Below are 144,179 nucleotides of genomic sequence, written 5' to 3'. Positions count from 1 at the left end.
AAACCATCTTAAGGCAGATAGGGAAGGGTACTGGGGTGTCTTTTTGAAACCAATAAATACTTGAATAATTAATTTATGGGAAGCATCAGAACCTGGGCATGTCCAAGGACCTCAGCATTGAACAGAGGGAAGCAAGGTAAAATTCTGCCATTAAATGTGCCAGTTCTCTTGGAGATCACAGCCATGTTCACTTCAGGAGAGGCTGATGTTATGAACCTCTTGGTAACTTGAATATGTTGGAATGGAGCTTGTTTTATTGGGGCATGTTACCTTTGTGTTGCACGTCCAGAAGTGGTGAACGGTCTCCTGCAGGGGAGGAGCACTCCCACAGGCACAGCTGCAAGATATATTTTCTTCTTTTTCTCTTACAGCTAACCAGGTGTCACTCTATCGTAGCAATTCTTCAGGTGTTCACCATAAAGCCCTTTTATAAACCATTGCTAAGGACCTCCTCCTACTCTCGTCACTAACTTTTGGTCTTGCAACCAAATATCAAGTCCTCCCAAAGTTTTGAACTCCTTCCTCCCATATTTGTGCAGAAAACGCCAGCTAAGAATGCAGTCCCTCCTCTGTCAAGAAATGGAAGGTTACCAGGGTTCTTCTTGGGAAACTTGAAGAGAGAAGCTACAGCAAAGTCATGTTAGAAAACAAAGTATCTTGTAATCAAAGAGAAATTCCCAGGGTTTTTCATTCTTAAAACTGATGAGGAAGGTGCTCAGACTTCTAGGATTTGTAGGATTTTAAGCCTGCATTATTTGTGATCCCTAACTTATCCAGCTATTGCCAACCCCAAGAGTGTTCTCTCTGTGAGACAGAATGTGTAATAGGTAGTGTCTTCTCCCACATGAGGCAGAGGCACTACGAGCTATAATGCTGGCAGTATATTGATTGCCTTCTGTGGATCATATAACAGCTTAATTGATCTCTAATAGATAGAGGGAAGGGGGAAAGGTGAGAGAGAGGAAGGCAGAGAGAAAGAGACTGATTAATTTATTGTAAAGAATTATGGTAATGGAAGCTGACAGGCTCAAGACCTCCAGACAGCAAGCTGCAGACCCGGGAGAGCTGGTGTCCCAGTCCAAGGATGGGACCAAACCAAAGTCCCAGCTCAAGGCCGTCAGGCAGGAGGAGATCCCTCTTACCTGAGGGAAAGTCAGCCTTTTTGCTGTATTCAAACCCTTCTGTCTTATGCTTCGCTCTTAAGTTAAATAAGAGCACATAAGGGACTAGGCTGATATCTCCATGGATGTAATTTTAGAAACCCCATCAAAATCCTTGCTGTACCCCCCAAACAAACATCCTTGCTTCTCTGATATTTGAAATGTCTTTAAAATAAAATAGCATTTGCATCTCATTATGAGACAAGGATTTAAATGCAATGCAAATCCACCAGAAAAGTCTATGTCTGTATATTAACCATGGGGCTTTTTTACTTGGAGTCGTGGAAACCTAATTTCAAGCTTGTTGAAGGGAAATAAACGAATTCATTTGATTATGTTACTGAAAATAATAAAATTTTATATATATTTGAAATAGCTGGATCTAGGGGTTCAAATTATGTGTTTAAGAAATACAGAAATACATCTCAGTAAATTATATCTCTCTCTCTCTCCCTCGTACTTAATTCTGGGACACCTTCATCCTCTGGCAGTTTCTCTCTTCTTGGTGGCAAAGACACTAAAAACTTCCAGGTACACATGCTTCTTATAGCTTGTGAACTCAGGACAAGAGGACCTGCCCCTCCTAAAATCTCAACCTTCTCCTAAAGGAGGACTCTAATTGCCCAGACTGGGAAGCAAAATCCTTTGATAAACTACACCAGCGCCTTTATCACATTGAATCCGGGAGGGGTTGTTTCCAAAATGGAGGCCTTTGGAGAAGATAAAATGGGTAAAAGTCTTTGACAATGTGACATTCAGACTAGAGTTTGAATGACCTGAGCATTCAGAGGCAGATGAAATCAGATACTATATTACTATATTTTAGGACCTACCCATTTCATCCTCAAAACACCACCATGATGTTTATTATACATATAAGGGAAAAAGCCTCTGAAAATGGGTTATGGTTCTTAACCCTTCTTTGTTTGCTTGTTTGTTCCCTTGACTTAAGTGTATCTACAGGTAGAAAATATACTTGTCCGAGTCCCTGAATAATTAGCAGTGAATCTCAGCCTCCTAGGCGTACGTGTGTGTGCAGACTTAGAAAGGAGGGTCCAGTTCGTTTTTGCTGTGTAACAAAATCACCCTGAAAGTCAATGGCTTAAATTACAATGACTTATTATTTTTATGTAAATAATACATGCTTATTTATACGAATATATAATTATATATCATTTGTATAAGAAATAATAATTTATTTGTTATTATTTCTAATTCTGTGCATTGACTAATTTCTGTGCATTGACCAGGTTTCCCCTGGTGTCACTTATGTGGCCATCAGCAGAAGGGCTGTGTGATCTAGCTGTGCCATGGAGCTTGCAGGTAGCAAGCTGGCAATCTCAGTTTTCACATGGCTTCTCACTGTTTCAGAAGTCAGCCTGTTTCTTTATTTACCAGTCTCATGATCTAAGATCTCTCCCAGAACTTTATTTATTTTTAAAGATTTTATTTATTTGTTTGTTTGTTGGTTTGATAGCAAGAAAGAGGAAGACAAATGGGTGACCCAGGGGATGGGGGGAGCAGAGGGAGAGGGACAAGCAGACTTTGTGCTGGGCACAGAGTCCGAGGTGGGGCTTGATCCCGAGACACTGAGATCATGACCTCAGCCGAAACAAGTCAGATGCATAATTGACTGAGCCACCCAGGTGCCCCTCTCCTAGATCTTTAAACCTAGATTATTCCAAGATAATTGCCATGTTCTATTCATCAGAAAACACGGATGCTCAGTCACGGTCATCAATGAGCCACCTAGTGGTCAGCTGTTCAGTAAACTCTTAATAAAACTTAGTTTTTAATTAATACTGAATTTTAAAAAATCTATCTTAATTTAAACTTGTCCCATCAATTAGCCTTGGGGATGAGTAAGTAAACACACATGGAATTTATCACTTTGTCAAGTTGACAAACACCGTGTTGATGTGCTCAGAACCCCAATACAGATCCATGAATTCACACATCTGACGCTTGTAAGCCTTTCTGCTAGCTAGCCTGGCCGTGCTCTTGCTCAAGATTTTAAGGTCAACAAGACGGGCATCTTCTTGCTCTTGCTACTCTCATAGTCTAGTGAGGAGGCTGAAATAAAGGTATTAGTAAACCATTGTAGAAAATGAACTTGACTGTGGTAGAGATTATCCAGAGGGTGAAAAAGTAGACAATATTCCTCGAGAGCCTACTGCATGAATTAGCTCATTTAAAGTTTATAAACATCATGTGAGTTAACAACAATAGCTGTGTTTTAGTTTAATAGTTTAAGGAGTCTCATTTAAGTTCAGAGACATTAACTAAGTTTCGGAAGAGCACAGTAAAGAAAGGCTGTGGCCAATATTCCAAACAAGGACAATCTGACTGCAGACCCCTTCTTTTATACAAATTATACTCATTTTAACAATAGACTCATAATTTGGTGTCTATTGTATTAGTTACATGTAGCTGCACAACCCATTGCTGAACACTCCATGGCTGAACACGGCACAGGTCTGTTGTCTCACAGATTCAGCAGACCACGAAGGCAGGCACAGTTTTACCAGTTTATCAGCTTCAGGGTCTCACCAGACTCCAGACAAGGAATTAGCTGGGCTGTGTTCTCAACAGGATTGCTGGCTAAAGAATTCACTTTCAAAATCCCTCTAGTTTGGGAGGTATCTTGTTGTCCTAGTGGACGAGCTACTTCCTTGCGGTTGTGACTGAGAGCTTGAGTTTCCTGCTGACTGTTAGCTGGAGGCCACCCTCCGCACCTAAAGGCTGCCCTCTGTTCCCTTTCCTGTGGCTTTCTTTATAGGCAGCTCATAACATGGCAGCTTGCTTCTTCAAGGCCCGTGGGAAAGCAAGAGTGAGTCAGCTCTCAAAAAGAGTTTGATATCATGTATACAGTGATGAAAGTGAACCCCCCATCACCTCTGCTGTGGTCTCTTGGTAAGAAGAAAGAAACAGGTGCTGCTGCCATTAAGGGAAGAGGATGATACAATGTGCAAACACCAGCACACAGAGTGTGTGGGGCTCCCCTAAGGTCTGTACATCACATTGAGGGCAGACATTGGCATTGACCGGGGGTTCACTCATGGACTTCCAAGTTTATGAGTTTTGAGATGCCATAGAGAGTGCAGACACGCACGCACACACACACACACACACACACACACCCCACGTCACACCTTCTCATACTCCTACACTCACACACATCCCTCCTAAGCTTCACAAACTATTTTGGAAAAACATTTCATTCATGGCACCAAACTGAACTTTCAGTCCAAAAAGAAATAACCTCTATCCTCACCATTATCAGTAATAAGGTGCAGGAAGGGGCATGGGGGGGGCAGCTAAGCAAAAACATTCAACTTTGTTCCCCTCAAAACTGAAAAACAGAGAGGCAGAGCTTTCATCAAGAAACTTGGCAGGCCACAAACAGTCCAAAACATACACAGTGAATAGCCACGGATAGAATTCTGTCTAGAAGGCAGCCCTGCAGCCCGTTGACAGATTCCTTAGCTGCGCTGTCAAACAACGCACAATGTACACTGAAGGAGCTTGGAGTTAGATAATACCTTTGCCTCGAGTGTGGTGATAAACAGAGAGACTGGGGAGTGTGGGAGCGTTCTATAGAGTAGAGAAGCAAGGCCAAGATGTGTTCAGGGTTTTAGCCACTCCCCATGGATCTTTCTGGACTTAGAACATTTTCTCCATCTAAGAGAAGAAGGTTGCTCTTTGGGGGTTAGAAAGCCTATTCCTCTCTCGTGGATGGTGCCCCACCAGCACCATAATATCCTGTAATAATAGTCTTATTCCCAAGAATAATAAGAAAAATGGTGAACCAGTTGTGGGAAGGAACAAGATGTACCCAAGATGTACTCAACAATGTACCTAACAAAAGTGCCACCAAATTTTAGAAAATATCAATATCAGAGTAAATCAGTATCTTGGAACATAGACTTTGGAGTCTGGTAGACCAGAATTAAAGCCTAGTTTGCTACATTCTAGTTGTTTGATCTTGGGCTAATTCCTTGTTCTTCTGAGCCTTAGTAAAATGATATTGGATGCAAAAGTAAAGTGACTTGTTTCTATGTGTAAGATTTTGTGTTAACTTCTTCCCATTTATCACCTCATTTAATATGGTAACTATCTCATTGTTCTTAATCAGAACTTTTCAAAGTATAAACAAGAGAAGTCTAAAAACTCAGGGTCAATTAAGCAAAAATAAAATACACTGTTAGTATTAAGATAACGAAATGACAGAGGGGTTACAGGTAAAGATTCTGCTGAAATGGATGGGTTAGGCATTACTAGTTCTACTTCTTGCATACTCTTTCTCCTCCCACTGACTTTTTGTGCTTTAGTTTTACTCTCTGTCCATTCCATAGACATATTTTGTCCCTATGATCAGGAAGATGGACAAATGAGGTGCAACAGATGGCTAGTTATGATTGTATCACCAGGTAAAGCCTGAGGAAGACATTAGCTGTTCTTCCTTGAGTAAAAATATCTATCCTTCTGCTAATTACTACAGCCATGGAGTTGGAATTCTCTGGTTCACTTGCCCTAGGTCACATGTCAAACCCTAAGGCCCAGAATGGGAACTTTCCATTAGTAGCTCCACTATAATAGATCTGATGGGTGAATGAAACAGACGGGGGAAAAAAAAATCGGTTAACCACACCAGGGAGGTATATTTAGTTAACTATTTTATAGATAAGAAAACTATTTCAAAGTTTAGAGCTATTAAGTAAATGGTGGAAGATTATCCATATATAGGTGGTTTGATTTGAGTCGTGATTATGCCTATCACCTATTGTATGGTTAGGTCAGGACAACCAGATTCTTCTCATTGATTCTAGGAGTGAAACAGGAGTATTTGAGTGGACTAAGAGGTATTATAAAAGACTTCTTGTGGGAAAGGTATCTTACATGGATTTGGTTGGTAAAACAGAAAAGCAAGAGAAATGCTACTTTCTTAATTAGATTTAACCATTTTTTTTTCTTTCAAAGATTTACTTTTAATTGAAATATGGAATTTAGAGTTAAGGAGAAATTGGTTTGTTCCCCTTCTAGTTGAAGATTAGCAAACTAAGTTAAAGGAAGCAGGTTCAAGTCTAGACTTAGCTGCTGATCTCATATCTGATTTTGGATAAGTTATATATACTCCCTGAGCCTCAAACTCTTCTTGATCTAGAAAATAATATTACTTCACAGAGTCTCCTGAGATTCAAATTGAAAAGGAAATTTAAAAGTAGATTGAAAACCTAAAAAAAAAAATCCAAATGGAAGATAGTATTATCATTTCATAATATGTGCTCCCTTCAAGGCACGCTATGTGCCACTGTTTACGGATGTCATTTCTAAAATCAGAGAGAAAGTGGGTCTTTATCATTCTAGTAGTTTTGTAACTTGGTAACAGAAGAGGAATCTTTTGAGCTAATTTACCTATCAGTTTCTATTACTTTTCTTTTTATTTATTTATTATTTTTAAAAAGATTTTATTTATTTGACAGACAGAGATCACAAGTAGGCAAAGAGGCAGGCAGAGAGAGAGAGAAGGAAGCAGGCTCCCTGTCAAGCAGAGAGCCCGCCCGAGGTGGGGCTCAATCCCAGGACCCTGGGATCATGACCTGAGCTGAAGGCAGAGGCTTTAACCCACTGAGTCACCCAGGAGCCCCATACTTTTCTTTTTACATATCAGTATTATTATTTAATGTGGTGAAGATAACTTTTATAAGTATTGCTATGGAACAAGATACTTAAAGATCATGTTTTGTACCCAACAAAAGGCTTTGCTTTTACTCAAATTAAATGTATTTTTCTTTATATGTATTACTATTCAACAAACAGGAATATTCCATTGGCTTTCATTATACTGGTCCTTCATTTATATCCCTTGGCACTGTTTCTCCTGGACCTTTTCCACTACAAGCTCAGCAGTCCTTTTCACTTTCCCTTGTAAGAAATCTCTCCTTCTCTCCAACATCTCTAATCATCTTCAAGGCTCTCTTCCTATGTAATTCTAGATAAGAATAGGGTATTGATTTATAGTGAGTCTTCATCTACTGCTGTGGAGACACAAAGTGAACTGGTACATCTTGTGAATAATTACTTTAGAAAACAAACCCCCATTGCAGTAAGAGAAAGCAATGGAATTCATGCCCCATCTCATTCATTTTGACAGTTGCAGGAATCCAGGTCCAATTGTGCTGCCATGAAAACTACAGGCAGAAGCTGGCAAAAAGGAAAAGACATGTTCTTGTGAAAGCGACTATCACTGCAGCTGAAAGACCATTCAGTTTTGTCTGAGAAGGACACCAGGCTACTTTCTGTGTTCTTGGCAAGCTTTTGTTCAAGAAGGGGATTCTGAGTGTTTTTGCCTAGGTTATATGACCATTAGTAAATAACCCACAAATAGCTGTTCCACGGATGTCCCCATCTGTGACTGCTCCAAGCTGACCTTTGGTTTTAGGTCAGTGCTCTCTTTGGTTGGGGGGGGGGGGCAATAATGCTGTAGAGCCTTGGGATGTATGAAAAAAGAAAGGGGAAAAATTTCTCTCGTCTTTTTACTCGGTTTCTCTTTTGGACACCAGTTTCAGTTAGGAAAATCATTAGAAGTATTCTCATAAAATAAATGAGGAAATATAGAAAATAAAGACAATTCAGTCTAAATTGAACAAATTAACACAGGGTTTTTAAAAATTCTTTAATTTTTTTGTTTAACTCTTTTTATTATGTTCAATTAGCCAACATATAGTACATTATTAGTTTTATTTTATTATAACACATAGAGTTTTAAGAATACTGCTTAAGACCCATGAGTCAACAGCTAAAACACTTAAAAACAAATCGCTGAAATTAAAAGCCAGAAATTATTAAAATAAAACTTCTTGGGGAGTGAGGGTACAGGCAATGGACAATGGGGTGAGAAATTGCTGCTTTTCTTAATAAAACCATAGATTAATTTTTACTATGCCATATACTCCTTTGATAAATGTAATTAACAAAGATACTATAAAATATGTCTATAAAATAAAAAATGATTTTGTATAGGATGCAAACTAATCTTATCACTTAATAATATAAAATTTCACATTTATTTTCTAACTGGGACTTTATAATAATAATAATATGGGAAAGTCAAGGTTTATTGCCATATTTGTCGAGTGAAAAATAAATGAGATTCACGAAAGGTAAGGAATTTTCTAAGATTATTTGGAAATCAGAGATACATTTTTAGGAGAAAACCCAGGTCCCTGACTGAGACATCCACATTCTTCCCCTCGCCCCTCCTCTTACAGAAGGGATATTCACAGGTGCCGCCATCGCCGCCGGCGCGACAAATCGACCAGGAACGTGAGGGTAAGAGGATGGTGAAAAGAACTTAAAGAGACAAAGAGATGGGGGCAGGAGGAGCACCGAGGAGGATGTCCAACAGTGCTAAGTTTATTCAAAGCACTAAGGCCATATATCTAGTGATAGTAGAAGAAGCAATACACCTGTGTCTAGTTGAACAACCACGAGTTCCCATAATAAGTTTCACATTTAACTATAAGCAGACCTCGTGATGCCAAACGGCTGATGCTAGTACAATTGTTCTGTATTGATACAGCAAAACTGAAAGTAATTCATGAGCAGTATTAGGGCAGCAAGGACCAGCCATGAACTTATGAGCCCAACCGAATTGTTCTCATTTGTTTAGCAAGCGTGTGGGAAGTCACGTAGGCGAGCGCACAACACATAGCACAGACCCTTTCTCAGTGCTACTCACCTTTTCCCGTCCTAAACCTTTGGTTAAGTCATTCGAACTTTAAAGGAGGCACAAGTCAGGGCCTGGTTGGGTCCTCGTCTCAAGCCTTATTGCGGTCTCCCACGTGCCGCTCACTACAGCAAAACAATTTTAAGGCAAGTGGCAGGAAGAGAAAGCCACAGAGACCGTGACCTCTGATATAAAACAGGTCGAAAATACAACCTGGGTCAAGATTGCTTTAAGTAATGTGGGAGCCCCTGAGTCATGCGGGTTAGGAGGTATCAGACGTCCGTGGGAAGGAGGCCTAACAGGGCGAGGCTGATGAATATGCCCTTCTACTTATCATGTCCCACAGACAGAGAATAATGGGACTGCAACCCCCCTTCCAGACTCTTGGGGATCCACTGCTGGGTGCAGTGCATCAAGGTTGAAATTTCGGGAAGAGCGCAGCCCGGGAATAGATTTGTCTCGCTGAAGGGGAAAGGAGCAAGCAGGATCCAGACCAAACGCGACTTGTGCAGATGAATGGCAGCGCCGACCCGCAGCCTGGGCCCCTCTCTCATCAGTAATTGCAGTACGCTTGTTGGAGGAGGGGGCATCTGCTCTATTCAGGGCTTTTCTGATTGTCTAGATTTATGTGAAGTATAAAGCCTGCTGCGGCGAAGCTTGAACAGTTTCTCCTTGGTGATTAATTCAGAAGGCATTTGTGCCTTACTCATTCTCTCTCTCTCCCTCTCTCTCTCTCTCAATGGAAATGAACCTTTTGGTGAAAAATTTGGAGTGCAGGCCATTTAGGCTATGTGTTGGGCCCCGCCGCCTTTCTGTACCTCTCTGCATTGGCCTAGCTCTGGGTTTGTAAACTCTGTGCAGTCTATACTTTTAAAAAATAATTTTATCTTTGGATAAAAAGTGACTTAGGAGTAGAACAGAGTACAGACAAGCCAGAGTGGTGGTCTCGTCCCGCAGTCCACCTTGTCACGCTGTAGCTGACTACAGGGAAGGAAGAGAGTTGGGGAGTTGTTCTGGAAATAAGATTCTGTAGGTTAAAAAAAGAAAAAAAATCAGGATCTTTTCATTACACAAACACACATACCCCCTCATGACCCATTCCCAGAGTCCCCCACCTCAAGAAGAGTGTCCTGGATCTCCTTTCCAGTGAGGTCTTAGCAGATGAAAATAGCCCATCCCTCATCTGGTACTGAGACCTGTGGTTTGGTCTAAATTCCAAATTGTAAGAGGGACAGTGTGGGGGTGGTGGCAGTGGTGGTGGTGGGGTGTGTGTGTGTGTGTGTGTGTGTGTGTGTAGTAGGGGAGATAAAACTAATAAATGTACTTCAGTTTAAAGCAGCATTCCTCTCTGATACAGGTTGTAATATTGTAGCCACTGAAAGCATTTATTCACTGGGCATTTAACCAAAAATTGAAGAAGGCTGGAAGAGTTTAGGCGTTTTCAGAGACAAAGTTGGAGATGGTAAATAAAGCAAGCAGCTATTAACTTTTCATCAGGGATCAGCAGGAAACAAACAGCAATTAGTCCCCATACAAAGTCACTCGCAGACTGTCCGCACTGTGTCCTAAACCCCAGGCATAGTGTGGATGACATAGCTAAGCAAAGACACAGTCTAAGATGCACCAAGGTGCACCAGAAAGAGAGGCAGACACAGAGCACACAGGGAGGGGAAGACAGGCACACAGAGTGGGAGAGGCAGACACCAAAGCAATGAGAAAAGCAGACCCAAGCTCATGGATATACTGAGTCCCCAGACATAGGGGCAACTTTTTTCTCACCTCCATCATTTTTACAATATCATTCCGTTTTTTTTTTTTGCAATATCCATTATTAATCTGTATTATTATTGTTCTAATATTTTCCTTAAGCAGTAAATAACTTTTATGTAAACATTTTATCAGAACCACCTATGCAAAGTCAGTATGACATTTAAATTTAAAAAGTAGGAATAACAGTATGGATCATATGATGGCATTCGAGCTAAGTGTTGTAGCCTCCAAAAGGCTTTGAGCCTGAGATTTGCTGTTGACAGTATCAAAAAAAAAGGGGGAGGGGGAGGAAAGAGAGAAAAATTAACAAGTGTTAAACTATAGCAGCAAAAATGAGGCTTGTTCTGGGGTACTTGGTTAAATGCCTGACTCTTGGTTTCAGCTCAGATCATGATCTCAGGGTCCTGGGATCAAGCCCTGCGTCGGGCTCCACACCCAGACAGGAGTCTGCATGAGATTTTCTGTCCTTCTGCCTCGCCTGCTTGTGCTCTCTCCCTCTCTTAAATAAATAAATAAATATTTTTGAAAGATTAGGTTTGTTCCTTGATAAAGATCACAGGAATTAAAAAGAATCAGAAAGTATGAAAAATATTTTTCTCCCTGATATATAATGTGGCATTCCATGGTGTTATGGCTCTGTACCATACAAAGGAATTTCAAGCTCCTGCAGGATGAGTGAAATCACCTGCAGGATGAGTGAATAACACACTTAGAGAATCAATGATGCAGTGGTTGAGAGTGTGAGTGGGCCCTAGACATGGAACTGGACTTAATATTGGCTCATTCATTCCAAAATGTGTGATGAGTACCCACTGGGCATGTCAGGTACTGTTCGAGGTGCCAGGAATAAATGGTAATATAATATAAAGAACCTTCTTTTATGGATCTTTTTAAAATTGTAGTGACCAAATTTTATATACAAAATTTAACAGTAAATTGTACAATTTACTGACATTAAATACATTCACAATGTTGTGTAATCATCTACCTCTTTCCAGAATATTTTCACTGTCCCAAAAAGCAACTTTGTATCCATTAAACAACAACTCCCTATTCCTCTCCCACAACCCCTTGTAATCTCAGTTCTACTTTCTGTCTCAGTCATTTTACTTTTTTGGGGGATACCTCTGGTAAGTGGAATCATACAATATTGGCACTTTTGTGTTTGGCTTATTTCACTTCCCGTAATGTTTTCATGGTTCATCCATGTTGTAGCTTGCCTCAGAATTCTGTTCCTTTTCATGGGTGAATAATACTCCATTTTAAGTGTAAAATGGAGTATTGGATAAATGGATAAACAGCATTTTTGTTTATCCACTTATTGATTGATGAATACTTCGGTTATTTCCACCTTTTGGCTATTGTAAGTAGTACTAGTATGATCATCCTTGTAGAAGTACCTAATTAATTTCCTGATTCCAATTATTTTGGGTACATACCTACTTCCTTCATGGGTCTTGCTCTTGAAGAGGGTAAGAACTTCAACTTTTGAATATTGTGTTTTGGGACACATGTTTTGTGACAAAGGAACACAAAAGAGCCAGACAGAACCCAGGTGGGGAGGAGATTCTTGTAGGAAAAAAAAAAAAAAAAAAAAGGAATGGCACAGGTGAAACTTCTAAATTGACTGGATGCAGAGTCCCTTATGGAAAAAAAGAGAAATTCGGGGATGCTTAGAATGGGGTAAAATGAGATTAGAGGGAAGGACAAGGAATTGATGTCACAGGGATTTATAGACCATGTTAATGTCATTGAATATCACAAAAAGCCACATGATCCTTTACATCATTCAGATCCCTTAACTGAAATTAAGGAATCATATTCTCATTAATGTCTTCTTTGATCATCATTTGCAATCTGACATATTACACTCATCAGCTTCTAGTCCTTTTCTTGTTTAATTTTTCTCCATAGCATTTATAGTTCATATATATGTATGTGTGTGTGTGTGTGTGTGTGTGTGTCCCCTTCTGCCTCTCAGGATAAAAGTTCCATGATGCAGAGACTACGTCTTTTATTTTACTGCTGCATCCCAGGACCAAAGAATATGGCACATAAATGAGCTATAAATTATTAATGGAATTAATGAATGAATGAACCAAGGAGTAAGTGAATGGACTCTCATTTACTAGCTTTATGACCTTGAGTAATGTATTTCCTTTTTTTAAAAATTTAAGCACCTCTTCTGGGTAGTTGTGTGGACAAAGTAAAATGTCCATAAAACACATAATATAGGGTGTCTGGCTGGCTCAATTGGTTAATCATCTGACTCTTGATTTCAGCTCAGGTCATGAACTCAGGATCATGAGATTGAGTTGCATGTCAGGCTCCATGTTGGGTGTGGCACCTGCTTGGATTCTCTCTCTCTCTCTTTCTCTTCCTCTGCCTTTCTTCCTCCCTGCCCTCCAACTTGTGCTCTCTCTTAAAAAAAAAATGTACTACAGGCCCTAGAGCATACTAAATGTCTAGTAAACATTAGCTCACAGAATTTAGAGAAAGGACATAAGCAACAAAAGGTTGAGGGAGATAAATACAGAAAAACAAAACAAGATAAAACTACCCATTCATTATTTGGAGAATAATGAATGAATTATTTGGAGAATAATTTGGAGAAGGAGAATTTCTTCCTTGTATTAGACCCATGCATCACAAAAGGAAGCAAAATCAAAAAAGTCAACAAATACATGTTACACTTTTAACTGTCAGAGAAAATAATAAAATAGTAGGAAAGAAGCTGGTTTTGAATACAAGTAGAATTGAATCCTTTGTTTCACAGAATCAAATACCGGATGGTTAGTTGTGAATTTTGCTTTCCTTCAATGATTTACTGGTTTCCACGCAAACTGCAGTGAGTGAGTGAGTGTGTGAGTGTGTGTGTGTGTGTGCACGCGCTATGTATGTAAAAAGGTACCTGTGTGAAAATACATAGAATCGTAAGTTTTGGAGTGAATCCGAGCAACATGACCCCGGTGAGCATAATAGTTAATCTCTTGTTCCCTTGCAGTACTTCGAGAGACATAGAGCCATCAGAAAAATCAGGAAATTTGAAGGTTTTTTTTCATGCATCCTCATTACTCCCCCCAAAACTTCCCTCTCTACTTTTGGGGATTTGTAAATTGTAGTGATGCTTGTTCCTAATTTAATGAAAAACAAAAGTCAATAATATAGCACTAAACCAGCGTGGACCCTGGCAGTAGAAGAGAATCACATCATGGAGGTGTTAAAACACATATAAAATTGGAGATAATGAAGACCGTGTTTTTAACTGTAGCTTTTGGCTTGGACCTGATAAGAGATAATACTCTCCCACAAGGAAAGGCTTTCAATTCACACCCACTTCGTGGCGCTGGCGAAAATTCTGAGGCAGGTTGCAAGGACTAGAACTTTGCCAATTTTGTAGCTGCTCTTGGATCTGAGGAATAGAGATGCAAGTCTCCTTTTAGAACTCCCTGGGTTGTTGTTGATTTTCTAACTTATTTATTCATCAGCTATACCTTTCCACTTACAAGAGGAATTGGCAATGATTTACAGCACACTTTCTTCTGTACCTACCAGGGCTGTGTTTTACCACTCTCCCTGCTCCGGGACAGGAGTTGGAGCTTGTTCTGTTGAGTTCCAGCAAAGGACAGCCCTGGCTATGGGTGTGGTAAGGGGGAAGACGAAGGGATTTTCATTTAATATATCAAAATGGAAGCCATTTATTATGAATATTTGATTTATTTGTACCCCCTTTAAAATTCCTACTATAATATGTATACACTAGGCCAGTGGTTCCCATACTTAGATGATTGGCAAGGTCACCTGGGATCCTGTTTTAAAGCAGTTTTTCAGGACACAGCTCCAGACATTCTTTTGCGATGTATCCAGAGTTAGGACTAAAAAACCTCAATATTTAACAAGCCCTGAAGTGAGCCGGATGGGCTGGGAGCCATATTTTGAGAAATCACGTAGTAATCAATACTCACTGACTGATTTGTTAATATTCTGTTCATGACTTTCTCATGAGTTCCTTTTTCTTTCTCCCACTGACCCTAGGGGCTATTCTTCTGGTCCATTCGGGGAAGTTGAGCTAGTTTCTGGTGAAAAAATCACCCCACAAGACTAAAACCTTCTTTTAACAGTTGAGGAAAGTACTGTTTGGAGAGGACAATGGGCTGGGCCAAAATTAAAGAGGAGGGGGAGAGGTAGGAAGAACACAACATGTGGGGCTCCTATTAACAATGGCTATTTCTTGAGAGGCCAATCATCAAGAAACTGGCTGTGTTAAGTCCTGTGTCCTTGAGAAAAAATTAATGTAATAAAGAAAGAAGCAGAAGTTAGGTTTTGTCATAAAAGTCATAATGGGGGGACTCCTGGGTGGCTCAGTCATTAAGCATCTGCCTTCAGCTCAGGTCATGATCCCAGCATCCTGGGATGGAGTCCCACATCTGGCTCCTTGCTTGGCAGGTAAACTGCTTCTCCCTCTGCCTCTGCCTGCCACTCTGCCTGCCTGTGCTTGCTCTCTCTCTTCCTCTCTCTCTCTGACAAATAAATAAATAAATAATCTAAAAAAAAAAAGTCACAATGGGAAAGCCACTGGGATATAAAGCATGAAAGAATCAAGATGAAAACATAAGGATCTGGTTTCTGTTTTACTTAAGAGTCAGGGTAGGTTGGGGAGATGAGTGTGCATGTGTGTGTGTGTGTGTGTGTGTGTGCAGTAGACTGTAGACTTCCAGGAAAGGAGATTAAAGTCTTCTCCATCCAAACAAGATGAATCAGTGTTGATCAAAGACTGACATCAAACATACGGCCTCCATAATTAAACCTGCTGTTTGTAAACCCTCATTAGAAAGCAAGAAGGATCATTGTGAGTTTCTCGGGTCACAGATATTAACTCCACATCATTCTAATATCTAGTCCTTGGTCACTCTCTGCCACATCCTTTCACTGCATTTCAAAATCAATTTGTAATGTAAAGTTGTGGGGTCTGCCAAAAAAGTTACGTTTTTCTGTCACCAAAGTTGCAAGTAAAAGTCATTAACACATGAAGCACTAAAACTCAAGGTGAAGCCTGAGGGTCTGGTTTCATTTCTACCTACAGTCAGACTATGTGAGAAGAGAGGGCCCAGCCTAGGGGTGTTGGGTGTGAATGTGCACGTGTGCAGGTAATAAACCTCCACGAAAGAGGATAGATAGACATGTTGTCTAGACAGAAGGAGTTGAGTTGGTGGTGAACAAAAGCTGTATCAAATATATGCCCTCAATAATGAAATCTGCTCTCTGTAAACCACCTTTTGAGAAGAGGAAGCTCCACTGTGAGTTTCTCAGGAACATGTGTTAGCTCCACATAGTTTTAATTTCCAGCCCTCAGTTACTCTCCAACACACCCTTTCTCTGCCCTCTCAAATTCAATTTGCAATTTAATGCCATGAGGTCTGCCAACGATGTGGTCTTCCATGTCCTCAGTCACATGGAAAAACATACAGCATTCTGTGCAGGGACGTTACCCATAAAACACCAGTGGCATTAAGCCATCAGATTGAAAGAAAATCACATTTCATAAATTCTAAGTTTAATCTATATGTAAATTTAGCCAACATTTTTAAAGAATAATAATTCATGAGTATTGATGTTTACACTGCTTGGCAATGTTTTTTTATTACTTTAAGTAATGATCCAGATACAAACGACATTCTTTTATTTTATAAAAACAGGTGCTTGGTTGACTGAAGAGATGCTGAATAGAGACCCATCTCCTACTTTCAGAGAAACAAAACTACCAGGATATTTCCTGAGCTGAGAAGAAAGAATAGTGATACTAAATGGAGAGCTAACAATTCTCAGCAATTTACATTAAAATTTTTCTAAGGAAAATGTAAAAGTTTCCTCCAGATGCCCACTTCTTTTCATAATAACTATAAATCAACAACAAAAATCAACTAGTAATAACTACGACACTGAGATTGTTCTAACATGGAGTTATGGTATTCCTTTCATGCATGGATATAGATCAACATCACTAAGATTTGGTGAGTTTATTTGAAAATGTAGATTCTTTGGCATTTGAACAACAAAAAAACACAGATGATTTAATAAGAGTGCTGGGTCCTCAGAATTAATATGACAAGAATCTCTGAATTCTAATTCATCAACTCTATCTCCAGTCTAAAACACAGACAAATCCACACCAAAATGTCCACACCATCCTGTAACATGATATTTACATTAAAATCCTGAGTTGGGGGTCCATGAATCTGCATTTTAATAAATTATCTGGAAAATAATAATGCCTAGTCTAACATTTTTGTCTGTTTGCTAAGTGCCACTAAGTGTCCTAAAGGCTTTATTATAAATCAACTTATTTGATTTATTCAATTATGTTCTTACTTTTTTAAATTTAGTGTTCAAGAAACCGAATGAGGTATTATTACTTCCAATTAATAGAGAAAAAAACCTGAGGCACAAAGACTAAGTTGCCCAAGCTTATTCTAGAACGTCTCCAAGCTTATTCAAACCAAAGCAGATTGAATGTAGAGCTTTTATCTTCCTCACTATACTATACCTTGGTGACTGTGATGCATATTAAAGCCTGAAAAGCACTGAGTTATGAGATAGCTATGTAGGGCCTTCTAACGTAAGTAGTCTAAAGAGCACTTTCAAAAACATGGAAATAAATTTTAAAAATAGTCTTTACTTTTGCTTTCAAACTTATGTCTCCAGTCCTAACATTTCTGAATTCGAAATCTGTACATTCACATACCTTTTTTTTTAATGTGTCTCAGTTCAACTCTTCATGCCATAGAACACATTCAGAAAATTCTCTGCTAATTTCTTTCTCCAGTGCCCCCTGTTGCCTTCCACCCAGTTGAACAGACCTAAAAAGGAGGCAGTCATCCTCACGCTTTCTTTTCTTAATCATCAACCTTCCCTGACATCAATGACTAATCCTTATCACCTTCCTATTAAGTCTCTAGCAAATCCAGCTCTCCCCTTCTATAGAGAAAGCCATCGTTATCATCACCATCATCATCACCACCATCATCATTATCACCACCACCATCATCATCACTGCTATCATCATCATCATCACCATCATCACCATCACCACCACCATCATTATCATCATCATCATCATCATCACCATCACCATCATCTTTCCTGGACTTCTGCAATTGCTTTGCATCTTGTTTCCCACTTTTTCCCCCCAAGCCAGTCTTCACACTGTGGCAAAAATGATCTTGAAACATTGTAGCTGAAGCCCCAGGTCTTTGACATTTCCCCCCAAATCCTGCATGTGCCATCCTTCCTCTCTCCTTGGCCTCCGATAAGATGACTATCCCCCAATACTTATACTCCATGGATGTCAGCATTCCTTTAGTTTCTCCAGCTCCCCACATTCCTTTGGATTCCCATTTTCACATGTGTCCCTGTGTCTGGAATGCTCCCACTAGGAGTAACTCCAGGCCTCAGCTGTTTCAGCTATAAAATGAGAATAAAATAACTATAGATCAGGGTTGTAAAACTATGAAATATGGGATGACTGGGTGGGTCAGTCAATTGAGTGCCTGCCTTTGGCTGGGATCATGATCCTAGGGTCATGGAATTGAGTCCCACATCTGGCTCCTTGCTCAGCAAAGGAGCCCGCTTCTCCCTCTGCCTGCCTCTCCCCCTGCTTATGCACTCTCCCTCTCTCTGACAAATAAATAAGTAAAATCTTAAAAAAAAAAACTATGAAATACAAGTATTATATATTCAATAAGTTTTAATTTCCCTAAGTATGTTCAAACATTTTTAGATATCTTCTAATAATCTTCATATTAAAATATATTGAATAATGTATTCCTTCCCACCATTTCACCATTTATAACTTCACAGACTCTCAAGGTTAGATGTGTCCTTTAAAAAACTGTTTATCTCATTTCAGAAATTCATTAAAATTATCACAAATCTTGCTGTGAAATATTCTTGCAATTTTTAATTGCTGGCTAATTAACAATATCTTTCAGAATGTTGCATCTTTCTAAAAATGTACCTGTTGGATAGCTATAATTTTCAAAATTATTACTTTGTTCTATAATCCATCAATGAGTTAGTAAAAATAATTAATGGAATTTTCACATTTTTGTGGGCCTTGACAGAAAAAAAAAAGATTACAAATAAATGAGCAAGCAAAGGAGCATTAATTAGCATCTAATTTGTAATAGCAGAGTTCAGTGCTCAATAATTTGAAAATTAATTGAACTTTTATGTAGATGTATAAGGTAAAAACATGGCCAAGTTCTTGTTGAGAAAAGATTAATATTACCTTAGTAAAATCTCTCAAGACTACTAATTTGTTGAAGAAATAAATGTATATTGTATAAATGTTATCAGTAATATAATCCAGTAAGAAGGATGTTATGGCATCGTATATGTGAAATATGGAAATAGAAAGAGACAGAGAGAGGAGAGAGAGAGAGAAGGGAGAAACTGAGCAAATGTTAGGAAATGAATAATAAGGAATTTAGGATTAAAGGGATCCATGACATGTTCGTATTCATCTTGCAACTTCTTTATACATTTGAATTTATTTCAGAATAACATGTGTGGAATCTGGATGCAGAGTACTCTTTTAACCTTTCAATAATTATAAAATTATTATATAAATTTTAAAAATTTCATTTTGTCCCTGGATCACGTTCATTCATGTCCTAATTTTCTCTACAGCATTTCCTATTGCTTAATATATAGTTGACCCTGGAAACAACCGGGATGATAGGGGTGCCAACCTCCCACACAGTCAAAAAACCACCTATACCTTTTAATATTTTTTAAAGGTTTATTTATTTGAGAGAGAGTGCATGAGCAGGGTAAGGGATGAAGGGAGAGAGAGAAGGAAGGCAGGCTCCCCACTGAGTATGGAACCCAATGCAGGGCACAATCTCACAACCCTGAGATCACGACCTGAGTCAGAACCAAGAGTTGGATGCTTAACCGACTGAGCCACCCAGGCACCCCTCCACCTATAACTTTGACTCGCCCAAAACTTATCTATTAATTAGCTTACTGTTAACTGGAAACCTTATCAATAACACACACACTCAATTAACACATATCTTATATATTATTCTTATTATATACTGTATTCTTATAATAAGCTGGAGAAAAAAATTTAAGAAAATCATAAGGAAAACACATTTACACTACTGTACTGTATTTATCAAAATAAATCCACATGTAAGAAGACACAGTTCAAAACAAACTTTTGTTGTTCAAGGGTCAACTATAGTATATGATGTTTTAATTTATTATTAGCTGCCCCCCCAACTAGAATGTAAATTTCTGAGGCTAGAGATTTTTTTTTTCCATTTTATTGGCAGCTGCACCCTTTGGACCTTGAACAAAGTTTCAACACAATAGGCACTGAGAAACATTTTTGAATGAATGAATGTTTGAATGAATGAATGGATACATGAATCTATAGTGTGGTGGTACTGAGGGTCAGCATAGTGTATTTTCATTATACACACATGTGAGGCACCAAGCACAGTGTCTTAGGTTACTAAGTTAGGAGTTATTTTTACTGAGTAGTTGGGGAGGTTTAGATTTCCTGCTGTGTGGTGGTAAGAGATAGGACTGAGGAGGGACGCCTGGGTGGCTCAGTTGGTTAAGAGGCTGCCTTCGGCTCAGGTCATGATCCCAGCGTCCTGGGATTGAGTCCCACATTGGGCTCCTTGCTCGGCAGGGAGCCTGCTTCTTCCTCTGCCTCTGCTGCCACTCTGCCTGCCTGTGCTCGCTCGCTCTCTCTGGCAAATAAAATAAAATTAAAAAAAAAAAAAAAAAGAAAAGACTGAGGCCAGGGACAAGGGCCACATAAGGAAGGGGCGCGTGGCTCATCCTAAGAAAGTTATTTTATTCCATAGCAAGTGAGGAGTAGTTTATTAGGATTTGTTTACATGAATTTCCCTGCTATAGGTTGGATTGTTTCCCACAAAATCCATGTGTCAAAGTCTTAATCCCTAGTAGCTCCAAACATGACCTTAGTCTGGAGATAGGGTCTGGACCAAGATAATGTTATAATGAAGTCGTTAGGGTAGTCATGATCCAATGCGACTGGTGTCCTTATAAAAAAAGGAATATTTGGAGACAGACTTACATAACAGAAAGAATGTCATGTGATCATGAGCAGGGACTTCTCCAGGCCAAGGAGAGATCTGGAGCGGACTCTCCCTCATAGCCCTGTCAACACCTTGATTGCAGACTTTAGCCTCCAGAACTGTAAAGGGATAGATTTCTACTTTTTAAGGCACCCAGTTAGTGAAATTGTATTATGGCATCCCTAGAAAACTAACACAATCTTTTTGGCCATCATGTGGGGATAAGTGGGAGGCAGGCTTGACTAAAGCAGGGCAAGTCACGTAACCCTTCCAGGCTCCAGTTTTTTCATCTATAAACTGGAGACAATGCCTGATAAGCAAACCTCATGATTCCACATCAAAGAAAACCTGTGAAAGTGTGTAAGGGAAACTGATGATAAATGGGAAGGAAGACGAAGAATAGGGCCTATAAGGCACAATATGGGCCCCCTAAACCCATAGGACTTCTTTTATCCATGAGAGCTTTTTAAAATATTCATTATAAGCAGCTCTCTCTTCCCTAGGGAAAAATACTGTCGATAGCAATTTAGCCATCCTTTTCCTGAGCAGAATTTCCCACCAGGGTATCCTCTCCAGTTGCAGATGGATGCATCTGTGAAACGTGATGTGGACAAAGAATGAAATCTCTGTGATCAACATGGCATTTTTCTCCCACAGAAGCAGGGAAATGTGAAAAAGTCTGTCCTGAAAAATAACTGGCAGTGAGAGTCGAGCCATCTGCTTATCCTGCTCTTGGGTGGGCACAAATGATTAAAGGGCTTAATGGGTGAAGGAAATTGCTCCCAGGGAGACAGAATCCTTTGAGAACACCACACTGGACCTGGCCAGTCCGAGACCCAGTGAACCTGTTGTTTCGTATACATGAATGAACATGGAGCTTACCGCCGGAGGGAGCACAAATGAACCAGTACTTTAACTTCCATTTTAAATTAAACAAATGGAAAACTGTGCTTTCCAAATCTATTAGCACCTTATAATGAAGTCCTTAGCAGAGGCTCAATAATTGAATACTCCATCTTTTAAGGAAAATAAATTGTTGGTGGTTCACTTTTAGGTTGAGTGTTGTTAGTCTTTTACCTAAATTGGGACTTCATGAAAATGAAGTACTTACAGATTCTTGAAGAAACCTGTTTTGTTTTCAGGTGTCAGTGTGGTGTAGGACGAAGCCAGGCCACATCCACAAGCAGAGATCTGAGCTGTGAAAGGGTCACAAAACTGTGAGCTTCTTAATGTCCAGGATTGTGTTTTATTTGGATGCTCACCCCCAGATACCCTAAATAGGAGGGCTTCATAATATTCTTTTTGCTAAATTAGATGATAGATGCGTATGTGTGACTCAATAGGAAATGTTAGAAGGCAAATATAAGAGCAGAGGCAAAATGTAAGAAAAATGGAATTAGTCTTTGTCACTCCAAGTCTTAGAGGTCAATATCTTATGTCTGAAACCTCCCCTTCATATATTATTCATGAGGCTTTCCTTACTTCTTTTCCTCCAATCATCATTCTATTAACACCTACTCTCAAGAAGGAATCTGAAACTCATGCACAGAAAGGGGTAATTGACTGTTGTACCAACTTAATGACCATCCTAGAATCCTAACAGGAATTAAATTCTTAATTGAACTAAGCTAGACACTTTTGATTGTTACAACCCACTGATGGGGAGTGCTGGATGAGAGGAAGCTGTTAAATATCCTACAATTTACAAGGCACCCACCCACCCCCAAAAGAAGAATTATTTGAAGATTTATTGGTAACAAAGTTGATGAGGTTGAGAAACCCTGTTCTAGAGGAATAAAATCTAAGCATTGTGATTCTCAGCATAACTGGCAGTGAAGAGAGGAAGAAAGGATATTTGTTGAGAAGAAATCAAAGCTCATCTTTATAAGGTATCGAAGTGTATAAAGACAAGTGACATCCTTTTAGAGAGGCAGTCTGTGTAAGTAACTGAATACAGTCAGACCCTTGCCTTCAGAATAGAGGGTCAGCATGGCCGCATGATGGCTGAGCCTTCTGTGGGCATCAAAGCCAGATTTCAGACTGTGGCATTGGCGTTGTTTCCAATCTTGGGACCTGGTCCTCAGGTTCACATTCCTTTCTCTTAACTTTGTGACTTCCATAGAGCAAGTCTCAGTCCTCCTCATCTCCACATTCCCCACTGCTGATCCTTCCAGGGGGTTTGTATAAGGCTCCCACATCTCTTTAAGCTCATGTTGTCTCCGTTGTAAAATAGGAATAAGCCACAACAACCAAAGTGATTCACTGAGTGGGTTTCTGTAAAGTCTGGGATGTACCTGGGACAGAGAAAGGAGTGTCTCACTTCAAGTTTTTAGTACCAATTTCATTTTTTTAAATTTTAATTCAAGTGTAATTAACAATGTTATATTAGTTTCAGGTGTACAATATAGTGAGTGATTCAATGGTCCCATATATGACTCAGTGCTCCTCAAGATAAGTGCACTCATAATCCCCTTCACCTATTTCACTCCCCCATCTCAACCATTTGTTTGTTCTTTATAGTTAAGAGTCGGTTTCTTAGTTTGTCTGTCTCCTTTTTCTTTCGTTCATTTTTTTTTCTTAAATTACATCTATGAGTGAAATCATATGGTATGACTGGCTTGTTTCACTTAGCATTATACTTTTTATATCTATCCACATTGTTGTCAATAGCAAGATTTTTTTCTTCCTTTTTATGACTAGGTAATATTCCACTATATACCTGCTGCATTTTCTTTATCCATTTCTTTATCTGTTCATCTACCATGGAAGTTGGGCTGCTACCGTAGTTAGGCTATTGTAAAGAATGTTGCACTAAACATGGGGGTGGATATATACCTTTGAATTAGTGTTTTTGTATTCGGGAAAATATCCTCTAGTGCAATTACTGGGTCATAGGGTAGTTCTATTTTTAATTTTTTGAGGAAACGTCATACTGTTTTCTACAGTGGCTGTGACCACTGTGCTGTCTGCATTCCCACCAACAGTGCAAGACATTTCCTTTTTCCCCACATCCTTGCCAATTCTTGTTGTTGTTTGTGTTTTTGATTTTAGCCATTCTGACAGATGTGGGGTGATATCTCATGGTGGTTTTGATTTGTATTTCCCTGATAATGAGTGATATTGAGCATCTTTTCATGTGTCTGTTGGCCATCTGTATATCTTATTTGGAAAAATGTCTATTCATGTCTTCTGCCCATTTTTAAATTATTCATTTTGAGGATTTGAGCTTTATCAATTCTCTATATGTTTTAGATACGAAGCCATTATCAGATACGCCATTTGCAAATATCTTCTCCCACTCAATAGGTTGTTTTTCAGTTTTGTTGGTTTTTTCATTTCTTTTTCTATGCAGAAACTTTGAATTTTGATGTTGTCCCCAAAATTTATTTTTTCTTTTGTTTTCCTTGCCTCAGGAGACATATCTAGAAGGAAGTTACTACTACCTATTTCATTCTCAGCTAATTGCTCAACTCTCAGAGCTCTCATTTGTGAGATGCATGTCACCTACATTGAGAGGACATTGTGAGGATTTAATGGGAAAATGGAGAAGAGCAATGAGCTTTAGTCCTCTCACACTGTGTCAAATAAATCATATTGCTGGTGAGATCACTGTTATCATCAATAATCTTTTCTATGGATTATCATTCACTGATTCACTGATTGTTTGGCTTATTTGTTCATTCATTCATTTATTTGACCAACATCTAGTAAGATCTTGCCATAGCTTATGTATTATAGAGATAAGTATTTCAAAAATCATCTTTCTTGGTCAAAAATACATTGTGAAGCTGAAACTCTGAACTTGGGAGAAGCAGACAGAGATAGCCAATGTAGAGAATGAATGAAAGTAACCTGTGTCTGCAAGTCGTCTACCTGATTACCTGGCCTAGTGTCCCCAGGAACGTTGTACCACATTTTTGTTTTACAGGTTTCATAGCCTTTATAGTCTCTGAAATTCTTCTAGTGGCCTGTCAATGTGTTTATGGTCTGCCTTTACCCTGTAAAAGCTCCATGAGAATCACACTGTGGTCTCTCTAGCTCCTTCTCAATCCTGTGTGATCAGAAAAAGTTCACAGTAAATACCTGTTGACAGAAGAGATGAAGAGACAAGGAGTGTAGAAGGTAAAATAAAGCTTGAGTCAGGGGTGCCTGGGTGGCTCAGTGGGTTAAAGCCTCTGCCTTCGGCTCAGGTCATGATCCTGGAGTTCTAGGATTGAGCCCCACATCGGCCTCCCTGCTCAGCAGGGAGCCTGCTTCCTCCCTCCTCTCTCTCTCTCTGCCTGCTTGTGATCTCTGTCAAATAAATAAAATCTTAAAAAAAAAAAAAAAAAAAAGCTTGAGTCAGAAGTCAGAGGATGTACAACATCAGAAGTATGATCTCATAAAGAAATAATTGAAATATTGAAATAAATGGACTTCTTGAAGATGAAAAATGCTCTATAAAAGATAATGTCAGAGAAGGACAATGGAAGAAAATATTTGCAAAAAACATTTGTAATAAAGGAACTGGTATCCAAGATACCAAGAGCTCTTAAAACTCAACCACACGATTCAGCAATCACACTATTTGGTGTTGACCCAAAAGAGACAAAAACTTATGTCACACACAAACCTGCACATGGATGTTTATAGCAGTTTCATTCATAATTATCAAAACTTGGAAGCAACCAAGATGCCCTTCCATGGGTGAGCAGATAAAAAGAAGTACACCCATACCATGGAATATTATTCAGTGTTAACAGAAATGAGCTATCAGCCTGAAAATATGTGGAGGAAACTTACAGACAGGTTACTAAGCAAAAGAAGCCAATCTGAAAAAGGTACACACTACAGAATCCCAGCTCTGTGACGTTTTGGAAAAGGCGAAGCTGTGGAGACAGAGAAAAGATCTGTGGTTGTCAGAGGCTATGGGGAGAAAGGGATGAATGGATGGAGCCCAGAGGATTTGGGGGGCAAAGAAACCACTCTGTGTGATGCTATAGTGAGTACATGTGATATACATTTGTCAAAACCCATAAGAATGTACAACACCAAGAGAGAACCCTGACATAAACAATGGGCTGTGGGGGATAATGAGGTGCCTGTGTAGGTTCATCATTCATAACAAATGCACCGATCCGGTGTGAGATGTTAATAGCAGGTGGGCTGTGCTTTTGTGAGAGGAGGGGTTATTCACTCTCCATACTTCCTCCTCAATTTTCCTGTAAAGAAAAAGTGTTCAAAGAAAAAGAAGAAAAAAAAAAAACCCCTTAGAGAATGCAGGATCCGGACTTTATTCAGAAAAGGAGGACTTGGGGTTTCTGAGAAGAGTATCATTTTCAGAACTCTGCTTTTGGCTGATTTGTATGTATTCAAGAAGCAGTGGCTAGGCATGGACAGAGATCTTGACAGTGTAAGGTCATGGTAAGCATTTGAATAAAGAAGTAAAGTGTATCTAATAAAAAGAATGATCTATGGGAACACAGTTGTTCTTCTCTACCTGATGTCCATACCGAAGAGAACATCAGCTGATTTTTTTTGTGTCTCAGGACTGGCTACTCTGCAAAAGACTTAGTTCTTCAGATGAAAGTTTTGAAACAAGAAACTACCCTCCTCCACATGAATCTACAATGGCTCTTTTCCCCAGGTAATAATAGCCTTGAGAAGAGACCTTGTCTACAGTTTCTCGATCGGACAACAAAAGCACAGCAACACTTAAAGCTTCTTTGACAAAGAGAAACTTTTCATTTTCTTCCCTACTCCAGGCCCTCATGTGCCTGGGCCAGTTATTGGCAACCTTCCAACCTTACCTCCCCACAAACCCATTTCTATTTCTATCTTGACTCTATTTTTTTTTTTTACACCAATCATGTTATTCACTCTTATTTTTCACGCTTTTATATTCAGTTGAGTACATTTTTTCTGCATGTTGATTTTTGAAAGTTTTGGAGATTTAGCTAAATTGACAGGTGCTGTATTAATGCAATTATTTCCACTATCTTACAGCTTTTCATTTTGTGACTATATCATAATTTATTCATCACTTTTTCTGTTGAGGCTCATTTAAGACATTTTCAATCAATCTTAAATTTTTTTTCTTTTTCTTTCCTTTTTTTTTTTTTAATACTTTATTTATTTGACAGAGAGAGCACAGCAGCAGGCAGGGGATGATGGGGAAGCAGTCTTTCTGCTGAGCAGAGAGGCCGATGCCGGGCTTGATCATGACCTGAGCCAACGGCAGGTGTTTAACCAACTGAGCCACTCAGGGGACCCCTAATCTTAATTTTCAATTTAAAGTGTGTTTCTGAACCACATACAATAACATAATGGATAGTCAAGCATTCATTGTCTTTTGCCCATGCATGAATATTTCTTCAAGGTACATATATAGCACTTATGTCACTGTGTTAAAAAAAAACATACATAACACAATTTTTTCAATATTGTCATTTGTCCTCTGAAGATGTGTGCCAACTTTTACTGTTTGGAATTTCCAAATTTCCCACATCTGTGTCTAGCGCTTTGGCATTATTTGACTTTAGATTTATGGAAATCTCAGGGGCACAAAATAAGAGCTTTCTATTGTTTTAATCTGCCTTTCTCTGATAACATGTCAGATTGACGACATTCTCATGTACTTATGGGCCATTTGGCTTTCACCTTTTGTGAATGACAGTTTCATATATTTTGCCCAATTTTTCATTAGGTTGTTTTATCTTTTTTTCATTTTGATTTGTAGAAGCTCTCTATAAATTCTGGATACTTAGCTTTTGTCAGTTTTATGCATTGCAAATATCTTCTCAAAATCTGTTCCTTGTCTTTTTACCTTGTTTATGATGTCTTTAGATGAACAGATGTTCTTTATTGAACGGATTCAAGCTTACCCATTTTTTTTTCCTTTATGGTTCCTCCTTTCTTATGTCATTTAAAAGGGAAAATATTTCCAAACCTAAGATTGTAAATATAATGTTTCACATTTTATTCTAAGTGTTTAAAAGTTTTACTTTGCACAGTTGGTCTTTTGTCCACCAGAATTTAATTTTGCATTATCTCTTGTTCCTCTTATTATACACCCTCCACTAAAGTACCCTCCTTTATTGCCTCAATAAATCTTGATTTGTTATAAGACAGCTTCATTCCCACTTTTCTTATGAAGCCATCTTTGAGCTCTCAATGCTTTGCTGACTTCTCTCTCCCTGGACTGCTAAAACATCTGTCTCTGAAACCGTAATGATTTTTATCTGAGTACTGAGAATGTTAATAGATACCTGCAGTGTCCAGACGGGTAACCCAGAAAAGTGAAATGGGTCAGAATGAACATAATTAGTGGGGAATGTGACAGGTTGGGATGCACAACACAGCATATGACCTACTCACTGGTGAAGATGCTACACAGGTTTGGTCAATTATTGCCATGGAAACCATGAGCCCACAATTGCCAGATCTTCTGACTTTCATTTTTAAAAGACACCAGGAGTTTAGATATTTACATAAAATCTTCTAAGTTTTAAAGCTGGCAACAATTTGAAATGTTTAAATGAATAATAAGGGGATCTGGGATATATGATCTAATGCCGTGTTTCTCTACCTTTTTGTCATTATTGCCTTCTTTAAGGAGCCTTACATTTTTTTCCCCCTAATCACTTACCTATGGGATTAAATACTAAAAAAATTCATAATCACACTCAGATTCCAAGGAGAGAATTTAGAAGAAATTCTACAGTGTGACCAGGATGCTTTCTCAGTTACTGAACATCTTTCCCCCCAGCCAGACCCAAACCCTGAGAAAATGGCAAACACAACCTCTTCCTGAAGTTGGAGTTGTACCTCCACTCTTGTGGATAGAATGCAATTCCCTCCAAGAGCTTTCTGAGACGTCACTGAACCAAAGGCGTAGTTTCGTAGTCCTCAGGAAAGCAACAGAGGAATAGCGAGAAGTAGACCGAACCCCATTATCTTCCAGGGGAAGGCCTGCTCCCTGGGAGGAAGTTCGAGAGTAAGGCCATAGGGCTTTTAATTCAATCTTGGTTCCTAAGCTTCAGTTTCTTCACCTTGCCCAGTTCACATACAGTTCGTTGACTATTTCAAAAGTTAGCTTGTCTGGTGACATCAGCCCTAGAACAGGAATCAGAGTATTAGGTTCAGGTCTGTGTGCGCCCCTGGGAGCTTGGTGCAAAGTACTCTGATCTTCGGTTTTCCCATATGTAAAGTCAGATGAGCCGTAAGGTCAACCCCAAGCCCAGGGTCTGCAGAAGCCTTGACATACAGCTGCCAAGAGCACTGGCTCTTAGGTCCATCAGACATGAATTTTGACTTCTAAACATGCAATGTAGTGGCTGGATGACCTCAAAAATGTTACATAGTTTCTCTTGGGAGTGCTTTCAGCAAGTGTAAAATGTTTGTAAATGAATTCTTCTTCATTTGGTTACTCTGAAGATCAAAGGGGATCACAGGGAACAGCTCTGATATGATTAACTTAGTAGATACAAGACAATTTATATTACAAAAAGCCATAAAGACATTACTTCTTTATTATCATTATTACAGGATATTTTGTTCTACTGTCAGCATGCAAACCTGAATGAAACATTCTTTACTTGCTCCCCGAATTTTCAGTTTCCCATGGGAGGAACATTTTCAATAGAATCTCCTTTTCCAGAAAAATATGTGTAATTTTCTCCTTGGAGGCTGGAATTTCAGTCCTGCCTTTCACACAGCCCACCTGGGCGAGGAGCCAGGGATGCAGCTGAGTCTGGCAAAAATATTATCCACCGATAAGCAGTGAATAATCCCACAACGCCCCTCCAGAAACCCGCAGACACTCACAAATGAAGAAGACCCAGAACTACTAAAGGAGATTGCCTGGGTTTGTCGGTGTCCTCTTACATCTCTGTTTGCTGGCTAAGTGTATCTCAGCAATTCTTACCCTTAATTTTTCAACAGCTTTACTGAGATATAATGAACAAACTATGAGGCTCCTTCAGTAGTCATTCTTTCTGTTTTTGAGGATCTCTGATGGTTTTCCTGTGTGTGGGCTTTTGATAAGCATCCAGACATATATGTGGTGGGGCGCCTGGGTGGCTCAGTCAGTTAAACACTGCCTTCAGCTCAGGTCATGCTCCCAGGATCCTGGGATCGAGTCCCGCATTGGGCTCCCTGCTCAGCGGGGAGCCTTTTTCTCCCTCTGCCTGCTCCCCCTGCTTGTGCTCTCTCTTTCTTTTTCTGGTGAATAAATAATAATAATAATAATAATCTCTTCAAAAACACACATACACACACACACACACACACAAACAAATAAGTATGTGCTTGTGTTATCTGTGTTTCTGTACCAATACGTAAATCTGTGTGACTCTGTAACTGTAGACCTCTTTTCTATGAGGTCTCTGTGTCTATGTGTGTCTGAGTTTGTACATATCTCAGAGCCTGTTCATGAGGTTCTAGAAATGAATCTGTGTCTGAATGTGTATCTGTAGCTGTGTGGTAAAAGTTAAACCTGTTAGTGTCTCTATGCCAGCTCTATATTGTATGTTTCCTGAATGCGTAACAGTTCTGAACATGTGTATGCCAATATTTGTTACAAGTGACAAGGTTGAACAATGTTAATTTGGCCCATCAAGGTTACTGAATTGTCCAAACAAGCATGGTGAAAAACACAGGTGAATGATTTTAAACTTGGATTTTTTTTTTTTTCTTTTACTTCGGGATCTCTATCCTACTGCTCAAGTTGATTTTTGGAGGACGCTGAATGAAAAGCGATTAGTCTTAAGTGGCTTCAGTCATAAGAATTTTTAAAGGTCCCCAGGTAATTCTAATGTGCAGCCTAGGTGTTGAACACTTGCACCGGGAAAGTGGCTTGGTCCTTGCCACTTTTCTTGAAATCTGCAACCTGCTTTCCTCCAATTTAACATCAAGTCTGTAACAGCAGGGAGGGAGGTTAATTTGATACTTTATTGGATGTGAAAAAGAACTTATCCTCCTTTTGCCTGTGGAGCAGGGAAGTGTCCCAGGAGACCTGAGCCCATGAGCTAACAGCTCCTAACAGCAGAGGAGGAGTCCCCCCCAGGCCCAATCCTCCTCCTATTCCAGCAGGCAGTGGGCTCCTTTTATGAGTACATCTGTCTAATTAGGCAGATGGAGTGCTGCCTTAATTTCCATATAAATCCTTCAGATCCACTGTGGGTCTTTGGCAAATCCGAAGAGAATTTACTAGTATAATAAACAAAATGTTTTATTTAAAAAAAAATTGCATGTTCTGCAACATTCCTTTAATGGGGAGGCTCAGGAAAGAGAAAATGCAGAGGGGTGTAGGACGGAGACCTGAAGAGGGAGGGAGAACAAGAAGAAGGAATGAGGGGCGCCTGGGTGGCTCAGTGGGTTAAGCTGCTGCCTTCGGCTCAGGTCATGATCTCAGGGTCCTGGGATCGAGTCCCGCATCGGGCTCTCTGCTCAGCAGGGAGCCTGCTTCCTTCTCTCTCTCTCTGCCTGCCTCTCAGTGTACTTGTAATTTCTCTCTGTCAAATAAATAAATAAAATCTTTAAAAAAAAAAAAAAAAAGAAGAAGGAATGAGATGAATAACGTCTTTGATACTTAAACCCCAAGAAAGGGACATCCATGAGGTACGAAGCAACTATATAAAAATTAGAGGGAAAAAATAAGCCCCCCCCCTTTTTTTTTGTTTCAGAGTACAGACCTCACTTATGGCGCCAATAGGACTCTGGAGTGAGGAACTGATTGCTGACTTTTTCCAAACCCATAACTCCCAACCACTCTCCATGGAGAGATTTCTCAGGTTCTGATCATTTGAATTTTGATATTCATAGCAGTGAATCCAGATGGGTAGGAGACTTTCATTCACGGAGACTAGACAAAATTAGATTCCTTAATATTCGCACTATCCACTACTGAAACTAGAAGTTTACATGACGCACAGTAACTGCTCAATAAATATTTGAGGAATAAATAAATGACAGGCCTGGCTTTAACAACCTGATAGATCTGAATTGGCTACCCAGAGGTCTCTCTCTAACAGAAAGAAAAGGGAAATAATCAGTGAGAAAGCTCTCTTAGGTCTCTAAATTGTTCACAAGGGAACTATTAAATGAAATAAAGTATTCCTAAAAAAAACACAAAAATTTAAGAGGATAGAAGTAGAGGCTATGAGTCAGTGTTTATTAGCATAATTTAATGATGTTTACAGATGCTTATAGAAGGAAAATAAAGTGCAGAATACCTTAATACCACAATCCATCTGGAAGTTTCAGTTATATGTTAAATAGTACTTTGCACCTTCTAAATATAATTCAGTAAAAAGGGCTTGGGTTGTTAAAAATAATAGCTAACGTTTACTAGAACCAATGATTTACATAAAAGGCTTCATTTCGTATTTTCATTTACCTCGGTAGGTTGTTTTACGATACCACAAATTCACAGGTAGGAGAAATTAAGACTCAACAAGTTAAATTACTTGCCTCCGTTCACATGACTCTAGAATTCTAAAACAGGTCAACTGGCCACAGAGCCCATATGATTAACTGATTAACTATTACATTACTCAACTTGACTTTCTCAGTTCAACTTTCTCAACCACAGTAGCACCAGGTGCCAGCCATCCTGACCTCCACTGAGGTCTTGATGGAAGAACAATTACTGAATAAATGGGGACACTTGGAGGGGGATGACTTCAAATGCATGATTCACTTTTCTTAAGTCCTATGCCTTAAGACACTTTAGATACAATGCAAGGTATCTACTATCCATAAGTTTGGGAATACTTTATTATGGAAGGCATGAGACTGTTTTGCTTCACAATTCTTTAGATAGGCAAGATGACCACCCCCCAGAACTTTATAGCTATCCCTGGGACAGTTCAGTTTAACTTCTGTTCTTTTATAGTTGAGGGTCCTCTGGTCCTTACACCTGGAGAAAGTTTTCCAATAACAAAGCAGTCAGTGACAAAACCAGGATGAAAATTTAGTTCTGCCAACTCCCTGGTTATAGATCTTTTGATGATATCAGATGTTTAATCTTTTTCTTGAAACATTTCAAAGATGGGAAGACAGATTTGTTGACCTTAGTGATCTCTGCCCGCACTAAAATAGCCCCAGGGGATTGCTGTCCATTGATACAAAATAAATTCTTTTTTAAATTTTTTTAAATTTTTTATTTTTTATAAACATATATTTTTATCCCCAGGGGTACAGGTCTGTGAATCGCCAGGTTTACATACTTCACAACACTCACCAAAGCACATACCCTCCCCAATGTCCATAACCCCACCCCCCTTAATAGGAAGATTAATCTCTTTTTTCTCAGATGGAAACCACGAAGGACTCTTTCCTCTTCTCTAGACTTGGCATTTATAACAAGGGGGAAAGAGTTACAAGCATTATGCAGTCTTATTCCATAGACCGAATCCTTTGGAGTAGCTCCTGTCACTATTTTGGCCTCTAACACAGAATGATAGATTCTGGAGTCGGGCAAAGATTATCCTTATACCCAAACAACAGCATTTCTCTGCAGTAAGAAAGTCAAAATAAAAATGAAAAACAATTTTTTTTTTCTAATTGTGGTTTCGCCAAATCTTCCCTGAAAGAACCAAAATTTTAGAATTTTCTTAGAGCATCATGCAGTCTTTTGAATCAGGCTCTCACTAGAAATTAGTCCAGCAATTTGCTAAATTGGTCCTACTTTTCCATTAGATGTGGCTTTTATCTGATCAGCAGCCTGTTATCTCCCATTTAATACCACGTGCAGCTGCTTCATTTCAAAATGAAATGAGCTTCAGTTTATTGAGGAGAAAGAAAGGAAACAAAAAGGATCTTAAACAACTGAGATGAAAGACAGCAAATTTTAGGTTAAAAGTTGGCACATTTTAGAAGGTGCTCATTGGAGCGGCCGCTAGATAAACGGCATCAACATCTCGTTCCTTGAGGAGAAAGATAAAGAGTGGAGGGGAGGTGGACAGAGGCAGCATCGAAAAGGAGAAAAGGAGTCTCAAAAAAAATTTCAGCTCTGAATTTAACACTTTGAGATAAACTCACTTCTATGTATTCTTTTATCCCCAAGTGGAGAGTCAGGATTCAGAGACTTGAGGGTTTTTTATTCCAGATGTTACTCATTCATTGTCTCTGACACGTTCCAACCAAGTAGCTGGTTGGCCCATGTTTAAAAAGCACCTGACGTGTTGAATGGACAGACTCGCTCCTCAGCTCATCCCTTCGTTAGACGTGCTGATGATGCTGCTTCTTCACGAACAACGTTTAAGTGGGATTCTCAACTATTTTCACAGACTGGATACATGATCGTTTCCACTGATAATCAGAGATTTGAAAAATAAAGCCTCAAGATGTCATTTTATAAAAGGTAACTTAGCAACGTATATTTGTCAATGATACCCAAGGCAGATTTATAACTTTTTTTGATCCAATCAGAGATATAATTGGTCACACACACACACACACACACACAGTAACCAGGAATGCAAGAAAGACAAGAAGCAAACACTGGCTTGAGTTGGGTTAGAAAGTGGGGGAAGGACAAACATGCATGGTGAGAAAGTTTAAAGCCCCAGGAATGACTGAAATTAGGAGTCTGCATTCTCTTTGAGTTTTGTTTTTTGGGTTTTTGTTTTGTTTTTGGTTTTTGGTTTTTTGGGTTTTTTTTTTGTTTGTTTGTTTGTTTTTCCTGTAGTAATCTCAACAGGTGCTCCTACAAAGATTATAGAAAGTCCTAAGAAAATGTCCCCCATCAGGCAGACCTGGAAGAGAACAGTAACCACACATAGTAAGGAGCAGGACTCCACTTGGACACACCTCCTGCTCCTATTGAACACATACTGTATCAGAGTTAGAAGATGCACTGTGTTGGGCACCTGGATGACTTATCTGGTCAAGCTTCTACCTTCACCTCAGGTCATGATTCCAGGGTCCTGGGATCGAGCCCCATGTGGCTTACGCGCTCACTCTGTCAAATAAATAAAAACTTTAAAAACTGATATAAAAAAAGAAGATACATTGTGTTGAATGGCGCCTTCCTCCTTCATGAATAAATGTCCATGCCCAAATCCCTGGGCCCTATGAATATTATATGGGGAAAGGTGTGATTTAGGATTTTGAGAGGAGCAGTTTAATTGGGATTATCTGGGTGCGCCCTTGGAATGTAAACCCTGGCAGTTGCTTTATTAAATCTCTTTTTGTAATGCAAGTGCCTGACCTAAGTTTTGACTGCTGGGGTATCCATTTCGAAGAGGCAACCACTTAAAATGAATAAATGCATTGTCAGAAACAGGACTAGATAAAGTGCCAGGCCATCTCCCTGACTGAGGTTCCTTTTCTCTTCCACTTTTATTACATTTTATTTATTTAAAAATTTTATTTATTTAGGAAAGCAAGAGAGGAAGAGGGAAAAAGAATCTAAAGCAGATATCACACATGAGCGCAGAGCCTGAGGTGGGGCTGAACCCCACAACTTTAAGACCATGAGCTGAAACCAAGAGTCAGACACTTTCCTGGCAGAGCCACCCAGGCGCCCCAGCTTTTAAGTTCACCAATAAGAAAGGAGCCTGTGAAACCCTAGGCCCTCATCCTTGACCTCAGTAAAAGCAGAACCACCTGCCCTTGGACTCTCTCCACGCCTGGGCTTGACCTAGCTGTGTGGCCCCAGGTGTGCTGTGTAATTTCCAGGTCTTGGAAATAATAAACCTCCATATTTTTCAGAATTTCCTGATGGTTGTTGATGTAGGGCATCTTGCAATCATAACAAGAACCACCAGGGCTTACCCAGCCTCAACATCTGTTCTCGATACACGGAGACCTTCACAAAACAACCCCAAATGCCACAACCTGTATTCTGACAAGAGAGACAACCGAGAAGAAAACACAGTGCGGAAAGGACAAGGTGAGGACAGAGGCAGAGACGAGCTAAAAGCACAAAAATATTAGGGCAGCCACCAGAAACTGGAAGAGGAAAGGGCCAGATTCTTTCATAGAGCCCCTGGAGAGAGGGTGGCTCTACTGGATTTCAGACTTCAAACACCCAGAACTGTGGGTGATGAGATTTATCATTTTAAGCAAAACTGCGGCAATCACTGCCACAGTCTCAGGATCCTAGTCCAGAAAGACAACAAACATGGATACGCTAAGGATACTAGTGAAACCTGGAGGAAAAACCAGAACAGCAAAAACAAAAACAAACAAACAAACAAAAAAAAACCAGGGGCACCTGGGTGGCTCAGTGGGTTAAAACCACTGTCTTCAGCTCAGGTCATGATCTCAGGGTCCTGGGATCGAGTCCCGCATCAGGCTCTCTGCTCAGCAGGGAGCCTGTTTCCCCTTCTCTCTCTCTGCCTGCCTCTCTGCCTATTTGTGATCGCTCTCTCTGGCAAATAAATAAAATAAAAATAAAAATAAAAAAAGAAAAGAAAAAAGAAAAAAAAAACCTACCCTTGGAGGAAGGGTAGGGGTAGGCACTAGAGCCACAGTTACAGCCACAGGGTGTTAGGAGCACTGACCGGACCACAGACCCAGGGCCATGGTGTCACTGAGACCCGGCTTCATCAGAATAACTAGATAAGGCCCCACCTGCCTGCCCCAGCTGAGGTAAGAGGCATTGGCTAACAAATAATGGGGAAATCATGCTGGAAGCGTAGGAGAGGGACGAGAAGTGGGAGACCCGGGAGGTCTTTTTGAGACTGAGGACAAAAGTTGCACATGGAATAGACACTGAGAAAAGCTATCTGACAAATAAGCCCCTACTTGAAGCACAAGGTTTTGCCAGAGGGATCTGAAGGCCGTGGCATCCTGAGGGTAACATTACAGACCGCAAACTTCAAACCCCAAGTCCCAATTAGAATAACACCAAACTTCACTGTGAAGTCCTGGCAGAGGGAACGTCTTACCCACAACTGGGTCACTGGGCACCAAACTGCGTACCTCAGTCCCCACTGTCTTTCCCAAGATACTCACCTTGCTACAAAAAATGAGGAGTCCTACAAAAAGTAAGAAAATACAACATTTTTAAAAAATAGTTTATTTATTTGAGAGAGAGAGAGAGCAGGTGTGAGCTGCGGGGAGGGGCAGAGGGAGAGGGAAAGTCTGGAGCAGACTCCCAGCTGATGGCACAGCTCTGAGATCACGAACTGCACTGAATCCAAGAGTCAGACACTTAACTGGACCACCCAGGCACCCCTGCAACACGTTTAAAAAAAAATTATTTATTTGACACAGAGAGAATGAGTGGGAAGAAGGGCAAGGGGAGAGGGAGAAACAGACTACCAGCTGAGCGGGGAACACAGCATGCGACTTGATCGCAGGACCCGGGGATCCTGACCTGAGCCGAAGGCAGATGCTTAACCAACTGAACCACTCAGGCGCCCCTATAACACACCTTCTAAAGACAAAGAAATCATCATTACGGGAGACTCAGATCTGAGAAATATTGGAACTGTTCCTCAGCGGACTCAAAATAATTATAATGAATAGGCTACCAGGTTTAAAAAGATAGAAAATATGTAAGACCGGAGGAAGAGTTTCAGCAGAGAGATGGGGACTATAAGAGAGAATCAAATATAAATGTTTCAAATGAAAAATACAGCAACTAAGATGAGGACTGCTTTTGAAATGTTCATGAGAAGGCTCAAGAGTGTGAAAGAATCAATAACTTTGGGGATTATCAATGGAAAATAAAGTGAAAAGCTAAAACTAAAAATGAAAGCAAAACAAAACAAAAGCCATGTAACTAAGAGCTCTGTGCCAATGTCAAATGTTCTAACATCTTAGTAACTGGAATCCCAGAAGTTAAAAGAGAGGTCTGAGCAGGACAGACTACCTACCTGAGGAGGTAATGGCCAAGAGCTATCTAAAATTAATTGCAGATCTAAAAACCTAAGAGAGTACCAAGTTCCACCACCCTACAAACACAAACATACCCAAACACATACAGCCTATGCTTTTCTTATTTAAATTGCCTAAAACCAAAAAGAATATCTTGAAAGCAACCAGAAACCCAAAAGAAGTTATTGAGTGATGACACAGTAAGAATTATAGTAGACCTCTCTTGTGCTTGCTTCGGCAGCACATATACTAAAATTGGAACGATATAGGAGACCTCTCTTTCAAAATCATACAACCTAAAAGAAAATGGAATGGTATCATTAAAGTGCTAAAAAAAAAAGGAGTTCAATAAATGCAAATGACAACCCAGAACTATAAAGAGCAAAGCAAAAGCAAATACTGATTCAGAAAATCCAAAACAAAAATTGAGGTTATTCCTTACCAGAAGATATATGCTATTGAAATAGTAAAGGAAAATTTTAGAAAAACAACCTGATAATGGTTGGAACTTGGGTCCACACAATGAAATTACCAGTACTAGAGATGGCATAAATGAAATAACATAAAACTAACTTCTTATTTTTAATTGTTCTAAGATATAACTAGTTGCTTAAGGCAAAAGTAGTAATAATGCATTTTATATTTTTAACGTATGTAAATATAAAATATATGGTAATAATGGCACTGATATTATTGACACCAGTATTATTCTAAGGTTGGACTTGAAAAAATACTGTCATAAATATTGAGCTATATTATTCAAATGTTGATTCAGATTGTTCAGAAATGTGAAAGGAAATTCTTCAGGCATGAAAAATGTGTGTATTTATAGAACTTGCAAAATATATAACAGCCAAAATACAAGGATGTAAAGACTTGGAGTCTACACAGTCGTATGGTCTTAAATTATACATTCAAGCTGTATAACATTATTTTAGGGTAGTATTTAATTGAATAAAGATATATAATGTAAGATATATAATCCTAGGAAAACCACCACACTTTTTAAAGAATTTTAATAATAAGTCAATAAATATATAATCATAAAAGAAATATACAGGAGATAAAATATAATCATAAAATGTTCAAATAGCCCAAAAGAAGACAGAAAATAGAAGAAAACAAGCAAAATTAAATGGAACCCATACATGAACAATATGGTAGTCTATAGTTCAGTTACTTTAATGATCATATTAAAGGTGAATTATGGTAAATACATGACTCTATGCATATTTTACCCAAGTGATAGAACTGTACACCACACAGAGTTAAGTTTTACTGTTTGGATTTTTTTTTTCCAAATCTACCAGGATATGCAGGGAATTCAAGATATAGTAAAAACTGTGATGAGTGATTCTGTGTTGCCAATGAATCATCTCACTCCTCAAAATGGGATGGGAAAGAAAGGAGCTGACCTAAATAACTTTGGAAACCGTGCTTTGATTGTATACTGTAAGACAAAGATAACTCATAAAAACTGTATTCTGGTTGGTCAGTTTGTTTAAGAATGAGCAACTCTATGTGTACACTGCTGTCGAATGAGAGTTCCTCACTGTTAGAGAAAGAAGCTGTAAGGGTAAAGACTAGAGTAAATGAGCCCTGAATTGCCAAATTGGAATCCGGGATATTATCGCAAACTATTTTTTATATACAAAGGGTATTTGCTACTTGGAGGTGGGTTAGTCTACATTTGTATATTTGTCAGGTACATTCACTAGAAGACCCAAGGAGCTGTGCAAGCACAGTAGCCATAAGAACACCTAATGCCAGGCACCTGGGTGGCTCAGTCAGTTAAGCATCTGCCTTCAGCTCAGGCCATGATCCCAGAGTCCTGGGATTGAGTCCCACATCCAGCTCACTGCTCAGCGAGGAGTCTGCTTCTTCCTCTGTTCCTCCTCTGACTCATACTCTCTCTCTCACTCTCTCAAAAAATAAATACATAAAATGTTTAAAAAAAAAAAAAAGAAAGGACCCACCCTTAAAACCTAGAACTTAGCTTCTGTATTCCATGTTCTGATAAACACAGTCTTCTTGGAGAGATGATTCTTTTTAAGACTGAGACAAGCAAAACACAGGATGACCCCAGAGTATCTTGTGGTATGTAAAATATGGGAGGCCCTCCCCACTCTTCCAAATAGAATGGGAATATGTTGAAAGAACACAGGAACTAATCTGAAAGAGCTCCAGTGGTCACAACCAGAAAATTGGAGCAACATAAATAGCAATTTGGATCATAATCCAAAGACTAAAATACGTATCTATGGGTCCATGTTAATATAAGTACATGGAAGAATAAACGAATAAATAGAGGAAAAAGGATAATTCTTCCTTACAGAATAACCTCAATAAATATAGAAGAAATAAGGAAACTAGAAAAATCACTGTTAAAAGAACATAGTAATATTTGTTTTGATTCTTGAAGTACATGGTTTCAAGGCCTTTGTAACAATGAGATGGGGCAGGATACTGATGTATTTTCAAAACATTCCAACTCCCAAGTACTTATTAATTGCAGGAAAGTAGTTATAATTACAAAGGTGGAAATAATGCCTTCCTATATGATACCCTGAGTTGGTCCCATCACTTAACATAATGAATATTTCAATTTAATCATTAGAAAATATCATATATACACACATCACACAAACTCAAATTGAGGGGTATTGTGCAAAATAACTGGTACTCTTCAAACCCTTGAAGGTGGTAAAAACAAAGCAAAACAAGAAAAGATTAAGGAACTATTACAGATTGGGGAGACTATGAAGACATGAAAACTAAGTACAATGTGAGATTCTGGATTTTTCTTAGTATTGAAGGACATGAGAGTAAAACTAGTAAAACCTGAAGTTTAGTTAACAGTACTTTACCAATGTTGACTTCTTTGTTATGTGAATTGTAAAATAGCTATGCATGATGTTAAAATTAGGAGAAATTGAATTAAGAGCACTTGGGAACCCTTGCTTACAATTTTTGTAACCCTTCTGTAAGTCTAACTATCTCAATGTAAAAAAATATATATGAAAAAAGTCTTAACATTTTTGGAGTTTAAAACATAACACACATATCAATCATATTTGGAAAAGTCAGGAAGGTAAGTGGGTCCGTTTGGACAGGTAACTAAGGAAGTAAGTAGATAGAGAGTTGGAATGAGTCTCGAGACTTCCATTCTTTCTCCCACAGTCACACGCTCCTTGACCACAGCCATCATCTATAGTCTCAGACAAGATAGCAAATGTGGGGGGGCTACAGTGGAACAAGTTGAGGTTGGACAACCTGAGTACAGGATAAAAACTTGAATGCAGAGGTGAACATATCAACTATCACGTCTAAATTAAAAAATACATTAAATACCATACCTAACCACACAGTGTGTGTTGATCCTGCATGCCTTGAATCCCAAATTTCACACACAGCACTCCGTGATACATTTGATTCTTTTTTTTTTTTTTAAGATTTATTTATTTATTTATTTGAGAGAGAGACAGTGAGAGAGAGCATGAGCGAGGAGAAGGTCAGAGGGAGAAGCAGACTCCCCACGGAGCTGGAAGCCCGATGCGGGACTTGATCCTGGGACTCCAGGACCATGACCTGAGCCGAAGGCAGTCGTCCAACCAACTGAGCCACCCAGGCGTCCCGATACATTTGATTCTTAACATTAATATTTGTTGCCCCAAAGAACATGTAACCTGCTCCCAGAATCATTGCCAGCCAAGCTGCACAGCTATTTGGGCATAAAACTCAGCAGCAACCAGGATAAAAAAGAAAGGATGAAAGGCAGGCAGGCAGGCAAGTGGAGGAAGGAAGGAAGGAAGGAAAATGGACAGACTACAATCAGTGCAATCAAAATACTGATTCACTTCAAAGACTGAACAACTTAGTTGAATAATCCTCATTTGAGATGGTCAGAAAATTCAAAGTTTTAAGCAATAATAATTGCTTTTCAAGACTTGGTTAACTATTATTATTATTATTTTACAGGTACTTTTCCTTCATTTTATAAATATGGAAATCAGCAGGCTTTAAGTTTAAAAACAATATCGATTTCAAATAATTTGTCCCACCATGGACACAAAAAGTTGTAAAGAAATCAGCAATTTTACCAATTGACTCAGCACTGGTTGGAAGAATTTATGTAGCTTCTTGCATGAGCAGGCCAATGGTATATGGTCATCAGTGAATGTGTTGGATGTGATGACTCATATTTACTAACTATATTTACACAGCACATGCTGTCCATTTTTCTTTATATTTCTCTTTTTTTTTCATTAAAATATTATGGGTGTAACCCTTGGGCCTATGAGGAACATAAGTACATTTCTTAGCAGTCTTCAACCTGCTTTGCTTTCAACCACCAAAGGAAAAAAAAAAAGGCACCAGAAAAGTCAAACAGAAGATGTTTGGATGCTGCATATGTTAGAAAAAGTTGTAACGGGCGCCTGGGTGGCTCAGTGGGTTAAGCCGCTGCCTTCGGCTCAGGTCATGATCTCAGGGTCCTGGGATCGAGTCCCGCATCGGGCTCTCTGCTCAGCAGGGAGCCTGCTTCCTCCTCTCTCTCTGCCTGCCTCTCTGCCTGCCTCTCTGCCTACTTGTGATCTCTGTCTGTCAAATAAATAAATAAAAATCTTTAAAAAAAAAAAAAAAAAAAAAAAAAAAAAAAAAAAAAAAAAAAAAAAAAAGAAAAAGTTGTAACATTTGGTCACACTTCAGAGCATTCAAAAAGAGGCCTTTGCTAATTTTGAACACTTACAATATAAAAAACAGAGTTGGGATAAAGAAAATAAGGTAAAGTTGCTTATATTAGGGAGTACAAATAAATATATATATTGACAACGTTAAACTGCCCCAAGATAGTGACATCCAATGTGGAGACAGTCACGATTAAAGGCAGCAGCCACTGAGAAACCATTCTCCCCTGCCCTGCCCTGCCCTGTTATCTTACCTGCACTATTCTCACCTCACCTTCACAGGATGGACACAAGAAGTCTAAACACATTTGATGCAAGTGGAAACGGAAAGGTCTGGTGCCTGAGAATTGCTTCCTGTTGGGATGCTTAACCTTTACCAACTGTGCTTCCATTTTGTGTACTTGACCGTAACTGAGTCACCTAGCCACCTCTCACTGGAAGGGAAGCTGTCAAAAGGTCAGTGTGGTTATTACACTTAACACCACACTCCTGCTCCCAGCCCCAGAAAGAAGAAAATGCCACTTTCAGGAAGCAGCGCCAACCCTGGGTAGAGGGACTCCTGGTGTGGTGCGGTGGGGGCAACAACTGAGAGCACCTTCTAAGGCTATCTATTTTGGCTCAATGCCTTGTTCCATCTACAACTCTGACAAAGACACCAAGCTGCAAAATAGAACATCATGCCATGAGCCTTCATAATAGCACCCTCTGTAGATATTCGGGCTGTGCCCTATGTTACTATTAGATTGAAGCAATCAGTATGAAAGTAAGCCATGTAAATCAGCTTTGCCACATGTCCTCTACTGAAGATTAGTCCTGAAATGGCCCAAGAGAAAAATGTTCCTGTTGTCAAATACATTTGGAGCATCTTAATGTGCAGTAGAATGTTAAAGCCTCTGGCAAGTCCTGAAGTTAAATATGCTTCACATAATGTTTCCCAAATGACAAAACATACTTTTTGTGATGTATATTACTGTTCCTGAGAATTAATTTGGACAATATTGATAAAACTTCTCTCATAAGCCTGGAAGGCCAACCCTTGTTTTCTGCGGAGGAACATTTTCGATAGAGGATTTCCTAATAAATCCACTGATATCTCAGCTCATTGTTAACAGTGCTACTTGTCAAAATTGTTTGTATTTTACCTTATTTTTTCAGTTCGAGCAATTGGATCATGTTGGAATGAGTAAGCAAGCTTACTCTTTTTTAGTTAACAGGTCTCTGACAGAATCCAGTAGGTTTTACTGAGTAAACTGAGATTTAGAAGTATGACATCTTGAATTATAATATGGGCAAATAAATATCATGTGAGAAACGTTTTGTGATTAATCAAATAAAGATTCCATTTAGCTCCCTTTAAACATGACCCTCCTTTTCAAGAAAAGGAAGAGAAAAGCCACTGACTTAGAAGATCTCTAATGACACTTTATCTCATGCTTTTCTCTCACGTCTGTCTCCCTCCAGACCTTTCTGTCCCCTGTCTTAGAGTAGACAAATCCCAAGTAGTCAGAGTCTGAAAAGTAAAGATGGACCATGTCTTAGGGTTCAATAATATTGATCCCCAGGCTCATGACCTGACATGTTAATGGATGTAAAATGTGTTCTCTTCTCAATATTCTAAGTCCACATTTCAAGGGATGGACCGAGAAGTAATACAAGTATTTGTTGGCACTCATGTGGGAGGAATCACAATCAAACTAGTTAGACAAACACTTGGTTCAGACGTGAAAATTAGAGAACATTAAGAATGGAATACAGCCACCACAGAAATGCCTTTTTACTTCAAAGACTCTTTAGAAGACATGGCTTCAAAATATGACGAGTTAATTTCTAAGTAATGGGTTTTCCCCTTGCATAGTTAAGTAACCAGAACTCTTCAATATGCCTGGAAAACTTTTTCCTACAAATATGAAATGCAAACACACTGGGTGTAAGGAGAGTCAAAATCTTAAGACCTCGCAGCATTTTACTATGAATTCTGACTGAAAAACAAAAACAAAAACAAGTATACCAGAGCTTTGGAGTCTAGATGGCTATATTAAAACACACACACACACACACACATGTTTCTGAGAGGGTATCCCCCTCAGCCTCACATTAGAAGATGTAGGTTAAGTGGAAAGCACACACAGGAATGGAAACCTTGGTATCTGGGAAAGGTCCAGTGAATTCATGTGAGAAGGGGAAATTCTGAGAATTTAATGTAATTTTCATCAGGAAGTGATCAACTTTCCTATCCAGTTCCATCCCACCAGAATGTCCACTTCAGTCAGAGCCTTTCAATCTTAGGTTAAATGCAGCTTTGGACTTTTGGTATCTTAGAATCACCTCCATATTCTAGGTCTTCCACATCTGTCTCTTCCACAGAGCTTCCCTGGCCCTCGCAGCCCATGCCTTAGGGAAGTCAAGGGACTTCGTAAGGACGCCTTGCTAGTGAGTATTAAAGTTCAGATTTGGACAAGAGTCTGTCTAAATCCAAAGTCCAACATGGTCTTCATTTGTGCAAACAGAAATAATTCTCTGTGGCTTCCCTAGTAAAAGGTGGAGTTGTGAAGTCTAATCCAAATGGAGTAAGTGCAGAGTCCACACCTCTGATGACTTCATTTCTCTCACCCGCAGAGGCATACTGGGATCGTTGTCTAGACTCTACTCAGTGACACCCACCTACTTTCTCACAGTCCCCACTTGTCAGCCTAGAGTTACTGATGTGTTAGTGATTCAAGGGAGGAATATTTTGGAGAAGATTTGAAGAAAAAAACAGTCGGGGCACTTCACATTAATGTCCCTATAGACGGTCAACTTGTGGCTTTATTGGCAGTTTCAAAACAACATTTTGGACATGCCTCAAGCAAGCGATTACTATAAAGTGAGATTCAAAACCCAATCAACTTTACGAGACAGCTGACATATTGACTTCCCTGAGACATGTTTGTGTGAAAAAAGCATCAAAAAAGCAGCTCCATTTATTTCTGGCAAGACTTAGCTTCTTAACAAGTGCCAGTTATTTTATGGAAGGCACAAGATGCTAGAAGATCCTTTCCAAAAGAAATTCCAACTCCTTTCCAGCTTAGGCTAAGCTACTAAGTTACTCCACTGGACCAAACTGGGGACAAACATATTTTAAATCACTACCTCCACAAATCATTTTCAACTGTGAGCACTTTCTAAAATTATTAGCTATTACATTTTCAGATTAAAAAAAAAAACAACTAGATTGAGGATTTAAACAATTTACTTAGAAATATCATTTGGAACTTGGTACTGTCACTGCCATCATATTTAACCGTCTCATAGGAAAATAACCTATGAGAAAATCTACATAATACTTTAAATTCCTTATTATGCCTCCAGCACCAGCACCACCTCAATTAATCGTTACCATAACACTCAATACATCTATTAATTAACCTTTAAAGAATTAAAGTGTCCCAGGGATATTTTTTTAATTATAAAAATATGGCTCAAACCAATCTTCTCAGTGGTGTAGCTCAGTATTGCAATTGTACAGTTTCTTTCTCACTTTGCTCTAAAGACCCATCACTTTTTACAGCTCAGCTCATGGGTTCTCACCCACTCTCTGGATGGAATCCCTCCCTCCTCTGGACTCCCATAGTCTTTTGTTTATTCTTGTCCTAATGCCTTTATAGTCGGACTTGCTTTTGAGATACTCTGAAAGACTGCAAATTCTATGAAAATGTATGGGGCTTTATTCATCTTTGGGGCCTCCACCACATCTAGAAAGAAAATAATTATCCTAAAATATAATCATATTGAAATGAAGTAACTCAGTAAAATCTTACTAAATAAGAATATGTTCTCAAACCCAGTACTTAGCATTATTGAGGTGATCGAATACCTTCAAAAGAGTCTGAACCATATAAAAATAGATTAATACAAACCTAATGATCAGGCAGGCTGAGATTTCAACACTGCCAGTTACTAAGACTGGGCAATAGTTAAATCCCTAGAAGTTTTGAGTTTTCAATCTGTACAATGAATTATATGAACACAATGTAGTCGTTAAGATTACTGCGAAGAAATACACTGTCTACCATAGAATAACTTACCAGTGCAAGGTCATCATTTACATTCACTGACATAAATCAGGGGACCCTCCCTGCCTCAGTCAAGATAGTTTAAGGTGATTGTTTTCAAAGCATGGACTTTGGGCGAACAGCTCTGGCATCATGTGGCCACTTGCGCTCCTCGCCTCAGTCACCAACCTACTAAATGAGAAACTCTGGAGGTGTGCCTGGCAATCAGTTTAAAAAGTCCTTCAAGTGATTCTGATGAAAGCTCCTCTCAATGCCTAGTGGCTTAAAAGGTTTACTTCTCTTGTATAGTACATGCCCACTTGATAGGAGCTTCGCTCTGAGTCAGCCTCAATGGAAGGCCAAACCTGAAGAGTTTTCTCTGGCACATGCTACTTTCATTTACATTTCATTGTACAAAACAAGTCTAACAGCCGTACCTGATTTCAAGAGCAATCTTAAAATATGCCCAGAAGAAGAAGAGAAAGGATATATATGGGTAGCTCCAGTGACAACGGTGGTTGCTTTCACCTTTTTATTTTCTTTCTTTGGTGGAAATGGAGCTCCTGGTTAAGTCAAATGCTAAGATTTTGACCTTGCCTCAAAGGAGGCAGGAGGTTATCAACCTCCATTCGTGTAGAAACTTGACTGAAATACTCTACTACTTTAAAAGGAGCACTTTACACAGTTGTCATCGAGAAACTATACAACTGGGTTGAATTTTTCTCAAGTTTAAGTCTTTCTTTCAGTTATTTAATCCTCAAAGCTTGATTCAACTTGCTAATATTGGACCTAATATACGATAATGCTTGATAAAGACTGAAATACTTATATTTCATTGATATTTCAAGATACTCTGTAGAGACCCCTATAACCTCCAGGCATTCCACCTCTGCCGGGTGTATGTATCAGAGCATCGCCCCTGCCACCACAGACGGCCAGCTCCACCTAACTCTCGGTAGGCAGGACCTAAGAAATAGAAATGGAAGGACTTTCTCATGAGTTTTCTATACTAACCACCAAACCCTGGAGCCAAGGTGTGTGCTTGTACAGGTTGTGTACTGAAAGGAGTAACACACTAGAGAGCATCAGCCCATCGCCAACATCAGATCTTTGTATCTTTATTAAGAAAACATTGACACCACCAGCAGCAAAATATCTAATGTTTCTAACAAATGAATTTATCACCATAGTCTAAGAGAAGTAAATTGTATTGAGAAAAGGATAATCTTTCTTTCTTTCTTTTTCTTTCTTTCCTTCCTTCCTTCCTTCTTTCCTTCCCCTCTCCCTCCTCCCTCCCTCTTTCTTTCTTTCTTTCACAAAGACAGCTGAAGGGTCAGTTGACCTGTGTACCATTTCATCCAAGATTTTACTTTAGGCATTGTCATATGTCTACCTTGTTTCACAACCTAGCTATGGTCTTAAAAAGCTACTTATAAAAACTGAGCTTTAACACACTAAAACTCTTTTACAAATAAAAGAGACCCAAAATTGTTTAAAAGCTGAGTCCTTTAGTAATACTAGCAATTACTATCCAGATACACCCTGGATATATTTTTTTCAAATCAATCTGTTTGGAGAATTCCTCCATGTACAGATACATGGGGGAATTCTGCTGTTTTAGCCCATCTAAGTTTAAGCAAATTTTACACCATTATAGGGAATAAGAGAATGATCCATAATTACTTAGAATGAAGTCTCTAAATGTGAACTTCTGGGTCAGTTAGATAAAAGTTTTGGGAAAAGGTTTTTTGTTTGTTTGTTTGTTTTGTTTGTTGTTTTTTTTTTTTTTAAGATTTTATTTATTTATTTGACAGACAGAGATCACAAGTAGGCAGAGAGGCAGACAGAGAGAAGGGGGGGGTGTAGGCTCCCTGCTGAGCAGAGAGCTGGATGCGGGGCTTGATCCCAGGACTCTGGGATCATGACCTGAGCTGAAGGCAGATGGTTTAACCCACTGAGCCACCCAGGCGCCCCAAAAGGTTTTGTTTTTGATTTCCTTAACAGCCTTCCCATAGTCCTGGCTCTTGTCATATCTATTCCTACACTACATTGTGACCACATCTGGGTAAACAGTTGGCACTTAATAGTCAACATGTTAACTCCTAAGCTTACGACATTCTTAAAAGAGTATGTAGGAGCACGAGATTCATGATGAGAACTACGTTCAGTCTGGTAGGAAAGTACATGTGTGTATTGACATGTATTAATAAAGACGGAACACTGATGGGCTCACTGCAAGGCTGAGAAAGCAGCACTTTTTGCTCCATGACCAACATCAGTCCCTGCCTTATTCCTCACTTCCAGCCACTTCTGCTGGACTTCTCCAAGGTTCCTAACAGCTCAGATGGGATGTCAAACAATCTGCAAATACACCGGTCACCTATTGAGTCAATCCCTGCAAATGACCTTCTCCGGGGATAAGCTTCACAGGGTGTTTGAAGGAAAATTCTGCTTTAAGCATCCTTAGGTATATACAAATGTGCAAGAATGAAGGCAATCTTAATTTGGGAACTGAGCTGCAGAAATCACATGCAAGTCTTCGAAAACTGAAGCCAGAGTCTTTCAAAACTGTTAGTCTTTCTTTACACATTTATTTAATTTACCACAATTTTACTTTTAGTGTATTCAGGACTTTTCCACTACACTAACCAGTCATTTAAATCAACCCTTCCTACTGCCAGAAAAAGCTGGCACAGGAAGAAAGAATGCAGGGTGGAAACAGAGCTCACCTCTTCTGATAGACTGGATGCATCGTTCATAAAAGCCGTAACGCACATGGTTCAGGCCTGGAACACTTCCCTGTAACCACTGAAGGTGCATGATCTGCAAAAGTAATCACAAAATGACTTGGATCTTTGGATCTTTGACTTGATCTTGGATCTTCATACACTTTGTTATGGTGTTTGCGATCCACCCTCAATAGATTTTTAAGTGTAAATATAGTAATGTTGACCATCGGTATGCTGTGTACAGCAGAGCTCTAGTAATTCCTCATTTCTGGAAAACATGCATCACAACCACAAGGAGGTACAACTCATATCTCTCAGGTTGGCTGTGATCAAAAAGACCAAAGTCATGTGCTGATGAGGATGTGGAGATACCGGAACGCTTTGCACTGTGCGTAAGAATGCAAACGGGTGCAACCACTGGAGAAAACCCTGAAGTTCCTCAAAAACCGGAAGGGGAGCCACCAAGTGAAAATGCAATCTTACTTCTGGATATTTATCCAAAATAATTGAAATCAGGGTCTTGAAGAGGTATTAGCACTTGGATATTCATCACCTCATTACTCACCATATGCAAGGTATAGAAACAACCTAAACTCCCATCATCAGGTGAATGTATAAAGAAAATGTGATATATACTATGTTCTGAGTATATATATGTATAAAATAGAATGTATTCATATTCTTTTAAAACACCTACTATTGTGACCTTTACTCTCTCCTCCTTAATACACCTTTAAAAAGCCCCTAGCCCTATAAAACTACATACAAATCATAACTCTAGGTAGCAATGAGAAAAGGTACTGGGAGAAGAGACTATTGTCATTGTCATCATCATCATCACTGTTTTCATTGTACCACTATTGTCCTCTTCCCCTTGCACTTTTTTTTTCTTTTTCTTTTTTTTTAAAGATTTTATTTATTTATTTGACAGAGAGAGATCACAAATAGGCAGAGAGGCAGGCAGAGAGGGGAAAGCAGGCTCCCTGCCAAGCAGAGAGCCCAATGTGGGGGCTCGATCCCAGGATCCTGAGATCATGACCTGAGCTGAAGGCAGAGGCTTTAACCCACTGAGACACACAGGCACCCTCCCCTTGCACTTTTCAAAGATACTTCAGTGAAACAGGAAGGAAGAAGCAATATTAAGAGAGGTACAACATTTTCTTTAAAGCTCTTGATGAAATGGGAGAGAACAATTTTGGAAATCTCAGTCATTTCTATATAGCCCACTAAATTAAATAAAATGTAATACTTACCTCATATGTTGTTTTCTTTTTAAAGCCATGTTTTCAACTTTCCTCTAGCTCTAGCAACAAATTACCTGTAAGCATAACACCCACATGTACAGAGATTTTTTTAACTTCTACTTCCTTTTAAGTACTCGAGTCTAGGGCTTAGCAACGATTACTCAAATTTAGTGCTGACCTATCAAGAAAGTTCTATGAGTTTGAGCTTAGAAAATATAGATGAGGGCGGTATGGGTTTCTTTTTCATCAAAGTGCTGGTAGTTGTGTTAAGAATACTATTGGAACATTTATTTTAATAGCTTTTCATTTCCTGTTTCAGTTTGTAATACCTGTGGGACTTGGGAAATAAGTGCTATTCTAGATAAGTTTCATTTGGTAAACATTGATTCCTTTGCTCTTATTCTGATTGGAGCTGAAATACATTGTTTTCCTTCCCTGTTTTTATTCCCCAGCACCCCAGATGGATGTCCTGATCTGACCTGTGTCTATTGGTCACGATGCGCTCTCAGCACAATCCCTGCCTCTCACTTTCCTACTACAGAGGAGGAATTTTTTCAGGGTAAAAATGAGGACTCATCTTACTTCCTTTTGCATGGAAAACAAACAAATCTACTGTAGGAAAGTGGAAAACAAACCTTTTGAGGGAACAGTATTTGTTCAACTGTATAGATCAGTTTTCTGATATATCTTCCTTCATGTCATAGACTGGCCATCTCCATGGCCTTGAACAAGTGATGTCATTTCACCAGACCAGTTCCTGCATCTGTAAAATGGAATTAATAATAGTATTGTCTTCAGAGCACTATTGTGAGGACTCAGTAAATACTGCTTAATGAATAGAAATTTAGGCAAAATCTTATTACCTTGATACCTATGCGTTCAGCCTAGAGCATGGTACTAGAAGAAAAAAAGAAACAGCAAGACATAGCACTGGAATAGCATTGGAAGAGAGAGAGACACAGACTCAGACAGACACAGGGAGAGAGTGAGAGAGAGAAAGAGAGAGAGAGAGAGATGCTAGTGATATATTGTCTTGGAAATGCATAAAGAATAATAATACATATATAATAATTTAAAAAATAATAATGTACAGTTCACATTCACTGTGCGTGTTGAGGATGAGTTAAAATATATAAGAGTTCATCATATTATTTTTTTCTTTACTGGGTAGGTTTAAGATATTGCACAATTAAAATATTAAAGAAAACCAAATTCTTGATATGTAGGCCCCTACAACTGTGGGAGAAGCAGGAAATCTGCATGAGCTTAATTTTTCTTCTCTGCATATATTTTTTAAATTTTTATCTAGAAATAGCCTATCCTCATTCTTGCCTTTATTTTTGCCAGGACATGCTGCTGGGTATGTGTTTTTTGAGCAGCTCTGAGAATAGGCTTGGCAGTAATATTTCCCCTTAGTGAAGGTGGAGGCAGAGGGCAAGAGAAGGTTCCCAAATCCCCCAGGGAAGAGGGTCTCCCGAGATTTCAACATAAAAACTGCCATAGGCTTATAGGAGATTGCAAATTACCTCTCCTGGTTTTTTTTTTTTTTTTTTTTTTTGGATCCTTGACCTAAAGGAAGCCAGGGAAACTGACTCACTGAGAAATAATGCATGGCATCCAAGGAGGCCATCTGGAGCTACTGTAGTAGAAAAGGCTGTGTTGAGAAGATTAATATGACAGCAAGTTCCCCTCCTTTCCTGGAATTAGCTTCTGACCTTCTGTTCATCTTCTTTAGCCCAAGGTACAGGGCACCATAGGCCTGAGAAGCTCCAAGGGGCTTGTATGAACATGAGGCATTATCAGTACTAGGTCACAGTGTCTGAATAAGTAGATGTTTCCATGTCAGTCAACCTGAGATTCTGACTTTTGTGATTAGGAAAAAGCCAGAAAGTGTCTTGCTGGGTGGTTAATGGTTTGTTTGATGTCTGTCTTCATTAAGAACAATTATGAGAAGGAATTTTATGACCCTCTTTTTCAAGGCTTTAGACAAAGGCTTCCAGGGGAAGATAGATGAAAATGAGGCTGAGCATGTCTTGATCCGAGCAAAGAATAATGTACTAATCATCTACCGATAAGTCACAGATTAGCCAAAAACTGAGTAACTTAAACAAGAGTAGCTTTCTCAAAGTTTCTTTGGGACCATAATCTGAGTGTGGCTAATCTGGGACCCTCTCATTCAGGGTCTCTCATAAGGTTGTGATCCAGCTGTGGACTGAGCTACCATCATCTCAAGACTCACTTGGAGAAGGTCCCCTTCCAAGTTCATCATATGGTAGTTGTCAGGATTGAGTTCCTCACGGGCAACCCATCACAGATATCAGTGAAAGAATCCCAGGGATTGGTTTTGTTAAATATTTTTCTTGCCTTTTACTTTTGAGGGGATGTAACCCACACATTCTTCATAAATTAAACTAACATCTATCTGGAGAACACACACTATCAAAGTGCCTCAGTGTGGCCCTGGCATCCGTCACCGAGCCAACTTTCAACTTACCCATCACATCCCAACATCAGTGAACTTATCATTGCTTTCCCAAACAAAACCATGTGTTACATAAAATGATATAATTAAGATTCTGTGATTATTTGTATTATAATGTTTCATGGGCAGTACGGTTTATGGAAAATAAAGTAAAAAAAAAAAAATCAATCCTCAAATACAAAATAAGGAAATGTGAGTTCAATGTCCTTGATGCCAAAAGGAAACTGAGCTAAGGTCACCTTCTCTTTCTGAATCTCAGAATCTTCATCTCCCAAATGTGGGACCAGATTGCCCAGTTCCCTTGGGGTTCAGAGCGTAAGACCTTCTTTCATTCCAGATTTAAAGGGCTCCTGCTTCCCACCACCATCTCATCATGACGTACCCCTTCAAATACTTTGAATATTCAGAAGTCATATTCCAGTCAGAGTACATGTAGGTAGAGCCATCTTCTATTTCAGTAGATGGTGAACACTAAGTGTCCACACATATGACCTAGTCTCCAGGAACATTGCTTTTCAGCTCTGGGGATGTTCTCCATTGTCTCTGGGTCCTATACATGAGCATCACCACTACTTGTGCTGAATCTCTTTCCCCAGAAATACAGACTTCACCTGATTCTCCTGGAATCTGGCAATAATATCCTCCACTCACAAAGTAAATACTCAGCAAGGGTATGTAGACCCATTTAAAAATAAACAAATAAAAATAAGTGGATGAGTGTCAGAGGGACAGAGTTCCTTCCAATTAGTGTCCCCCACCCTGGTTCTGGGAGAGCACACGAAGACATTTCATGATTTTAAAGGGGTCAGTACCCAGGACTGGAGGATGGTACCATTCACCCAAATGCACTGATAACAGATTTTAGTTTTAGTAAACTAAAGATGAGTAGAGATGGATGTGTTCAATGATTAAAACAATCATGACAACTTGGATCACTTGGTGGCTCAGTCAGTTAAGCGTCCAGCTCTTGATTTTGGCTCCAGTAGCCTGGGGTGGAGACCGCCTTGCACTCCACACTCAGAGGGGGGTCTGTTTGAGATTCTCTCCCTTGCCCTCTGTCCCTCCTCTCCCCACACACACTCTCTCTCAAATAAATAAACAAATCTTTTAAAAAACGCAATAATAATTGGGGCGCCTGGGTGGCTCAGTGGGTTAAAGCCTCTGCCTTCGGCTCAGGTCATGATCTCGGTGTCCTGGGATGGAGCCCCGCATTGGGCTCTCTGCTCAGCGGGGAGTCTGCTATCCCCTCTCTCTCTACCTGCCTCTCTTACCTGTTTGTGATCTCTGTCTGTCAAATTAAAAAAAAAAATTAAAATTTTTTTTTAAAAAAGCAATAATAATAACTCTGCATCCTTGCTTTTTGTCCAAATTTGCAAAGATAAAAGACTCAAAAGAGTAAAGCTAACTAAGTTTTGCGTATTACCTTTCCTCCAAGTTCTTTTCTGTTTCTTTCACGTTTTATAAGGGAAGAACCAATCCCTCAACCTGTTTTTATCATTTTTTCCCCAAATTACCAAAGGCTGATAGGAACACCAGAAAAGGATATCTACATTTTTACCAAAGAACCTTCCCTTCCCTGGATAAGCCTTTTTCCTTTCTTTTTCTGTGGAGACTTGAGATAATCCCGCGGCACTTTCCCTGGAAGGAAAAAATCAGATCCAACCCTTGTTGTTGCCCCAGCCCTCTCCATCACTTATTTTCCTGATTCACAGAGGAAGGGAGAACCTTGAACTGTACTTTGCACACCTGCCTGTTTAAGGAAAGAAACACAGAAGTCAATAGAACTAACATTATGAAATTTAGGAAATGAAACAAGATTGAGGTTTTGCACAAGGACCAAAAAGGTCAGGGTGAGGATTCTGGCCTGTAAGGCCCGTGTTCTTTAAGACCCTCTGTCCTGGGTGCCTGGGTGGCTCAGTGGGTTAAGCCACTGCCTTCGGCTCAGGTCATGATCTCAGGGTCCTGGGATCGAGTCCCGCATCGGGCTCTCTGCTCAGCAGGGAGCCTGCTTCCTCCTCTCTCTCTCTCTGCCTGCTTCTCTGCCTACTTGTGATGTCTCTCTGTCAAATAAATAAAATAAAATAAATCTTAAAAAAAAAAAAAAAAGACCCTCCGTCTTGCTCCAGGAAGGGAGCAGAGCCAGTGTTTTGAGGGTTTTCCCCACAGAGACATCCAGCACATTTCAGGGCTTCGACGGGCCACTGTTCTCCTCTCATGGTGGCACCTGTCTCAGTGGGAAGAGCACTGGCTAATCAAGCCATCCATTCAGCTTATGAAACGGGTGCAAAGAATGGAAGGAGAATGCATGCCTGTCTTAATGGATTGCTCTGAGGACAAAGTGACATGGCATGAATGTACTTTGTAAATGATGGGTATCAGCACAGAGAGCTGACTGAGTGCCAGGTACTGTGTTAGGGAGTGTTAGCAGAAGTCAGGGAGACGTTAGGGAGAACTTCGGCAGACATTACACACCTCACTCATCTAACCTGCCCCCAAACCTTAGGGGACATGTCTTCTAACACGTATGCTATAAATACAGGAACTGAGGTCCAGAAAGTCTAGGAGACTTAACCTTGTTCTAGGTTGTTCCATGGCAACGTGGGGCCTCACACTCAACTCTCTGACTCCAGAGTTTAAACTCCAGCAATAATTCGTCTCTTTCCTTTGCTCTTATTTATCTTACATGCAACACATATAGAATCAGAGAAAACCTTTGGCACAAAATCTTTCCTTCCAGCCAAGTTTTAACGAATACCCCTACCAAATCTTGGAGAGTGACTGCCAACGAATCTGTGATTGGGTCTCAGCCAGCAACAAACCCTGTCGTCCGTGCGGAGATGGGGACGTAGGCATATGACTCAGGGAGGGAGCAGCATGTTGAGCCAAAAGGTAACATTTTATGTAGTTCCTTTGTGGGTTGTAACTGCATTCCCTTTAATGCCCTTTGATTTCTCACTCTCAAGTGTGGGGGTGAGAAAAGAATTAATTATAGTGAGCCAACACTCCTGCCCACGACAGAAAGCTGCTCATAAACTGTCGGCTAGGGATAGATGTTCCTATAAAAAAATGGAATGAGAGGCCATTCCTCCCCTGGAAAAGGCTGAGAATAGGCCTTGCTCTACTTGTGTTGAGAGATGCTGTGACTATTCAAAAGGTACTTCCTTTTCTTACCAGGGGCCACATCCCTTGAAGTGACAAGATCTTCTCTCTCCTGTTCTAAGACACCTATTCTTGTACATGTATGGATTCACATGCACAGATCCAGATACAAGTGTGACATGTGTGTGGACTCAGACACATGCAGACAGACAGACAGACAGACACACAAACACACACCAGACCAAGAGAGAAGCAATCAAGTCTCAGAGCTGGCTCTAAGTCTGAGAGATTGGCCCTCAGACTTCAGGCCCACCATGCATTATCTGGAGAACTTACAATTCTTTCCTTTCCTCGCTGAGATTCAGTTTTGTAGAGCTATAAATTAGGTGTAATACTACCTCTTTAAGGGATCGTAGCACAAAGTGAATCAAGGGATACAATGCATGAGAAAATAACTTCATACAGGAACTCGATGTGCAGTAAGCACCAAGGAAATCCTTCACAGAGCACTTACATTCCAAATGTGGAAAAATCTGAAATATGGGAGTTTGATAAATTTGATAAAGCTGGATAATAACCGGTAAAGAAATATTCATTACATCATTTTCTACTGTTTTTTGTATGCATATACTATTTCATAATAACATTCAGGCTAATGTTTAAAAATCTATATAAGTACATAGAACCTGAACACAGGATGTCTCCCAGAAGCAAAATGGAAAATGATAGCATTATTTAAAAATTTATACCCTTGCATATTGTTTCAATTGTTTCAAAATATGTATAATATTTTTGCAAAAATGTTGAACTCTATACAGTCTTGTTGGCTTGTCTGTGTAATATAAAGAAACCATATCTCATAATAGTTAGCCTGCGGACCACCAATCAAAATGGTCTTTTCCTTTCCTCTGTGACTGTCTCATACTGAAGCAACCTGTAGAGGGCTTTTTACATTTTTGAGCTCCTCTTACTTGATTTTAACAAAACATCTCGTAATTGGTTGGGTTAGGAAGAAAGGAGTACAAGAAGTACACTCACTGTGCACCTCCCTAAACCGAGAGAGACCCTCCCTCGCAGCCCGGAAATGAGCCCTGCTTTGGACACCTCTCCATGCTTGGCACTTGTTCCTCTGAGATGGCTCCTTTACCATTGTTCATACCTCAGTAATTATATAACCACAGAAAGAACCCTTTAAACCGAGCCAATGAGAAGATGAAACCAGAGGGCTGGGTCCAGGGTCAGATACCTGAAACATATGTCAAGAATCTTTGTCCTGCTACAGAGAGGGAACAAACAGACCAAAGAGTAACTACATATTTTCACATTATATTAAAATAATGACCAGGTCCCATCAAGCAAAAAACAAAGACAACCCATTTAAATAACTAAAAGGGAATTGGAGAGGATTGTAGGATACTGGTATACTCAGTGCCTGCAGCAAAAAAAAAATTTTCCATTTTTCAAAAGGACAATCTGAACAGGTAACAAGAGCCATAAAACTGATATGCACTTTGATCCAGTGATTCTAAAGGTGGGAATTTATCCTAATGAAAAATAACCTTAAAGCGAGTAAACAAACACCCCCAAAATAGCAAAGAATGGATAATTCAGATTCTAATAGGAGTTTGCAAATTTCAGGGAGACAGCTGAAGAGACCACCATGTAACCACAACAAATGAACTTTCTGAAGTACATGTTGGTGCTTGGAGAAGATGTTGTGAAATTATCAGAGTAAGACGAGCCCTTAGAAATAGACAAGTTCATCATACTTTTGGATGGTCAGTATCAGTTTTGGAGTTTAGTAATGTAGATCCTCGGGCCCCAAATCTCAACTGCCCGTTGAGCTATGCCTGAGCCCAGGCTTCATTCCCATTCTTGGCTCTCCAAGGCTGGCTTTTTGCCACCTCATTATCCAGTTGGGTGTCTGAGATAGCAGCAGATGTATTGTTCTGCCTCTGCTGAAGACTGACTACAGGGACTCTTACAGTCTCCTGTGGTCCTGACCAGGAGGAATTCAAATGAATAATCCAGAACATGAGTTTACTGCCAGCAGGACCAAGCTCTGCTAAATCCAGCCTCTTTTCCTTTGCCAGTCTTTCTGCTTGCTAAAATGATCACCAGAGAAAGGTGTCAAAGAAAAAATATTGCACCAGAAGCAGTTCAATAGGCAAGGAAGTCTTTTTTTATTTTTTTTAAGATTTTATTTATTTATTTGAGAGAGAGGGAGAAAGAAAGCATAAGCAGAAGGAGGGGCAGAGGGAGTAACAGACTCCCTACTGAAAAGGGAGCCCAACGTGGGACTGAATTCCAGGATCCTCGGATCATGGCCATAGCTGAGGGCAGACTCCAGGTGCCGCTATTTTTTTTTTTTTTTTTTAATAAAGCAGCTGGTGAGCCAGTGGAAAACTATTAGAGAGCATTAGAAAAGAATTTGGTTAATGTGATTACACCATGTCTGTTTGCTAATTGGTGCTTATTCAGTTAGCCTCAAAGACTGGGATATAAGATGCCTATCTTCCTTGATGATTATATTTCCAAGGGACAGTTTCTGTCCTTGAGAAAGACACTCCTGGGTCATAAAACTGGCAAATGTTAGAGAAGATTTACATCTCAAAGGGCAGAAAAAGCATTTATAATTCCAAGTTTTCTAAAGCAAATGCTCTAAAAAAGAATGCAGATCAGGGACCCATGGTCAAAAAGAAATTTTCCTGAAGTTAAGTCAAGCTGAGGGAATGTTCGGGCAGTGATGGTCAGAGAGCACATCCATGAGTGGACAGCTGACTGTGATCATGTTTGTTTGAGAATCAGGAAAAGATCCTATCTTCCTGGACTTAATACTGATAATGATACCATATTGCCATCAATTTCTTTATGGCTGAATAGACCCAATGTAATTTTGCATGGTCCACTCCTTATCAATTCCATCTGTCACAGGTCATGTGAAAGCAGACTGTGGGACGCTGACTCTACAACAGAAATGTGTGTGCAGGAAATATACTAGGGAGTGTTCTCAGGGTGGAACTCTGTGGGGGGAGTGAAGGAAGCAGGGTCAGCCAGAAGAAAAAGTTGAAACGTGATGACTGCTCCATGAAAGTCTCAGTCAACGTCATGGGGAATTTTGGAGTGAAGAAGGTTCTGCACAGTTGACCTTCATTAGAATGAGATACCCACGTCTTTACACGCTTACTTGGTGAATCATTATATGTGAACTACCCCCATAGTTCCCTGGAAGAGAAAATGGTCTTGGATGGAGCAATACTCTTCAGCTGAAGGCAATCCCTGGAGTGGGAAAGTCATCTGCAAGGTTATCATCCAATTTAAAATATCCCATTCAGATTCTCCTTATCACAATTATAAAGGATGCTTTTTATTTTTTACATGAAACTATCAAGTTTATTTGTACAATTATTGTACAAATGTTTGTCGTGTCTCTCCTTCCATCTAGAATGTAAGTTCTGTGAAGACAGGGACCTTTGTGTGTTATTTGTCTGTATTCTGATCACTTAGCATAGTTTGTGGGTTATAATAAATAGTGGTATTTCCTAACTAAATCAATAAATGAATATGTTGAATGCTTTCTGTGTATGAACAATTTGAAAACTCTGTGAGAAATTTTTGACCCTACTTCCTAGGAGGCCCATCTCTGAAAATCTCTGTTTCCAAAGAAGTTCATCTGAAGCAAATCTTCCTTTGGGGCATTCCTATCATTAGGGCATAGATTTTTTTTTTTCCTCTGTGACATTTACAATAGTTGGCATTTAGTTGGTGCTTTCTAAGTATTTATTTAATGAATAAATGAATGAATGAAATAATAAATTAATCGATCTTAACTCTGTCCCTTGGAGCCACATGAAATTAACACTCCTCCACTTAGTCTCTGAAACCCCTGATCCTACTTAATTTCTCCAAGGCAATAACTCAGACATCTTTTCATTATTTCTTAGATGACCAGTTTCCAAACTCCTTGAACATCCTGGCCTGGCTTCAACAGGAGGCCATGGCCTCTTAGTCATCCTGACTAAAATCAAGATGGTCAAGAGTCTTACTCAAGTTTTACTGATGTATAGTTCCCTCCACAGCTAAGATAGAAGATCCTGGAGGGCAAAGTCTGCGCCCTATTCTAATTCCCACCCTGCCTAAACATTTGCAAATGAAGTTGTTAGCTATGTCCAAGAATGCAAATTGATAAAGTTTAATTAAGCTAATTAAGTTGCCATGACTAAACCTCTTTACCTTTCCTTCATTCTTTAGACTTTATTTCCCTTTCTGTCTCTTTTTTTTTTTCTGTGTAACTTACCCTAAGGAAATGTTACCCCCTTCCAGAATCTAGTTAAGATTTTCCAATAATTATAGTAATTGCCAGAAGACATGCATGCCTTAGAGGCTAATAGCAAGCACTTTTTGAAAGCCAAGGTGACTCTGCCTACAAATCTTTCACTTTATATAGTAAGTAATAAAATCCATAAGAAAAAATTAAAGAATTAAAGGACAAAGTTAGAAAAAAAAAAAAAAAACCCCAAAACCACAAAGAACAAAGGTAAAGGATATGGGGACAAGAACATGAATTTGTTCCAAATAAGGTATAAATAAAACAGAAGGACATAGAGTATAGAAAATTAGAATCTCCAGCCTTATTAATACTCTCCATATTTAATGAAAATAGCCTCATTCCAACAATTCTGAAAATAATTTGCCCAATTCATTAGTCCATAGAAATCTACTATTTATCAGCTGTGCATGTCCCATAGCTCCCACTAAAACTTTATTTCCCTAATCCCTCTTGTTTGTCTAGGCATTAGTTCACACTGACTTTGTATTAGAAATTATGTTTAGTACCAGGCATCCAGTGGTAGAGAAGACAGTCAAAGCTCCAAATGCTTGGAATTACATTCAAGCATGGAAGACAAACATCCAACACAAAATTACGCAATTGATTAAGCACAGTGGAGATGCATTTTTCTGGTTAATCTCAGGCATATATTTTCTTGGCGTAGTATCAACCTTTCACTTATTAGGTGCTAACTCTATGCCCAGCACTCTGGATGATGGCTCACTGAACAACGTTCTCAGCAAGTAGTCATTCGTTTTCCCATTTCATTGTTTTCTAAAGCAGATTGGCTTTTTTGATATAGAAGACCTTTATGTACATTATTTCAGTCACTCTCATAGCCATCCTACTGAGATGAAGCTCAAGAAGTTAAGGGACTTTTCTAAGGTCACAGGCCAGAACGTAGCAGTGGTAGAATTTAATCTACTACCAAATCCCATATTCTAAAACCCTGAGCAGAGTTGAGTATTTTCAGGCAAATCGAAGCCTTAGAGAGGTGAAGTGATGGGCCCAGAATCACACGCCTGATAAGTAAAAGAAGATGTAACCCAGCATGTCTGACTGGAAAGTGCATGTTCATATCATTAAAGATTAATGGATTAATTCCTTCCATGTTTTAGCTGAGGATAGAGAATATCTTGATTTGGGCTTAAACTTCTCAGGATAGAGCCAGCCTTGCCTGTCAGCATTTGAGGAAATAGACATTGCTGGTTCTGGCCCATCTGCTCCTACAGACCAGGAGAACTTTCCCTCCCTTTGCCAACCATACTATCATTTCCTTTCTCTATTTCTTCTGCCAAACTCTCCTTCTCTGCAAAGCCTTCAGCCGTTACACCACAAAGCTGACGGGTTCTCCCTACTCTGCATCTTTTCAGCACTTTCCAGCTCCCTAGGCACTTCATTAATCGGCACCTGTTTATGTGCTGCTCTGAAAATGTCCTTAAGTCATTTTCATGTGTGTGTGCACTCTTTCTCCACAATTCAGCTTTATGTACCTGCAAGGCAGAAATAGAACACCTTAACAGTGTTTGTAGTGGGCTTCAGAGAGCCTAGTTCAATTGCACACAATGAGATTAACAAAATCAAGCAACTCTCCTTCTTTCCCTGGACAGACTGATGTAAACTTCATGATAAAGGACAGAGGACAGAGAGACAAGGAGAGTAAGCATTTGCAGGCACTGTTCTTGCAAGGAGAAAAAATGGTGTTCAGATAGAACACACTGCAGAAAATGTTGCCCCTATTAGGAAGAGTTCGACACTATCTCAGAGGGTTGCATGGGTTAGAGTGAAAACTTCCATTTTAAGAGCAGAGAACACATCAGGAAGTCAGAGAAGATGACATCTGAGTTAATCTTTAAAAGATGGTAGTACTTTAAAAAAAAAAAAAAGATGGTAGTAAATGGGTATTTAGAGAGGGCAGGGTATTGAAAATGATAGAACAATGGAAACAATGTCTCCAATGGGATAACTGCTGTCAGACTTGAGGGAGAGGAGATGAGTCTGTTTAGTTGGGCCACTGGATGAAGCAATGTGTGTGAAGGAGAAAAAATGTTTGAAAGGTGAGTGGGGTCTACATATAGGAGAGCTTGAACAGCAGAACCTAGAGCTTGAAATTTAATCAGTAGGCGAGGAGGAACCACAAGAGCTCTTCGTGTCAAAGACTGGCATGATCAGAAATATGGTTCTGGAGAATTCAACTCCTTTACCATGGACAACCGACTGAATGAGAACAGACTGTAGTCAGGAAAACAAGTAATGAAGTTATTCTAGCACATTGGAAAGAAGGAACAATGGTCTCAACTAAAGTAAGAATGGCAAGTAGGTAACGGGAAGGATTTGTGAGGGCTCCACAGAAGACGAAAGCACAGGACTAGGCCTAGACGCCTATATGGGGGCAGAGGAGAGACGGGGATGAATGCAAGGTCAAAACACCTACTCTGGTAACTGAACGTAACAATGGATAACATTTTCTGCTCACATCCTCTGTTGCACGTATCATGCTAAGCACCTGTTCCATGCCTTAGCTCATTTCATCTTTATAATAACTGCTTTGAAGTAGGTATCAGCTATGAAGTTAGATACTGCTATAAACCTCATTTTATAATTGCAGTAATCAATGCAATGAAAGGTAAAATTACTCATCCAAGTACACTCATCTATTAAGTGACAGAGCTCAAATTATGAATCCACGAAGTCAGGCTCTTCAGCACTCAGACTTAACCATAAGACACAAATGGAGTGTCAAATGCAGAAATGGTAAACAAGGAAACCCCAGGGGGTAAAGGGTGACTGGACAGAAGGATCCCAGGAAACATCACCTGAGACAAAAAACCAAAAACACAAAAACAAAAGAACACCAATGTGGGGAGCATGGGATAGTTTCAACCAGGAAAATGCAGTGTCATGTAATGAATGCTAACTGTCCCACACCTGCACAACATACTTTGGATACTTTTCCTGTTGAATAACTGTAACTACATTATGAAGCAGGCATTACTACTACTATTCCTTTTTTAAAAAAAAAAAATATTTTATTTATTTGACAGAGAGAGAGATCACAAGTAGGCAGAGAGGCAGGCAGGAAGCAGGCTCTCCGCTGAGCAGAGAACCCGATGTGGGGCTCCATCGCAGGACCCTGGGATCATGACCCAAGCCGAAGGCAGAAGCTTTAACCCACTGAGCCACCCAGGCACCCCTCCTTGTTTTTTTTTTTTTTAAATAAATGAAGAAATCAAGGCTCAGAATAACTAAGTAACTTGAGTAAGATCACATAAGATTGCTAGGAATTGAACCCAGGGTACTGCGCCAAAGCCTTTGCTCATAACCTTAATACACCTGCGGTCAATGTTGACAAGTGTCAGTGAGAATGAGGACCCAGAAGTGGCCATTTATATGGTGACTAAGATGTTATGTTCACCACCACGGATTCTCCAATCTGTGAGACTTTTGTGAATTTAAAAACAGAGATTCATTAGTATGAGCTCCAGGATCACAAGTATAGACAGTAGTGATCCCAGGAAAATTAGGATGTAGGGAAGTCCTGCCAAGAGGACATGGGCATCCTTTAAAAAAATAGAATTGACAGACCTGTGGAGTGGAAGCCAGAGTTCACAGCCTGAGAAGAAAATTGGAGATGAGCAACAGGAAGAATTAATGATTACATATTTTCTTCAAAAATGTCAAGGTGCGAAGATGGAACCAAAAAGGAAGATTGGGCCTGACTGTGGGCTGGGCTGGCATGTGGACCCAGGATGGGCACCCAAAACTTATCTGATGACTCACTGTCAGAGACAAAGAATAGTGCTACTTTTGTTTATTTGGCTTTACTTCTGTTTACTTCATTTATTCTCCAAGAGGAATATTGAGCATCTCTGTAAGCGGAAAGGGAGGACCCAGGAGGAAGAAAGATAAAAGGTGTGAATGGGAGAGGAAAAGGTAAAAAGAGAATGGTTGCAGAACTTGAGGTGTTCAAAGAGAGGAGTCATCTTGGAAAGAGAAGAAATTGATTTCCTTAAAGAGATAATACCACGGCCAAAAGATGGGCAAGTGTGAAAGAGACCACTATCTACCAAGAAGTGCCCAGCTCCCTGGTTGAAGACAGGGGACAGCCACATTCATTCCAGGCCTCCTCAGTAAGTAGAGAGAGGGTGTCTACAGAGTGCCTGGCAGCTGAATGAACACACTCATAGAAGGTGGGCCCTTCCTTGTAGAGACATCTCAAGTTATGACCGTTATCTTAGGATGAAGGACTGAGCAGCATGGCTAGGGAGCTGGATTAAGCTGAGAAAGCTCTGTGCCCAGTGGGATCACTGGTGGCTTCACAACTTTGAACAAGATGGTTTTCCTGCAGCTTCCTCGCCTGCCAAGAAGGGAAACCAAACCATATCAGTGATTTCCAAATGCCTATAGGTCTATAGAGGAAGACAAATCCTTCATTTTTTACTTATTTTAATTGAAGCATGGCATGTGACAAAACTCCTGTAAAAGAGTGTATGGCTTGCTGAATTTTCATAAGGTGAAGAGACGAGGGCAACACCACCTGAATCAAGAAACAGAGTGTTACTAGCACCCTAGAACCCTAGAATGTGCCCACCCTCAATCCCTTCCAGACTCTCCCAGACCCTCCCCATCTCCCTCTTGATGATAACCCAATGCCCGGACTCCTATCAGCAGAGAGTAGCTTCACCTGTTTATATCATTTCTACAAATGGAACTGTACAGTAAGAGCTATTTCGTGTCTGGCTTCTTTTACTCACCATTAAGTTTGTGAGATTTATCTTTATGGTAGAGTGTAATGTTGAAAGGTTTAGTGATGCATGTTTTAAATATAAGAAAAAAAATATGAAAATGAAGTATGTTTTTCATAAAGCTAAATTTATTCAAAATAAATGATTGTCGTTTCATTTGAGATGATGTGCTTCCATCCTTTCGGGGACAAAAATCATCTTTTTTGGGGGAAATCTTTTGTTAACTGCTGGAAGTTTAGTTTTGGTGTTTATTTGTTTGTTTGTTTTTATTTTCATTTTAAGAAGGTCCCTTATCAAATTCAGCTCCAAATTATGCCATGCTGAAAATTTTGACCAGGGCTTGAAATCCCCAATCTTGGGTTCCATGGGGCTAGGAATCCTTATGTTCTTTGACTCTGTGATTTACAAGCCAACTAGAGGCTCTGGGGCTTTGGTTATAGCTACTTTTTTTTTTTTAAATAAGTGTTGTTGGTTTTTATTTTTTTTTTAATATTTTATTTATTTATTTGACACAGAGAGAGAGAGATCACAAGTAGGCAGAGAGGCAGGCAGAGAGAGAGGCAGAAGCAGTCTCCCTACAGAGCAGAAAGCCAATGTGGGGCTCCATCCCAGGACCCTGAGATCAGGACCCTGAGATCATGACCTGAGCCGAAGGCTTAACCTTGAGCCACCCAGGTGCCCTGGTTACAAGCTACCTTTGATGGCTAACTCCTGTGGACAGAGTCTCAAAGGTGCCCACAAAAACCACAGCTACCAATTATTAATGTATCTTCACAGGGACAAAAAGAGGGTTTTTGTTTTTTGTTTTGTTTTGTTTTTCCATGCTTGTCATTCATAATTTAAAGATAACAAACGGGGCGCCTGGGTGGCTTAGTGGGTTGGGCCTCTGCCTTCGGCTCGGGTCATGGTCCCGGGGTCCTGGGATTGGGCCCCGCGTGGGGCTCTCTGCTCAGTGGGGAGCCTGCTTTCCTGTCTCTCTGCCTGCCTCTCAGTCTGCTTGTGGTCCCTGTCTGTCAAATAAATAGATACACTCTTTAAAAAAAAAAAAAAACAAACTTAAAGATAACAAACAACAGTGTCAATTTCACTAAGTATCAGGTAAGCTTGAGTTTCTTCAGAAGCCCTTAAGAATTGCAAGGGGCGAGGGGAGACACTGCCAGAAAGTCTGGACTAGGAGGGGACAAGTGATCCACATGTAAGAAAGGAGAAGAGGACAAAGATAATCAGCACGAGATTTCTGTGCCCCAGTGAACTTCTGGAAAAGGAAAATGTGCCCTGAGCTGGTGGTCCTTAAGGAAATCATCATCAATCTAGGGCTCTTAGCATGCATTCAATTAACAAAAATGAGTTATTTAATTGTCTGGAAAAGAGGACAAACTCAATCACATAAGTCAGAGTTGAGATAGCATGCATGATTGCAAAGAAGAATCATACACATGCTCACACAGATGAAGAAAAAGAAAAGAGAAAGGGATCCCAGTACCTTTGGTTCTAAAGAGATAATTGTCTGGTTGAAGTAATGGGATCTGTGATGGAATTGTCCATCAAGATCTATTTAAAAAAGAAGCTTCCTGAAGGCAGAATTCAGAATCCCCTTCCTTAAGAGAACTTAATTATGTATTCAGAACTTAATTATGTATGTCCCTTAAAACAAGGCATTATCAGATAATTCTACTTTTAAACAATTTGAGGCTTATTTGGCATTTGCATTACTAGCTGTGAAAAGATACATCACCCAAATTATTCTGACTAGATTGTTACCCTTTACAACTGAAATAAGAAACATTTTAAATACAGTTTTTAGAAACCTGTGTATTATATAATTATATATAATTATATATAATATTATATAATATATAATATATAATTATATTATATTAATATAATAATTTATTATATATCAATATATTATTATAATTATATTAACATAATATAATTATAATATTAATAATAATATTATTATATTATTAATATTATTAATTATATATTATATATTATATTATTATTACATATGTAGTTATATATATTATTTTATATATATGATATATATAAGACAAGGCAAGACAGATGTGCAGGTGCATGCACACTATATATATATATATATGCATATATATATATATAGTTTTGACAATGAACTTTCTAGAAACCTTGATGTCAATGCTTATAGTGATCCCAGTGATTTAATGGCTCTTGTCCCAGTAGCATCACCTTTATTTTGTTGTTGTTATATGAAGGTGACATAGGTGGTCCAACTTCTATATCAAATTCTCATTGAATGAGGTTTCCAGGGATAGTGATCAGCTGCACTGATTCCTCCTTGCTCTCCCTTGCCTGATCGCTGCTGTGTCCAGGGCTACAGAGGGGTAGGCCTTGTGTCTGTCTCATGACTCTCCTGGGAAGGGAAAGAGATCACAGCATGGCCAGTTGGATGCTCAGCAACACAAACATTCAGAAACAGAGAAATTGTGTTGAAGAGTAAGAAGAATGCTGGTAATTTAGGCTGGTGGTCACTCCAGAGAAATCTATCAAAAAGGAGGATGCCTTGCCAAATGGAAGGAACGTGGACTTGGGCCATTTGAGTGTGAACAAATCTGGACCTTCAGGCTGATGGTCGGCATCTAGATGTAGCACCTGTAGCCAGGCCCAGAGAGAGAGGCCCAGGATTGCGGGTGGGGGGGGCGGGGGGAAGATGGGCGAATGGGAGTGAACCTTTTTACACACAGGAGCTTACTGTGTATATTGTTTCTAGTTTCCACCATACCCTACAAGGTAGTATTATTAATCACCACCACCCTTTTTAAGAAAGGAGGAAACTGAAGCTCAGAACCAGAGAACTTAGGTAAGTTCTCACAGCTACTATATAATGCAACCAGAATTTAGACCTCTCTTCACGTCACCTTGACCGTACCTTTGCCCTCCTAGGGAACCAAAAGAGGTCTGGGTAGGAGATCAAAGCTGTATCTTAGACAAGGAGGATATTCAGCCCCTCAGTTCTCAACCTGATCATTAATAATGCCAAGGACACTTTCTAGACATAGACACAAAGAAGTAATGGGAAGCCTTTGGCAGAAAGAATACCTAGAATCAGCCCAGCACTCAGCTTGACTCCTCTTGACTGATAATTTTCCCTTTCAAGGATTTTACCATGGAAAGGGCAGTCAGGATCCCTATAGTGTCATTTTTTTCAAATAGTCTAGGGGCGCTTATTTTTATAGTGACCCACCAAGTCTGAAGAAGGTGCTCTGAGAAGCGTTTTAAGAGAATGATTTTCTTTTCTCCTAGCAGGAGAAGATTACTTGGAGCCAAGGGTGGGACTCAACCTAGGGAATATTTTTGGTCCAAAATTATGGAACAGTGAAATGACAGTATTGATTTTCTTGTGATGCTTGTAAACACCCATTAAATGCCCAGTGTTAACCCTATTTACTCCACTTCATTAAAGACTATGAAAGACTGAGGTAATGGAATAAAATATTAGTTTGTCTCGGGGTAGCTTACAAACTGTCAAGAAACATAAAAGGTAAAACATACAATGAGTGCCTTTAATTACAGTATTTAAACTCTCCCTAACTTTCTCCATACTATTTATGGGCAGCTTAATTGAACACTATCCTAATTCAGCATAAGGAGACCCTTGGGGACATAATTTATACCTTCAAACTATAAGTGTGAAAGAAAGCTTTGTTTTTGGAAGCTTTTGTTCTTAATGATGTTTAGGCATCTTAGAGAACACTCATGAGTCACCCAAAAATGCTCTTCCTTTGGTCACCTAAGACATGAAAGAAGATAGCACGGACCTGCTTTAATGGGAGGGACTATCCACCACACAATTTCCAGGTTCCTCTGTTCTTTAATAACCTGAAGTTCTCACTCTGTAGTGTATCATGCTGATAACCTCTATTTCCACAGATATTCTGGATCTGTGGAGCTGGGCTTCAGCTATACCCACAAATCACCACTACCCTGAGAGGTCTTGATGGAATTTTCTACAATAAGCAGGATTTTTGCATTTTAACATCTTCAAAGTTCTGGATGTATATTAGAATCAATGGAATATAATAGTCAATATCACCTAGGTGACAGAGTGTCACTGAAAAAAAAACCTTCTATAGACAGCTTCTGGAAATATCAAGAAGGCACCATTATCAAAGTATTAGAAGTACTTTAGAATCAATGAACTGTGAGTGTATACAGCTAATATTTATTGACCACTTTCCACAGGCTGGTATATCAGCTAGATACCAGTTATCTAACACCACATGAATGCTGTCTAACCAAAAGCCATAAAACCTCAGTGTTGTACAACAGTCAACATTTATTATTTCTCATGAATTTATGGGGTGACTGAGCAATTCTGCTGATCTACATCAAGCCCGGCTGGATTCACTGTGGGTCTGCACGTGGCTACAGCTGCATGAGTGGTTCTGCTGCTCTCAGTTGTGCTCCCTCATATTTAGAAGTTAGCTGGCTCTAGATGGGTCACCTGGGATATGTTTCCTTCCTCTGGTGATCTTTCACTCGCAGGCAGATTAGCCTAGGCTTATACTCCTAGGTAGGAGGACTCCAAAAGAGAAGGACTCGTGCAAGCAGTTTTTCAAGCTTCCTCATGAATAATACCTTTTAGCATTTTATTGGCCGAAGCAAGTCATTTATTTGCCTAAGCCCAGAGCGAGCCTTAAAACAAACTTGAGGATTTCAGCTCTTCCTCTAAGTTTGCTTTGGCATAGTTTAACACTTAGCTGGAGATGGACATCTGCTGCCCCCTGTAGGGTTGGAGATCACTTTTCAGTCCATCACCTCCTGCAGGGCCAATCCAACTCAGGAACCTTACCTACCTGATATCTGTGGCTTTATAGACCATGCATATTAGGTAATTCTTAACATCTATCCCGTTAACTAACATTATAATTAAAAATTACAGTAGAGCCTTAAAATAGGCAAACAGATTTTCTTAAGCCTCTCCATTCTTCACAAAGCCAAAAGTGTTAGAGCTATTGCTTAAAAGTGTATCAAAAATCCCTCATATGAAATCTTTGGAGGAATTCTGTTACATCTCTTCCAATGAAATCCAAGCTCACCAATTGTTGATGAACTCCAAGGCCAAAATCTTGCTCTAGATTGGTGATCAGAGTTGCAATTCCTTTTAAGCCAGCCTATTGAAATTTCTCACTTTGAATCAATCTGATGAGAATGATTGATCATTGCTGGAAGCCAGTAATGTTAGTGCTGGGCTTACACAGATTATCGGCCTTACAGATAAAACTTCAAGTAACGGATAAAGTAGTGAGTCAAAGAAATAGGGTGTGGGGCCCCACATTGGGCTCTCTGCTTACCAGGGAACCTGCTTCCCCATCTTTCTCTCTGCCTGCCTCTCTGTCTACTTGTGAACTCTGTTTGTCAAATAAATAAATAAAAATCTTAAAAAAAAGAAATAGGGTCTGCTCATCTGGATTAATTTTGTAATTTTAGCCTTTCACCTCAAATATTTTTTTAAAAACCTTTAGATAAAAGTGAGGAAGAACAGTTCTTTCAGGCTACATGATTTTTCTCAAGTCATCTTTTTGAGATATGTGCATGACTATTTTATTGTGATCTTCAACCTTCATGGGGATATCTCATGAAGTTGATTTCTCTCTAACTTAAATGCTAACTGATGGCAAGGCCCAGGAAAAAAGCTTCAGACAATTAGGACACCTAAATATTTTTACTCCTTCTACTTGTACAATTAAATAACTGTGCTTTGTAGGCTGCCTCGGGAAATGACAGGCTTAACAGCTGGCGAATGAACGGTGGAGTTGCCATTGCACTCGAGGTAAAGTTCATTTAAACTTCAAATCAGCTACAATTCAAGGCTGACATTTCCCAAGCAGGTGAGATGGAAGAGGTTTCAGGATATAGTAGATACTACTGACTAAATCCTAAAGAGGAGGTTTCCAGATTTTTAAAGGGGATGGCAAACAAACAATAAATTGAAACTCTCCCTAAATGTTCAAAGAGAAGCCCCTTTTAAAGCCTTACTTATGGAGTACCTCAGAAATGTAAGCATGTATAAATCAAACGTATCCCCAAATGATCTCTAATGGATCAAAATTTAGACTCCTGTTATAAAATAAAACATCATTGTAAGCTTCCCTGGTTTGATTATACATATAGCCTGAGCAATAGAATAGTGTTAAGATTCCTCTATACTATTTTGAATCAGTGGTTCTTGGAAACCCACAAGAACAAAAGCCCATCTGCTTATCTATCAGACTAAGTTGTTTTCAGGAACTTCTTTGTGAGTAGATTCACCCGATTAGTTTAATCTAGTTTGCTGCTATTTATGCTGGTGTATTGGACGACTGTAGCCGTTGGTGATAAATACAGATTGGTGTCCTTAATTTTCTAGGCCTCCAGCTTGACCAAGTAATGCATCATCATCTCTGCTTTGATAGGTGGCCAAAACTATGCTTTTGTTTGTTCCCTTTTTAAAGTTATCCAAATTAAATATGCACTGAAGAATTAATGAGAGGTCTTAAATACATTCATTTAATAGACTTTTTTTTTGCAGCCATTAAATAGGGTGATATAACATTAGCATCAGAAATGAAGTACTTAGGTATAAATCCAACAAAACATTCAAAAGAGCTACATGAAGAAAATTACAAAACTCTGTTGAAAGAAATCAAAGAAAAACTAAATAACTTGAGAGATATTTCATATTCATGAGGAGGAAGTCAATAGTGTAAAGATGTTGTTTCTTTTCAACTTGATCTATAGATCCAATGTAATCCCAGTCAAAAATCCCAGCAAGTTATTTTATGGATCAACAAATTGATTCAAAAGTCTACATGGGGAGGCAAGAGACTCCGAATACCTGACCCAAGATTGAAGGAGAAGAATAAAGTTGCAGAATTGACACTACCTGACATTCAGACTTCCTACGAAGCTACTATAATCAAGGCAGTGTGGTATTGACAAGAGAGTAAACAAATAGATCAATGGAAAATAGTAGAGAAAACATGTCATTCACAAACATTAACTCAAAATAGATCATACCCCAAATTTGAAATACCAAACTACAAAATCCCTAGAAGATAACAAAAGAAAATATAAATGACTGAGTTTCCCAATGACTTTTTAAACACAACAGCAAAGGAATGATTCATGAAAGGCACAATCCACTTTGAAAGACAGTATGGCAGGTTGTTTTTCACAAAACTAAACACATTCTTATCACACAATGCAGCCGTAACATGCCTTGGTATCCACCCAAATGACTTGAGAAGTTAGGTCTACACAAAAACCTGTACGCAAATATTTACAGCCATATTCATAACTGTCAAAGGTTGGAAGCAACTGAGATATCCTTCAACGGGGGAAAAACTGTGGTACATTCATACTATAGAATACTATTCAGCTCTCAAAGGAAATGAGGTACCAACAAGCCACACCAAGGCACGGAGAAACCTTAAATGCATATTACAAAGTGAAAGAGGTCAATCTGAAAAAGCTATATACTGTTGGATTCCAGCTATGACACATTCTGGGAAGGACAAAATTCTCCAGATGATAATATGATCAGTGGTTGCCAGGAGTCCAGGGGAAGAAGGAAGGTATTGGCGGAATACAGAGAAACTTCAGGATAGAGAAACTACTCCTGATTCTGTCATAGTGAGTATGTCACTATACACTTGTGAAAATCCCTCAAGTGTACATCATTATGAGTGATTTCTCATGTAAACTATGATTGATAATCATGTGCTAATGTTGATTCACAAATTGTAACAAATGTACCACTACGTTGTGGGATGTTAAAAATGAGGGAGGCCATATGTGTGACCAGGAGAGGGTATGTGGGTACCTTATGCTCAATTTTTCTTGGACTCTAGGACTGCTCTTAAAAATTAAAATCAGTTAAAAAAAAAAAAAAAGAATGAGGTAGATTTGCATGGATCAAAAGGGTAAAAAGATGAAATCTGTTGTCAGGGGAGAAAAGGCAAGTTGCATACTATGCATTATAAGAACTGATGTTTTCTACGCGGGTGTCTGTGCGTTGAAACATTATTTTATAAATATACACACAATCATTTCATATGTTCTGAAAGCATCACGGGAAAACTGGAAGAACAGGGACACCTGGGTGGCTCAGTAGGTTGAGCATCTGCCTTCGGCTCAGGTCCTGATCCCAAGGTCCTGGGATTGAGTCCCACATCTCTCTGCTCTGCTGCTCTCCCTGCTTGTGTCCTCTCTCTCTCTCTGATAAACAAATAAATAAAAATCTTAAAAAAAAAAAAAAAAAAAAAAAAACAGAAAGAAAGTTGGAAGAATATGTGCTGGTTAATGTGGTTGTCTATAGGTAGTAACTCAATAATGGGTAACTGTCACGCTAGATTTTATAATTTATGTTCCTAGATACTTGTGTCAAGTATTTGTTGCTTTTATTATCAGAAAAAAAAAGGGGGACTGGTAAGAAAAGCAATAAAGTTTATAATCAAGCAAATCAAGAGTTCTCTTCTTATGTTGGGGTAGGTGGAATGCCCCTGGAATTTTTGTCCCTCTGACTCCCGCCCTCCTGTGTGGGCCTGTTTTCTCTGCTGTTATGTCAGCCCGACCTGCACTGGTTAGGATTCTTGGCTCTGCTCCTACTAAAACACGGACAGGTTCCCTCAGGCCCTGCTCCAGGGCGCCAAGCCTCTCTCTTCAGCATTTACACAGCCTTTACTGAAAGGGTTTTCAAGATCTATAACCTTCTGGGCCTAACTGATGCCCAGACTCTGAGACTTGTTGCTTTTGGGTAGAGTCTCAGAACCATCTCAACCTCTCTCCTCCTGCTTGGGAGACATGGGCACATGCTCCTGAAACCTGCCCCTTCTTTCCCGAATTCTCCAGGAAACCCCGGCAATGAGTAAACAGCCCCCGAGGCTGATCTGCATTTCTTGTGGGGAACAACACTTCAAGGGAGGGATGCCCCACTGCGCTGTCATTCCTGCTCCGAGGGAAGCCAAGTACCTGTGTAGCTCCTTTCCACAACATCTAACAACCCACCAGCACTGACAGAACCAAAAACACACATGCCTGTTGCAGGTGGTCCCACAAAAAAAAGAGAAGCTGTTTTTACTTTCAAGCAGCTCACACTTTGGAATGTTTTTAAAAGTGACAAGTAGAGAAGACTCATCATACCTCTCTCCCATTCCCCTTCCCGTACTTCTCCCTTTCTTGCTTTTTCGTAATTCTTATCTATTATTTTTGTCTGGGTTGGGACCAAAGTTAGAGGTTTAAAGATCTGGTTTCCCTGGTTGTTGAAATTATACCATGGGAAAGGGAAGAACCTAGAACATTCACTCTTCTTTATCACAGCCTACCCTTATAGGAGACCCATCCCTCAGATATGGACACCCTCACTACTGGAACCAGGTCATCTAGCGAGGTGATTTTTCATCTTCTCATAGGCACACGAGATACACAATTAGGAGCTTCTCATCTGCACAAACAGAAACCTGTGTCCTCAGGAATGTCTGGACAGTGTGTTGGAAGGAGCCCAGCACACCAAGCCTAATAAGGCTGTTCTTCCAGGCTGGAGACAAAGCACAGATGGAGTGAGGCTGTGTTTGGCCTTAGTCGCTTGTATTGGCTTTTGAGAATTCTACCGAGGCTAAGCAACCACAAGTTTCTGTTTGGTTTTATTTTGATTTAACAGTCAACCATATGCTACTGCCTTAAATCGGCCAGTCCCCATAGGTGATAACACAGTTTGAATCCATTCCACAAGGGTGATATTGGCCCATGAGGAAGGGAGCAGCTGGTTCTCTTTTCGTGGCAATGCTTTTGGGGAGCAGGAGGATCCTTTTTTCAAAAATGATCACTTCTATATTGGAGAAAATCCCTTCCATCAACCTTGCTATAAGTTTATGAAGCTACTCGTTTCCAGTCATGTGATTTTTTTTAGTCTCTAAAGATGAAACAATTCATTAAGTAAAGCCTGATTCTAAGACATTAATACTCCTTGGAAGTATAGGTGTGGGCAATTGTTTTTCAGGCTAAGCTGATAGCCTAGAAATGGGTCATGATTCATTTCTTACATTTACCTGACAAAATTTGCTTGGGGATTTTGTAAATGACACAGATTTCTAGTCCCCTGTTTTGGTGACTGGTCTATGTCTGCAGAGACGTGGGGTTTTTCCCCCCTTAACAGTTACACCAGATGACTGATCTGATTATATGGGAGTGGAGCCTTCATGCTACCAGGGCTATGCTCTAAGACAGAGAGTCCCAGCTCATGGTAGTGGAAAATGTATTTGGGATTCTTGGATTTTCAGGTGGGGGTTCAAATGCATTGAAAGTTTTCTTCCTGACACTGAAGGACAACAATTTCTTGATACTTGATTTTTCTTGATTTCCTTGATCAAAGGAAAACCTTCCTATGGAGGAAAAGAGGCCACTCAAGCCCTTGGTGGACCCAATTTGTATAAGTAAATGAAACAAACCCAAACCTCTTATTAATCAGATAAGTCACCAGTATAGAATTTTACATTTGGACTTGTAAGTTGCACACATACACACACATCAACTCATTTTTTCAGCTTTCTAGCTCTAACAAGATCTGGTCTATATGTCCTGTTAACTGCCCACTTAGGAAAAGAAGAATGGGGTGAAGGGATTACTTGGGATAATCCTTCTGCAGGAATCTAGAGGTGCTGCCTTTTCCCTTTTCCCCAATTACTGTATCTCAAAGAGAACAGCCCTGAAGCTCTTAGGAACCAGGAGACTGCAAATTAGGGATTACAATAAGGTGTAATTCATCAAGCAAATTCTAGTATATTCATTCAATATAATATTATCATACAACCATTATAATGATAACACAAATAATTGATGATGGCACTGGAAAAGAACATAATATTCAATAAGACAGCAAAATGTAGAACCACAGAACCACAATTACACATAAACACATATATGTAGGAACATGACCAAAGTATGAGATATAAAAATATAATTTTATTTTTTTTTTACAAATAGATGGGTTACAAGTGACTTCCATTTTATTCCTTAAATTTCTTCTCTAGGTTTCTCTCTCTCTCTCTTTTATTTATTTATTTATTTATTTATTTATTTATTTTTAATTTTATGTATTTGACAGACAGAGATCACAAGCACAGAGAGGCAGGCAGAGAGAGGGGACACAGGCTCCCTCTTGAGAAGAGAGCTCGATGCGGGGCTCAATCCCAGGACTCTGAGATCATGACCTGAGCTGAAGGCAGAGGCTTAACCTGCTGAGCCACCCAGGCACCCCTCTTTCTTTTTTTTACACTAAAATCTGATGTGTCTTTAATATTATTGAGAATAAAAAATAATTCAAGGTGATAGAAGGGAAAAAACTTCCAAGTTAAATCTAGTAATTTAAAGCCATGTTAAGAATCATGTGTTTCCAATTATGGCTCTAGGATCTGTACATTCCCACTATGGTGGGACACCTGCCATTAGTAATAATTAGTAACACCTGCCCCTGGGGAACTTCAGGGTAAGTTTTATAACCGATGCCACAAGGATCCCTTAGAGTCAGAGCACCCTGTGCCATGCCCTGCTCTGTGAGGTCAGTCTAGATCAGATATCCTGAGGCAGAGCAGGCAAAGGAGGTGGAAAGATGATCTGATAACTAGTTAAAAAACTGTGGTGGGACTTTTTACAGTAGTCTTCAATTTACAGACTACTTGGGGACAAAATGTGTTATTGAGTCCAGAGATGAAATAAAAACTAGCAGGTAAAAGTTACTGGAGGGTTCAAATTTCAGCCCAGCCCATCGAAGACCCTTCTAACAACTGGAGCTTCTGAGGAGGGCAGCTCCACAGCCAGAGCTCGGTTTGAAGCTGGAGGACCATTTGTCCAGGATGCCAGTAAGGGGTGGCTGTTTGAAGGATACAAAGGCTGTGTGAGGTTGCATTGAAGCTTCCTACCCAGCTCTGTGACCCCAAGTTTTCAGATGCACAAGGCTGGGATGTTATTTGATCAAGCAAGCAGGACAGGCATGACTACTCCCATCATACAGAGGAGCAATTTGAAGCTCAGAGAGATTAACGGAAGGTCCAAATCTAGAGGGGGCAGAACCACAGACTTCACACTCAAACACCAGGGGAGATGTACAGAGCCAAGATCCCAGTAACTCAAAGATTCAAGAAGACAGACCCTCAATAGGTAAACGACAAGGAAAAAAAGGCAACTTCCCCTCAACCTTTGGCCTTTGTGACTGGATTATACTGCAGAGAACATCTTCTTGCGTCATCCAACATGTAGTTTGCCAGTAAAAAGAGTCACAGTGGAAGCCACAGTCCAGTCCAAAGTTGTGTTGTCTGAGAGGCACTCTAAACTCTCTCAGGGGGCTCAGGGAGACTCCAGGTAGCAGCCCTACCTGTCTTGACTTGGTCTGAGGCTGGGGTGGGAACCGCTCAAACAGGAAGGGGAAAAAAGTGCCTGATTCACTGAGGGAGAACATGAGGGAAGCAGGAACTTTCTCTCTCTGTGTTTCCAGGAAAAACTCTACCCACAGCTACTTGGCTCCTGAGGAAATATGTAAAGCGTTCCTGACAAAGAAAACCCAGGGGCACAGATGATGACTGGGGAGAAGGGGTGGTCTTTTTCATCCTAGGTTTCTGGCAGTTTGGCCTCAGGCTGGAGTTGTTGTCATGGTTGTTTTGGTGCTGCTCTGCCACAAAGAGAAATCAGGGTTGGGGGATGAGGGGAGAGAAAAATTCAGGTGAAATAAAACTGGGACCATAGACACATTTTATTTCTCTTCAGAGAACTGCCAGGACATTAACATGACATTCACAGTGTACTCAGCATTCTTGATTTCATGATGGCTGATTTCATGCAAGCGAGGACTCAGAAGAAATAAAAATCATTCCATTAACATTTATTGAGCACGTATCTTATAACAGGTACTCTCTAGAACACTGTCCATGTGTTGGTTCACATGGGCTTCTTGAAGATACTATGAGGTGGCTATTATCATTATGCTTATTTAGCAGATAAGGAGAGAGGCACAGGGAAGGTTCTGCCACATGTCCAAGGTTTTGGACTATATTTGTTATTTATTAAATAGCAGAGCTGAGATCGAAACCAGAACAGTCTCACTCAGAGCCCAAGTTACACTGGATTGCAGTGTTATACTAGCAGTCCCGATATGGGAATGGAATCGTTGAGGAAAGTTACATAACTTGTTCAAAATCCACACACAAATGAAAGCTAAATCAGCACTAAACACTCTAATATTCCAAGATGAGGTCAGACGATGGTCCCCCAGTCCAAGAATCTCCTGGACCAGTGCTCACAAACCATGACCACTGACATTTTGTTCAACTTCCAGAATAAATGTCTTAGAAAAGATCGAGGTAGATGTTGAGCCAAACACTCACTAGATACCTCCAATGAGTCAGGCCCTCTCCGCATTGGCCATTCTCCTAACTCATGGATCCCTCACAGCCAACTTTGTAAACACCATTTTTATCTCCTTGCTTATAGATATTAGCACCATATTTGAGGTCACAGAACCAGTTAACAACAGAGAAAGAAGCAGCAGGTCTCCTGACTCAGCCCAGGCCCCTGCACTTCCTCAAATGTAAGAGTTCTTGAAATAACACAATTTCTAATACATTTAGATGTGAATCTTATCACTTTGACCTTAACAGAAGGCTGATAAAATTTTTTGAAATGTCCTCGCCTTTAATAATTAATTAAATGGAGCTCATAAAGGGGATAAGTTTGACTCTACAGTAATGAGATGCTTTATTCTCCCTCATATAATTTTACAGATATTTGCAATCACTTTTCATGAAGTTAACGTCCTTCTCAAGGAAGCAAGTTTGTTTCTCTAAGGTTTGGATTCCATGTTACCTTCTCATAGACTCTGAGGAACCCAAACCCCACAGACTAAGTGAAATTGGTGGAGGAAAGCATTTCCAAAAGGAATAGAACAGATCCATTTTTTAATCAAAATGAGCCTCTGGAGACAGATAGATTGATCAAAAGATAGATAGATAGATAGAAAAATAGATAATAGAAACTGAGAGAGAGAAAGAGAGAATGAATATGTATCACACAAACAGCCAATGTGATAGGAATGAACTCAGCCAGACCTTGGCACTTAATAAATTACCAGTTTCATGGGGATGGTTTCAGTAAAGCTCTGAAGTCAGCAGTACAAGGAATTCTATAACGCCAAGACAGCAGTCTGTTTTCAGAAGAACTGGACTTGAACCGGAAGTCAACTACTCATCCTAAAATGGCAAGAGATTCACTGGCAGACACTTTGGGGATACAGAGGTGCCAACTCTTGGGATGACCTCACCATAAATTCTGAAATGGATAATAATACTTTTCGGGATTCTGTTAAAGTTCATCAGTGAAAGTCCCGGCCATTACTTAAAAAGCCCTAATACTTTCAGTTGATTATTACTATTAATAGTAACTCACCAATTCAATCCAAAGTCACGCCTTCTACAGAGTCGGTTTTAGTGCGTTTCTTAATTAGGTTTTCCCATTGGCCACGTTCATAACTTCCAGGGGAAATGGAGCATTAGAGGTCATTGCTGTGAGGGACTGCTGGCCAAATCACGGACAACCCATCACACATTCTCTGTGCTCTTTAGACACCACTTTGCACCCTCCCACACCAAGACCTAATCCTAATCTTCGGTTCTTCCCTGAGAGGCTGAAATAAAGAATAACTTTGAGGAAGCAAGACACGAGAGAAGCAAATCAGCAGTGAAGGGACAGCCTTCATCTCTCGTGCACTGATTAATTCATCACAGATTGAATAAATGAACCTCTCACTTCCTAAGATCCCCAGGATACTTGTTAGTAAAGAGGGTTGACTGAAAATGTATCGGGGCGGAGCGGAAGACTGTGAATGATTCCCCAAATTTAACTTTTTAACATAAAAAGCTCTCTTTTGGAATTAACATGTGAAGGCGGTCAAAATAAAGACCTATGATAAAGCCATGCCAATTAGAATAATATAACATTAACCAATGAATGGATCAGAGTGGAGGGCGCAGAAAGACAGTGACCAATACACAGTCAACAAATCTGTGGCAAAGGTCACTCAGCAGAGAAATGAGGAAACAATGATGTTATCAGTGAGTCATCCTTTGTCAACTGCATAGCTGTAGAGAAAAATCACGATTGTATGTGTCTTCAGCTTTATATTATACCATACACAGAAATCTGTTCCAGATGAATTACAAATTGAGGGCACCTGGGTGGCTCAGTCATTAAGCGTCTGCCTTCGGCTCAGGTCATGATCCCAGGGTCCTAGGATGGAGTCCTGCATCGGGCTCCCGGCTCAGCAGGAAGACTGCTTCTCCCTCTACTACCGGCCCCGCCCACCCGGCTTGTGTTCCCTCTCTCGCTGTCTCTCTCTGTGTCAAATAAGAAAGAAAGAAAGATCTTAAAAAATTGAATTTTTTAAAAAGATGAATTCAACACCGAAAAGCGGCAGATAAGTAATAAATAGCTTATAAGAAAATATAGGAAAATGTTTTTGATGACTTTGATGTAGGCTGGTTTTCTTAAACCAGTCCCTCAAAAGTTTTGAGCAGCAATAATTATACAGGAATGAATTACAGTGAAGAGCCTCTGTTCACATAAAGTCACACCACTGGGCCAGTGAAGAGACAAATCCTATATTGAAAAAGACACATATATATGACAAATGACTCAGCCAGATTAGACGTATAACAACAAATATAACAAAAAACAAAAACTCCCCAAAAATGCTTTGAAAAAGATAGGAAAAGAATAAAATTGAAAAGATTTGAACAAGGAATTTGCAAAAAGCATGATATCCAAATGAACAATCAGCCTTAACAGTAATCAGGGAAATACTTATTAAAATCAATATGTGACAGTATTCCATAATCGAAGGATACATAAAATAAAAAAGATGGAAGATCTTTTATCCATCTGTATGTAGAGTCAACAAAACTCTTCCTCACTGAGATGGAAGTATCAACTGGTAGAATTACTTTGTAAACATATATAGCAATGTCTACTAAAGCTGAACATACTGGTCCCCGAATTGGAGATGGGTCTCTATGTTCACCAAAAGACATAGAAGAGAGTATTTATAGAAGAATGACTCACATTTATCTCAAATTATATAGTTTAAATAATTCACAAGTAAATACAATGATGGAAGAAATTCAAAAACATAATATTGAGCAAAAACACAAGCATAAAAAAAGGACATAGAACTAGATTCCATTTTTACAAACTTCATATGAAGTATAAAACCAAGCAAAACCAACCTATGCTATTTAAAGTCAAAACAGGGTCTCCCCAGGGGAAGAACTGACTATCAGGGGGCATGAGTCAGGTCTCTGGGGGAGCTGCTCGTGGTCTTTTCTTGATGGCAGCGTTAGCTACACAGGTGTGTTCATTTATGAATGTAATGCAGTAATGTTGTGGACACTTTTCAATGTTTACTTACTTAAAAAAATCCCATGGTGGAAAGAAAAGATGGATAGGAGTCATCGGAGGAAAAAAAAAAAATGACAAATTCTGGGAACAGTTAACTTTCTACTTTGGGAGCATCTCTGAGAAAGCTGGCAAGGTTAAAACCAGGAGGTAAGAGTATCTCCTTGACGTACACCCTTCTCACATTTATATGTGTGTAACAGGTAGACTGTAGATAATAATGATGTCATTCCCTCTTTCGTCTATGGTCACATTTCCCAGGGTAACAATACTGCACTAATAGAAAATGACAACGGACTTGTCATAATGCCCCCAACAACCGCTCTGGTTCAGGCCCCATGCCCAAGGAAATGACAGAGCCACTCATTCCCATCTTGTGTCAAAGGAGCAACATAACAAAAATCAAGGGGAAAGAAAGCTCGTCACAACCATGCTAGTCAAAGTCTACTGTGGAGAGAGGAGAGCGGACGTGTGTTTGAGAGCTCAGAGCCTTCGGTCTAGTCAAAGACGCGATGCTCAAAGGGAAAAAAAGGAAATCAAAGGTGGTATTGAAGGGCTGTTAGACTGAGTCCCAAATGGCATGGACACAGAGGAGCCTGAAAGGAAGAATGTTGGATCACCTCCTGTTACCTGTACGAAGAACCACAAGGTAGACCTAGTTCTTATAAAAGGGAGGAAAAAATGGCTACACAGATCCTTTCCCCTGCCAGCAGTCCCTGGGTTGGCAAATCCCTGATCTTGTTTAAAGGCCAGTTCAAATATTAATTCCTTATAAAGTCACTCCTTCCCCCTCCCAGAGATCCTCACAGGACTTCGCACAAATCTAGATTTTACTTACTATGCACTTAGGACTCTAAATTACATTTTTTATGTTTGAGTAGCTGGCTGCCCCCTCCACTATGGGTAGGAAACCTCAGGGCAAAGCATCTTAGCAAGTAGCAGAGTCATCTGAGATGTCTTCATAGTCTTTTTTTTAAAATAATTTTGTTACAGAAGGAATACATACACATGGCAAGAAAAAAATTAAAGACAGCAGAGACAAGTATAAAGGGGATGGATAAAATTTCCTCCCCATGATCTAGCCGAGCAGTTTACAAGCTTTTCTTGCAAAGGGCTAGATAGGAAATATTTTAGGCTCAGCAGGACTACGGTCGTTGTTGGAGTTACTCAACTCTGCCGGGTGCTTCACAAGAACAGCTACAGATGATATATAGAAACAGACGAATGAGGTTGTGTTCCAACAAAACTTAACTTTGAACAACAGGTAGCAAACCAAATAGTTTGCCCACTCCGATATGCTGAGTGATGGTCTCATGCCCCAAATTAATGACTGTTAAAAAGGTTTTATAAAATGCACTGTTAGTTGAGTATACCCTTTGTGCAGCCCCACTAACCACAATGTAGCTTTAAAGACAGCAAAAATACACAGTGATTGATCTGTACCAGTTTCCTCAAAGGAAAAAAAAAAAAAAGTTCCTAAATCACTTTCCCCCCACCATAAAGAACAGGTGTATGGGGTGAGGTAGCTACTAACTACCTTTGTGGAACCGCTGCAGAGTCAAAAATGAAAGCAAATGTATCCAAGTCGTTGGCGCTCCCATATCGCCTAAACGTACAGTTTTCACTAGAAATGAAATTACCAATTCTAGTTTCATGCTCAGATGAGCCTGTAAAATTATCTAACCCATTCAACATATAAATTGTGACATAAGCTCTAATACAAGGACCGTAGGATTTTGGGGGCTGCTTAGAAATCTATCGACAAAGGTGAATAGTATTTCAAAAGTAAAATCCATTCCAAGCCAAGAGAAAAAAAAATTAAAATACCATCTCTTTGTAACATCAGAAACCACAAGCACATACCTTCGTAAAGGGACTGAGGTGGCCGTTGGTTTCCCTTGCGCCCCTCAATTGGGCATAGATTTCAGGTCCTTTAGTAGTGAGACATGGTATCTGTGGAAGAAAAAAACATTAGAACTTATACTAAAACAGAAAACAAAACAAAACAAACAAAAAAACCCTTATTAGTAGGAAAAGTTCTAGTGAATCTTAAGAACAAGTTCCATTCTGGAACTCTGAAACACATTGATGAATTGTAGGTTTTCCACTGTCACTGGCTTCCCTGAGTTTCTCACTCTGCCGACGATTTGCTCTTTGGATCTCTGGGTCTCCATGTTTCTGACATAGCCTCTTTCCCTCTCCCTCTCTCTCACTCCTTCCTGCTTTTCTCTCTCTCTCTCTCTCTCTCACTCTGGTTCTATCATAGTCTTTGGGGTCTTTTCTCTTTCTCTCTCTGTACCTCAACTTCTGTCTGTTCTGTTTCTCTTTCTTTCTCTATTCCTTTGTCTGAGGTTGCCTTGCAATTAAGCAATTCAATTATCAAAGTTCTTCTCTGTGGCCATGCGAGACTTTTAGTGACTCGCCTTCATGGGTGAGGAGTTACAGGTAGGATATGAGTGCTTGACTCACTATGTATTCATATAGCTCAGGTGTGTGTATATATGTGGGGGGTAGCATATATGAATATGTACATGTAGGCAATTATGTAGATGAATATCCAGATGAAGCTAATGTCTGAGATTTAAATTGAGATATATGTTTAATTCGTTGGACTTACAGGTCACCAAAACATCTACTATATAGTACATAGTCTTGTTGGGGCATATACCTCCGTATATGTGTCTCTTTTTAAAAAACTTTATTTATTTATTTGACTCTCCCCACTAAGCAGAGAGCCTGTGTAGGGCTCAATCCCTTGGGACCATGACCTGAGCCAAAGGCAGATGCTTAACCAACTGAGCCACCAGGCGTCCCCAATACCTGTCTCTTTTCTAATTAGAAAACCAAACCGATGAGGAAAGGCTTGGTTGCATTCACTATCACATGAGGAGGAGAAACATACAAAGTGATCTCCTACCACCTTTGTCATCAAAACTATCTACACTAGTAATTAGAAATTTGGGGGTTTTTGGTGAAATCTAGGTGCTAGAATTAAGTATAATGAAGCTTATAAGGTTCATGATCTTTTTTGGTTTAGTTTAAAATATTTTTTTAAGGAATGAAAGTAGCATATATTCATAGAAGAAAAATTTTTAAAAAACAATTTAAATGATAGTCAAAACAGTCATGATCAATGATAATATTTTAGTCTTCCCTTTCTACATTTTTTTCATATTTTATTTCTTTTCTTCTACAAAAATAGAAACATATTCGATAAGGTATACAGAGCCCCTATTATGTACCAGATGCCCTGTTAGATAATTAAGATACATCAGAAAACACAACAGACAAAAATTTCTACCTTCAGGGAACTTAAAATATTACTTTTTAAAAAACTTATGGTTTTACTTTTGCTTTGCTGTATACATTTTCTAAGTCATTTTAATACAAATTTATAGTGCACTTAATAGGTATATAACATTTTATCACATTGATGCACAAGAAGATGGGTATTATTTGCTTCTGTGGACCAACAAAAGTCCAAAAACCACCCCAAAACATACAAACCCAAAGTCACACAGCAAGAATTTAGTAAGTATTTACTCTGAGTGAATAGTTATAAGTGCTGTGAGGGATATATAGAAAAAAGAATAAAAGCTATTTTTTCTAAATATGAGGGATGACCCCAGCCCTCTAAGACATGAAAACTGACAAGAGAGGAAGCATAATTGCAGAAAAGAGAGACAATATACATTATACATCTGCTCCATGGGCATTACATGTTCTTACGAGGGTGTGCTCTTCTTAATTCAAAGACGACATCTACTAGTACTACTACTACTACAGATAATGTTTATTACTACGTGCCAGGAACTATGTGCGGTAAGGGCTATCAACCCATTTAAGACTGTTAACAACCCTATAAAAAGAGTATTTTTATGTATGAGGAAAAGAGACATAGAGTCATAGTTATTTTCATGAAGTCACAGAGCTAGTAAATGATGACGCAGCATTTCAAACCCAGAAAGTCTGTTTCCAGAATCTTTCCTACTGATCATTATATTAGAGTTAAAAAAGTATACATGTTTCATCCTCAGAACACAAATCTTATTTATATGGAGAACCAAGAAAAATGGTACCAAAAACTCATTCCCATACAAACTATGAAGTGTTTATTTCAACAGTAGAAAGAATGCTTTCCAGGGAAAAGCATTGCCTTTCCTCTTTCTGGTATCTTCTACGTGCATCATTCTCTCTCCTCTAGTCAGCTTCGGCAGGTCTGACCCCATTGTATTCAGATTGTTTTGAGAGGTTATTGAAAGCTATGGACTTCAATTTTTTCCAGAAAAATAAAACATGCTCATATACACACAATGTGCAGGCAATCTCAGGAAGTTCATGGACCCTGAAGCCTGTAGAAGAATTCTCTAGGGAAATATTTTTCAAACTTTAGTGTTACTAAGAATCACGTAGGGGATTATTAAAACATAAATACCCCTGCTCACTCTCCTTCCCCCTTCAACAGAATAAATACAAATTCTAGAGGCTACATTTACTTCAAACACCCCAGGTTATTTCAAATGTGGGGGCCTGAGGAACACCCTTGAATGTAGTCTTGGTTGCCTGTTGGAGAACACAAGGCTGCTCAGTTCACAACCGAGGGCTGGTCAGGTGGAAATCCAGATATGGGTGACAAAAGGCTTTTACATGATTCTTATCAAAGGAAAGAAGTGAGGTTCTAAAAAAAACCTTTGACTTTTCAAACAGGCAAGACCCGGATCAGATGACCCATGAGTTAGGGTCCCTATATCCTCTCTCATTCTCAAACCTCTGGCGCTTGGGCACAGTATGATTAGCTAATTACCCGATAACATGTCTTGGTAGCCTGAGGTCCATGTGAGTGTTCATATCTCTCCAGATCAGTAGCCAACAGGGAGAAATCAAATGCTAGTTTGCACACATTCATTCTTGCTGGAGAGCAAGATGGAGGTGACATGTTAATGATGTCACAGGAGTCACTCACAGGAATGTGTGGATGTCACGAAAGGAATCAAACACCTGAGAACCAGCCAGCACCCTGAGAGCAGAGTAACATGGAAGGGAGTACACTTAGATTTTTCTGTTCATGCCAAGGATTCCCCTGTCATCACTTGAACTGGCTTAGGAATTCCTCTCTAAGAAATTTCAGAATGAACCCAATACACAAAGGCAGTATGACCATTGAAAGAGCTTTGCAGTCAAAGTCAGAGCAAAACTCAAATTTCTGATGTACAAACAAACTTTTACCAGCTAGGTAATTTGTGGCAGCTTTCTTAACCCCTCTTGAGACAGAGTAGGAGCAGACTTGGATTCCCTCAACTCTGACCTTGAAATCCAGCATTTTTTTGGTAGCTGAAACTTTTGCCTCTTGAGTAGGTATCTTGCAGGTACATGGAAGAAGTGTATTTACCAAAAGAGGGACTCACCAGGAAGACTGGTGAAGGCCAAACAAAACCAGTCTGTGCCCCAGGTGGACCCCAGGCCTGACCTGACCTTTCACCAACTTTCTCCCTCATTACAACACTAAAAATCACACCCAAGGGTGGAGATTTAACATGCTATGGAGATATGTAGTCCATGGTGAAGCATATTCTGCCCAATGCACCTATTTTGCCCACCTCCTATATCCCCCACCCCTATGCTCAGGTGTCTCTCCTTTCCCACTTCAGCCTCCTCAGCCTCCATTCTGAGAGCCAGCCGGATGACCTTTCCTTTGTTCTGTCTCCCCTGTGCTTAAGCATAAGCCCCAGGGGCCTTGCCCCAAACTCCTATTGTCCTCTAATAAATTTCTGTCCAAGGATCCCAGTTAGCCATACCCTAAACCTCAATTTCCAGTGTTAGAATGGGAATAATAGCCACTTCGCAGGGTTGTTGGAAGGATTAAATTACAAGACATAGTGATGATACTCTGCGATGGGCTTAAAGAGGATTGCTGAAAAGCTAATGGTGACTTGCCATAGTTGTTAAAAGTCAGCTTCTGTTATGTGATGTAGAGAGCACGCGTGGGTGGAACAGAGTTGTTCGGCAAACTCCCCTCTGCCTTGTCTCCAGCCCCCCGTCTTAGTCAGACACAAGAAGAGTGAAAGGAGCCAGGGATGACTGATTTACAATTGTCAGCAAAAAAATAACACTTCTATCATTAGGCAATGTCACCCGACTTGAAGTAAAGCTTATTAGCACCCTGTACGATCACTTTACAAGGCTAATGATAGCCCATCAATTACCCTGAATGAAACAACCTGTTCTAAAGCCCAGCACCTATCCCCTGCATCCGTTCTCCTGAACCCCAAGAGCCCTGTGCCCCAACCCACTGGTGGTTCCTGATGGGCAGGAAGGAGGGCTTAAGCCAAACATAACCCTGTCCCCAACCCATGGCAAATGGCCCGAGCAAGCACAGGTATCAGTGGAATTCTGTGTCCTAGGTTGTAGCCTCCCTTTCTTCCAACACCTGACACGTACATCACACTGTTAAACCAGCCATCCCTCAGTTTCATCTAGCACAAAGTGTAGGTAATATTATCTGTCCTTCTTATCTCGTAGGACTACGATGATAATAAAACTGCAGCAATATGACAAAATTCTTCAAAAGTGAAGCATTTTGAACAGTAAAAAGGCACATTACTGATCTAAGGTAGTAGAAAAATATTCAGTAGATCTCAGCAGAAGCAGACATGACGGCTTTGATGGACAAGTAAAAGTACATGCCAGGCTTCCTTCAAGAACATTCAGGTCCTTTTATCCCCATCAGAATTTTAGAATAATCTCTGTTCTTTCAGGATGAACCTTGCATAGTAAGATTTCACCTTTGTTTCTTGCCAAGCTTTTAACCATTTCATCTGTAAGGGTGAAGAGTGGGCTACATGCAAACGTGTTACTTTGGCACACTGATTATTTTAAATAAAAGTCACTTACAAGATAGCCAGAGCAAAAAGAACACTCTGATCGCCACCCCCACTCCTCAACCTGCCTTTATCTCCAGAAGGCAAGAAATAAATCTCCTTCTCTGTACCACAGGTAAAAAGAACCTTTCCTTTACAGGAAATTTGGCCCAAGAAGGCTTTATAAACAAGTGTGTTACTTTTTTACTCTTTTACTTTCCTAGCCAAATCCGTTGAAAATTCCTTACCATCTGTAGCTCCCAAAGTTACATTTTCTTGTCCTGTCAATTCCTCAGAGATTTATCATCTCTTCGCCTAAAAAGTTGTAAAAATTGCCTGCCCTGATCATTTCCTGAAGTCTCAATTTCATGATTGTGTCACTGTGCGTACTCTGGTTTGGTTTTGTTTTTATCCTGTTACTCTGTCTCATGTCGATTTAATTCCTAAACCAACTGGAAGAACCTTGGAGGAAAGAAGGAAAATTGTTCCTCTCCTGCACATACATCTGATGGGAGCAGAGTCTGCTCTCTGCAGCGGCTGTCACATCTCTTCCAGGCCAGCGTCTCTGGCCACGGCAGGGATGAGGTCTGGCCAGTTTGCCTTTGGAGACACAGGTGCATTCTTCATACTTTTGAGAAGTATGGGACCACAATCCAGATACACATAAAGAAAGATCATAGATTTGCATATAAATTTAAAGACATAAAACAAAGTGGCATTTTGGGGAACCTGGCTCAGGATGTGTCTGATAGAATTCACTCAATAAAAGACAGTCTTCATTTTGAAAATCGTGCTTGAGAAGTAAGTCAGGATAAAAAGAAGCTATGACATCCAACATGAGATTTTAAATGAGCAAATAAGGACCATCATAACTTTAAGGGATGAGGTAGGGGGTTTTGGGTTCGTTTTTGTTGGGGGGCACCAATGTTCAATTTTTCATTGGGCATATAATATACCCATAATCATTCAAAATTGATAGCATAGATTAAGGAATCTCCTCTCTGTTTTCTCCTGCCGTTCTTCTGCCTACCATGAACAATGGCCATCTCAAAATTCTCCTTTTAAAGTCCTCACTACTATTCGTTGTCCAATTAAAGCATCGTCCTTGCTATAAGCCTTCTTAGCCATCCCTGCCAGAGGGTTCCCATCTCAACTTTACCTCTATAGCAGCTCTGCTTTCAGATGACCTGTGTCTTCTAGAGCCTCATAGGAACGTTCATCACTTTCCATACTACGTCACACACATCTCTTCATCAGTGCCTGGAACATCACATCATATCTGCAGAATGAAAAATTAATAAGATTATTTGCACAATGTTGTTAGTGTTGTCCCCGGCACATGGTACTCCTTAAATGGTAGCAACTGTTCATATAAATAAGAAAACACTCCATATAGTTTGTGCCCAATTCTATGGTTTCATGTCCAGTTCTATTCTATTCATACTTTTTTTTTAAAGATGTGAATCATCCCCTGAGTCATTTTTTTTTAAGTTTTAATTTAAATTCCAGTTAGTTAACATAGAGTACAAGGCTAGTCTCGTATAGTGATTCATTACTTCCACACAACACCTGGTGCTCATCACAACAAATATCTTTCTTAATTCCCATCACTTATTTAACCCATTCCTCCACTCCCCTCCCCCGTACCGGAGTCAATATTTAACGATCTTTTATAGAAGGTCCCAGCAAATCCCAAAATGAAGTGTCATTTCTACTTTTGGATTATGTATTTTGCAGCTGAAGCTTCCATGTTTTCCAACACAAAGGTGATATAAAACAAACTTTTTTTTTTTTTTTTTTTTTTTTAATCTTAACACGAATACCAGTACCTGATTTAAACAGTGGGTTTCAAACTTCAGGGATGTAAACACATATGTATGGGAACAATAGGGAGGTAATCTAATCACGTAAAATACAAGGCTCCCTCACTCCCAAGTCAAGGACATAGATCAACGTGTCATCTTTGTGTGCCCAAAACTTTACTTACAAATACAAGGAGCTCAACACTCTCAAAACGAAGACACAAAAATGTATCTGACCTGAGTAGAGCTTCAAAGAAACAGACTATGTGTCCTCAGAAAGCAGAAAGCTGACAGTCTTTCTACTTTAAAAGAGATTCAAATTGGCCCATCTGCCCCACGTCTTACACCTTCTTCCTCTACAGCATCTTGCTTTCCATGTCACAATGTATTAGCCTTCATAATCAGGACCAGAGCCCTGATCAGCAAAGGAAAACTATAAGTTTGTTAAAGAAAGCCAATTCTATGAAAATTTAAATGTATATAAATGATCACCCAACCTGGTTTTCACAACCGATGTCAAATTAAAATCAGGTTTTTTGTGGACTCGGCCATGTATGAAGTTAAGATCTCAAAATTTTCACACAAATTTGTGCTCAGTGAATCACTCACGTGTTGCTCCTAAGGCTCTCTGAAGATGAAGAGGGGAGTGTGAGAACAATGGAATCACTTTGGAGTTCAGGAGTGAAATTGGACAGGTATGTATTAAAAGCATTCTTTTTTCTCAAGGAGACAGAGCATCCGTACCAGGACGTGCCTCTTCCCAATATCCTCTGAAATCCATTCATGAGGAATAATTTTACAAAGAGACCTCGACTGGCTCTGATTTCTATGTCCTACCTTAAAATCTACAAGGCATACATAGATTTGGGAGTCAGATCCAAAAAGTTTGCAAACTGTGCTCTGTCCCTGATCCTCACATAAGAGCCTGACCAGGTGACTTATTCTTTCTGAACCTTGGGTTCCTGTTTAATGTCATGGGAGTGAGTAATCATTCAACACTTACAAGATTATTGTGACATTTTAAAAAATGACGAATATACAACATTTTACAACAGCGACAAAAAAATACTGGCCCGGTTCAGGGACGCCTGGGTAGCTCAGTCAGCTAAACCTCTGCCTTCAGCTCAGGTCATGATCCCAGGGTCCTGGGATCCAGCCCCACAATGGGCTCCCTGTTCAGCGAGAAGCCTGCTTCTTCCTCTCCTTATGCCTGCAGCTCCCCTTGCTTGCACGCTCTCTCTCTCTCAAATAAATAAACCAAATCTTAAAAAAAAAAAAAAAATAATAACAAAAACTGGCCCGGTTTAGTTGCTAAGGTAGCGTTGATATATTTCAAGTCTAAAAATAACCGAAGGAGAAGACATGCACGTCACATAATCAGACAGTCATGGCAATTTGATAAATGCAACATTAATACCATCGTAATGACATAAGTTATGTATGCAGATGACTGTCTATGAGCAATGGTGCCAGGGAGAAAGAACGGGAATAAGAAACTGAAACATTTAAATTGCATTCAGCATAAAAACGTGAGGAAAAGATATTAATGCTTACCACCTACCTAACAAGAATTTCACAGGCATTACCGAGCTAGTGCTGGTTAGCATTCCCGTACTCGGTGGAGAAAGGAATAATACACCCAACACGCCCCACAAGGCAGTGCATATAATCATATAAAGTTAGATCATGTATGAAATGAGTTGTATAGAAGCAATACGTTCTTGCTCCTGACAAATAATCTGTGCTCAGGCCCCTGAATGCCACAGTACACCCTCATTTGGTCCAAATCTTGCAAAGATTCTCATCAAGAAAGTCTGCCCTGGATGACAAGGCTGCAAAGGTCAGTACCTGAATTTAAATAATAGCTCAAAATCTTAGAAATTCCTCTGAACTCGCTCCCTTTCAGTTTCTCTCTCTCTCCCTCTTTTTCTTCTCTCTCCCTCTCTCTCACACATATACAGAATAAAGCAAGGTCTAGTCACGTGCAAGGCCAAAGTTACATGCATCCTCGGATGGCTGGCCCAAGAGCATTAGCAACATGCACAGGAAAGAGGCAAGAAGGAGAAGGGGAAGTAGGCAAGAAAAATATTCAGAATATTTGAAAAGTTATATTGGCAGTCTATAATCATATAATCACCATATCCTTAGTTCAGTCTTTTAGCTAAAGATCAGACAGGTTCAAAGGATATGTGATGGCTTTGCCCCACTTTCTGGGGGAGAATCATAGTGACCAACCATGAATTTCAGATGTTGTGTTCATATTTGGGGTTGATGAACTATTTCCTTTACTACTGATCAGAGAGAAAAAAAGTATGGGAAATGGCAGTGACACAAACATGAATGAGACTTCAACACAACAGTGTCCTTCCATGTGCATCAAGATCTGTCATTCTGCCCATTAATTCTGATTAACACTGACCTCACTTTACAGGTGAGGAAATCTATACTCAGATTATTACGTGAGCTTGCCGAAAGTACATGACAAATAAAGAGGGCTAGCACTCACATCTCCACTCTACTTTTCATTTCATTACTGAGAAGTTTCCTCTGATCTGAGAAGTTTTCTCTGATTCTACACTAATTTACAAAAATAATAACTTTATGTTCTCCATGACACTGAAATGGATATATCTGGGTAGATGAAATTGATGAGCTCTGCCTCCGAGGTCAGAGAGGGAAGGTTATGGGGTGTGCATGCGTGGGCAGTTAAGATTAAAAAATGAACGACTTCAGTCAAGAGAGAAATCTCACTAGTTAGCACACTTTGAGTGCTCAAACATCATCAGTCACCACCCTTACTACTACAATAAGTAGCCCTCGTAGATGCACAGCAGGTCACTGATCCAAAAATCTGACCCACACTCCCCCTACATGACTTAGAAGTATAATCATATGACCGTGCTGGCAACACACACACACCCCACCCCACCCCACACACGCAGTCTGGCGATACATTTAAGTAATTTCTTTTTTTTAATTGTGTTATGTTAGTCACCATACAGTACATCATTAGTTTTTGATGCAGTGTTCCAAGATGTACTGTTTATTTCTTAAATGAACAAGTATCTGGTTTGCCTAAAGTGCATTCTCCCCTCTCTCATTCTGTTCAAAATCTTTCAAGATTAGGTAAGGGATAATTTGAAGCTTGGATAACAGTATGTATTTCTAGTCCAAAGTCCTTTGCTTCATGGTACCTATATATTTGATGTGTTTGCAACTTCCTTTTACAGTCAGAAATTTGGAGGTAAATGCTTAAAGAAGTGAAAAAGTTTCAGAAACTTCAAATTTAAGTGGAATGAATAATTTTAATGGCAATGATATTAAAAATGTGATTATTAAAGTAGCGAGTAAGAGGAGTAAGAGCAAAGGTCTCCATGGAGCGCCATGGAAATAATCTCTGCTTCAGTTGTTGAAGCAAACGTGTTTATGAACAACCTGAGCTCCAGAACCTACATCCTCCAGGCTAGATGTTGGAGCAGTCTGGACGCTCTCAGGACAGGGCTAGGAAGACTAACCGCTGTTCTGTGATCGCATCAATACATTCTAAACCTATGCTCATTCCAACTGAACAGATTTTATCTTAAAATACTCAAAATTTCTATTTCAGAAGTTCACAACGAGCATAACTAGAGTGGGAAGTTTTCTAGCAATCTCACTATAAATGAAGTCATGGTAGAAGGTGCTAAACTGATAATACGTGCAGATTTTAAAAAGAAAAACTCTCAATTTCCTGATTGAATCCACTACGTACGTATGTTTATTTTTCGCCTGCCCTTGTTCATAATGTTCTCAATGTCTGCTCTATGGTAACCTAGAGGACTTGCACACGTTTCTTAAATTGTCTTTAATCACAACCACCAAAGCCGTTGTTTCACCGTTTCCGCCAAGGAGAGTTTCCAGATTCACTTTAAATTGACAGCTCCAAGAGTGGAGGGCTGCAGACATACTCCCCAAATTCTAAAACCTCCTTCGGCATGGCCAAAAATCACGACACGCCTCCCTGCAAGCCTCTCCGTGTGCAGCAGAAGCCACCACACCTACTGTCTCAGTGTCCGCTTCTTGTCATCCAGCAGCCCCTTCACCTCGTAAGGAAGGGTCAAGCCTTTATTTGTGCGCTTCACTGGAAAAGGGCAAAGAGTGGAGGACAACAAGGGATTGCTGTCACTGGGATCTTGATGTTTCTAGGACTGGATCACACTGGAAAACAATCAGTAATTCCCAAGCTGCAAAGCCCCAGCTCTAAACACACACATATAGACACAAGCCCTTAGAAGGTGGTACAGGCTCTCTCTGGAACTTGCATCTCCTGAGTGCCCAGACAGACAGACTGCACAAAGGACAGTAACTGTCCACGGCAGTTCTCATCCACTTTAAATGTCATCTTGGACTTCCTGGAGCCATCAGTTAAGTCTGCACCAAGTAGACGGGAAACCATTCCAGAGAATGTCCGACAGCCCTGAAAGTTAACCCTCTCACCCCCACATTACAGATACTTACTAACAAACCCACTCAGCCTGGTCTTCAACCCCAGGGACAGGGTGTAGGATTTACCTGCTAATTTGGCAGTTTCTTTCATGGTTGGGGCTTGGAGAAGATGGAGGTCCCAGAGGGATGGAAGCATTTTGGAGGTGATACAGCTCCTGGGGAACTTGGGCAGTGGTTTCTTTTTGCACAGTTCCCAAGTTAGAAGCCTCATATGCCCCTGTCTGCCTGACTCTCCTACACACTTCAGCGCTTCCTCCCCTCACCCCTTACCCCCTCACCTCTTCCATCGCGTCCCGCCATCGCCACTTCTCCGCGCAGGACGCTGTGGTGGTCAGCCAAGGGGCGCGGCCTTTGTGTGCGGAGTTCCTTGTCACCTCCAACGTGCAGATCGTCCGCTCAGCTCCTCCAGCCCGGAAGCCTGCAGCTTTGTTACTCTTGCTGAGGAGTTCCAGGGTCCCAAGGCTCAAAGTGCCCCCGGAGCTTCCACTCTTGCTGGGCTCCAGGTACCCGCTCTGCGTCGGAGGAGCTCCGGGAGGGGGGTGGGGAGCCGCAGCACCCGGGCCTCGCGGGTTTACGCGCGGGCGCCCCGGGGCGAGGCCCTGGGACAGCGGGACACCGCAGGAGCGGCCACCGGAGGCGTCCGGGGCGTCCCGGTCCCAGAGCCCAGCGCCCGAGAGAAGCGCGCTCAGCCCGGGGGTGGGGCGGGGGCAGCCTCGCCCCGCGGCCACTTTTCCCATCGCGGGAGCCGAGAGCAGCCGAGAGGGGACCCGGGGCGGCGGCGGCGGCGTGGGGTTTTCCGCTGGCGGGCTGCGGGGGGCAGGCGCTCAGGACCCCAACTCCAGCCAACTTGGGCTGCGGAGCGGGCGGGCGTTGGCGGCGCCGGGCGGGAGGCGGGAGGCGGGGCGCGCGGAGCCAGGCGCCGCCACGTGGACTGCATCCCGGGTCTCCGGATGCCCCAGTCCTCGCCTGCGGACCCCAAGCGCGGCGGCCAGGGGTGGCGCAGGCTCCCTCTCCGCCTCCGGCTCTCCCCTCGGCTGGGCTGCGGGCTGGGAGCGCCAGGGACCTTTCCCCTCCTGCTCTCCTCCTCTAGCGTTGTTCCCCCTCTGATCTCTCCACTAGGAGTCCGGATTTCCTCTGCAGCCAGGACCCTTGTCTGCGCCTTTGGAAGGAGAGAGATCTAGGGGTTCCTCATTTCCCCTTAGTCTCTGTGAATTGGCACCTTGATCTGACCCAGAGCACGGGCAATGTATCTGGGCCCAGGGAATGGTGTGGGGTTGTGTGTAAGATGATAGATAGGTAATAGATTGATAGATTGATAGATCTTAGAGATAAATAGAAATATAGTCTATCCATTTAAGATCTATTGATCTATCATCTAACTCTCCAATGATAGTATGGGTATTTAAGAGGTTCTCCAGTCAGTGGCCATGCTTTGCTCTCTCTCCCCGATCTTCTATAATATTCCTTCTAAAGCCAGTATTTTTGTATGACTAACCATGCTACTAACCATGCTCTAAATATTTTGGGGACACACACTTCCACATCCTCTAGAACAAGACAAAGTCCTGGGTGAAACGAAAAAGAAGCTCGAACTGTGGGCTTGGGACCATTTTGGGTTTTGCACAATGTTACACATCCAATGGCTTAGCACAAAATCTAAGCCTTCATAGGTAATCAGTAATATACTAAAGGTGTATTGATTGCATCTATTATACCTGTTCTGTACATTCTCTGTTTCCTTGTATCAGTCTTTATCCTTCTAGTATGAGACATGCCTTCTGAAATCTTGGGATAACTTCCGTACAATTTTCAGCCTTCTATGTGTGTTGAAATCTGCTACTGATTTGCTGTGAGAACTCAGTGAATCATCATGCTTGGTGGCCTAAACTTGAAAATAAAAGGGTTGCCACTGAAGAACAGTCTAAAAAATGAAAAGCCAGTACAATTTAAAAACAAACAAACAAACAAACAGGGACCCCTGGGTGGCTCAGTGGGTTAAAGCCTCTGCCTTCAGCGGCTCAGATCATGAGCCACATCGGGCTCTCTGCTCAGCAGGGAGCCTACTTCCCTCCTTTCTCTCTGCCTGCCTCTCTGCCTACCTGTGATCTCTATCTGTCAAATAAATAAATAAACAAAATCTTAAAACAAACAAACAAAAAGATGTCAATATCATGAAGGACAGAGAAGCTGAAGTTCTGTCCCCAGTTCAAGGAAATTCAGGAGACAAGAAAACAAATGGTGTGATCCTGGACTGGTTTCTAGACCAGGAAAAGGACATCAGTGAGTCAACCGGTAAAATTTATATAAGGTCTATAAATCAGTTGACAGTATTAAATCACATTTAATTTCCCAGTTCTGAGATGGTACCGTGGTTGTACAAGATGTTTATATTTATGGAAACTGAATAAAACGTATATAAGAATTTCATTTCTGCAACACTTTGTAGTCTGGTACTATTTTCAAAGGAAAATGAAAAAAAAAATTGGCCTGAAAAATATAATGAAAGAATTGGATTAAATGACCTTTAAAACCTTTCGGAGCCTACAGTTCTTCTATCTATAATATAAAATCTACCAAGCCAACTTTCCTACTGAACTTGTTATAAAGTTCAAATGGACATTTTAGGGAGGAAAAATGACTTCGGAAATTGCAAAGTAGGGGTGCCTGGATGGCTCAATGGTTAAGTGTCTGCTTTTGGCTCAGGTCATGATCCCAGGCTCCCTGTTCAGCAGGAAGCCAGCTTCTCCTTTTCCCACTCCCCCTACTTGTGTTCCCTCTCTCACTGTGTCTCTCTCTCTGTCAAATAAATGAATGAATAAATAAATAAATTGCAAAGTATTCCTTAAATTCCACAACTTTTCAGTTTATTTTTAGAAGGGTAAAATGCCTTCAGATGTCTTCACGACCTTGACAAAACTAATAACACTCCTGTTAATAACACAAGTAGCACCCAATACTCAGTAAATGACTGCCAGAGAGATAATAGCTATAATAATAAAACAATAAAAATTCTCCTAAATATATATTTTGTTTCCTTTGTGGTAACTTCATTGAAAAATATAATTTCTGGGGGCACCTGGGTGGCTCAGTGGGTTAAGCCTCTGCCTTCGGCTCAGGTCATGGTCCCAGGGTCCTGGGATCCAGCCCCACATCGGGCTCTCTGCTCAGCGGGGAGCCTGCTTCCCCCTCCCCCTCTGCCTGCCTCTCTGCCTACTTGTGCTCTTTCTCTCTCTGTCAAATAAATAAATAAAAATCTTAAAAAAATATATATGATTTCTGGACCTACAAAGGGACCATTTAAAAGATAACAGGGTAACTGTTACTCATTAATAATTAAACCTTTTCTGACTTGACTTCTGTAAGATGTGCTCTTGGAAGACTCTTCTGAGTTATTCTTTAGACCAATCTAAGATGAGCAAAAGCAAGCAAAGCAGTCAGCACTGCCGTCAAATTTCACTGTTTTCATGAGTAAGAGAGTGTCTTAAATGGAAGATTAGTTCAATCATTAAAGGAACCTGGAAAATTCTCCCCCAAAATACCTTTACTCTTCATGAATAAGGGTTTATCCTTGGAAAACAGACCTGTACCCTGTGAGTGAAACAAAGTACCTGCCAGTTGTGGTTTATACACAGGAAAAAAGAACTGTGTTTCTCTTTCCTCCACCAAGCCACAATTGCTATTTGTTAAAACCCAGAAAACCTGTTTCTCTCTTCTCTCGCAATGGTTTCAGAAATTTGCAGATGCATTTGCTTAGAGTCTTTTCTAAAAGCCTTCCAACTTCCTTTCTAGCTCTGATAAATGTGTGAAAATAATTCCACAGCTGGGAGACAGGACTAAGAAGTCAAAGTAAAGTGGGTCTCTATTCAAATAAGGAAATAGGTGAAGCAAAGACAAAAAAAAAAAGAAAGAAAGAAAGAAAAAGAAAAAGAAATATATTGGAAGAGTAAGAATTAATGTTGATTTTGAAATAATGTTTTTAATATTCTTGTTCTAGATTATTGATTATCTGCCTAGTATAAAAACAAGAATGGATAGCCACACTGAAATAGCTCCCAGAGAAAGTTGGTAATGATACAAATGCTTTGGTTTGTTTTTGGTTTTGTTTTCCTCCATATAAATGTTACTTTCCCCAAATGCCCAAGTACATATTCCTACACCATTCACTTAAAGAGATGGTCCAAAAGATTCATTTATGGGAATTTATGGAGGATGGGCATTTTTAAAAGTGTATTTAAAAATGAAACTATATTTTGCAGAACAGCTGTGGAGCTACAGAAAGAGTGTGAGCATCCTAAAGACTGGGATCTGAAGGTGGGCGTTCTTCAGTGGGAGTGGCAAACTGCGGAGACCTGGGACACTTGCCACCTTGCATCAACAGAACATTCAGCAACTCAAGGCACAGTTTCACTCACAAAGAAGCTGGCCCTTGTCCCCACCGCCAAGCTCAGACCCATGGGTCAGATATTTTGCCCTCGGGGAGAGGCAGGCCAGAGATGTAATCTCATCTACAATCCCCAAGGAATTGATTTCAGTGGCAATAAGTTCAAGCTTAAAGTCATTGCACAGAAGTCAAGATTATGGAGAAAGGCAACTGCTAGGATATCTATAAATGTGTCTGTCGGTGATAAAGCATACCTGGGGGGTTGTCCTCATTTCAGTGGAGAAAAATGAGGACAGTGACAGCTGGGAAGAACCCTCTTAAGTCAGACAAATATCTGTCAAGGACCTCAGGAACTCTCCCCTGAAAAGAGGCTAAATTAGATTGGAATTCTATGTAAAAGGATTTATGTCTCAAGGCATTGTTGGAAATAAGAGAGCAATTAGTAAGCAACTAATGGAGCTAGCAGCTGTGTGTGTTGAGGAAAAGAGAGAGCTCGACGATAAGCACAGTCATCCTAGAGTAACCTTGGGCCGACTCAAGTCTACGTCCTCTGAAGAGAAAACTCAGAGGCTTCACACTGGGGTGTGATGAGGGGTTGGCATTGGGTAAGGATAGACATCACTAAAATAATCCAGACTCAATCAGTAAATGAACAAGAAAGAGAATAATAATAAGCTCTGGAAAGACAAAGAAAGGGCCTAGAATTGCTACAGATACAATTCAAAATGTCACACTCACGCACACACAAATACGGGAGACAAAGTGGTCATACTGGAAAAGTATGACCCATACACCAGAAAAAAGCAAAAAAGATTATGGAAAGTGCCTGTGAGAACATTCAAATGTCCGGTTTTTTAAAAATCGAAGTATAATTAACATACAATGTGGTATTAGTTTCAGGTATATAACGTATCGATTCAAAATTTCTGTATATAACTCACTGCTCACCACAACAAAAGTAGTCACCAGCTGTCACCGAACAATGCTATCACAGTATTATTGACGATATTTCCTATGCTGTACTTTTCATCTCTGTGACTTATTTATTTTATAACTGTAAATTGTACCTCTTAATCCCCCTTATCTTTTTTTTTTTTAGATTTTATTTATTTATTTGACAGACAGAGATCACAAGTAGGCAGAAAAGCAGGCAAAGAGAGAGAGAGAGGAGGAAGCAGGCTCCCTGCTGAGCAGAGAGCCCGATGTTAGGCTCGATCCCAGGACCTTGGGATCATGACTGGAGCCGAAGGCAGAGGCTTTAACCCACTGAGCCACCAGGCGCCCCAATCCCCCTTATCTTTAACACCTATCTTCCCACTCTCTCCCCTCTGGCAACCATCAATTTGTTCTCTGTATTTGAGTCTGTTTCTGTTTATTTATTTATTTTTTTAGAGTCCACATATAAATGAAATCGTTTGTCTTACTGTGTCCGGTTTATTAAATGTCAAATTGAACAGACTTAAATATGCTCAAAAAATTAAAAGAAACAATGATTAAAGTAAAAGAAAGTATGATGATGATATAATGTCAAACAACTAATATCAAAAAGAAGGAGAAATTCTAGAAAAAAAATGTAAACTCTGGAGTTAAAAAACATATACAATCAAAATAGAAATTCACTGGAGGGCTCAATGGTTGATTTGATCCAGCAGAAGACAGCAGTCTAAGACTTTAGATAGATCTATAGAGATGATGCAACCCAAAAAACAGAGAAAAAGAGGAATGAAGAAAAATGAACAAAGCCTCAGAAAAATGTGGGACGCTCTTAAGCTCTCCAGCATATAGTAAAGACAGTACCAGAAGGAGAGGAGTCAGAGAAATGAGCAGATAAAATATTCAAAGAAATAATGACAGAAAGCTTTCCAAATGTATTGGAAAACCTTGATCTACAAGGAGCACAACCTTATTAGACTTTCCAAAATATTTATTTTATAGAAAATCTTAAAATACATTATTAGGTAAAAATTGGTCTTGAAATCACCTAACACATATTATTTTAGTCTTGCACTTTGTACATTAGTCTTTTTGTTTGTTTCAAATTTTTATTTAAATTCTAGTTAATTAACATATAATATATAATTGTTTTCAGGAATAGTGCTCATCATAACACTTACACATAACACCCAGTGGTCATCATAACAAGTGCCCTCCTTAATACCTATCACTGTTTTTGCCCCCTCCCCACCTGCCTCCTTCCATCAATCCTCAGGTTTTTTTCTGTAGGTAAGGGCCCCTTATGGTTTGCTTCCCTCTCTATCTCTTTTTTCCTCCCTCCCCATATGTTACTCTGTTTTGTTTCTTAAGTTCCACACATGAATGAAATCATATGGTATTCCCCTTTCTCTGACTGACTTATTTTGCTCAGCATAATACACTCTAGCTCCATCCATGTTACTGCAAATGGCAAGATTCCATTCTTTTTTTTTTTTAAGACTCCACTCTTTTTGATGGCCAAGTAATATTCCATTAAATATATACACCACATCTTCTTTATCCATTCATCAGTTGATGGAAATTTGGGCTCTTTCCACAGTTTTGTGATTGTTGATAATGCTGCTATAAACATTGGGGTACATGTGCCCCTTTAAATCTGTATTTTTATAACCTTTGTGTACAACCCTTTAAGACATAAATGAAAAGAACTAACTGAAGAACTAATTATAATTATAACTAATTCTTATAACTTCTTTGGGATCATCAGCTAGAAGAAGGACAGTAAGAGAACTGAATATCTTTCCAAATCTTTCCTTAAGTAATAGTGGCAGGACATCTCAGGGAAGTTTCAAAGAGCTTATCCCAAGATGAATGAGGTTCATTGAAGCCAATTCAATAGATTTGGGGGTCTACTGTTCCAACAGAATATATTTGCATAAATTGAATAGTAGCCATTGCAATGGCAGAGAAATAGAGACGTCCCTTTCTTACTATAGGTTTTGAGTTGATATAGTCAACAACTGGGGTACAGGAGAGACTTCAGTGCTAAATGAAGCTCAAATTTCTTACTAGAGTTGTATTAGGTATTCTAATTTCTGATTGGAGATTGCTTTGGACTTAAGATTTTTCTTTTACCGAAAAGCAAACATAAAAGTCATGAACCTGGAAGATTTTTACTCAAGAACAGAAAAAGATCTGATCCTAAATATTGTAAAGGAGCAGTGAGAGATAAAATAAAGTTGCATTTTGGGTGCCTGGGTGGCTCAGTGGGTTAAAGCCTCTGCCTTCAGCTCAGGTCATGATCTCAGGGTCTTGGGATCAAGTCCCGCATCAGGCTCTCTGCTCAGCCGGGAGCCTGCTTCCCCCCTCTCTCTGTCTGCCTCTCTGCCTATTTGTGATCTCTCCCTCCCTCTCTCTGTCACATAAATAAATAAAATCTTTAAAAATAAATAAATAAAGTTGCATTTTGATTAAGTCATGAGTCATGCTTAATCAATATACTGGTTTCACACATGTTGCATCTTAAATAATTTGCTTCAAATTCAAGATGTTTAATGAGCCAGAGCTGAGCTAAAAGCAAGTCTGTTCATGGACAAATGCCAGATTTTCAAGGTGGCATCAACTGTGAGTTTAATTTTTAAAACCTTTGGTAATGATACAGAATAATTTTGCAATGGCAATTCAGCATAATGAATGAAGATTTTCTGCCTCTTTATCTAGTCCTTCTTCAAAGTCCAAAGTCTACCATACATTAGTTGTGTTATATGGAATGTATAACACATCTCATAGGACCGTGTAATGAATGACTGGTATGGGCAATTGTTAATATTGATAGGATGCAGTTCTACAGAATTATTTAAAGGTATTACTGTCTGAATGAAATATGAATTCCTGTTTCTATCAATTTATTATAAGGTGACCTTTGGCAAGTTGTTACTTTCTCTGAACCTCATTGTCTTATGCTTAAAGTGACTGCCTTACAATCCTACAGAATGTTTATAGACTCAAAAATATAAATATCTGAATATCATTGAAGAGTTTTAGATGCTCTGGAAATGCAGGATACAATGGTAATCTTATTTATTTATTTATTTAAAGACTTATTTATTTATATGACAGAAAGTGAGAGAGAGAGAGAGAGAAAGCATGTGGCAGGTGAGGGACAGAGTGAAAAGGAGAGAATCCTCAAGAAGTACCCCCATTGAATGTGGAGTCTGACACAGTCTTGAGATCATGAACAGAACTGAAACCAAGAGTCAGATGCTTAACCTACTGAGCCACCCATACACCTGACAATGGTAATTTTAAATAATATTCTACAACAATGTAGTACAAACCCTGACTGAAAACATTCCATGGTGCTGTCAGTGATGGGAGAGAATTCTAAAGGTTATCAGCCATATCTCTCCCTCCTCCTCACCCCATTTTTATTCCTAACCAGATGCTATTCATTCCCTAATTATCACAGGCACAGATATACATTAAAAAAATCAGATATGCCAAATCCAGATTCTCAAAAATCTATTTCACTTTAAAAAGTTTTTAGTTATTTATTTAGAGAAAGAGAGGGCATGAACAGAGGAAGGGCAGAGGGAGAGGGTCAAGCAGACTCCCTAATGAGCTGGGAGCCCAAAATAGGGGTTGATTCTAGAACCCTGAGATCATGACCTGAGCTGAAGTCAGATGCTTAACCTAATGACTCACCCAGGAGCCCAATGTGGGGCTCGATCCCAGGACCCTAGGATCATGACCTGAGCTGAAGGCAGATGCTTAATGACTGAGCCACCCAGGTACCCCTATTTTATATTTAAAAAGAGGGGTTCAAAAAGTAAACAAAAATATTTTATGTTATTTATTATTGTACATGTTACTTATTTATTCAACTTATTTATTATATATTAGAAGTTATTTATAAAAATAAGAGGAGAGTGGGAGCACTGGGGAGATGTTGGTTAAAGGATACAAACTTCCAAGTATAAGATGAATACATTTCAGGGATCTAATGTTCTTCATAGTATTTTAGTTAAAAATATGGTATTGCATACTTGAAAATTGCTAAGTGAATAGATCTCAAGTGTTCTCACCACATGCAAAAGAAATAGTGGATGTGTTAACTAGCTTGATTGTACTACAAATTCCAGAATGTATTTGGACATTATATCATCATATTGTGCATTTCCAAAAAAAAATCACATTGTATGACCCAAATATATAAAATTTTTATTGGTCAACATACCTCAATAAAATTGGAAAACATGCACAAATAGCATTTAAAAAAAATAATGGGAAAGATTAAGCCATATGACAAGGAAGAGTGTTTTAGGAAATAGAAGGGACAAACCTTCATATCCTACAGAAGGAGAGAGGAGAACAGTGTAGAGAGAATAGAGTAGAAAATGAGGAGACGGGTATTAAACAATAGTAGGACAATATTCAGGAGGCAAATCACACAGGTCTTTGTAGGCTAGGTAAAGACAAGAATCATACCTGTAAATACCTGTAAATAATACCTGTAAATCATACCTTAAAATTTGGTGGTGCATTAAATATAGCACTCCTCCACCCTGAAAAGAAATTCACATTCGAGAAACCAGCTAGGGATTTAATCATGATAATTTATTATATTAAAAATTATTTAATTTTTATAGTTCGATCTAACAGTTATTTGTGGTGTGTTTTGGACTAGGTCATGTAATAGGCACAAACCTACAAATGACAGTTTGGAACAAAGTTCCTACTCTGAAGAATTCAACCTAGTTGGGATATTATATCATAAATATCATAATGGAGACAAGCACAGGGATGTATGGTAGACAGACCAAATCAAGCACAACAAGGAAGGTTTCCTGGAGGAGGTAGCCTTAGCTGACTCTTGAAGATGAAAAAGAAGCAAAGGGCATTGCAGATCATGGGAATTGCTTGATGAAGGATATGGAATTATAAGACAGCATGGGGCAACATGCAAACTTCAGTACTGCTGGGGAAAAGGTGAAAAGCATTAATTATTCACTTCTGTTTTAATTGACCTTCTACCTGTCTCCCAAACCCAGAATTTCATATTTGCATGTGTTTCTATCTGTTTTTACTGTTCGAAGCTCCATTTAAATATCACCCCATCCCTCCTCGAGGTATTTTCAAATGTCCATAGAAAGAAATGTTAGCATGTCATGATCTCATAAAAATTTTCCACCAAATGTTAAATTCTTTGTAGGTAGGGTTCATGTCTGATTTATTTCTATTCCTACTATGATGACCAGCAGGGGTTTGACCACAGTAGATGGTCAAAAACATTTATTGAATAAGTGAATTAAACTAATCTGTCTACATAATCATCTCCAAGTTGATTGTCAATACCAACTTGTATCTCAAAATTATTTTCACTAGGTTTGACTCAGTCTTATAAAGAGTTCCTCAAACTTAACAGACTCTTATAACTTCTATTCAGAAGATACTATTTTCATTAACCCCTTTATTTATTATTTATTTTCTTTATTTTATTAACATATAATTTATTATTTGCTTCTGGAGTACAAGTCTGTGAATCATCAGTCTTACACAATTCACAGCACTCACCATAGCACATGCCCTCCTCAATGTCCATAACGCAGACACCCTATTCCTTCTCACCCCAGCAACCCTCAGTTTGTTTCCTGAGATTGTGTCTCCTGGATTTTAATGCTTCTTCCCTTTGCCAAGTTAGTGAAATTCTCAGTTATAATTTGTTCCAGTATACCTTCTGCCCCTCTCTCTCTTTCTTTTAGGATCCCAATTATTCTAATAATGTTTCATCTTATGGTATCACTTATCTCTCAAATTCTCCCCTCATGGTTCAGTAGTTGATTATCTCTCTTTTTCTCAGCTTCTTTATTCTCCATCATTTGGTCTTCTATATCATTAATTCTCTCTTCTGCCTCATTTATCCTAGCAGTAAGAGCCACCATTTTTTATTGTACCTCATTAGTAGCTTTTTGGGGGGTTAGATTCTAGTTCTTTTAGTTCTCCAGAAAGGGATTTTATTTCTCCACAAAGGGATTCTCTAGTATCTTCCATGATTTTTTTGAACCCAGCTAGAACCTTGATTATGGTCATTCTGAACTCTAGTTCTGACATCTTACTAATGTCTGTATTGATTAGGTCCCTAGACACAGTACTGCCTCTTGTTTTTTTGTCATTGTTGTTGTTTTGTTTTGTTTTTTTGAGGTGAGTTTTCCTGCTTTGTCATTTCGTCCAGATAAGAATAGATGAATGAGAGAACAAAATACTAAAAAGGTAGCAACAACCCCAGAAAAATACAAACTAACCCAATTGGAAAAGATCTGAAACTGGGAGGGAAAATAAAGGAGAAAAAAGAAAAAAATAAAATATATATATATATATATATATATATATATATATATATATACATATATATATAACTAGTCAATAGAACAGAGCTACACATCTGATTTGGGGTATATTTTGGTCTGTTAGAAGAAACTGCCTCCCAAATTTTTAAAGAAAGAAAAACATATATATATTGGTAAACATGATGAAGGGATGGAATATGACTGTAAAGATGAAAATTTAAAGTGATTCTAAAAAAGGAATTGATAAGTAGTTGGTTGAAAAAAGAAAAATAAAGAGGAAAAATGTGATCAGGCTGGAGACTAAACCAAAGCCATGTGCTAGATTTAGGGTATATTTTGATCTGTTAGATGAAACTTTATCCCAAAATTTTAAAGAAAGAAAAACCTATATGTATACAAAAGATAAGGTTAAATACAATGAAAGGATAGAATATGACTATAACAATGGAAACTAACAAAGATTTTTTAAAAAAGTGTTGATAAGATAAAATAGTTTAAAAAGGTTAAAATAGAAATGAGGAAAGATTAAAAAATAGAATAAGAAAAAAATATATACAAAATTTAACTTTGAAAGATTAAAGAATTGTGGGAAAAGAATTCTATGTGATGCTTTTCCTTAGCTCTGGAGTTCTGCAGTTCTCATTGATCAGAGAACTTGGTCTTGGCTGGATGTTCTTGCTGATCTTCTGGGGAAGGAGTTGATTGCAGTGATTTTTAACTGTCTTTGCCCGAGTTGGCAGGGAACAGGCTAAGTAATCTCAGGTTCGCTCTCTGGAACTCTTTTTCCCTGATTGCTTTCCATACAGCTTTGGAGGCAGAGAATGAAAATGGCGGCCTCCCAATCTCTGGCCTGTAGTTGCTGAGAGCTCAGGGCCCCACTCCTCAGTGTGCCCTCAGAGAAAAATGTTAATCCCTCCCATCTCCCTAGTCTCTGGCCACGCTCTGTGCTCACCCATCCTATAACCAAGCATTTCTATCTCTGGTGCATGGTTCCGTCTGGAGTCTCCAAACCCAGCATATTCCTGCCAAGCACTCCCGTGCCACTCCTCCTGGAGGACAAAGGAAGAGGGATCTTCCTGGATCTGTCACTTGTGGGGTCCCTGCTCAAAAAGCAGTGATTTGACTGTGACTTGGATCATGGTTTATAGCAATGACTTTCATTAAACCCACCCCAAGGGCCTACGTTAGAGAGACATTTGTCTTCATGATAGAACAAACTTCATGTCAGAGTGAAGAGACATATTCACCCAGAATTGATAGCAACCTAGAAGTAATTCTAAAGGTAAGAACAACAGAAAATTTTTATAACGGTAATGGCGTACTGGATTTTTTTTTTTTTTTTTTGGCTGTTGTATGAATTAAATAGCATGAGGAACATAAGACATTTAACAAATCTCTTGGGTCATATTTTGTCTTGGTCAGTCATGACAATCACTATCACATCATTTTGGATTAGTGCTGGGTTGGCAACAGTGCAGATGTACAACAAATGAGTCAGGAAGGAAGTCATATCTTATATTTTAGTGACCCTAATATCATTGCATATGCACAGTTTTATTTCATTCTGTATACTAGGTATTATTGTCCCAGTATATAAATGAGAAAATTGAAACTCAGAAACATTAAGTGTCTTGCTCAGCATCATACAGCTGTGGTGGATCTTGGTGTAGAGTCCTCATCTAACTGCCTGCCAAAGTCCATGTGATTTTTGACTATCAAAGATTTCATTTTTGTCACAACATTTGCAAAAGGGGTTAGATTAAATGCATATATAGCTGACCACTGATTACAACTGAGGATTCATTGTTTCAAATCTAACAGTTTGAAGTTACTAAATAAAAGAGGAAAACACAAAATGAGCATTTCTGATATTCCTGCCTAAATGTGTCACAAATACATGATATGAGCCATCTTGGAAATCAGGTTGGATCATGGTCTCCATACATAACATGTCCATTGATGTCTCTTTACCTTTGGTCATGCTATTCACACTACCTGTAATGCCATTTATCTCTATTGGCTTTTTAATTATCCCTCATTCTTTCAGGACCAACTTAAGACCTACCTTGATCTTTCTAGTCTACCTGTCCTTTCTCTGAATTCCTATTGCAAGAGTGCTTGGAACATAAAAATTAGTGCTTCTCCTTGTGAGATATCCTTTAGTTAAAAGCAATAGATGCCGGTCATACAAGTCTTAAACAAGTAAGAGAAAAGGGAACAACAAAAGGGTTTCTTCTATAACCCAAGAACATATCATGCATGTAGTAGACCTTATAAGGACTAGAATCAAGAACAGAAAGCCTTTAAGAACAAAAGCTTTAAAGCTATATCTTCCTTTATCTCTCTTCCTTCTCTACCTTGTCCCTTATTATTCTTTCCTTACATGTGTTTTTTCTGTGCAACATCATAAATATGATGTGGTCTGGACTTCCTAAATCATACATGTTCTTCTAGTTCAACTGTCCAATATAGACTCACATAATTTAAATTTTACAAGAAAGAGACTCTTACTTACAGGGGTCCATTACTTGTCTCTTCAGATTGTGATCCAATCACAGTTGTGGTAGAGTTGTGAGTGGTTTAATCTAATTTATCATTTGGTAGATACTTTTATAATTTTTCATATAAGATAATTAGTATAGATTTTGCAAAAATGTAAAACTCTGAATGGAAAAAACAACAGCTTGACTTATTTTGTGCCCTTTGCAATGCAGGTACTCAGCATCTTATGGTTGATTAGTTTATTAACTCATTAGGGGAAGCCAAAGGACACTGGTATCCTTCCTTGAGTCTTAATAAGTTGGAGGGTATGAAAGTAGATGTTATAGAACCCCACACTTGACCAGAACAAAGATACTGTCAAGCTTACATCCCAGGAGCAAAATCACTGCCCTGAAACAACCAGGTCTGAGTAGAACAAAGTAGGACATGGGGAGGAAGGAACTGAGTTATCCGCTCACTAAAGAGGAAACAGTCATTCAAAGCAACCCTGAGAATTAGACATTATTAGCAATATTATTAGACAATATTGCTACTATGGAGAAACTTAAAGGGAAGACCTTGAAGGTTTCCAGATGATTCTTAGGTCAGGGTGAGGAGGCTGGAGGAAAAACCTGGTCGAGCCTCAGCATCTCCAGGAAGTCACATCTTTGGAGGTCTGGGCTTTGTGATATGATGCTGTGGCAGATGATGTTCTTTCAGTTTATATTTTATTTGTCCAGTGGCCCTTACTTTTCATAAGAGAACAATAATTCATTGTTATGATCAAAATCTATGCTGAAAAAATCTGAGAATGGCAATTACATATTACTACTGAGGAAGGCCTGTGTATCTTTCCCTAGGAAGTGAGGTATTTTATACCTGTCTGTAGAAAAAGCTATTTGTATCTAAGTATGTGATTTTCATGGTAGCTGGTACATGCTTGGGAAAACAGCCACAAAACAATGAATTCTGGCAATAACCCATGATCTCGGAAAAGGCTTCTGTGTCTAAGATGAGAATTCAATCCCACACCAACATCTTGATTTCAGCCTGGTGATACCCGAGCAGAGTAATCAGCTAACCTGTATCTGAACTCCTAATCCAAAGAAATCATAAAATGCTAAATGGGTGTTATTTAAATCATTGTTTGTGGTAATTAGCTACACAGCAATAGGGCACTAACAAAACATTAAATAAATAGTTAATACATTCATTTAATGATTTAATAAATATTTATAGGGAATGTTCAGATGGCACGCTAAGCATCATGGTAGGTAAGGGAGAGTCAGTCAAACACCACCACCATGCAAATAAGAAGAGATTCTAATTAGGAACCAATTTTCCTATTAAAAAAGAAAGAAGTCGGTTTGCAAAAGGGGAGAGCTAGAATTTACACTCAGACTTCAGAGAAGGCAGGGTTATCACAGGATTAAAAATGGTTTCTTCATGTGTTAAACTCCCTTGTTCTCTCTTTTCCTGTACAAGCCAGAAACAAAGACACGAGTTCCACGTTATGAAGGCATATGTTGGGTAAAGAGTATTCCAGTATTTTGAGATGTCCACTTTTGCAAAAGCATCCCTTCTCCTCCCAAAAGTCTAAGATTCAACTAGCCACAGATTTCAATTTGTGGCTGCAGAAATCACCCTGGTTTCATCCCCACCAAGGTTAGGGAAGAATGAGTAAATGACAAACAAGTCCAGAATAAGGGGCTGTAACTTCCCCCAGGGCAGCTCAGGCAGAGAACAGCCCCTCCCATCTTTACCCCAACTCACACACTCACTCTCACACACACACACACACACACACAGACACACAAAATCTATTTCCATATTTTCACACCTCTGAGGCTCCAGATGGCAAAACTGCAAGCACTTTCCTTAAACTAGAAGTTTAAAATCCATTTAACTAAAAAAAAAAAAAAAAAAAAAAAAAAAAAAATCCATTTAACTGATAAAACCAGAAATACAATTCATCCTTTGGAAAGTTTTTTGGTTTTGTTTTGTTTTTCCTCTTTCAGCGTCTTTATTTGGAGTTATGAGGGTAAAATTTATCTTTCTCTGAAGAGACTAATGATTCAACGTGCGAGACCTGGAGAGAGGAAGAGGGAGAGAGGGAGGAGATAGAGATATATCGAGAGGGAAAAGGAGAGAGACAAAAAGGGAGAGGGAGGGAGAGAGAAAGAGAGAGAGAATGAGAGAAAGAGAGAGAGAGAGGGACTAAGAAAATGAAAGAAAGCTTCTTGTATCATTGGCTAGCTGTCCCTTATGTGGGAGGCTTGGTGCAAAACGTTTACAGACAAAAAGTTACCCGAGTTTCAGGTTGTTGACATGGCAACCTGGGAAGGAACAGCTCCATCCTGGGCCTGGAAACTCATTTCAACAATACCCGTATCATAATTGTGGTGTAAACACAGGTTTCCTCTTGTGTAAGAAATTATTCAATTTCTCCTCACCATTATTACTCACACACAATGATGATTTAACGGCCATGCAAATATTAGAGTTAACAGAGATAAATCCCATAGTTGTCTCTGATAGAAAAACTCTATAAGCTGTAGCCATAATTATCATCATCAGAATGTTCAGTATATTTGGGTGAAGGGGCAGTTATCTACTTTTCAGTAGAATATCCTAAAATTAAAAAAAAAGAAATATTTTTGTTATTTCATAGGTGATTCTGTCTTCCACCCCCACCCCCAAATTATTTCTTTCACAACATGGTTTTCTTCTAATTATCCTCAATATTATTTAAACACAAGCTTAAAATACCCAACTTTCTTCACCTTGACATTCCCCACCCCTGCCCCTGACCATGTAGATTCCTGCACGCTGTCTGCAGAACTGACCTATAAAATTAATTCTGAGATTGCAATCCTTGCCTAAATGAAAACTTAGACATAACACGTATCTTCTGTCCATTTCAATAATATCGTGTCTCTTGCACCTGAAGTGTTTGATAGATTATAAATTGAGCTGCTTCTAATATGAGATATGAGCCCTTTATATGTACCTGTCACTTGAAGCAATCATTCTTAAGGATGGTGTGAGTGGTGATGTACAGAAGACACAGGGGCCACTTTGATGAATTTTGATAAACAGAAAGGTCATTTTAGGGTTTTAGACAGTAGTAAATAAATCAAGCCATTTCAGGCTGCTGTAAAGACTGGGACCAGAGAAAGAGGCAAAATATATCCAGAAATGCTTACGCAGAAGAGTCCCTCCCAGTTTCTCCGTGTAAAATCTTGCAAGGACCCGTTTCAATATTATTTTTCTCTGATACAGGCTATTACATTCAAGCCAGGCAACCACCCCCTCTGCCCCACACCAGTCAATGGAGCTGACATCCTTTTTGATTATAGTATTTAGAGAAATTAAACTGTCAGTCTTCATTTCTCTTGATGGTTGTATCAGCATGTCCCATTTTTGTCTAAAGCTTATTTGAATTTAAAATCAACCTGGGTGACTTCAGAGTCCCAATTTCAGGCTTTGATCTTCTGCTGAGATCCAGGATACTGGTGTCCAAGCCAGCAATACAAATGAAGTCTGACCATATCGCGGGGTGGAGGGGCGGGGTGCACCCTTTTCTTCTTTCCTGTCTTGGAATTCTCTAAATAAGAAGCTCAGGAGACTTTCAGGTCCAGAGATGACCTCACTGTTGCTGAGACAGGAGAGCAGAGGCCTGAAAAGTGTGTCCCAGGATTACAGCAACCAGGAGGGAGGACAAACCTTATCTTATCAGAAGCCTGAGTCCCATCAAATGGGGACTAATCTTTTTATTTTATTTTTTCTCCCAACACTCCTTCATCTATTCCTTTACTTCTGCTCTGCTGCCTGAGATCATTGATGTTCTTTAAAAAACATTTTATTTATTTATTTTAGAGAGAGAGCAAGCAGGAGAGAGAGTGGAGGGGGAGCCAGAGAGAGAGAGAGGGAGAGAGAGAATCTAGAACAGGCTCCCCACTGTGCACAGACTCCAGCTGGGAGGCTCAGTCCCAAGATCTAGAAATCATGACCTGAGACAAAATTGAAAGTCAGATACCTAAATGACGGAGCCACCCAGGTTCCTCCCTGAGATCACCTTCTACATAAATCATCTTATCCAAATCTTCTTGTCGGGATTTGCTTTGGGAGAAACTGAATCTAGGCATTTCTCTTCTTATAAACTCAGACTGTTCTAGAACCATCTCACTCTTCACCATGTTCCAAAACTTCAATTCAGAATGCTGTTATGTTAATAGGTGTTTTTAGGAGAAGGAGGATTTAAGCAGTTTTCCTTTACAGAAGCATTTATCAGAAACAGGTGAATTGAGATGCTCCCAGAGGAGGTGGAGAGTATTTTAAAAAGAAAAAAAAAAGCACATTTCAAATTTACTTGATCAAAGAATCCTTTGGTAGTATATTCATCTGCCAGGTTGTTGGTGATTTTTAGAGCACAGTTTAGTGAATGATAATGAGAGTTTCAGAATTAGAATATTTAAGAGGTGCAAGCGATGAATGGAAAAGACAGATGTCAGGGAGGTAGAGGGTTTATTGCACACAGCAAAGTGCGAGTCTCCTAAAGGCATTGGGTTCTACCCTCGAGGATCTGCATCCAGCTCCTACTGACCAGCCTTGACTCTCTCACCTGTCCTGAACCTTTTCTTCTCAATTATAAAGCACATGTACTGATTCAGAACTAAATAGGCTCCTTTCAAGCCTTAAGTTCTGTAACTTTAATATGCATTAATGTATTTTACTCCAAAGATGTATTTTACTCCAGCAAGAGGATCCTTGATCTATCAACTAAAGCACTGTCTGCTGCACAAAAAAGGAAAACCAACCAAATGATTATAGGCTGAAAAGGAATTTACCAGCTGACATGACTATAAAGGCAAAGCTTAAATGCTTCAGGAATGAGCTAAGGTGAGACTTGAAACCTTTCACCAGGACCCGTCTCCTTCCATCTCCTCTACTTAGTTCTGTTTTCTTCTGTGTGTTGACTTTGCGACCAGGCCAGTATGACCTTTATCCATGTGCACATCTGCTCTGAATGTGACATATATATTCATAGTTCATATACATACTCGTATATATGCACATATGTATTTAGTATTTTTACTGATTTTTCTCAATTGTTTCTGTTTCCATTTCATTGATTTTTTTCATATAATCTTTGTCCTTTACTTTTTTCTTCCTACCTTAGGTTCAGTTTAACCTTTTCCTAGTTTTTTGGGTTTTTTTTAATAGTTTCAGAGGTAGAATTAGTGATTCATCAGGTGCATAGAACATCAGTGCCCATTACATCAAGTGCTAATTTCACATATTTTTAACTTCACCTTCAACTTGAAGGAGAGAGCTTGTTTTTCCTTCATAATCAGACATATGCCCAGGGTAAGACTCTCATTGGTTGAATTAGATCAAATACATACCTCTGAATTAATCACTATAGGTGGGGAGATAAGCTCTCCAGTTGTTGAAAATTACTGTCTGCACCTTAGAATCATCTGTAGAGATTTAAAAAATACTTAGATTGAGGCCTGCCTTAGGCTAATTACCCCCACACATCCGTGAGTGGGAATCAGGCATTAGTATACTTCAAAGCTCCCCAGTGATTTCAGTGTCTGTGCAGTCTTAACCATTGCTTTAGACCCAGACTATATGATTCATGTTTATAGAATTCACCTGGGGAATATTTCAAAAGACAGATTCTGATTCAATCGGTCTGATGCAGGGCCCAAGGCACTGCGTTTCTAATAGGTTGTCAAGTGATGCTCACGATGTGGTTCATAGTCCACACTTTGAGAGAAAAGTCGTACTATTCAGTATCTATTCCCACAACAGTCAGTAAGTCAATTCTAACCAGAACACGTGGGGTAGGAGTGAAGAAGGTATAAACCACCAAGGGAAATTTTACTTAGCTCTGATGAAATTTTCATTCCTTCTGATGAGAGACTGGAACTTACAGAATCAGCTTTTATAAGTATGTATAATAGCTCGGGCACATATTCATAACTGTCTTTCTAAAATTCTGTACTCTAGTGAATAAGAAGTACAATTTAAATAGAGATCATTTACCAGAACCCACGAAGTGTTAAACTTACTTTTATCTTTCTTCTTTCCTCTGAAATAGGAAAAAAAAAATTGGGCATGATTCTTAAATAAAACATAAATTACAAAAAATACCTCTTAATATATCTAAACCACAGTGTTTTATTGATAAAAGTTTCATTTTAATGGATAAAAAGTAATTGCTGTGAAAAATGAGTTTCGAGAGGGCATTCTGCAGGTAAAGATTATTTCTTAAAAAAAGAGCAAGTATCTACTCACAAAATTATTTATTTAGATTTGGGCAGGAAAACAAAAGAGGACTTTGAGTGTAACGGGACAGATCCACCCACAAACCCCTGCATAACCATTATTAGGTGGCCACTGGCCCCATGGAATACTCAAGCCCAGGGCTTACTCTGACTGCTTGCAAACGCCTTTTAAAACAAACACCACCACCATAATGAAAACAGTTTTTATTAGCATAGTTAATAATGCCAAAATAACCCAATGATTGACCTTGCATGGAAATGCTCAATGCCATGGAACATTTTTTCTTGGTAAAAACTCCACAATGCACCTAAACTCTGTGCGTGTGTGTGTGTGTGTGTGTGAGAGAGAGAGAGAGAGAGAGAGATCAAGACTTGCCTAAACAGCAGAACTAGGGAGGAGTGATGAGTGAGATCAAGATACCAATCAGCTTGGCAGGGCCAGATCTAGCACAGGCTCTGACTGTGTGTGCGATCAAGGCTGACCAGCAGCCTCACCAGCCTACTCCTATGAGGAGAGAGTGTGAAGACAGCCTGGGAGATGGTGAATTTCCATGAGGGTGAGGGTTGGGTCCCTCTGGACCAGGGGAGCACCTTGGTCAAAGAGCACCCCCAGGAGGCTCTGTGTGTCTGGCAAAGCCAAGTCCAAGGGGAAACTATGGTGCCCTCTGGTCACCAGGAAGGCCCGACTTGTTCCAGAGCAGCCTGCAATGAGGCCCTCTGGTTAGCAAGCACTCCCTTCCCCTAGCTCCATCATTTCTGCAGAGCCTCCGAGGAGAGGGCAACCAAGGCAGCCAGACTTGAAAGAAGGGCTAAAACAGTAAAAATAGATGCTATTGCAAAGTGAACAAATATGAACCCTTTTAAAATCTCTGTGTTTCCATTTTCTTCTTTGTGTAGGCATGAGGAGTGTGGGATCCTGAGGCCAGATGGTACAGCAGCCAAACAGCCGGAGGGTGAGGAGTCCAAACCCAGAAGGTAACTGAATGGTCGTATCTTATACACTCTCAGGAAATTACATTCCTGCCTTGTCATCAGATGATGAAGTATGCTCTTTCCTCCAGGGGACTTTTTGAGAATGTTCCCTTTTCCTTAGATTTCCCAGGTGGTGACTATTAGCCCCAGAATGAATTAGCAAAATACCTACATTCTTGAAATCCAATGGCTTTTACAATCAACTGACCTGTTCCATTTCTCTCTCTCTCTCCTTCCCTAATGCATCCCAAGGTTCACAAAATGTTAAATGAGGATATTAACTTCTGGCCTGTTGCCTTGGCTTCATTTCCAGGGACTATAGCATATCAAACCAACATAAAACATGTAGAATACACAACCTGAGGCTAAAACAACACCCAGAGCCCTAATTGTATTATCTAAAAGGCAATGACCATGCAGCTCAGATGCATGCCTAACTCACATAGTATCTCAAAACTTCTGAAGCTGTCATGAGTTGTAAAGAGCTGACCAAACATCCTGCCATGATACCCCAAGTTGTTCCTTAGTCCCACTTTTGGTGAGTCAACATATTTTGGATCATGCTAAAGAAATCCTATTCAGCCCCAGTGTTAACTATCTAACATGTAATCCAGCCTGGCTCTCTGGCATCTTCTACCCCAGCTGCTCTAATCATACCATAACTCTGGAGCTCTGTTCTCACAGTGCCCTGCTCTTCTTGCAAGTCTTAAAAAAAAAAAAAGAAATATGTTATTATTGACCATGTGTATAGTTAAAGAAACTGAGGATCAGAGTTAAGTAATCGTTCTTCAATCATACACATAAGAAGGCCTAATATGAATAAAAAGAAATGAAGAACATCAACATCAACATCCCACATTTAATGTGTTAAGCTTTCCCAGGTTCCTTCCTGCAAGAATAGTCATTGTCTCAGGTTTTGAATGCTTGGAGAGCAGCAGTTGCTTCTCATTTGCTCTGAAGGGCTCCCTGCCCTGCACAATATGTGGCCAGAATGACCACTCTTTAAATGTTTGTTTGAACAGAGAGATGGACAGTGCGTGGTGAAGATATTTGCATTTAGGAGGAAGATTTTAGCTTTCTCTAATTTATGCTTGGGTTGGCAACTTCTTCACTGACCCCATATACCTTCCACAAGGAAACAGAAGGACCTTTATTTCTGTGGTCCGCCCAGGCCTACCTAAGTACTTCCTGGTTTTTGGTCTCAGGGCAAGAGCCTGGTAAGAATAGACACAGCCAGAGCAATTACTCCTGTCTTCCCATTCTCTCCTGGTTAATTATACGATGATTTCAGTATCCTACATATTCACTGAGTAGAAAATCCTATTTACTTACCTCCAGTCAGGGATATTTACTTCCTCTAAAAACCCACGGAACCTGGTACGTAATAGCTCAAAAACACTTAGAAAATATTAGAAGATGGTGTAATGGGAAAAGTCAATCAGTCCAATTCCTTTATACGATCGATGACAATGAAATCGGGAAGGGGAAGGTATACTGATTATCAAAGGAACAGATTACTTTTTCTGGCTTGACTAAATTGAGACAGGAAATGACTTACCTTCCCTACGATCTATTATGCAGGTTGAGACCTATATCTTTGGAAAGTGTCTAGAGCATTAAACATAGGACTCAAAAAAATTCAAATTAAATATGAACATGTGATGGGACCCTTGAGGGACTACTTCTGCCAGGCTAGACACTCTGACCCTAAAAATGTTCATAGTGAGCATTTCATTTGTTGATGCCCAGGGTCAAGAATATGAACCTCCAGCAAGAAGGGCTATGGGGACTGCTTTCTCATCATGAAACAAGGATAATGTGGGATACTAGAGGAGATTCAGGTGCCTCTAATATCTGGAGTAGCAACCACACAACCTGGGTTGTGTGGGTTTTTCCACTTAAAAGTTTTTCCACTTTTAAGATTAAATAACACATACTGAGAGACTTAACATCTGAGCTACGATACTTATCTTTCAGTTTTCTCTAAAATGTATATGTGTATTGCAATAGAGGACAATGTCAGTATGTGTCCAAATGCAGTATGAAGCAGGAGGATGCCATAATGGAGAATCACTGGGTGATATTTAAGAAATACCAATCTTTCTAATATGCATGGTAGTTAAAATTAGTAAACTATTGACTGTCAAGTGATAGTATTTATAATGTTGCCTCAAAAACTCTAGATTCTATCATTCTAAACATAGACTTTCTCAAAAATGATATATTATATATCATTTTGTGACAAATATGAAAAGTCATTTATTGTACTGTCTATGAATGTTGGGGAGAGGGATATCATGAGGGTTCTCCAATGATTTTATATCTCTGCAACCTGAGGCAGAGAAGTCGGGAAGGAGAGATATTCATTCAGTCCAAGTTTTGACAGGAAATTTATTTGCGAACTGGATAATTATAGATCTCCTAGATTTGTCCAGCTTTACTGTGAAGGAAGGAAACAAAGAAAATGAGGCTGTCATGGGTACTCAATATGCGCTGGGCACTGGGCCCTATTCTTCACATGTCTCAACTCATGTAATCCTCACGACAACCTTGGGAGTAGGTATAACTATCCTAATTACATGGACGTGCAAATTGAGGTAAAGAGGTTAAATAACGTAAGTGCTTGGTCTGTGACTCAGCCTAGATTTGATCCCTTGATTTTCTGACACATAAAGCCATATTCTTTCACTAATGCCATTGCCTGAGATTTGCTGAATTAATTCACACAAATAAATCGATGGCACATTAATAGGGATGTTAAGTAGCTGTCATGTCATTGGGAGTGACACTGAAAGAGAGCACATCCTCACAAAGGACCCCTCCATATTTAGGGTACTTGGCTTCCTTTAGCAAAACTTTTGTATGAAAGTAACATTTATAGGGGAGCCTGGGAGGCTCAGTGAATTAAGCTGTTGCCTTCGGCTCAGGTCATGATCTCAGGGTCTGGAGATCGAGCCCTGCCACATTGAGCGCTCTGCTCAGCAGGGAGCCTGCTTCCTCCTCTCTCTCTGCCTGCCTCTCTGCCTACTTGTGATCTCTCTTTCTCTGTCAAATAAATAAATAAAATCTTAAAAAAAAAAAGAAAATTACATTTATAGATATCTACACAATCATAGACATAGAGTTTTTTTTGTTTTGTTTTTTTTTGTTTTTTTTACCTTGAAGATAACTTTCAGATCTTTTAATTCAACCCTTTCCTTTTACAGAGGAGAAAAATGGTATGTAGAAGTGTCTTGTCCCAAGTCACAAAGCAAGTGAGAGGATTAGACCTCAGGATGACTAATTACAATCCTGCTTCTCTGGCAGCTGTTCCACATTTCTCATATTAAAAGCTAGTTACAGATTATGGAGACAATGGAAGGAGGACAAGGAGTACTGACTAGCATGTTCTGGCTTCCATTACTTTACTCTGAAAGGGATAGCAAGGATGTGAGAGATATGTAGCTGGAGTTTGGAAAACATGGGGGAACCAAAGGCATCTATCACCAGCATCAGACATGGGATGGACTTTTCCCTTATTCATGAAACATACCAGTAAATATGTAGAGGGCCAGGGTAGGGTCTGACAACATTGGGGGCAAACAAAAACCCTTACCGGCTTGCTAACTGTTGTGCCTAACACTTCACTTTGGTAGAGGCTTTCTAGAAATTAGAAAATTTTTCTAGACTAGAAAATTTAACATATGTGGGTATTCCACTAAATGCTGGAAGGAAGCATTGCCCTTCCTACAGTACTTTCTAGTATTAATAGTTGGATGAAAGAAATGAGAAAGTTCTTTTATATACTCTTTGGGCAAGGAATGGAATGGGTGATACGACTTCCATTCGGCAGAGGTGGGAAATTGATCAGACTGTAGAGGTGTCCAAGTATCAGCTCAAGTCCATGCTCAAGTGCATGGCCACAGGCTCAAGTCTCAGTGTATTCTGAGAGCCAAGCCCTTTTACATGGTCACAAATGATGGCAGCAGGACTGAGGCAAATCTCATAATAGCAGCGTGGGGCCAACTTTCTCTCAGATGCTTGGCCTCAATCTCTGCTAAAGGAGGACACTCTATATATATGAGTAATGGTGCAATGAAATAAACATTTCTTTGTGAGAAGTCTAAAAAATATATGTAGTGTTCAAATATTTGAGCACCTTGAATCCATTTCATCATTTCATTACCAGAAAACACATTAAAAAAAAACCCTCTGGATTCTATCATTCTAAACATATACTTCTCAAAAATGATTTATTAACCATTTTAAGGCAAATATGAAAAGATATTTACTGTACTGTTTATGAATGTTGGGGGGAGGGATATCATGAGTGTTCTCCAATGATTTTAGATCTCTGCATCCTAAGACAGAGAAGTCAGGAAGAAGAGATATTCATTCAGTCTAAATTTTGACAAGAAATTTATTTGAGAACTGGATAATTATAGATCTCATAGATTTGGCCAGCTTTAATGTGAAGGAAGGAAACAAAGATAACCTGAACCGGTGCCACAACAAACTTTTGAATAGTTAATGTAGTGGACATTTAAATTCTTCATCGCTATTTGTAATCTCAGGAACTTCATTGCTAGAATCACTTTTTAAGTCATAAAACACAAAAAATAGGGGGTAGATGATGTTATCTAAGGTGAAGTTGCTTGAGACACTGCAGTTTTTGATTTTTATCTAATATGAATATAAAAGATTTTATTCCAAGCCACAATCACCCTTTTGCATAATATTAAAGCAATTTTTAACCAGCCTTTAAAAATATATTTATAGTCTCTAGAACTTAATCAGAGTAATAACTTGCTATGTTGTTTTATAGTATAATCATTAAAAGGCTTATTTATAATAATATGATTTGCGATTGTGGAGACCTACTCCTCAGATCAAGTACTACATTTCTAGTCCACCTGTTTTACTTATTTTTATTTCTATTTTATTTCATTTTTTAAAAATATTTTATTTATTTATTTGCCAGAGAGAGAGAGAGAGAGAGAGAGACAGTGAGAGAGAGAACACAAGCAGGGGGAGTGGGAGAGGGAGAAGCAGGCTTCCTACAGAGCAGGGAGCCAGATTCCGGGATCCATCCCAGAACCCTGGGACCATTACCTGAGTCAAAGGCAGCCACTTAACGACTGAGCCACCCAGGTGTCCCTTTTTATTTATTTTTTAAATCTGATACGATGTGGTAAACCTTATAAGCAAAAGCCCAGAGTGCTTAGGAATGTGGGTTTCAGAACCTGTACTGAAATACTGGCTTTTCTCCATCATAGTTGTTCAAAATTTTACTACTTTCATCTGTTTTCTCTTGTGTGAAATGGGGTAATAATAGCAACTTCCTTGCAAAATGGATATAAAGAGCAAAAGAAAATTTAAATAAAGATCAGGGCCTTAAGCTTTGTTAGTGCTTGATGCATTCTGTTTTTATTAGGATTCCAAGCTAGCAATGACTGAGGTAATTTCACAATAATGTGTCTTGCCTAAATTGTTCATTAGTTTTGCTTTGTTCAGAAAAAATAAATGAGTTAGTGTGATGATTGGAGATTATTTGTAAACCCTCAAAGGTTAATTTTCTTTCTCTCTCTCTCTCTCTCTCTCTTTTTTTTTTTAATGAGAGAGAACTACTGGGAAAGTAGTTCTTTAAATGTTTGTATCTTTGTTATTAAAGAAGAAATAAAAGGAAGTCACTAGGGCCTTGGGCCTGTCATAAAACAAAAGGAATTATTTCGTTGGGCTTTCTCCAAGGCTTGCTGTATGCCTCAAGGTTAAAAGGCAGAGACCATAGCAACCTCAAGTTTATTTTTGTGATTCATTGCAATAAAGCTCTTCATAGAAGATATCCACGAGAATAATTTTTTTTTATTATTACAAACCTAAGAGCCTACATGAAAAGATACCCAGAGAGGAAAACTTTTAGCAACATCTCAGAGTATAATAATGGCAAAATTGGGTTAGGAACCCTTGTCCAACACAGAAAATATACATGTCCTGCTATTATCCTTGGATTGAGGAAAAAGATGAGTAGTCATGTATATCTGAAACAAAGTCTATTTGTTTCCTGCTAAGCAAAAGTCAAGTTTGGTTGCAGAGCTCAACCAGTTAGCACAAAGCAGGAAACCAGCTTTACATAATGTTTTTGGGAAGTGGTGATGGGGGTTAGAAGACTGGCTGACTTCCAGAAGCAGGGAAATTAGGGTAAGAGAGGGTAATATATTAAGCCTGGAACCTTTCATTAGAATTGTATTTTGTTGAGTATGTTTTTTGCATTAATTTCAACAGTTTCAGATAATGCTTTATAATGCTGTCTTAATTACTGAGTTATTTGGTGCCTTCTTAAATGATTGTCTGAGAGGAGAGCCTCACTCACCTAGCACTTGTCCTACTGTGTTTAAAGAGTGTGTACTTGAAGAAGGGCTGCCATTGACTGGGAGGGGTGGGTTCACATTAAGTTCTTTTTTTTTTTAATTAATTAATTTATTTATTTTATAAGATTTTGTTTATTTATTCGACAGAGAGAGATCACAAGTAGACAGCAAGAGAGGGGAAGCAGGCTCCCCCCCAAGCAGAGAGCCAGACACAGGGCTCGATCCCAGTACCCTAAGACAAAGACCTGAGAAGAATGCAGAGGCTTAACCCGCTGAGCTACCCAGGGGCCCCACACCAGAAATATCTTTAAGAGATTTTCTGTATTCTGTTTATGTGTCTAGTATTAAGTAATATTCCAAATAGAGTATGTAAACACAAAGATAAAACTCTAAAACATTTTTGAACTTCCAGTGGCAAAGTAACTTATATTAGATTTAACACCCTACATATATAAATTACAAACTCTGCTGGGAAAAATCTTGTTTGAAGACCTTGGAGAGCAAGCCAAAACATTAACCAACTAAAGAAGGCATAACATTCGAAAGAAACACTGAAAAACACTTATGTTTACATGAGGGCACTCTCCACTCTGAGGGGAGAAGGTGCATGATTTTTGTAAGAGAAGAATGACTATAAAGACAGAAAGTTAAAGGATAGAAAATGACATAACAGGGGCGCCTGGGTGGCTCAGTGGGTTAAGCCGCTGCCTTCGGCTCAGGTCATGATCTCAGGGTACTGGGATCGAGTCCGGCGTCGGGCTCTCTGCTCGGTGGGGAGCCTGCTTCCCTCTCTCTCTCTGCCTGCCTCTCCATCTACTTGTGATTTCTCTCTGTCAGATAAATACATAAAATCTTAAAAAAAAAAAAAAAAGAGAAAATGACATAACATACTAATTCCAAATACACAAAAAATGATGTGGTAATACCAAAAATAGACAATTCAGATTATAGCATACAGAGACTTAACAAAGAAAACAAAAAGAATTTTTTATAATAATAACAGGGAAATTTTATCATAATAAACATCAATTTTATGCACAAAAATAACAGTTTTGAATTACACAAGATAGAAATTTGCTGACTAAATTGATAAAAAAATCTACAGTGAAGGTAGGGAAAGGATTATCCCTGAACAATACATAAGCATAATTAAACAAAACCAAACTGCAAAAAAAAAAAGTCAGTAAAGATATAGAAAACTTGAAAAATTTTATTATCCAACCTATCTCATTGATATTTTTAGAACACTATTAAATATTTGTAGAATACATGTTATTTTTAAGAGCACACAGAATATCAATGAAAATAGATAATATGCAGGAGCATAAATCTTAAAAATAAAAATATAATTGAAATATGCTATGTTCTTTGCATAAAAGTTAATTAAATTGGAAAGCAATCAAAATAAGTTTACCCAGAAATAGTCCTAAATAATGAAAAGTTATATTACTTTAAATAAATCATGCACTTAAACAGAAATTGTAAGAAAAATTAGAAAATATGCCAAACATAATAATCATATCATAATGATAAAACATAACATGTAATATCACTAAAGTATTATTAGAAGGAAATGTATAGCTTTATTTGCTTATAGTAATACAAAAGGTTTAAAATAGATGATCTAAGCTTTAATTTTAAACATTCCAAATAAAAGCAAATTTAAATCAAAATAAGAGAAAAATGAATAATAGAAGTAAAATAAAATTAAAATCAAAGGGGAGGAAAAAAAAGAATGTTAAGAAAGCCAGTGTGTGTTGTTTTAAAAAATAATAATAAAGTTAGGAAACACTCATTTACACTTAGGGAACAAAAAAAATAAAACATTTCTTTTTTTTTTTAATTGTTTTAATTTATTTTTTATTTTTTAATAAACATATAATGTATTTTCATCCCCAGTGGTACAGGTCTGTGCATCGCCATGTTTACACACTTCACAGCACTCACCATAGCACATACCATCCCCAATGTCCATAACCCCACCCCTGTCTACCAACGCCCCTGCCCACAGCAACCCTCAGTTTGTTTTGTGAGATTAAGAGTCACTTATGGTCTGTCTCCCTCCTGATCCCATCTTTTTTCATTTATTCTTCTCCTACCCCCCTAGCCCCCCATGTTGCATCTCTACTTCATCATATTAGGGAGATCATATGATAGTTGTCTTTCTCCGATTGACTTATTTCACTAAGCATGATACCCTCTAGTTCCATCCACATCATCGCAAATGGCAAGATTTTATTTTTTTATGGCTGCATAGTATTCCATGGTGTATATATACCACTTCTTCTTTATCCATTTCTCTGTTAATGGACATCTAGGTTCTTTCCATAGACATTGCTATTGTAGACATTGCTTCTATAAACATTCAGGTGCACATGCCCCTTTGGATCACTAAGTTTGTATCTTTAGGGTAAATACCCAGTAGTGCAATAGCTGGGTCATAGGGCAGTTCTATTTTCAACTTTTTGAGGAATCTCCATGCTGTTTTCCAGAGTGGCTGCACCAGCTTCCATTCCCATCAACAGTGTAGGTGGGTTCCCCTTTCCCTGTATCCTTGCCAGCATCTGTGATTTCCTGACTTGTTAATTTTAGCCATTCTGACTGGTGTGAGGTGGTATCTCATTGTGGTTTTGATTTGTATTTCCCTAATGCCGAGTGATGTGGAGTACTTTTTCATGTGTCTGTTGGCCATCTGGATGTCTTCTTTGCAGAAATATCTGTTCATGTCTTCTGCCCATTTCTTGTTTGGATTCTTTGTTCTTTGGGTGTTGAGTTTGCTAAGTTCTTTATAGATTTTGGACACTATCCCTTTACCTGATATGTCATTTGCAAATATCTTCTTCCATTCTGTCAGTTGTCTTTTGGTTTTTTAACTGGTTCCTTTGCTGTGCAAAAGCTTTTGATCTTGATGAAATCCCAAGAGTTCATTTTTGCCCTTGCTTCCTTTGTCTTTGGTGATGTTCCTAGGAAGACATTGCTGTGGCTGAGGTCAAAGAGGTTGCTGTGTTCTCCTCAAGGATTTTGATGGATTTCTTTCTCACATTGAGGTCCTTCATCCATTTTGAGTCTGTTTTCATGTGTGGTGTAAGGAAGTGGTCCAATTTCATTTTTCTGCATGTGGCCATCCAATTTTCCCAGCACCATTTGTTAAAGAGGCTGTCTTTTTCCATTGGCCATTCCTTCCTGCTTTGTCGAAGATTAGTTGACCATAGAGTTGAGGGTCTATTTCTGGGCTCTCTATTCTGTTCCATTGATCTATGTGTCTGTTTTAGTGCCAGTACCATACTGTCGTGATGATGACAGCTTTGTAATAGAGCTTGAAGTAAGTCCAGGATTGTGATGCCACCAACTTTGGCTTTCTTTTTCAATATTCCCTTGGCTATTTGAGGTCTTTTCTGGGTCCATATAAATTTTAGGATTATTTGTTCTATTTCTTTGAAAAAAAAAATGGGTGGGATTTGGGTAGGGATTGCATTAAATGTGTAGATCGCTTTAGGTAGCATGGACATTTTCACAATATTTGTTCTTCCAATCCAGGAGCATGGAACATTTTTCCATTTCTTTGTGTCTTCCTCAATTGCTTTCATGACTACTTTATAGTTTTCTGAGTATAGATTCTTTGCCTTTTTGGTTAGGTTTATTCTTAGGTATCTTATGGTTTTGGGTGCAATTGTAAATGGGATTGACTCCTTAATTTCTCTTTCTTCTGTCTTGTTGTTGGCGTAGAGAAATGCAACTGATTTCTGTGCATTGACTTTATATCCTGACACTTTACTAAATTCCTGTATAAGTTCTAGCAGTTTTGGAGTGGAGGCTTTTGGGTTTTCCACATATAGTATCATATCATCTGCGAAGAGTATTAGTTTGACGACTTCTTTGCCAATTTGGATGACTTTCATTTCTTTTTCTTGTCTGATTGCTGAGGCTAGGACTTCTAGTACTATATTGAATAGCAGTGGTGATAATGGACATCCCTGCCATGTCCCTGATCTTAGCGGAAAAGCTTTCAGTTTTTCTCCATTGAGAATGATATTTGCAGTGGGTTTTTCATAGATGGCTTTGATGATATTGAGGTATGTGCCCTCTATCCCTACACTGAAGAATTTTGATCAGGAAGGGATGCTGTACTTTGTCAAGTGCTTTTTCATCATCTATTGAGAGTATCATATGGTTCTTGTTCTTTCTTTTATTAATGTGTTGCATCACATTGATTGATTTGCAGATGTTGAACCAACCTTGCAGCCCTGGAATAAATCCCACTTGGTCATGGTGAATAATCCTTTTAATGTACTATTGAATCCTATTGGCTAGTATTTTGGTGAGACTTTTCACATCTGTGTTCATCTTCTCTTTTTTGCTGGGATCCTTGTATGGTTTTGGGATCAAGGTGATGCTGGCCTCATAAAATGAGTTTGGAAGTTTTCCTTCCATTTCTATTTTTTGGAACAGTTTCAGGAGAATAGGAATTAGTTCTTTAAATTTGTGGTAGAAATCCCCTGGGAAGCCATCTGGCCCTGGGCTTTTGTTTGTTTGGAGATTTTTGATGACTGTTTCAATCTTCTTACTGGTTATGGCTCTGTTCAGGTTTTCTATTTCTTCCTGGTTCAGTTGTGGTAGTTTATAGGTCTCTAGGAATGCATCCATTTCTTCCGGATTGTCAAATTTGTTGGTGTAGAGTTTCTCATAGTATGTTCTTATAATTGTTTGTATTTCTTTGGTGTTAGTTGTGATCTCTCCTCTTTCATTCATGATTTTATTTATTTAGGTCCTTTCTCTTTTCTTTTTGATAAGTCTGGTCAGGGGTTTATCAATCTTATTAATTCTTTTGAAGAACCAGCTCCTAGTTTCGTTGATTTGTTCTATTGGTTATTTTGGTTTCTATTTCATTGATTTCTGCTCTGATCTTTATGATTTCTCTTCTCCTGTTGGGTGTAGGCTTTCTTTGTTGTTCTTTCTCTAGCTCCTTTAGGTGTAGGGTTAGGTTGTGTACTTGAGACCTTTCTTGTTTCTTGAGAAAGGCTTGTAATGCTATATATTTTCCTCTCAGGACTGCCTTTGTTGTGTTCCACAGATTTTGAACCATTGTGTTTTCATTATCATTTGTTTCCATGAATTTTTTCAATTCTTCTTTAATTTCCTGGTTGACCCATTCATTATTTAGAAGGATGGTGTTTAGTCTCCATGTATTTGGGTTCTTTCCAAATTTCCTCTTGTGATTGAGTTCTAGCTTCAGAGCATTGTGGTCTGAAAATATGCAAGAAATGATCCCAATATTTTGATATTGTTTGAGACCTGCTTTATGACCCAGGATGTGATCTATTCTGGAGAATGTTCCATGTGCACTAGAGAAGAATGTGTATTCTGTTGCTTTGGGATGAAATGTTCTGAATATATCTGTGATGTTCATCTGGTCCAGTATGTCATTTAAGGCCTTTATTTCCTTGTTGATCTTTTGCTTGGATGATCTGTCCATTTCAGTGAGAGGAGTGTTAAAGTCCCCTACTATTATTGTATTATTGTCATTGTGTTTCTTTGATTTTGTTATTAATTGGTTTATATACTTTGCTGCTCCCACGTTAGGGACATAGATATTTAAAATTGTTAGATCTCTTTGTTGGATAGACCCTTTGAGTATGATACAGTGTCCTTCTTCATCTCTTATCATAGTCTTTGGCTTAAAATCTAATTGATCTGATATAAGGATTGCCACCCCAGCTTTCTTCTGATGTCCATTAGCATAGTAAATTGTTTTCCAGCCCCTCACTTTAAACCCGGAGGTATCTTTGGGTCTAAAATGAGTTTCTTGTAGGCAACATATTGATGGGTTTTGTTTTGTTATCCATTCTGATACCCTGTGTCTTTTGATTGGGGCATTTAGCCCATTAACGTTCAGGATACCTATTGAGAGATATGAATTTAGTGCCCTTGTGTTGCCTGTAAGGTGACTGTTACTGTATAATGTCTCTGTTCCTTTCTGATCTACTACTTTAGGGTCTCTCTTTGCTTAGAGGACCCCTTTCAATATTTCCTGTGGAGCTGGTTTGGTGTTTGCAAATTCTTTCAGTTTTTGTTTGTCCTGGAACCTTTTTATCTCTCCTTCTATTTGCAATGGTAGCCTAGCTGGATATAGTATTCTTGGCTGCATGTTTTTCTCATTGAGTGCTTTGAATATATCATGCCAGTTCTTTCTGGCCTGCCAGGTCTCTGTGGATAAGTCTGCTGCCAATCTAGTATTTTTACCCTTGTATGATACAAACTTCTTTTCTCAGGCTGCTTTCAAGATTTTCTCTTTGCCACTACGATTTGTAAATTTTACTATTAGATGATGGGGTGTGGACCTATTCTTATTGATTTTGGGGGGATTCTCTGCACCTCCTGGATTTTGATATTTGTTCCCTTTGCCATATTAGGGAAATTCTCTCCAATAATTCTCTCCAATATACCTTTTGCTTTCCTCTCTCTTTCTTCTTCTTCTGGAATCCCAATTATTCTAATATTGTGTCATCTTATGGTGTCACTTATCTCTCGAATTCTCCACTCATGGTCCAGTAGCTGTTTGTCCCTCTTTTGCTCAGCTTATTTATTCTCTGTCATTTGGTCTTCTATATCACTAATTCTTTCTTCTGCTTCATTTTTCCTAGCAGTAAGACCCTCCATTTTTTATTGCACCTCATTAATAGCTTTTTAGATTTCAACTTGGTTAGATTTTAGTTCTTTTATTTCTCCAGAAAGGGCTTTTATCTCTCTGGAGAGGGTTTCTCTAATATCTTCCATGCCTTTTTTGAGCCTGGCTAGAACCTTGCGAATCATCATTCTGAACTCTATATCTAATATATTACCAATATCTGTATTGATTAGGTCCCTAGCCTTCAGTATTGCCTCTTGTTCTTTTTCTGTGGTGAGTTTTTCCACCTTGTTATTTTGTCCAGATAAGAGTATATGAAGAAGCAAATAAAATACTAAAAGGGTGGCAAAGACCGCCAGGAAAATGTGCTTTAACGAAATCAGAAGAGACCCCAAATCTTAGGGGGAGTAAAGGGGATAAAAAGAAGTTCAGAAAAAAAAAAAACTAAAAAAGAAAACAAATACAGAAAAAATATAAAAAAGAAATATATATATATATGTATATATATATATATATAACACTAGTTTATAAAAAGGGTAAAAATTAATAAAATTGCAGAAGAAAAAAAATAAAATAAAATAAAAATTAACCGCAAGACTAAAGAATCATGGGGAGAAAGCAGTGAGTTCTGTGCTTTGCTTTCACCTCCTCTGGAATTCCGCTGCTCCCCTTGGTAGGTGAACTTGGTCTTGGATGGATTTCTTTTTGATCTTCTGGGGGAGGGGCCTGTTGTAGTGATTCTCAAGTGTCTTTGCCCCAGGTAGAATTGCACCGCCCTTACAGAGCTGGGCTAAGTAAACGACTCAGGTTCACTTTCAGGAGCTTTGTTCCCTGAATGCTTTCCGTAGAGTTCCAGAGGACAGGAATGAAAATGGCAATCTCCCAGTCTCTGGCCCAGAGGAACTGAGAGCTCAGGGCCCCACTCCTCAGTGTGGCCTCAGAGAAAAGAGCCCAATCACTCCTGTCTCCTTGGCCTCTGGCCATGCTCCGAGCTCACCCAGACTGCGACCGGTTCAAGGTAACCCTGAGCTGAGAGCCTACTTCTCGGCTCTGTCTCTGTAGCCGGCTTCCCTGCTCTAATGTGACACTCAGACACCCCCAAACCTTCTGTGACCTTGCAGGACCTGGGGCCACACTGACCCCGTGTGGGCTTCACCCCGGTTTAGCCTCTGGAGTGATGTCCCTCATTAGAGCCGACTTTTAAAAGTCCTGATTTTGTGCTCCGTTGCTCCGCCACTTGTCGGGAGCCAGCCCCTCCCCTCATGGTCTAACTTCCCATCGCTTTGGATTCACTTCTCCACCGGTCCTACCTTTCAGAAAGTGGTCGATTTTCTGTTTCTAGAATTGCTATTCTTTTTGTCTTTGATCTCCCATTGGATTTGTAGGTGTTTGCAATCTTTAGATAAGCTATCTAGCTGATCTCCTGCTACCTGATGTCGTCTCAGCCTGCTACTTCTCCGCCATCTTTACTCCTCCCCCTACATTCAGTTTTTAACTGAAGGAGCCACCCAGGCACCCCAATCTTTTATTCATTTATTTATTTATTTTTAAAATTCTAATTACTAGCCTTCTTTCTCTAAACAATACAATCTTTAATGCCACAATGATTTAAAATGGGTTTATGCTAATGAATTACTGGCTTACCACACCAGCCAAATCATCTCCCTGGCAAATCGCACTCATACTCATTTGCACATTTTCACAGAAAATATAGGAGAAAAACAATTAGCTCATTCTCAAATTTGATGAATTATTCAGTTATCTAATTTGAAATATCTTAGTGAAGATCATCACAAATTACTTGAAAATAACCCCTAACTTTTCTTTTGCCATCATTTTTCACAGTCAAGTATCCATTAAATACTATTAATAGTCACTGCCTTTTTCTATCTTTCTATGGTTTCTCTTACTTCTCACTTGGTTTGTTTAAATAGCCTCTGCAGAGGGTGCCTGACTCTCCAGCTTCTCTACTCTTCCACTCAATCCCCCAGAGCTCCAACAAGTAGTCTTTTAGAATGAAAATTTAATCACTTTGTTGCTTTACATGTATATGTATGTGTATATATGTAATATATTTGTATATGCCATATATATGTTATTTTTAAAATATTTTATTTATTTAACAGAGAGAGATCACAAGTAGACAGAGAAGCAGGAGGGTGGTGGGGAAGCAGGGTGCCACTGAGCAGAGAGCCTGATGCAGGGCTTGATCCCAGGACCCTGAGATTATGACCTGAGCTAAAGGCAAGAGGCTTAACCCACTGAGCCACCCAGGTGTCCCATGTCCTATATATGTTGTAATTTATATATAAATAATTTATATGTATATATATATGTGTGTGTGTGTGTGTGTGTGTGTGTTATAATTTCCCCAGAGATCCTCTATTCTGACTTTAATAACCTTAAATTATTGTCTGTTCTTGAAGATCATCAGTAGAACCTTATAATATGTCCTCTTGTGTCTTTCTTTATATTTGTTATATTTGTTTACATTATTGTGTATGTAGGACTAGTTCATGTTGACAATGGATAAGATACCTTAATATTACTTGAAATTCAATAAAATACCATTTATCAAAATACTACCTTTATTTATGTGTATAGTTCTAAAGAGAATATGTAGAGAAAAAAGTGGAGGGAGGAAAGTGTTAATTGGTACATACAAATTTGTCTCCTGAATATTTTTTTGAGAATGACACCCCCTAAAGCTTGAGAAGGCAAGTGTCATTGGGGAGGAAAAGGCTGTTGAATATAAGGTGAATTTAGTTTGGACTTATTTTCACTCTGAGCAAACTGCTCCTTTTTTCTTGAAAATTAGTTTTTTGTTGTTGTTTTTTTTTTTAATGTGTCAATAAAGTTAATAATAATATAGACCACACAGGGTTGTCTTGAGGTTTAAATGAGAGTGTGCTTGGGAAAATATTACATAAACTAAGAGTTCCATTTAATTAGTCTGCTGATTCATGGAACCATATTGGGATTGTCATTAAAAGTCCAGGTCATTTTAAGAATATGTTTTCTTTGTGATATCATGGTGGAAAACCATGACATTGAAGTACTAGAAACATAGTTGTATTCTAAACTGGCAATGCATATATTTTACATATTTTGCGTTTGGAAAATTTTCTGGAATGTTCTTCAAGGCTGGTGTGCACATTAATCATAACCATAGTCATAGCAATAAAAACAGTTAGTAGTAGTAGTAGTAGCAGTAGCAAATGCACTATTAGTAGTAAATGGATAAGACAGAAATCGTCTTAACCTTTAAATTACAAAACATATACTAATTTAAATCAATTATTCTTACTGGCTTAAAATTGATATATAGACATTGTAGGAAGTGATATATAATCAGACATATTTATCATAAGATGTTATCAGGACTGCTGCCTGTTCTCATGCAATTTTTCTTTCTTTGATCACAGGATCAGAAAGAAAAATAGAATCTGGACCCATGTTCTTAAAAACCAAGTTCAGATTTTCATTCATGAGGATCAGGCTATTCCTTCACAGTTAATGATTTTTCTTCGTGGCTCAATCCTTTTGTTCCAGTTCTTGATAAATTCGGCTTCAGAAAAGTGAAGAATCTTGCTGTCTATTAAAATAGCTGATGTCAGTGGACATTATAGAATTCAGCTTAGAAAAAAAAAAACAGAGCAAAACAAAGCTGAAGAAAAAAATTCCTTTGTGATCTCTTTGTCTTATTAATTCTATTGTGGCTGAAACTGGGGGATTCTTGGCAGCACATCCACCATGACTGTCCAGTTCAGTTTTAAATAACTCACATGATCAGCCTCCCACTATAGCTCCTGGAAACTTGTTCTGTGGTATAATAGAACTGAATGGTAGGAAGTTCTTCTTGATATAATATTCCTGGTCTCAATTCTTGAGAAAATCTCCGCTGCACAATTTCACTGCCATAAAGAAATCAATGGGAATCAAAAGCAGAAGAGCACATGGCAGATGGATGAAGAGACGGGGTTGTGGGATGGGGTGGGAGAGCACATGCCAGGCCAGAAAGGTGGGGCCACAGCAAGTTTACATCAAAAGAAGGGACTGGATGGAGAGAAGATATTTTCTCCAAATGAATCTTAGAAAGCAGGATTATCAAAGCAGTCAGTGGAAAATCCTCTCCCTAACTGTAGGTACTCTTTTAGCAAAAAAGATTCTCAAGATGCCAACTTTAGTAAAATCCAGAGGGATGTTTGAATTTCAAATTGTTAACTTCTTTTTTAAAAAGATTTTATTTATGTATTTAAGATAGAGCATGCACAAGAAAGAGAGCATGAGTCTGGGGAGGGTCAGAGAGAGAGGGAGAAGGAGGCTCTCCACTCAGCCCGGAGCCCAACACAGGGCTCAATCCCAGGCACCCCCAGATTGTTAACTTCTAATTAATATTTAATCCATTTAAAACCCCCTGTTTCCAGGTTAACAGGCATAACATGGCAAACACCAACTGATGGGGGCATTCAGGGTAGGAATGGATAAAACAGTTTAATTCTTCTTCAAGTTATAATAGAGTTATTTTGTTCTCATGGATACCTACGTATCCCCATCTCTCTTGTCACATTTCCATGACTATCTTCTTTGAATCTTGAGTCCTTAGATCAATGGATTTTAAAAAATAATGACGTGGGGCACTGGATGACTCAGTCAGTTAAGTGTCTGCCTTCAGCTCAGGTCATGATCCCAGGGTCCTGGGATTGAGTCCCACACTGGGCTCACTGCTCAGTGGAGAGTCTGCTTCTCCCTCTCCCTCTGCCTGCTATTCCCCCTGCTTGGGCTCTCTCTGTTTTTCTCTGTGAGATAGATAAATGAAAAAAAAAAAGTTATGACATAAAAGCAGACATACAGAACCCAATATAGTTCTCTGGAATTAGCTTCTTTTCCACCCTGCCTGTGCAAGTAGTCAAGGACAGTTTCTCTCCATGAATGTTATAAAGAAAAAAGCACCAGATAAATTTCTTAGGGTACCTTTGGGAAAGACATCTAAAAAGGGAAGAGATTCACAATATTATTTCATCCACATGCTTTAGTTAGACATGTTTTAATTCAAAGTTAAGCCATGTTATATCTTATATACATGTAATGTTAAATTTTCTAGACCCCAGAAAACTCAGATCCAATAGGTTACATGGTTTTGGAATAAGACTCAAAATTGTCAATATCGGGGTGCCTGGGTGGCTTAGTGGGTTAAAGCCTCTGCTTTTGGCACAGGTCATGATCCCACGGTCCTGGAATCGAGCCCTGCATCAGGCTCTCTGCTCCGTGGGGAGCCTGCTTCCTCCTCTCTGCCTACCTCTCTGCCTACTTGTGATCTATATCTCTGTGAAATAAATAAATAAAATTTTTTTTAAAAAACTGTCAATGTGATAAACAGGACACTGCATGATCTGGCCCAGGTCTGTCTTTTCAGATTCATCTCTCACCAATCTTTTCTGCTTTCTGGCCACAATGGATTTTCTGAACTCCTTTAAATGTGCCATGCCTCCTCCTGCTTCAGAGGGCCTCCAACATGCTGCCTTGCAAGGCCAGGATTTTCCTGAGTCCTCCTCTGCCCCACTTCATCCTCTTTCCTAGTTACTTCAGAGACTGTTGCTTAATTTTCCTATTCTTGGGAAAAATCTCCCTTGGTTAACAATCCCCCTTTCAGACTAGGTCATTTATTTTAAGTTCCTATGTGATCCAGCACTTTTCTTCTAAAATAGGCACAGACACATATGCACACTAATAAATATATAAATATGTCCTTGGCTGAAAAGTAAACTCCATGAGGACAGACACCTTTCATTCGTTATTATACCCCTCCTGCCTGCTCTGTGCCCATTGCATTTTGGACTCCTGCATGCTTTCGTTGAATAAGTAACTATGCATGTTACAGCTAATAATAATAATAATAATAATAATAATAATAATAATAAAGTGCCTATTTATAACAAGATGGGACATATCTGGGAATAGCTGAACAGAACCGTTAACAAATACCTGTATTAAAATAAGTAAACAAAGCCTTTCCCAAAGGTAAGTTAATTTGCTTCCTCCTGGAGTCATCAAAGCACTGTTCCTGAAAACAAATGCACACACTTCTTCCACACAGTTAAAACCACCCTATATAAGGATTTCACTTCTTTTCAATGATCTTTCCATTTATACTCCATAGTTTCATCATTTCATATATATATATTTCTAGTTTAAATTGTAAACCTGTTGAGAAAGGCCAGTACTTTTTCTCCCCTCCACCCCCACAGCAGTCAGGAGACTATTAAGAACAGTACCACATAAGGATAACAACCACAGCATATGTCTTGGAAAATTCAAAAGGCTCCCAAAGTACTTTTATCTTATGTGGGTAGATGACTGTGATATTTAAATCCAAGTTGACAAGTGCACTGTAAGAGTGAAGAGATTCTCTGGTATTTCACAGATAAGCAAAAATCATGTATCATTCAGAAACTGTTTCATTCAAAGGGGTGAGAAACAGGAAAAGAAATTCCAGGGATTGATGTGCAAATAAACATGGTGGGAAAACAAGACTGTTCCAAAGACATTATTAGGGTAAAAGCACTATAAATTGTGGAGTATTTGGAGTGAATAGAAGATAAAGTCTCTGAGAGGAAGACCAAAGGGCTGAGAATATATGTAAGCAGGAGCATAGCTATTATCATTATGGTTAGTAAGGATGAAGAAGAGCCTTAGAAGGCAGACATTTGAACACTTAGAAAGGTAGAGTTAAGAGTAGGAGCTTATAGCTGCAAATTTTTCTAAATGCCCTAAATTAGAATATGAAGTCCAGCAGTAGCTAGAAGATATATACTCCAAACTGGAATGCCAACACCAAATGGGCAAACAAAGGGTTCAAGAAGTAGGTACCAGTGAGAATGTAATAACTGAACTTAGTCCATGAAGACTTTCTCCATTCCCCCTTAGGTATATGGCCTCTTCACCCGGATACCTCCTGCATTCACTGCCTGTTTCGCTCAGATGGTAGTAAGGTTTAGGTACTTCAGGTGATCCTTACCTTTGGAAGGTAGTCTGCCTCATCTATCCAGTAAGATCAAGGAGACCAGTGTCAATGAGACTATGGTCCACCTTCCATTATTTTCTTGGCCAACATAGTACATGCCGCAAAACACAGTGCCTGTAAATTCTTAAGTTTTGAAATAGTCTTGCTATACATCAAAGACACAATCACTGTTTTCAAATGCAGTTCTGGAAATATGCTTTTGAAAAAGCCTTGGCTCTAGTGCTGGACATCCAACAGAACAGCAATTTTCAGATCTAGCTGTCTGATGCAGATGTTCTCTGGTGGACCATCACCACAGCCACAACATATTCCTCTTAGAATACAACAGATGAGCTGCCTTTCTCCTTGCTTCTCTCTGCTTGGAAGAAATACTGGGTCTTGAAAGTGCAGGTGGTCCACAATTTTTCACTAGTATGCAGTTAGTTAAGCTTGTTTTAGAGTTATACCCTTGGTTTCCTGATAGGTATTCATGGATGCTAGGCTATATGAGTTCCAAGAGAGCCCTTTCATTTTTACATTGGAACTTGTAGTGAACTCTTCGAACAATTGTTTTTTAGAAGCTGTGGAACCAATGGATTTGTTCATGATGTACTATTGTCTAAAATAAACTCATAATCACCCTTGTTCCTGCCTCCTACTTATGACACTTGAATTGTAATGCTTAGGTACATGATCTGGAGCTAAGATGAGGTGAGCAAACCAGATCCTTAATTCACTTCTGTTAATTCAATAATTATTAGGAACTCAACCCAGAAAAACTCATAATATTTTCTTTTTTATTTTTTTAAAGTTGAGTAAAGTTGACACCAATGCTACATTAGTTTTGAGTGTATAACATAGTGATTCAGCCTCTCTATACATTACACTATGTCACCACAGGTGTAGCTACCTTTTGTCACCATACAACACCATTACTATAACATTGACTATATTCCCTGTGCTGTACCTTTCATCCCCATGAATTACACATTCCATAATTGGAGGCCTGGAAAAAAATATAGTTGGAAACCTATATCTCCCACTCCCCTTTACCCATTTTGTCCACCATTACTCCCCTTTCTCTGGCCACCATTGGTTGCTTCTTTATATTTATAGGTCTGATTCTGAATTTGTTTAATCATTTGTTTTGTTTTTTAAATTCCACATAAATGGGGCGCCTGGGTGGCTCAGTGTGTTAAGCCGCTGCCTTCGGCTCAGGTCATGATCTCAGGGTCCTGGGATCGAGGCCCGCATCGGGCTCTCTGCTCAGCGGGGAGCCTGCTTCCCTCTCTCTCTCTCTGCCTGACTCTCTGTCTACTTGTGATCTTTCTCTGTCAAATAAATAAAATCTTAAAAAAAAAATTCCACATAAATGTTAAATCATTTGGTATTTGTCTTTCTCTGACTTATTTCACTTAGCATGACACTATAAATCCATTCATGCCCTTGCAGATGGCAAAATCTCATTCTTTTTATAACTAATATTCCATTGTACATATATACCAATCCTCTTTATCCATTCATCTATCTTGATGTAAAAATCATAACTTTTGGGGTGCCTGGATGGCTCAGTGGGTTAATGCCTCTGCTTTTGGCTCAAGTCATGATCCCAGGGTCCTGGGATCGAGCCCTACATCAGGCTCTCTGCTCGGTGAGGAGCCTGCTTCCCCCTCTCTCTCTGTCTGCCTCTCTGCCTGCTTGTGATCTCTGTCTGTCAAATAAATAAACAAAATCTTTTTTTAAAAAATCATAACTTTTTTTTTCTTTTTACTTTCAAGATGCCAGAGTACAAGGTAAACCAGAATTAATTATATATCCATTAGATTTTGCTTTGCAACAAAATCGCCAGAACAGAGGGGCTTTAAACAACAGCTCCTTATTTTGGTGTGAATTACACATTTTGGCTATACTCTGGTGGCTGTCTTACTTATTGGATTTGGACTTAGCTATTTTTGAATGAGGCCTTGGCCAGGATGACTAGGATGTTTGTGTTACCTGGACTAAGTGTTGTCTCTTCCCACATTGTCTGTTATCTACTAGTAGACAAACCTCTTTTTATCTTAATGACAAAATTCCAAGACATATCAAGGCATGATATATAGAAGAATGACATGTAGCTCCGATTTTTGTAGTAGGGATCATTCCGTAGTACTTCAACTTCCGATGCACAGTCCCTTCTTAAGTCTATATGTGGGTCTGATTTCTATTGTCTTGTTAGCCAAACAAAGCCATATTCCAGGGCCCAGAGTCACGGTGGCAGGAGACTACCCAAGGGCATGGACATAGGGAGGCATTAACAAATTGAGTGTTTTTACTGCAGTAGTCTATCAGAGATTCTACCTTTAGTTGTCAATACCCAGCTTAACTTTCCTGAAATACACCACTTTGTCTTTTGAAGTTTTTGTTTCTTTAGTCATAAAATAAAAGTTTAAAATAAATGTATCAGTTCTAACACCTTTTCTTTTTTTTTATTTTTTAAATTTTTAAGTAAATATATAATGTGTTTTTATCCGCAGGGGTACAGGCTGTGACCCGCCAGGTTTACACATTCCACAGTACTCATCATAGCACATACCCTCCCCTATGTCCATATCCCCACCACCCTCTCCCGTCTTCATTCCCCACAGCAACCGTCGGTCTGTTTTTTGAGATTGAGTCTTTTATACTTTGTCTCCCTCCTGATCCCATCTTCTTTCATTTTTTCTTTTCCTACCCCTGCCCCAAGCCCCGCCTGTTGCATCTCTACTTCCTCATATCAGGGAGATCATTTGATAGTTGTCTTTCTCTCACTGACTCAGAGCATAAGCATAATATCCTCTAGTTCCATCCACGTTGTCAGAAATGGCAAGATTTCATTTCTTTTGATGGCTGCATAGTATTCCATTGTATATATATACCACTTCTTCTTTATCCATTCATGTGTTGATGGACATCTAGGTTCTTTCCATAGTTTGGCTATTGTGGACTTTGCTGCCATAAATATTCAGATGCACGTGCCCCTTCAGAGCACCACATTTGTATCTTTAGGATATATACCCAGCAGTGCAATCACTGGGTCATAGGGTAGCTCTATTTTCAGTTTTTTGAGGAACCTCCACACTGTATTCCAGAGTGGCTGCACCAGCTTGCATTCGCACCAGCAGTGTAGGAGGGTTCCCCTTTCTCCACATCCTCGCCAGCATCTGTCATTTCCTGACTTGTTAATTTTAGCCATTCTGACTGGTGTGAGGTGCTATCTCATTGTGGTTTTGATTTGTATTTCCCTGATGCTGGGAGATGTGGAGCATTTTTTCATGTGTCTGTTGGCCATCTGGATGTCTTCTTTGCAGAAATGTCTGTTCATGTCTTCTGCCCATTTCTTGATTGGATTCTTTGTTCTTTGGGTGTTGAGTTTGCTAAGCTCTTTATAGATTTTGGATACTAGCCCTTTATCTGATATGTCGTTTGCAAATATCTTCTCCCACTCTGTCAGTTGTCTTTTGGTTTTGTTAACTGTTTCATTTGTTGTGCAAAAGCTTTTGATCTTGATAAAATCCCAAGAGTTCATTTTTGCCCTTGCTTTCCTTTGCCTTTGGTGATGTTCCTAGGAAGAAGTTGCTGTGGCTGAGGTCAAAGAGGTTGCTGCCTGTGTTCTCAAGGATTTTGATGGATTCCTTTCTCACATTGAGGTCCTTCATCCATTTTGAATCTATTCTCATGTGTGGTGTAAGAGAGTGGTCCAATTTCATTTTTCTGCATGTGGCTGTCCAATTTTCCCAGCACCATTTGTTAAAGAGGCTGTCTTTTTTCCATTGGCCATTCCTTCCTGCTTTGTCGAAGATTAGTTGACCATAGAGTTGAGGGTCTATTTCTGGCTCTCTATTCTGTTCCATTGATCTATGTGTCTGTTTTAGTGCCAGTACCATACTGTCGTGATGATGACAGCTTTGTAATAGAGCTTGAAGTCTGGGGTTGTGATGCCACCAACTTTGGCTTTCTTTTTCAATATTCCTTTGGCTATTCGAGGTCTTGTCAGGGTCCATAAAAATTTTAGGATTATTTGTTCTATTTCTGTGAAAAAAATGGGTGGGATTTTGGTAGGGATTGCATTAAATGTGTAGATTGCTTTAGGTAGCATAGACATTTTAACAATATTTGTTCTTCCAATCCAGGAGCATGGAACATTTTTCTATTTCTTTGTGTCTTCCTTAATTTCTTTTATGAGTAGTTTATAGTTTTCTGAGTATAGGTTCTTTGCCTCTTTGGTTAGGTTTATTCCTAGGTATCTTATGGTTTTGGGTGCAATTGTAAATGGGATTGACTCCTTAATTTCTCTTTCTTCTGTCTTGTTGTTGGTGTAAAGAAATGCAACTGATTTCTGTGCATTGACTTTATATCCTGACACTTTACTGAATTCTAGTACAAGTTCTAGCAGTTTTGGAGTGGAGGCTTTTGGGTTTTCCACATATAGTATCATATCATCTGCAAAGAGTGATAGTTTGACTTCTTCCTTGTCAATTTGGATGCCTTTAATTTCTTTTTCTTGTCTGATTGCTGAGGCTAGGACTTCTAGTACTATGTTGAATAGTAGTGCTGATAATGGACATCTCTGCTATGTCCCTGACCTTAGCGGAAAAGCTTTCAGTTTTTCACCATTGAGAATGATATTTGCGGTGGGTGTTTCATAGATGGCTTTGATGATATTGAGGTATGTGCCCTCTATCCCTACACTTTGAAGAGTTTTAATCAGAAAGGAATGCTGCACTTTGTCAAATTCTTTTTCAGAATCTATTGATAGTATCATATGATTATTGTTCTTTCTTTTATTAATGTATTGTATCACATTGATTAATTTGCAGATGTTGAACCAAACTTGCAGCCTTGAAATAAATCCCACTTGGTCATAGTGAATAATCCTTTTAATGTACTGCTGGATCCTACTGGCTAGTATTTTGTGAGACTTTTCACATCTGTGTTCATCAAGGATATTGGTCTGTAATTCTCTTTTTTGCTGGGATCCTTGTATGGTTTTAGGATCAAGGTGATGCTGGCCTCATAAAATGAGTTGGGAAGTTTTCCTTCCATTTCTATTTTTTGAAACAGTTTCAGGAGAATCGGAATTAGTTCTTCTTTAAATGTTTGGTAGAATTCCCCTGAAGCCGTCTGGCCTGGGCTTTTGTTTGTTTGGAGATTTTTGATGACTGTTTCAATCTCCTTACTGGTTATGGGTCTGTTCAGGTTTTCTATTTCTCTTATAATTGTTTGTATTTCTTTGGTGTTGGTTGTGACCTCTTTTCTTTCATTCATGATTTTATTAATTTGGTTCTTTCTCTTCTTTTTGATAAATCTGGCCAAGGGTTTATCAATCTTATTAATTTTTTCAAAGAACCAGCCCCTAGTTTCGTTGATTTGTTCTCTTTTTTTTTTGTTTGTTTGTTTCTCTTTCATTGATTTCTGCTCTGATCTTTATGATTTCTCTTCTCCTGCTGGGTTTAGGCTTTCTTTGTTGTTCTTTCTCCAGCTCCTTTAGGTGTAGGGTTAGGTTTTTACTTGAGACCTTTTTGTTTCTTGACAAAGGCTTGTACTGTTCCCCTCAGGACTGCCTTTGTTGTGTCCCACAGATTTTGAACAATTGTGTTTTCATTATTATTTGTTTCCACGAATTTTTTGAATTCTTCTTTAATTTCCTGGTTGACCCATTCATTTTTTAGAAGGATGGTGTTTAGTCTCCATGTGTCTGGGTTCCAAATTTCCTCTTGTGATTGAGTTCTAGCTTCAGAGCACTGTGGTCTGAAAATATGAGGGAATGATCCCAATCTTTTGATATCAGTTGAGACCTGATTTATGACCCAGCATGTGGTCTGTTTTGGAGAATTTTCCTTGTGCACTAGAGAAGAATGTGTATTCTGTTGCTTTGGGATGAAATATTTTGAATATATCTGTGATGTCCATCTGGTCCAGTGTGTCATTCAAGGCCTTTATTTCCCTCTTGATCTTTTGCTTGGATGATCTGTCCATTTCAGTGTGTCATTCAAGGCCTTTATTTCCCTCTTGATCTTTTGCTTGGATGATCTGTTCATTTCAGTGAGGGGAGTATTAAAGTCCCCTACTATTATTTATTATTGTCAATGTGTTTCTTTGATTTTGTTATTAATTGGTTTATATAGTTGGCTGCTCCCACATTAGAGGCATAGAAATTTAAAATTGTTAGATCTTCTTGTTGGATAGATCCTTTGAGTATGATATGGTGTCCTTCTTCAACTCTTATTATAGTCTTTGGCTTAAAGTATAATTGATCTGATATAAGGATTGCCACCCCAGCTTTCTTCTGATGTCTATTAGCATGGTAAATTGTTTTCCACCCCCTCACTTTAAATCTGGAGGTGTCTTCGGGTCTAAAATGAGTTTCTTGTAGGCAGTATATTGATGGTTTTTGTTTTTTATCCAATCTGTTACCCTGTGTCTTTTGATTGGGGCATTTAGCCCATTAACATTCAGGATAACTATTGAGAGATATGAATTTAGTGCCATTGTGTTGCCTGTAAGGTAACTATTACTGTATATTGTCTCTGTTCCTTTCTGATCTAGTACTTTTAGCGTCCCTCTTTCCTTAGAGGATCCCTTTCATTATTTCCTGTGGAGCTGGTTTGGTGTTTGCAAATTCTTTCAGTTTTTGTTTGTCCTGGAACCTTTTTATCTCTCCTTCTGTTTTCAGTGATAGCGTAGCTGGATATAGTATTCTTGGCTGCATGTTTTTCTCCTTGGGTGCTCTGAATATATCATGCCAGTTCTTTCTGGCCTGCCAGGTCTCTGTGGATAAGTCTGCTGCAAATCTAATATTTTTATCCTTGTATGTTACAGACTTCTTTTCTCGGGCTGCTTTCAGGATTTTCTTTTTGTCGCTAAGACTTGTAAATTTTCTATCAGGTCATGGGGTGTGGACCTATTTTTTATTGGTTTTGAGGAGCATTCTTTGCATTTCCTAGATTTTGATGTTTGTTCCCTTTGCGATATTAGGGAAATTCTCTCCAATAATTCTCTCCAATATACCTTTTGCTCCCCTGTCTCTTTTTTCTTCTTCTGGAATCCCAATTATCCTAATGTTGTATTGTCTTAGGTGTTACTTATCTCTCGAATTCTTTCCTCGTGGTCCAGTAATTGTTTGTCCCTCTTTTTCTCAGGTTCTTTATTCTCTGTCATTTGGTCTTCTATGTCACTAATTCTTTCTTCTGCCTCATTTATCTGAGCAGTAAGAGCTTCCATTTTTTATTGCACCTCATTAATAGCTTTTTTTATTTCAACTTGGTTAGATTTTAGTTCCTTTATTTCTCCAGAGAGGGTTTTTATCTCTCCAGAGAGGGTTTCTTTAATCTTCCATGCCTTTTTCGAGCCTGGCTAGAACCTTGAGAATCATCATTTTGAACTCTAGATCCGTCATATTACCAATGCCTGTATTGATTAGGTCCCTAGCCTTCTGTACTACTTCTTGTTCTTTTTGTGGTGAGTTTTTCCACCTTCTTATTTTGTCCATATAAGAATATATAACGGAGATAATAAAATGTTAAAATGGTACCAAAGACCCCAGGGAAATGTGGTTTAACCAAATCAGAAGGGAGGGGAAGGGGATAAATAAGAAAATAAACCAAATCTCGGGAGGAGAAAGGGATAAACAAGAAAAAAAAAGAAAAAAGAAAAAAGAAGAAAAGAAAACAAATAAGGAAAAAATATTTAAAAAAGAATATAATATGTACATACAAAAAATATAGTTAGATACAATGGAGGATAAAATATGACTATAATAATGAAGGTTCAAAAAAGATTATTATTTTTTATTGGTAAGGTATTGTTAAGATAAACTAGTTAAAAAAGAAAAGTTAAAAGAGGAAAGGGTAAAAGGTAAAAAAAATTAGCAGAAGAAAAAAGCAATATATATATATATATATATATATATATATATATATATATATATATATATTAACTGCAAGACTAAAGAATTATGGAGAGAAATCCATGAATTCCTTGCTTTGCTTTCTTTTCCTCTGGAATTCCGCTGTTCTCCTTGGTAAGTGAAGCTGGTCTTGGCTGTTTGTTGATCTTTTGGGGGAAGGGCCTGTTTTAGTGATTCTCAGGTGTCTTTGCCTAAGGTGGAATTGCCCCACCTTTATTAGGAGCCAGGCTAAGTAGTCCCCTTGGGTTCGCTTTCAGGAGCTTTTGTTCCCTTAGTGCTTTCTGTAGAGTTCTGGAGGTCAGGAATGCTAATGGTGGCTTCCCAGTCTCCGTCT

The 144,179-nt window shown here is 39.2% G+C and overlaps 1 long non-coding RNA gene across 1 annotated transcript; it reads right to left on the bottom strand.

Annotated features, from left to right (window-relative positions):
- Nucleotides 1-26,921: 26,921 nt before the first annotated feature.
- LOC123388707 lies at nt 26,922-95,400 on the bottom strand. Its single transcript, XR_006603207.1, has 7 exons — nt 94,812-95,400; nt 89,406-89,525; nt 83,253-83,342; nt 50,914-51,041; nt 50,288-50,352; nt 49,035-49,128; nt 26,922-28,871 (listed from the first exon to the last, which is right to left on the bottom strand). It is a non-coding gene; the product is annotated as an uncharacterized LOC123388707 (long non-coding RNA).
- Between the last annotated feature and the right edge of the window lie 48,779 nt (nt 95,401-144,179).

This window comes from Mustela putorius, unplaced genomic scaffold, assembly GCF_011764305.1.
Source record: "Mustela putorius furo isolate JIRA1106 unplaced genomic scaffold, ASM1176430v1.1 tig00003909_pilon_pilon_pilon, whole genome shotgun sequence".
In the NCBI taxonomy this organism is placed as follows: Eukaryota; Metazoa; Chordata; class Mammalia; order Carnivora; family Mustelidae; genus Mustela; species Mustela putorius.
This window is presented reverse-complemented; position numbering and strand designations above follow the sequence as displayed.